At 40.6% G+C, this 121,876-nt stretch overlaps 2 protein-coding genes across 2 annotated transcripts; one reads left to right on the top strand and one right to left on the bottom strand.

The window, feature by feature from the left end:
* Positions 1 to 8,925: 8,925 nt before the first annotated feature.
* CHMP3 (charged multivesicular body protein 3) lies at positions 8,926 to 54,025 on the top strand. Its single transcript, XM_068966172.1, has 6 exons — positions 8,926 to 9,063; positions 23,457 to 23,517; positions 32,552 to 32,731; positions 45,668 to 45,789; positions 49,233 to 49,347; positions 50,767 to 54,025. Exons 1-6 carry the CDS (start codon positions 9,019 to 9,021, stop codon positions 50,910 to 50,912), a joined length of 669 nt encoding a protein of 222 aa, XP_068822273.1. The 5' UTR covers positions 8,926 to 9,018; the 3' UTR covers positions 50,913 to 54,025.
* An 11,078-nt stretch (positions 54,026 to 65,103) lies between these two features.
* On the bottom strand, positions 65,104 to 120,926 carry KDM3A (lysine demethylase 3A). Its single transcript, XM_068989619.1, has 26 exons — positions 120,808 to 120,926; positions 120,038 to 120,252; positions 111,621 to 111,776; positions 110,356 to 110,466; positions 106,662 to 106,764; positions 105,789 to 105,913; positions 105,028 to 105,100; positions 104,837 to 104,925; positions 97,201 to 97,364; positions 94,758 to 95,272; positions 90,854 to 91,058; positions 87,707 to 87,921; positions 84,337 to 84,489; positions 84,103 to 84,198; positions 83,654 to 83,781; positions 82,138 to 82,333; positions 80,858 to 81,030; positions 80,181 to 80,417; positions 77,964 to 78,135; positions 73,123 to 73,210; positions 71,901 to 72,031; positions 68,468 to 68,587; positions 68,246 to 68,385; positions 66,813 to 66,989; positions 66,597 to 66,731; positions 65,104 to 65,729 (listed from the first exon to the last, which is right to left on the bottom strand). The coding sequence occupies exons 2-26, from the start codon at positions 120,221 to 120,223 to the stop codon at positions 65,649 to 65,651; spliced, it is 3,969 nt and encodes a 1,322-aa protein (XP_068845720.1). The 5' UTR covers positions 120,224 to 120,252; positions 120,808 to 120,926; the 3' UTR covers positions 65,104 to 65,648.
* Between the last annotated feature and the right edge of the window lie 950 nt (positions 120,927 to 121,876).

Raw genomic sequence — 121,876 nt, 5'->3', positions numbered from 1 at the left:
AGTTTAGTATTTTTATTTTACATTTGAGAATTCTAATATGTGATGTGCTTTGGACTATAATTATGATTTCTTTTAAATTTACTCTTGGCCTCACATATTTGCATTTGGAAAATTTTGTTTATCTTATTATGTATGAGACACAGGTTTGATCCCTGGGTCAGGAAGATCCCTTGGAGTAGGAAATGGCAACCCACTCCAGTATTCTTGCCTGGAAAATTACAGGGACAGAGGAGCATAGTGGGGGACAGAGGAGCATGGTGGGCAACAGTCCATGTGGATCACAAAGAGTTGGCCATAAGACTGAGTGACTAAGCACACAAGCTGTAGGAATACTGCAGTGCCTGAATCTGGGGTATATTCCTTCAAAATGAACTCAGAATGTTCTGACAGGTACTGATGATGCCGTCCACTAAAGAACAGTTTAATATCTAGGCTTGGGATTTCCAACACTGTGAGAATATAGTATGGCTTTAAATCCATATAAGGGCATATTTATAATGATGCTTTCTTAAGGAAGCCTTCTATTTTTATTTTTCCTTCAGAGCTGTGGCCTAAAACATTTCCTTCTTGGCTGCCTTTGCAAGCAGATAGACTTTTTTCCTAGCCTATTCTTTCACTGAGGATGAGGTCATCATCGCTACTAGCTTCGGGGTGGGGGGTGTCTCAATTTTGCTTCACCATTTTATCCTGCCAAAGGCCTTGCCTTCTGTTCCTCTATCCAATCATTAAAATCAAGCATACTATTTGATTCCATTTACATACAGTTCAAGAAGAGCTGGAACTAAATCTATAGAGATATAAATTAGACTAATGGTTCTCTTTTGGGGATGTTGACTAGAAACAGGGATGATGGAGCCTTCTAAGATTTGGAAATATTTTAAATATTGATCTATGTTGTGATTCTGTAGGTTTACACATATGTACAAATGCACCAGGACATACACTTATTTGAACACTTTACTGTCTGTCATATTCTTTTTACAGCACACAAACAGGGTTCTTGGTTTCTGTTATTGGCAGATATTACTGATTTCCCTTACTTTTCTGAGAGACCAACCATGCACATAAAATAGTGTGGCTATATGTTATTAAAACTATGTGGTTTGCAGTGAGTTTTTCAGAATTTCCAGTCCCCAAAACATTGAATGTGTGAGCTGCACGCTCACACTTTCCGATTCTGATACTGTTTCTTGGAGACTTTAGTAAAGTATTGCTTAAAAATTGTTTGACTTTTCTTATGGTTTAAAATAGAACTTGTCCAGTTATATTTTTGATCTGCTTTTTTATTTTTTTAGTTTTTTATTGGAGTATAGTTGATTTACAACGCTATTTTCTGCTATAAATAAAAGTGAATCAGTTATATATATATACATATCAGTTCAGTCGCTCAGTCATGTCCAACTCTTTGCGACCCCATGGACTGCAGTACGCCAGGCTTCCCTGTCCATCACCAACTCCTGGAACTTGCTCAAACTCATGTCCGTAGAGTCGGTGATGCTATCCAACCATCTCATCCTCTGTTGTCCCCTTCTCCTGTCTTTAATCTTTCCCAGCATCAGGGTCTTTTCCAATGAGTCAGTTCTTTGCATCAGGTGGCCAAAGTATACATATATCCACTCTTTTTAAGATTCTTTTCTCATACAGGTTATTGCAGAGTATAAGTACAGTATCCTGTCGTTCGATTTTTTTTTTTAAGTTCAGGCTTTGTCCCCACTATGCTGTGGAGAAATGAGAAAAGGCATGTAGTCTCCCATGAGAGGAGCTTTGGTGGTAGAAATGGAGCTCTAGAGGGCAATACAGGGTGGCTGCAGTGATTACTGTGATTTCCCAGGGACAGTACTCTTCAAGCGAGAGCCAGTCATCAGATATGTACTGAGCCCTCCCAAATGGGAACTACCCCTACTTTGGGGCATGATGGAGGACAGAAGTTTGTTGTTGTTGTTTAAAGAATTCAGCTAACTGGTTTGCCTCCACCCTCTATCACCTTCTTTCAAGTGTAGGACCCATGTGTATACATGAAGATTGTTGGAGATTGAATTGTGCCCCTTCAAAAGATGACGTTCTAAAACCCCCAGTACCTCAGAATGTGACCTTATTTGGAAATAGGGTCATTGCAGATATAGTTAAAATGAGGTCATGCTGAATTAGGGTGAACCCTTCATACAGTAGGACTGCTGTGCTTACAGAGAGGAGAAAATCCCCGTGGACTGGCTTGTGTCCCCCCCAGATCCATTATTCATTGGAGCCCTAACCCCCTGTGTGATGGTATTTGGAGAAGGGTCCTTTGGGAAATGATTAGGTTTAGATGAGGCCTTGAGGTGGGGACCTCATGACAGATTAGTACTCTTATAAGAGAAGGCAATAGTTATTAGTACTCTTATAAGAGAAGGTTATGTCTCTACCATGTGAGGTCCTAGCGAGAAGACCAAACCAGGAAGAGAGCTCTCCCCAGGCTGGCACTTATCTTGGACTTTCAGCCTCTAGAACTACTAGAAAATAAATTTCTATTGTTTGATCCACCCAGTCTTTGGTATTTTGTTTTGGCACCTCAAGCTTACTAATAGAAACACTACATAGTAACGGAGGCAGAGATTGGAGTGATGCAGTGGCAAGCCAAGGAAAGCCAGTGATTGATGGCCATCACTAGAACCTGGAAAAGGGCAAGGAATGATCCTCCCCAGAGTCTCAGATGGAGCATGGCCCTATTGAATGGCCCTACTGACACCTTGCTTTTGGATTTCTGGCTCCAGAACTGTGAAAGAATAAATTTATGTTGTTTTGAACCACCTGATTTGTCATACTTCGTTAAAGTAGCCTTGTAGAATCTAATGAAAGGTGCTCAGTCGCGTCCAGCTGTATGTGACCTTATGGACTGCAGCCTGCCAGGCTTCTCTGTCCATGGGATTCTCCAGGCAATACTAGAATGGGTTGCCATTTCCTACTTCAGGGGATCTTCTGAACCCAGGGATCAAACCCAGGTCCCCTGCATTGCAGGCAGATTCTTTACTGTCTGAGCTTGAGGGAAGCCCTAAAATAGGAGTCTTAATACCAGAGTCATTGTAAGGTTGGTGGAGGAAGGTTGGAAACGGGCAGGAGATGATTCCAAGTTTCTCTCTGCCTTATCTCAAGTCATAAACTGTGGTCAGGAGTCCCTCACACTGGAGGTTAGTCAGAAATTAAGAAATCTACTCCAAAATTATTACATAAGGTATGGCAAGGAATTCAGTTTCCCAAAGGTCAGTTTATAGCTAAAATTTTCAGAGTCCATTTGTTGTATAAAACAAGGTATATCTTGTTTTTATTAGGTCAACATTCCTCCTAGGAATTGGATTGTGACTTTCTTGCCCAAAGCATTTCATTAAACAGTCTACCTGGTGTATGAGGAACAGTTGTAAGCCAGGAAGCTCTCTAAGGTAGGAAATCTTACTGAAATAAGCAAGGACAAACTGGGGGAAGGAGGGAAAACAGTACTTTCTATTTGTCATTTCAAATTTAGGGAAATTTTTAAGCACTGGGAATTGAGACACTTTTCAGAACAAGGATGTGCATCTATTTATAGTATTTTTCAGGGATCAGGAGAGTGCATATAAAACCTTAAAAACATGTGTGAATAAATTTCTGTGTGAACATATGGAAGGGAGTGCAATCCTGTTAAACACTTGCGGTGCTTGGCAGGAGCAAAGAGCCAGAATGCCTGCTCACTTAGTTCTTCCCACCCCCTCAGACGTGAGTCTCAGCAGGTGGGAGGATCCGGTGCAAGCTTCCTGAGGCCCATGTAGGAAGGATAAATTACAGCCACAGCATTGTTCAAAGTGTTAGTCAATCATGTCCGACTCTTTGCAACTCCACAGTCTGTCCATAGAATTCTCCAGGCAAGAATACTGGAGGGGGTAGCCATTCCCTTCTCCAGGAAATCTTCCCGACCTAGGGATTAAACCCTAGGGATTAAATCTGCATTGCAGGCAGATTCTTTACTATCTGAGTTAACAGGGTTGTCCAATGCCAAGGCAGTATCAGGAGACAAATAGAAAGTAAATGTTGCTGTAAGAGTGGAGCCTGGAAAATGTGTGGAGGGTGCACAGTGCCCTTCCAGTCACTGAGTAGCAACCCCATGGATGTATTTTTAAGGCTCTGTCAGTAGCTATGGGTGGCGTATTTCCATAGGATGCCACACGCCAAATCAAACGTCCTGCACACTCTGACCTCTCTGTCCTTGATGACCACCTTTATTTTTATTTACTTTTATTTCTTTGGCTCTGTTGGGTCTTGGTTGTGGCACGTGGAGTCTTTAGTTGCAGCACATGAACTCCTAGATGCAGCAGATAGGATCTAGTTTCCCGAGCAGGGATCAAAACCAGGCCCCTTGCATTGGGAGTGGAGAGTCGATGACCAGCTTTAGACATGTGCATTTAGTAAATGAAATGCTTGTATCACAAACCCCCATCCAGTAACTGGGAAGGCTCTAGGCACATGCTGTTTCTTTTGCACTGGAAACTCTTCATCTCTCCGCTTGCTCATCCTTCAGGGCTCAGCTTATACAGGCACACCTTGGAGTTTCTGTGAGTTGATTCCAGACCACCTCAATAAAGCGAATAACGCAAGAAAGCTTGTCACGTGAATTTTGTGGTTTCCCAGTGTATATAAAACTTATGTTTACATTACACTGTAGTCCATTAAGTGTGCAATGGCATTATGTCTAAAAAATGTACATATAAAAAAGTTTATTGCTAAAAAAGGCTAACCATCATCTGAGGCTTCAATAAGTTGTATGACTTTTACAATAGTAACATCAAAGGTCACTGATCACAGATCACCATAGCAAATATAGTAATAGTGAAGAAGTTTGATGTGTTGCTAGAATTACCAAAATGTGACACAGAAACAACGTGAGCAAATGTCATTGAAAAAATGTGCCAAGAGACTTGGTGATGCAAGGTTGCCACAAACTAACTGTTCAAAAAAAAAAGCAGTATCTGTGAGGCACAATAAAGCAAAATAGGCTCAGAGAAGAGTCACTATTCACCCTGTGCTTCCTATAGTCAGAATTTTACACATTTGTGGAATTCACTTGATTTTATTTATCACCATTGTTTAGTACTTGTCCTTCTCATCAGATTGTATGAGGTTCTTTTTGTTCATTGTTGTTTTCTTAGAGCCTACAGAGTGCTTAATATATAATAAGTATTTGATAAATATCATTGACTAACTGGAAGTCCAGTGTCCCCCCGCCTGAAAAATTGCTGATTTATAGTTTATGCTCAAAAAAAAAAAAAGAAGAAGAGGGGTATGGTGAAGGAGACTTCAAAACATTTCCACAGATCTCTTATCTTCAGAGAGCTCCATCAGACTAAAAAAAATAACAAGAAAAAAAAAAAAACAACAAAGGAAGGGAGACAAGTCAATGGAAAATGGGCAAAGGATACAAAAAGGCAATTCACAAAAAAGATTCAAATAGCCAAGAAGTATACAAAAAGATGCTCATCTAGACTTGTAATCAGAGAAATGAAAATTTAAAACAATATACCCTTAAATTGGCAAACATGTAAGTGATTAATAATATTCACTGTCAGCAAGCATTTAGGGAAAAGAGAACTCTAGTACACTGTTGGTAGTTCAAACTGTGCAACCTATACACAATGGAGTATTACTCGGCTGTTAAAAGGAATACATTTGAATTAGTTCTGATGAGATGGATGAAACTGGAGCCGATTATACAGAGTGAAGTAAGCCAGAAAGAAAAACACCAATACAGTATACTAACACATATATATGGAATTTAGAAAGATGGTAATGATGACCCTGTATGCAAGACAGCAAAAAAGACACAGATGTGTATAACAGACTTTTGGACTCAGAGGGAGAGGGAGAGGGTGGGATGATTTGGGAGAATGGCATTGTAACATGTATACTATCATGTAAGAATCGAATCGCCAGTCTATGTCCGACACAGGATACAGCATGCTTGGGGCTGGTGCATGGTGATGACCCAGAGAGATGTTATGGGGAGGGAGGCGGGAGGGGGGTTCATGTTTGGGAACGCATGTACACCCGTGGTGGATTCATGTCAATGTATGACAAAACCAATACAGTATTGTAAAGTAAAATTAAGTAAAAAAAAAAAACAAAAAAAAAAACCTGTGCAACCTATACAGAGTATATAGTTAGTACTTTAAAACTTGTGCTTTAAACTGTGTCTATTGTTAAAGGGGAAAATTGGAAACCACATTGTTATACAAAAGGGAAATGGTTAAATAAATAATAGTACATTTCTGCTTTGGAATCCCTTAGCTCTAGATATTAACATCAATGAAAATCTATGCAAAATTTTTTAAAAAGAAGATTGCAAAACAATATGTAGAATATGATCCCAAATAAGTAAAACTATATTAAAAATATATTCTCCAAAGTAAAAGCCACAAAGAATTCATACCAATTATTTAAATAACTACAAATAATTTGAGAACTTTTCCCCTGAGAAAGTGAGTGTGTTAAGTATTACTTTTTACAGTGAACATGTACTGCTATTTTTTAGAACACTATTGAAGTACGTTGATGTAAAGTATACAAATTAAAGCATCTATTTTTATTGAAGTATAGTTGATTCACAGTGTGTGAGTTTCAGGTGTACAGAAAGTGATTCAGTTATATATCTTTTTCAGATTCTTTTCCACTTTTGGTTATTACAATATATTGAATATAGTCCCGTGTGCTATACAGTAGGTCCTGTTGTTTTATATATAGCAGTGTGTATCTCTTGCCCCTCCTCCTTTCCATTTTGGGAACCATGAGTTTGTTTTCTATGTCCGAGTCTGTTTATTTTACAAACAAGTTCATTTGATTGTTTTTTAGATTCAGCACGTAAGTGATATTGTATGATATTTGGCCTCCTCTGTCTGACTTACTTCATTTAGTATAATAATCTCTAGATCCATCCATGTTGCTACAAATGGCATTATTTCATTCTTTTTTATGGCTCAGTAATACTCCATTGTATTATCCATATCTACATCTTCTTTATCCATTCATCTGTTAATGGACATTTAGGCTGCTTCCATGTTGAAGTGTCCAATTTTTGACAACAGCATATATCTGTGATACCGATGCCACAAGCAAGATGTCCATCTCCTCCCCAAATATTCTTTATGTCCCTTTGCAATTTCTCCTTCTTGCCTCTTTGAAAAACAACTCCCGTCCCCTAGCAACCACTGATCTACTATCACTAGAGTTTGCATTTTCTAGAATGTTACAGAAATGAAATCATACAGATGTACTTTATTTCCTGGCTTCTTTCACTCAGCATAACTATTTTGAGATTCATCCATGTTGACACAGGTATCAAGTTTGTTCTGTTTTTATTATCTACCACAACTGGTTTATCCATTTACTTGTTGATGGACCTTTGGATTATTTCCATTTCTCAGCAAATACAAAAAAGGATGCCAGTACAAGTCTTTGTAATCACATGTGCTTTTCCTCCTCTTGGATAAATAACTAGCAGTGGAAATGGCATGAGGCAGATATATGTTTATCATTTAAAGAACCTGCCAAAATATTTTCAGAATGGTTGTACCATTTTACAGTCCCACCAGAGATGGGAGTATGGGGTTGAGGTCATAAATAAGTGGATTCTTCACTATCATGAGACAAGGTAATGAGAACAACCAGCAGCTCACCAGTGTCGATTCAGAGGCCGCCCAGCTAAAATGCAACTACTTCTTTCTAGTCACAGAGTCCTTTGAGAATTTTATTAAGGTTATGGTCTATTTGGGCTTCCCAGGTAGTGCTAGTGTTAAAGAATCTGCCTGCCAACGCGGGAGACCTAAGAGACCCAAATTTGATCCCTTAGTCAGGAAGATCCCCTGGAGGAGGGCATGGCAACCAACTCCAGTATTCTTGCCTGGAGAATCCCACTAACCTGGCAGGCTATGGTCCATAGGGTCGCAAAGGGTCAGACATTACTGAAGTGACTTAGCACCCCCATGGTCTATGCAGACTGCAGGACCACACAAACACAAGCACACACACAGGCACAAGGCAGGTAGGAATTATCCCCATTGGAAATTGCCATGGCCTGAACAGAAGTTGTGACATTGGAGATCAAAAGGGAGGCATGGAGTTCCTTAAAAAATTGAAAAGTTACAACTGTAGGGACTTGGAAGGAGAGGGGAGAAAGAATGATGCCCGGGTTTTAGTGACTAGGCCATGGTGGAGACAACAGAGGGGAGGAGCAGCTCTGGAGGGAGGAAGCGGTCATTTTTGGCTCGCTGCATGTGAGGTGCTTATGATCTTAGGAAAGCGGTTATAAAAGTATCTTGTTTGGGCGGAGATACAGACTTCCGGACAGTAAGGAGATCAAACCAGTCAATCCTAAAGGAAATCAACCCTGAATATTCACCGGAAGGACTGAAGGTGAAGCGTCAATCCTTTCGCCACCTGATGTAAAGATCCGACTCTTTGGAAAAGACCCTGATGCTGGGAAAGACTGCGGGCAGGAGAAACGGATGACAGTGGATGAGATGGTTGGATGGCATCACCCGACTCAACAGACAAGAGTTTGAGCAAAGTCCGGGAGATGGTGAAGGACAGGGAAGCCTGGCGTGCTGGAGTCCCTGGGGTCGCAAAGAGTCAGACACGACTGAGCGACCGAAAAACAGACTTCCGGGACAACAATATACAGATTTAGGTGAGCAGGCGCAGCTGTAATCACCGGGTTCAGTCAGTAAGTTCGCATCCTTCGGAGGAATCACCTCCACGCCTCAGAAAAACACACCTAGCTACTTACCTGGCTCCACAAGTTCCCTCCCCGTAAGTGCGCGATTGCGTCAACCTTTCTGACAAAACCTCCGCCCCGAGTCTGCGCACGAGTTCGGCGCAGGCGCACCAGGCTCCCCGCGGCCGCTCCCTGCTCCTGGCGCCCAGACTCCCTGCCTCTCAGCGGCCCCGCCCAGGCGGCTGCCCGTGACCTGCCAAGGCGCGGGGAACGGAAAGCCGGGAGGGGCGAGACGAGTTCAGTTCGCCATGGGGCTGTTTGGAAAAACCCAGGAGAAGCCCCCCAAAGAGCTGGTAAGGGCAGCGGCGGCGGCTCCGGAGTGGGTGCGTTTGCGTGGGGGTGCGGTGGAGTTGGTAAACGACTGGACACTCTCCCCGGCGGCTGGCCAGGTGCCGCTCGGCCCCCATTTCCGGGGCCTCCCACTCGACCGAGGGGCCGGAGGAAGTCTTTAAGGAAGCGGCTGTGGGGAAAGAGAACCCCGGAGTCCCATTTCCACAAGGGAGCCGAGGGCCGGGTGAAGGGCTTCCGCGGCTTCGGCTACGGGCGCGGAGGCAGCAGCGCCGGCCCGGCCTCTGGTACCCCTTCCCCGGCGCGCGTTGGTACGCCCCGCGCGGAACCTTTAGCTGGCGCAGGCCCCGCCCCCTCCCGGCCGCCTGCGGACGGCCGGCGGGCCTGCAGGGTCCCTAGCATCTTCCCTAGGAGCCCGTCCCAAAGTCGGGAAGGTTCAGGCGTCTGTCGTCCCTTCCCCACAGCCGCGCCTTATTGAGAGGGAGACTCGGGGTCTCTTTCCTCTGCTCTTCAGCATTGACAACCAGACGCACAATGATAGCAGGGACCCTACTTTTGGAAGAGTGGTACCTTAGTAACTACATGGTGTAGAATTCTGAATCTCCCTGTCAACTTCCATCATTTCCCGATACTGTGGAGCGCTTACGAGTGCCCTGCCGAGTCCGGAGCCTAAGTTCGTATCCTGGTTCCGCACATAATCAGCTTTGTGATCTAGGGAAAGTTCATTTCTGTGTGTCTTAGTCTTGTGTGTTGAGTAGGAATGACAGTTGTATCACTTCAGCGTCATAGAAAACGGAAGGACGGTAAGTCTTATTAGCTAGTAATGGTGCTGCTACTAAGTCGCTTCAGTCGTGTCCGACTCTGTGCGACCCCATAGACAGCAGCCCACCAGGCTCCTCTGTCCCTGGGATTTTCCAGGCAAGAATACTGGATTGGGTTGCCATTTCCTTCTCCAATGCATGCGTGCATGCTAAGTCGCTTCAGTCGTGTATGACTCTCTGCGACCCCATTGACAGCGGCCCACCAGTCTCCTCTGTCCACGGAATTCTCTAGGCAAGAACAGTGGAGTGGGTTGCCATTTCCTTCTCCTAGCTAGTAGTGCTAGTTTCAGTAAATATGTTTTTGGCCGCCCCATACAGGATCTCAGTTCCCTGACCAGGGATCAAACCAAGTCCGTGGCAGTGAAATCCGGAACCCTAATCACTGGACCACGAGGGAACTCCCAGAGTAAATTCTTTGTATATTCTATATCAAGGGTCCCCAACCTCTGGAATCTAATGCTTGATCTGAGGTGGAGCTGATGCACAATACTTGTATTGCACTTCAGTTGTTCTGAAACCATCCCCATCCTCTTTCAGTGGAAAATTTGTCTCTCACAAAAACAGTCCCTGGTGCCAGAAAGATTGGGGACCGTTTTTCTACCTTACTTTGAAAGTTCAGACCACCAGCATCAACTGGCACCTTGTTAGAAATCTCAAGCCCCATCTGTTGAACCATAATTTGAATTCTGACAAAATCCCCAGTGATAAGTGTGCATATTAAAGTTTGAGAAGCATTACAGCAACCAGTACATAGTTACACATAATATGAAAAAAAACCCAAAATCTTTCATTTAATAGGTGATCTCACCTGTTCAGCCGCGTGTGTGTGTGTGTGTGTGTGTGTGTGTGTGTGTGTAAGTCGTTCAGTCGTGTCTGACTGTTTGTAACCCCATAGACTGTAGCCAACCAGACTCCTCTGTCCATGGGATTTTCCAGGCAACAATACTGGAGTGGGTTGTTTTTCCCTTCTCCAGTAGGTCTTCCCTACCCAGGGATCGAATGTCTCCTGCGTTGCAGGCAAATTCTTTACAGTTTGTGCCACCAGGGAAGCCTGTTCAGCCCTAGCAGGCATATTTTAAACCACTGTCATGTAACAGGAGGTTGCTGGCACATACTGTGTGTGTTGATTGTATTCAATAATCATAGGTACTAAAACAGTGTTGTTAAGTTGCTGAGTCATGTCCCACTCTTTGCAACCCCAAGGACTACACACGCCAGGCCTCCCTGTCCCTCACCATCTCCCGAAGTTTGCCCAAGTTCATGTCCATTACATTGGTGATGCCATCCAGCCATCTCATCCTCTGATGCCCTCTTCTGCCCTCAACCTTTCCCAGCATCAGGGACTTTTCCACTGACTTGGCTGTTTATATCAGGTGAAAGACCCTGATGCTGGGAAAGATTGAAGGACTGATGCTGAAGCTGAAACTCCAATACTTTGGCCCCTTCATGCGAAGAGTTGACTCATTGGAAAAGACCCTGATGCTAGGAGGGATTGGGGGCAGGAGGAGAAGGGGACGACAGAGGATGAGATGGCTGGACGGCATCACTGACTCGATGGACATGAGTTTGAGTGAACTCTGGAAGTTGGTGATGGACAGGGAGGCCTGGTGTGAACTCTGGAAGTTGGTGATGGACAGGGAGGCCTGGCGTGCTGCAATTCATGGGGTTGAAAAGAGATGGACATGACTGAGCGACTGAACTGAACATCAAAAATTCAGTTCTATAACAACAAGCATCTTAGAATACATACAAGCCACAAAATGTTCATTATATTATGCTATTCAGTTTGCAAAGTAATGTCATACTCTTACCTCATTTAAGCACCCCAATTTTTATTTTACCAGGGAGTAAAGCTGAGTAAGTTACCCTAGGGAACTAATATTTACTGTTCTAGTATCTTCTCCAGTCTAGTATCTGCTCCAGTATTTTGGTCAGTTCAGTTCAGTCGCTCAGTCGTGTCCGACTCTTTGCGACCCCATGAATCGTAGCACGCCAGGCCTCCCTGTCCAGCACCAACTCCCGGAGTTCACCCAAACTCAAGTCCATTGAGTCGGTGATGCCATCCAACCATCTCATCCTCTGTCATCCTCTTTTCCTCCTGCCCCCAATCCCTCCCAGCATCAGGGTCTTTTCAAATGAGTCAGCTCTTCGCATCAGGTGGCCAAAGTACTGGAGTTTCAGCTTCAGCATCAGTCCTTCCAATGAACACCCGGGACTGATCTCCTTCAGGATGGACTAGTTGGGTCTCCTTGCAGTCCAAGGGACTCTCAAGAGTCTTCTCCAACACCACAGTTCAAAAGCATCAATTCTTTGGTGCTCAGCTTTCTTCACAGTCCAACTCTCACATCCATACATGACCACTGGAAAAACCATAGCCTTGACTAGACCAACCTTTGTTGACAAAGTAATCTCTCTGAAAAAAATATCTTTTTCAATAGGCTGTCTAGGTTGGTCATAACTTTCCTTCCAAGGAGTAAGTGTCTTTTAATTTCATGGCTGCAATCACCATCTGCAGTGATTTTGTTATCTTCAATGTTTGGCCTTAGTTTTGCCATTCATAAAATGAGAAGAGTCTGGGGAAATAGTCTCATTACTATTTAAACTAGTGCAAGCTGTGCAGTGAGATTGATAACTACTGATCTGAGTTGTGGCTGGATGATCTTGATTATTCCCATTTCTCTTACATACGTTTTTCTTTCACAAAATCCCTTTCCATTTTGTAAGTTAATGAAAAAATTCTGATGGCTTTAATGAACCTTTTTCTCTGACATTTAAAGACACATGTATAAAGTTTCTGTAGTTTTTTGGTAAGTGTTTCTGATGACTGAGATTTTTATGGCCCTTCTTCACAACACATGCTTTATGCAGTTAAATTCAACAGATATTTATTGAGCATTCCTTGTGTCAGACATTGCACAAGGAGTTAGTGAATAAGAGAAGGTCTTTGACCTTCTGAAGTGTACAGTCTATAATGTGTATGCACATTAATATCACTGTATTAGTTATATATAATTATATTAGTTTAATATAATTAACATAATGATTACGAAAGAGACTCAATGGACATGAGTTTGAGTAAACTCCAGGAGTTGGTGATGGACAGGGAGGCCTGGCGTGCTGCAGTCCGTGGGGTTCCAGGAGTCGCACACGACTGAGCGACTTAACTGAACTGAACTGATAGGGTTCTGTCTAGTTACACTACAGATGGGTTTAATTTACCCTAGGGGTCACAGAGGGCCTCCCAAGGTAACAATTAAGCTGAGACTCGAAGACCGAATTCAGAAAATATATTCTTTAACTACTTTTCTGACTATTGTTAACATTTGGGGAAAGCAATATTTTCTGGTACTTGTGTGAAATTGTTCAGTTAGTTGCCACCTTTTACATAGTTATTGAATTGTTCCAATTCATACTTCAGTGCTTCTAATTATAGATATACTTTCAGTATAAACAAAGTAGGATTTATCATTTTTGGGTGTTAATAAAATGGAGATTATGTTTAATCAGCATTATTGGGAAGACTTGAATTTAGGGTTCCAAAACTAGTTACTGTCCATTGTGATAAAAAAAATTCTATTTGTTACATGATCAGTTGAGTATATTTGTGTGGGTCTAATTCTAGGTTCTCTATTCTGTTCCACTGATCTGTGTGTCTATTCTTTTGACAACTACTCATCCCAAATACTGTGCCAAGTTGCTCAGTCGTGTCCGACTCTTTGCAAGCCATTGTACTGTAGCCCACCAGGTTCCTCAGTCCATGGGATTTTTCAGGCAAGAATACTGGAGTGGATTGCCATTTCCTTCTCCAGGGCATCTTCCTAACCCAGGGGGTGAACCTCCATCTCCTGTGTCTCCTGCATTGCAGGTAGATTCTTTATCTATTGAGCCACCAGGGAAGCTCGAATACTGTAGCTTTATATTAAGTCTTGAAATTGGATAATAGGGCATCTTCCAGCTTTGTTTCTCTTCACTTTTATCTTGGCTATTCCAGGGCATTTGCCTTTCCATATAAACTTTTACATCAGTTTGTTGATATCTACAAAATAGACTTTGGTGATTTGATTGAGATTGCATTGAATTTACAAATGAAGTTGGAAAGAACTGATATCTTAATGTTTAGTTTTCTAACGCATGAACATGGAATACCTCTCCATTTATTTATTTATTTTTCTTTCATTAGTGTTTTGTAGGTTTCTACTGGTAGATCCTATACATATTGTTAGATCTATACCCAAGTGTTTTATTGTTTTCTTTGGGGCTCTGCTAAATGTTTTTAAATTTCTGATCACTTATTACTGGTGTATTTGAAAGCAGTTAACTTTTGTGTATTAACCTTATGTCCTATGACCCGTCTGTATTTGCTTGTTAGTTCTTGGAGTTCTTAGTGATTTTTTTGGGATATATATATCCATCCCAAAGAATCAACAGAAAATATCACTTTAATTGTTTTGCCCCCAATTTGTATACCTTTTATTTCCTTTTCTTATTGTGCTAGCTAGGACTTCATTACACATTGAATAGGAGTAGACAGAAATGATATCCTTGCCTTGTTCCTGATATTAGCAGGGAAGACTTCTAATTTCTTGCCCTTGGTTATATTGTTACCTATAGTTTGAGGTGGAGGAAGCTGCAGTTTTTTTAAAATTAAATTGAGGGATTTTCGTTTTATTCAGGTTTATAATTCAGTTTAGTCACTCAGTTGTGTCCTACTCTGCAATCCCATGGACTACAGTCCGCCAGGCTCTCCTGTCCAGCAACAACTCCTGGAGTTTACTCAAACTCCTGTCCATCGAGTTGGTGATGCCATCCAACCATCTCATCCTCTGTTGTCCCCTTCTCCTCTGGCCTTCAATCTTTCCCAGCATCAGGGTCTTTTCAAATGAGTCAGCTCTTCGCATCAGGTGGTCAAAGTATTGGAGTTTCAGCTTCAGCATCAGTCCTTCCAATGAATATTCATGACTGATTTCCTTTAGGATGGACTGGTTGAATCTCCTTGCTGTCCAAGGGACTCTTCAAGTTTTCTCCAACACCACAGTTCAAAAGCATCAATTCTTTGGTGCTCAGCTTTCTTTATAGTCCAACTCTCACATCTATACATGACTACTGGAAAAACCAAAACTTTGACTAGACAGACCATTGTCCGCAAAGTAATGTCTCTGCTGCCGGGAGCCAGTGTGAGGAATCCCGCCCGTGACAAGGTCATGAGGAAGAAAGCTGACATACGCAAGGCGTGCTCAGACTTCAGGGACCCCTCTGGAAATTCCTAAGCATGTACCCCAACAAAAATCTGCCGGCTTTTGTGCTCTGCTTTTCCATTTTTCTGATATTCTCTGGGAAAAAGTCAATTCAGGGTTTTAGTCTTCTGCATTTGAAAGGGATGTTTCAGTTAAACCCCTCTGATAGCTCTCTAGCCTGCCTAACAGGTTCCCCAGACCTCTTACAGCTTGTGAATTGCTTACAGCCCCTCAACCGCGAGAGGCACAAAGCTTACAGCTTGTGAATTGCTTACAGCCCCCCAACCGCGAGAGACATCTTAAAGATACAGAGCCTTTTCTAAAGAGTTAAAAATTATATTGGTAGAGGGTTTTCACTGTTGACTCAAGGATTGCTGCCAGACCTCCTTATTCTTTATCTTTTAGGCACCTGGAAAGATGTTAATGTAAGCAGGATGTAGAAAAAGATACATAGTAGTTTTGATGTTAGCAACACTAGACTTTTGAGTTAATTGCTTCTCTTTTGCTGTAAATCACTGTACTCCCTCTACTTGTTATAAGTTGCTGTATCCTTGCTGTGTAAGAATGTAACTTTATTTAGTGCTTTCTGAGAGTGACACCAGACCTTGGGAAGATCAACACAAATAAGTCTTGTGGTTGACAAACCCTTATCAGAAAAAAGGCTGTAAAATGTTAATTGGCCCTTTTGGCTGGAAGATGATGTAAATTACCTAAGACTTGTGTATACAATTAGGTATGCAGAGAGAAAAGCCTGGTTTTGATAAGAGTCTGGACTGCTAACGCTGCATAACTTTGTGTTACCCATTGATCTCCATGTTTTATCAAAAGTATAAAAGGCCTTCTGAACAATAAAGGATGGGACCAGATTCTCGGACCAGTTTCTCGGACTAGTCTCGGCCTGGTTTCTTGGGAATCTGGCTCCCCCCGTGTCTCTCTCTCTCTCTCTTTTTCTCTCCCTTTTCTTCCCTCTGCTCTTTACTTTAATTTCAGGCTGAATTTCCATCTGGGGCGCGGAGGCTCGCCAGGTCTACTTATTTGCCCCGGTTATTAAGATCCGCGCGAAAGGGAGCTTAAGGCGAAGCACCCTTAGATATTCAAGCGGGCGCCGGTGGCCCAACGTAGATGGTGCAAATTCCTTGTCTGGAATTTTATTGGTCTTCTGCGTAAACCAAGCTATTCAGCCCTCTTTCTCCACTTTATCTTCCTATTGCACTATAGTTTCTTAATCTAATCTTATATTAATAAATAAACAAGTCTTTCCACGCCAATGCCGTCCACCCTTCGAATTCCCTGGATCCACCGGGGCTGGACCCCGGCACTCTGCTTTTTAAGGTGCTGTCTAGGTTGGTCATAACTTTTCTTTTAAGGAGCAAGCATCTTTTAATTTCATGGCTGCAGTCACCATCTGCAGTGATTTTGGAGCCCTCAAAATAGTTTGTCACTGTTTCCCTTGTTTCCCCATCTATTTCCCATGAAGTGATGGGGCCAGATGCCATGATCTTAGTTCTCTGAATGTTTAGTTTTAAGCCAACTTTTCACTCTCCTCTTTCACTTTCATCAAGACGCTCTTTAGTTCTTCTTTACTTCGTGCCATAAGAGTGGTGTCATCTGCATATCTGAGGTTATTGATATTTCTCCCGGCAGTCTTGATTCCAGCTTGTGCTTCATCCAGTCCAGCGTTTCTCATCATGTACTCTGCATATATGTTAAATAAGCAGGGTGACAGTATACAACCTTGATGTACTCCTTTCCCGATTTGGAAGCAGTCTGTTGTTCCCTGTCCAGTTCTAACTGTTGGTTCTTGACCTGTATACAGATTTCTCAGGAGGCAGGTAAGGTGGTCTGGTATTCCCATCTCGAAGAATTTTCCAGTTTGTTGTGATCCACACAATCAAAGGCTTTGGCATAGTCAATAAAGCAGAAATAGATGTTCTTCTGGCACTCTCTCGCTTTTTCCATGATCCAGTGGATGTTGGCAATTTGATCTCTGGTTCCTCTGCCTTTTCTAAATCCAGCTTGAACATCTGGAAGTTCATGGTTCACGTACTGTTGAAGCCTGGGTTGAAGAATTTTGAGCATTACTTTACTAGCATGTGAGATGAGTGCAATTGTGTGGTAGTTTGAGCATTCTTTAGCATTGCCTTTCTTTGGAATTGGAATGAAAACTGACCTTTTCCAGTCCTGTGGCCACTGCTGAATTTGATTTAGGTCATACCTGAATGGTCTAGTGGATTTCCCTACTTTCTTCAATTTAAGTCTGAATTTGGCAGTAAGGAATTCATGATCTGAGCTACAGTCAGTTCCTGGTCTCTTTATAGTTTTAGCTGACTGTATAGAACTTCTCCATTTTTGGCTGCAAAGAATGTAATCAGTCTGATTTTGGTATTGACCATCTGGTGATGTCCATGTGTAGAGTCTTCTCTTGTGTTATTGGAAGAGTCTGTTTGCTATGAGTGGTGCGTTCTCTTGGCAAAACTCTATTAGCCTTTGCCCTGCTTCATTCTGTACTCCAAGGCCAAATTTGTCTATTATTCCGGGTAGCTCTTGACTTCTTACTTTTGCATTCCGGTCCCCTGTAATGAAAAGGACATCTTTTTTGGGTGTTAGTTCTAGAAGGTCTTGTAGGTCCTCATAGAACCGTTGAACTTCAGCTTCTTCAGCATTACTTGTAGGGGCATAGACTTGGGTTGCTGTGGTATTGAATGGTTTGCCTTGGAAACAAACATATCATTCACGGAGAATTTTTATTGTGTATATAGGATGTTGTCAAATAGTTTTTTCATGTCAATGCATATGATTTTTCTTATCTACTGATGTGTAGTAGATTATGGTGGCCAATTTTTGAATGTTGAACCAGCCTTGCATACCTAGAATAAATCACACTTGGTTATTGTTTATAATTCTTTTTATATAATTTTACATTCAATTTGCTAACATTTTGTTGAGTATTTTTGCATTCATGATATATACTGGTCTGTAGTTTTCCCTTCTTGTAATGTCTTTATCTCGTTCTGATACTAGGATTATGCTATCCTCGTAGAATGAGTTAAGAAGTATTCCCTCATATTTTCTTGAAGATTTTGTAGAGAATTGGTATCATTTCTTCCATAAGTCTGGTAGAATTCAGCAGTGAAACTGTCTGGGCCTGTTACTTTCTTTGTTGGCAAGTTATTAACTACTGATTCAGTTGTTTTAATAATGATAGGCCTATTCAGATAATCTACTTCTCATATGGATTTTAGTAGGCTTTCAAGTAGTTGGTCCCTTTCATCTAATTTACTAAGCTTGTGAACATAGAATTGTTCATAATATTCTTTCATTGTCTTTTTATTCTCCATGGACGCAATAGTTGATGACCCCTTTTGTACTTCTGATATTGGTAAACTTGTCTTCTCTTTTTTTTCTTTGTTAGTTTGGCTAAAGGCTTATTTATTTTATTGATCTGTTTAAAGAGCCCAAATTTTTCGCTTCATTGATTTTGTGTTACTTTCCTCTCTTCAATTTCATTGCTTCTCTTAATTTTTAAATTTCTTTTCTTCTGCTTGCTTGATGCTTAAATTTCTATTCTTTCTTTAGTTTCCTAAGGTGGACTCATGGTTATTGATGGTTAGACTCTTGTTTTCTAATATATGCATTTAATGCCATAAATTAATTTCCTAATGCTTTTGCTGCATCCTGTGCATTTTCATAAGATGTATTTATTTTCACTTAAATAAAATTTTAGATTTCTAGTGAGACTTTTTCTTTGACCCCCCTGTTATTTAGATGTGTGTTGTTTAGTCTCCAGATATTTGGGGATTTTTCTGGTACTGATTTCTAGCTTCATTCCATCATGGTCTCAGAACACAGTTTGTATGATTTCTGTTTTTTTACATTGTTAGAGTATGTGTATTATGGCCCAGAAAGAGGTCTGTCTTGAGAAGTGTTTCCCTGAAAGCTTGAGAAGTGTATGCATTCTGTTGTTAGAATATTCTGTAAATGTTAACTAGATCAAGTTGATTGATAGTTCTGATTAGGTCAGCTATATCCTTACTTATTTGCTCTCTGTTCCATCTGTCATTATCTCAAGAGAGGTTTTGGTATATTGTAAATGTTGTGTTTAAATGGAAGTGTTGAATTACTCTTTTAAAAATGTATCACAGTGATTTGATACCTGTCAATGTTCATTTATAATCAGACATTTTTATTTTCTTTCTCCTTGAAAGGGGAATTTCTTTTTTTTTTTTTACATTGTACTCTCTCTCCTAGATTTCTCCTAAAGTAATACTTTTATGCATAAAATAATTTATTATACTTAGAACAAAAGTATGTACATACTTTTTATGATAAAAATACTCAGAAAACTAGGAATAGAAGGAAACTTTCCTAAGATGATAAAGGCCATTTATAAAAATCTGCAGCTAACATGATACTTAGTTATACATTATAAATTGTGAAAGATTGAAAACTTTCCCCATAAGATCAGGAGCAAGACAGAGACCCCCAGCTTTGCTACTACTAATCAACATTGGATTAGAAGTCCTAGCCAGTGCAATTGGGCAAGAGAAAGAAATAAAAGGCATCCACACTGATAAGAAGTAAACCTATTAATTTGTTGATAACATGATTCCACAAATAGAGCACTCTAAAGATTCCTAATGCACCAGAAAATTAGTTGTAAGTGAATTCAAGAGTTGCAGGTTTCAAGGTATTTTTAAAAATCAGTTGTGTTTTTTTACACTCATAATGAAAAATCTAAATAAGGAAAATTTGAAATTTCATTTACAGTAGTATCCAAAAGGATAAAATACGAGGATTAAATTTAGCCAAGGAAGCAAAACATTTATACACTGAAAATTGCAAAAAAGTTGCAAGAAGAAATCCCAAGTTCATGGATTGCAAGACTTAATGTTGTTAAAGTGGCAGTACTTCCAGAAGTGATCTGCAGATTCAGTGCAGTGCCTATCAAAATTCCAAATGTCTTTCTTGCAGAAATGGAGAAATTGAGCTTCAAATTCATATGGAATACAACAGATTCCAAATAGCCAAAGCCATACTGAAAAAGAAAAACAAATTTGAAGGACTCATAGTTCATAACTCCAAAACGTACTATAAAGCTACTGTAAGTAAAATAGTGTACAATTAGCATAAGGTTAGATATATAGATCAATCAGTGGAATAGGATTGAGATTCCAGAAGTAAACCCATATGCCTGTGGCCAGTTGATTTTCTGTAAGAGTGCCAGGATCATTCAGTGAAAGATAGTCTCTTCAATAAATGGTCTGTGACAAGTGGGTATCCACATGTAAAGAAATGAAGCTGGGGTCTTACCTCGCTCCATACACAGAGATTAACTCGAAATGGATCAAAGACCTAAATTAAAGTCTTTGACCTAAAACTTACTCTTAGCAAAAAATGTAAGGGTGAGTCTTCATGACCTCATATCTGGCAATGGATTCTTTTGCTATAACACCAGAAGCACAAGCAACAGAAGAAAGACAAATTGAAATTTCTCTGAATTAGTGTTTTTGTGCACCAAAGGACGTTGTCAAGAAAGTGAAAAGATGACCTATGGGATGGGAGAAAATATTTGCAAATTATATGTCCAATGAGGATCTGCTATCAGAATATATAAAAAATTCATACACTCAACAATAAAAAGGCAACTGAACTTAAAAATGGATAGAAGAAGTTAACAGACATTTCTTCATGGGAGATGTATTGATAAAAATGGCCAACAAGCACGTGAAAAGGTACTCCGCTTCATTGGTTATTAAGGAAATGCAAATCAAATTCACAATGAGATACTCTTTCAATAGTTTCAATAGATTTGCTGTAATTAAACAGTTGAAAGTGTTGACAAGGACGTGGAGAAGTAGGAACCTTTGTACATTGCTTGTGGGAATGTAAAATGATGAAGCCCCTTTGACAAAGAGTTCTGGAGTTTCTCAAAAATATAAAATAGAATTAACATTTTTTGTTCAGTCACCCAGTCATGTCCGACTCTTTTGCGACCCCATGGACTGCAGCATGCCAGGCCTCCGTGTCCCTCACCATCACCAGAAGATTGTCCAAGTTCATGTCCATTGCATGGGTGATGCCATCCAACCATCTCATCCTCTGATGCCCTCTTCTCCTTCTGTCCTCCGTCTTTCCCAGCATCAGGGACTTTTTCCAGTGAGTCGGCTGTTTGCCTTAGGTGACCAAAATTATCATATGACCCAGCAATTCCACTCCTATGTATATACCCAAAAGAATTGAAAATAAGTACTCAAACATACCTGTGTTTGTTCATAGCAGCACTATTCACAGTAACCAGAAAATGAAACCAACCCAAATGTTCATCAGTAGATGAATGGCTAAATAAGTGGTGTTGTATGTACATACCATGCAATATTATTCAGCCATAAAAAGGACTGAAGTAGTGATACATGCTACAGCATGGAGGAACCTCAAAACCACTATACTAAATGAAAGAAGCCATACATGAAAGACCACATATTCTATGATTTATTTTATATTAACTATCCCAAATAAGCATATCAAAAGATACAGAATAGCAAATTAGTAGTCACCAGAGAATGGGGAGGAGGGTGGTCATAGGGGAAGATTATTTATAGGGTATAGTGTGTTCTTCTGACATACTGAAAAAGTTCTGAGACTAGAGGGAGTTGGTTTTCAAACATAGTGAAGGCACTAAATGCCACTGAATTAAAATGGCTAAGTGTGTGTTATATGAATTTCACTTAAAAAAATATATAAACCTAACATTAACTTTTTAATTTGTATAACCGTGCAGTTTTAAGTTCTTTGATATTTCATCTGGGAATTAGAGTTGTATAATAAATATTTTATAGATTTTGTTAAATAGTGGTTTTAAAGTCATTATAAACAAAATTTATTGACAACTCATCCTAAGGGTATGAATTTTTTAACACCATTTAGTTCATGTATCCATGGATAAGTGCTAAAGGGTTCAGCATCAATTCCATTCCTGTTTTATTATTATTTTTGACCTTAAATCCCACAACCATTGTTTATTATAAAGGTTAACCCTGATCGTCATGATTGGTAGAATTTCTGGTAGTAATCATGGGCACTAGGGTCTCCAGACATTTGAATTTGCAGCTACTAGCAGTGTTCAGTGTCCTCATCTTGGTTGAGGATATCTTTGATCTTTTTTTTTTTTTTGAGACCTATCTACATATTTCTGATAGTAAGATCACAAGGGCTTTGAAGGTGGACTGGTAGATTGAAAAAATCTGAGCTATGTGACCACCACCCTTCACATGGACACTGAGGTCCATGCCAGCTAATTGCTCCTTCCCAAGAAGTAGAACCATTGCTGGGAGCTTGTATTATAGCTGTGCATGGGTGGATCAACTCTGGGGGTAACCCATTCACCTACAGAGACTGTTGCCCTCTTTGCAGTGTGCCGTGACTGTGGCCATCTTCTTGTGTCTGAAGATCTGTGCCAACTGCCAAGGGCCCTTGGATGGCATGACACTGGTGTAGACAAGAGATGTTCATCATGAGGTGCCTCAACTAGAAGAAAGTCCTATTTTATGTTTTATTAGATTGAAACGTTGGGAAACATCATTAATATTAATAAGTAGATGGTAGTAGAAAGGATTTTGTACGTCAGCATCACTTAGTTCTTTGAACTTCAGGATCATATGCCAAAAAGCACATATTGATTTAATGTAAAGTTTAGTTTTAATGATTTATCAACTGATAAATTATTTTCCTTCATTTTTGAAACTGAAGGACTAGGGGAAATTGTGTAAGAATTTGGCAATCATTAGAGTCATTCACTACTTTCTCAACACCTACACCAGTATTTCTAGTTGGCTCTATGCTTAGTGCTTCAGAGGTTTTTGCCTCTCAGGGAAATCTATCATAGTAAAAGACATGTAGGCTGGAGAAATATTTCTTCTGTAAAATGAAGTGGTGTAATTGTTAAAGGGGAGAAAGAAAAGGTGAACTTTTATGACACAGGTACAGCAGTTTTTTAAATAATTATGTATAGAAATAAAAAAATCTGTTGCCCATAAAACCTTTCTGTCCCCATGCACCTCTTGAAAAATTGTATATACCTGCAGGGTGTTGAACTCTCAGAGATCTTGTATAAAGTGCTTCATACTGCCTTCAGAATAGGAATCTTTGAATAGTTTGAGAATTCTATGTACTATGAATAAAAAGACTAAAAAGAATTTGGCCCTAAGGCAGTTTCTTTCAAAATAAGCTTATTTTATTTCTAGATTGTGTGAAGATTAAATGTAAAATTAATAGAAAAATTTTCAAAATTTGGTGAATTGGAGGTGTTGGCTTCTCTTATAATTCCTTTTCTAAAATTTTTCCCAGGTCAATGAATGGTCATTGAAGATAAGAAAGGAAATGAGAGTTGTTGACAGGCAAATAAGAGGTAAATTACTATTTTATGTCTCTTATCCTGTTGCTGTATTTTGCATTAGTTCATAAAAATAAGCTGAATCTACATACAGAAAACATAGTTTATATTATTTATAGCTCTAATTATTTGCTTTCTAATTATTATAAGGAAAATAAGATATAATCAACTCAAAGAAATGTTACATTTTAAAAGAAGTAAATCTTTCCTGGAGCCTGAAATTCAGCTGTTCAAGGGGAAGGGACCATGTTCATTCAGCTCTGATTTCCTAGAGTCTAGGTTCGTGTTGGAAACAAAGCAGGTGCTCACGTTCTATGATAGAATAATGGCCTCCCAAAGATGTCCATGTCCTAATACCCAGAACCTGTGAATATGTTACCTTACGTGGCAAAAAGGAACTTGCACATTTGATTAGAGATCTTGAGATGGGGAGATTATCCTGGGTTCTTTGGGTGGGCCCATTGTAGTCATCAGAGTTCTTATAAAAGGGAGGCAGTATGTTGAGAAAAGGAGTTGTGACCACAGAACCAGATGGTGGAATGGATTGCTTTGAAGATGAAGGAAGAAGACATAAGCTAAGGAATGCATTTGACCTCTAGAAACTAGAAAAGGCAAGGAAATGGATTCTTTCTTGAAGCTCCCAGAAGAAATGAAGCTCTTCCAACACCTTGATTTTATTATATATTTATTTTTGGTTGCTCTGGGTGTTTGTTGCTGGGCGTGGGCTTTCCCTAGTTGTGGTGAGCAGGCTTCTCTGCAGTGGTTTCTCTTGTGCAGCACAGGCTCTGGGCACGTGGACTTCAGTAATTGCAGCAGGCGGGCTCAGTAGTTGCAGAGTGGGCTGTAGATCATGCAGACTTTATTAGTTGTGGCACATTGACTCAGTAGTTAAGGCTCATGGGCCCTAGGGCATGAGCTCAGTAGATGTTGTGAACAGGCTTTAGTTGCTCTGTGGCATGTGAAATCTTCTTGGACCAGGGATCAAACCCATGTCCTCTGCACTGGCAGGTGGATTCTTATTCACTATACCATCAGGGAAGTCCAACAACACTTTGATTTTAGACTTCTGTGTACCAGAATTAAAGAATAAATTTTTGTTGTTTTAAGCAATTAAAAAAAAAAACCTAAATAAAGTTCTTCCTACTTATAAAGACATGGTTTTATGCAAGTCAGATTAAATAAATTGTACACTCATGTTCATAACAGCATAATTCTCAATAGCAGAAGGTATAAATAACCCAAATTTCTGTTGATAGATGAATACATAAACAAAATGAAGTATATACATACAATGGGATATTTATTCAATCTTTAAAAAGAAGGAAATTCTGATACATGCTATCACATAAATGAGTCATGAAAACATTATGAAGTAAAATAAGCCAGACACAATGGGATAAATACTCTGATTACACTGAGTCTGATTTATAGAGACAGAAAGAATAGTGATTACCAGGGAATGTGAAGAAGGAAAAATGGAGAGTCACTGTTAATATGAACAGAGTTTCAACAAGAAATGAAGGGAAAATTCAGGAGATAGTGATGATGGCTGTACAACAGTGTAAGTGTACTTAATATCAATGACCTGTATATTTTTAAATGGTTTACATTCATCAGTTTATGTACATATGATATCCGTTATATGTGGAATGTAAACTATGATACAAATGAGCATATCTATGAAACAGAAACAGACTCAGAGATAGAGAACAGACTTGTGGTTGCTGGGTGGTGAGGAGGGTTTAGGAGAGGGAAGGATTGGTCAAATGGTAATTAATTCTGTAGTTAATTTTAGAGGAGCCACGATAGCATTTTCCGCAGCACTGTACCATTTTACATCCCTGACATCAAGGACTAAGACAATCAAAAACAACCACAGGGACTTCTCCAGTGGCTTAGACACCGTACTTCCACTGCAGGGGGCCTGGGTTTGATCTCTGGTCAGGGAAGTAGATCTCACATGCCACCACTAAGACTTGGTATGGCCAAATAAATAAATAAAATACTAAATAACAAAGAGAAGCAACCACATGTACTGGGGAATATAGGTGGTCACTGTGCATGCCCAGGGAAATACACAGGTTCTAAAAAGACCTGAAAAGGCTAAGTTTACATCTCAGGATGATCTCAGTACAGAGATACCCTACAGCAATAAAACCAAACAAAAAAGCCTGTCAAACCCTAGGAAAATCTAACTTCCAGAATTATCATCTTAAGAAGCTTAAATGTCCAGTTTTCAAAATAACAACAAGATCACAAGGTATCAAAAAAACAGGAAAGTATGGACCATTGAAAGGAAATGAACAGAAAAGTTCCCTGAAAAAGACCAGATGGCAGATTTACTAACCAAGACTTTAAAACAACCATCTTAAAGACATGCAGAGAACTAAAGTAAGGTGTGAACAAAGTCAAGAAAATGATACATAAGCAAAATGGAAGTATCAGTAAAGAGACAGAAAACATGAACAAGAAGCAAAAAGAAATTATGCACCTGGAAAATATAACATTCAATGAAAAAATTGCTAGAGTTATTCAGAAGCAGATTTGAGCAGGTAGAAGAAGTAATGAACTTGAAAATAGTACAGTTGAAATGGTCAAGTCTGAGGAACAGAAGGGAAAAAGAAAATGAAGCAAATAGAGCCTAAGGGACCTGTTGGAAACCATCAGTTGGGGCAGCATACATATTGTGGATGTCCCAGAAGGAAAGGCAAGAGAGAAGGGGCAAAGAGATTATTTGGGGAAATAAAGATAAAAACTTAACATATTTCATGAAAAATGTGAATATAACCACCCAAGAAGCTCCACACACACTAAGGTAGAATAAACTCAAGAGGCCCATGCCAAGGCATATTATAATCAAACTATTGAAAGACAAGGAGTGAATGTTTAAAGCAGCAAGAAATGGCTTCTCACATACAAGGGATCCTGAATAAGACTTTCAACAGATTTCTTATCAGAAATATTGAGCGCCAGAAGGAAGTGAGTTTATATATTTTAAGTGCTGGAAGAAGATACCTGTATATCAAGAATCCTATATCCAGCAAAACAAAGGCATGACAGTCCTACTTAAATGAAAGCTGATTGGGTTTGTTATCCCTAGACTTGCCTTGGCAAGAAATGCTAAAGCATGTCCTTCAGGTTGATAGATAGTAACAGCTTGTTACTATAGATAGTTGCAATAGTTAGTAACTTAAAACTATAAAAAAAAAATCTCCATTAAAGATAAATGCATGGGCAATTATAAAAGCTAATATTTTTGTAACTTTGGTTTGTAACTTCATTTTTTGTTTTCACATGATTTAGGGGACTTGTGCATTTAAAAATATATTAGGCTTTATTTTTTAACATATAGTGCAGACAGATATACTTTTGTGACATTAGTAACTGAATGGGCAAAACTGTAAAGAAGTAAAGTTTTTGTATAATATTAAAGTTAAGCTCATATAAATTCAAATTAGTGTTATCACATTAGTATATTAAGTGCATTCACCGTGATAATCACAAAGAAAGTAGCTATAAATTATACCCAGAAGCAAATGAAAAGGGACTTGCAAAGTTTCACCATAAGAAAAGACATAAAAGCACAGAAGAAGATACTGTAGGAAATGAAGGATAAAAAACTATAAGACCTACAGACAAGGCAAAATGGAAGAATTAAGCCCCTGCTCATCAGTAATTACTTTTTAAAAATTAATTTTTGTTGGCATATAGTTGCTTTACAATGTTGTGTTAGTTTCTGCTGTACAGCAAAGTTCTATGTATACATATATCTCCTCTTTTTTAAAGATTTCCTTCGCATAGTAGTTACTTAAAATATAAATAAACTAAATTCTCCAATCAAAAATAGACCTTGGCAGAATGGGGGAAAATGACCCTAGTGTATACTATATATAAGAGACTCACTTTAGATCCAAAGATACAAATAGGTTTTGAAAGTGAAAGAAAGGAAAAAGATATGCCATAGAAATAGTAACTTAAAGGATGGAGGCTGCTGTACTAATATAAGGTAAACTTTAAATCAAAAAAGATTACAAGAGTCAAAGAAGGACATTATATTTTAATACAATAAGATGTAACAGTTATATACATCTATGCACCTAATGGCACATGGTTAAAATATATGAAGGAAAGTAGATTCTACAACAGTAGTTGAAGACTTTAATATAACTCATTCCCAAAAGTGGATATATAACAACCAGACAAATTAGTAAGGATCAACGATGACTTGAACAGCACAGCAATCAACTAGATCCAACAGACATGTATAGAATACTCAATGCAACAACAGAATACACATTCTTAAGTGTACAAGGTACATCTCAGGATAGATTTTCAAATTGTGGATGAAGAAGTTAAATTATATGTTGGCCGGTAATGTGATCTTACATGTATAAAACCCTAAAGATTTCACAACCCAACTATTAGAACTAGTAAATGAATTTAGCAAAGTAGCAAGATACAAAACAAAAGTCACTTGTATTATTTTATATGCTAGTAGCTGGAAAAGGAAATTAAGAAAACAGTGCCATTTATAATAGTACCAAAAATAAAATACTTAGAAATTTCGTTAACCTAGGAGGTGAAAGGCTTATGATGAAAGCTATAAGATATTGCTGAAAGAAATTAAAGGCATAAACACATGGGAAGACATCCTATATTCATGGATTAGAATAATTAATACTGTTAAGATGTCATAGCACCCAGTGTGATCTATAGAGTCATTGCAATCCTTATGGAAATCCCAGTAATGTTTTTTGAAGAAATGGAAAAAGATCTATCCTAAACTTCATATGGGGTCTCAAGTGATTCCAGAGAGCAAAAAAAAAAAAAAAAAAAAAAACATTGAAAAAGAACAAAATTAGAAATTCACACCTCTTTATTTCAAACCCTATTGGATGTTTACAGAACATTCCATCCAAAAGCAGCAGAATACATATTCTTTTCAGGTACACATAGAACATTCTCCAGGATAAATCACATGGTAGACCACAAAACAAGATCAAAAGAGTATCAACCATCTTTTCTAACTACAATGCTATGAGACTGCAATACTATGAGAAATCAACTATAAAGGGGAAAAAATTGCAAACACAAACTCATAGAGATTAAACAGTATGCTACTCAAAAGCCAGTGGGTTACTGAAGAACTCAAAGAGGAAACCAAAAAATACTTAGAGTCAGGGAATTCCCTGGCAGTCCAGTGGTTTGGACTCTACTCTTCTCGCCTACTACTACTACTGCTACTAAGTCGCTTCAGTCGTGTCCGACTCTGTGCGACCCCATAGACGGCAGCCCACCAGGCTCCCCCGTCCGTGGGATTCTCCAGGCAAGAACACTGGAGTGGGTTGCCGTTTCCTTCTCCAGTTTTCCTTTAAAATTGGAGGAAGTTACAGTTCAATACACACAGGCAAAGTCGTATCTGACTCTTTGTGACCCCGTGGACTATAGCCCACCAGGCTCCTCTGTCCATGAAATTCTCTAGGCAAGAATACTGGAGTAGGTTACCACTGCCTTCTCCAAGGAATCCTGCTTAGGGCCCAGGTTTGATCCCTGGTTGAGGAAGTAAGATCCCACAAGCCATGCAGTGCAGCAAAAAATAGAAAAAAATAATTATGTGGAGTCAAGTGAAAATGGAAACAAAGCAATCCAAAATCTATGGCACACAGCAAAAGCATTTCTGAGGGAAGTTTATAGCAATATAAGCCTACCACCGGAAACAAGAAAAAAATTTCAAACAACCTAACCTTATACATAAAGGAACTAGGATAAACAACTTGCAAACCCAGAGTTAGTAGGAGGAATGAATAAAGAAGATCAGAGCAAAAATAAATGAAATAGAAAATTTTAAAGAAAAGTAGAAAAGATCAGTGAAAGTAAAAGGTGGTTCTTTGAGAAGATAAACAAAATTTAAAAATCCGTAGCTAGGCTCATCAAGAAAAAGAGAGGGCCTAGTAGATAAAATCAGAAAGGAAAAAGTAGAACTTAAAATTGACACTAGAGAAATACAAAGAATTATAGGAAATTACTATGGACAGATTACTACAAGAAATGGGTGAATTTTTAGAAATAGAGTCTTCCAAGATTGAATCAAGAAGAAATAAAAAATGTGAATAGACCTATTACCAGTAATGAAATTAAATCAGCAAGAAAACAACTCCCAAGAAACAAAAGTTGAGGACCAAAGAGTTTAATGGGTGAATTCTACCAAATATTTAAAGAAGAGTTTACATCTGTCCTTCTCAAACTATTCCAAACATTCGAATAGGAAAGAAAACTCCCAAACTCATTCTTTGAGGCCAGATCACCCTGATGTCAAAACCAGACAAAGATACCACACACAAAATAGAAAAATACAGGCCATATCACTGATGAACATAGATGCAAAAATTCCCAACAAAATATTAGCAACCAAATTCACCAGTACATTGAAAAGGATTATACTCCATGATCAAGTGGCATTTTATCCCAAGGATGCAAGGATGGTTCAGTTTATGCAAACTATACATTGTGATATACCACATTAATAAACTGAAGAATGAAAATCATAGTCATCTCAAAAATACAGCAAAAACTTTTGACATAATCAAACATCCATTTATGATATAAAACTCAACAAAGGGACTAGAGAAGGTACATCACTCAACATAATAAAGGCTATCTATGACCAGCCTACAGCCAACGTCATATTCAAGAGTGAAAAGCCGAAAGAAAGCATTTCCTCTAAGATCAGGAAAAAGACAAGGGTGGCCCACTTTCACACTCTTTATATAATGTAGCCTTGGAAGTCCTAGCCACACAATCAGACAAGAAAAAGATATAAAATGATCCAAACTGGTAAGAAAGAACTGTTACTCTTTGAAGATGACATGATACTATGTATAGAAAACCCTAAAGATACCACCAAATAACTATTAGAAATAATAAATGAATTCAGTAAGGTTGTAGCATACAAAATTAATATAGAGAAATCTTATGTTTTTTTTTAACAACAAACCATCAAAAAGAGAAGTTAAGAAAGCAATTCCATTTACAGTTGCATCAAAGAGAATAAAGTGCCTAGGAGTAAATCAAATGAAGGAGGTAAAAATCTTGTATTTAGAAAACTGTAAGATGTTGATGAAATAAACTGAAAATGACACAAACAACTATCCCATGTGAATGAGTTTGAAGAATTAATATTGTTAAAATAACTGTACTACTCAGAGTCATCTATAGATTGATTTCAATACCTATTAGAATTCCAGTGGCATTTTTCACTGAACAAATAATCTCAAATTTATATAGACACATAAAAAACCTCAAATAGGCAATAAAACTGATTTTTAAAATGGGCAGAGAACCTGAATAGGCATTTTTCCAAAGAAGACAAACAGATGGCCAACAAAGAAATGAAAAGATGCTCAACATCACTAATCATCAGGAAAATGCAAATCAAAACCAGAGTGAGACACTATCTCACACCTGTGGAAAATGGCTATTATTAAAAAGACAGCAAATAAAAATTGTTGGATTGGGATGGGGAGAATGGGGGACCCTTGTGCAATATTGATGGAAACGTAAATTGGTGTAGCAACTATGGAAAACAGCACAGAGGTTCTTCAAAAAACTAGAACTACCATATAATCCAGCAGTTATATGTCTGGGTATTTCCCCAAAGGAAACAAAGACACTAATTTGGAATGATATATTCATCCCTATGTTTACTGCAGCATTACTCACAGTAGCCAAGATATGAAAGCAACCTCAGTACCCATGATAGATGAATAGCTAAAGATGTTGTGTGTATACATATGTATGCTAGAATATTACTCAGCCATGAAAAGGAACAAAATCTTGTTGTTTGTGACAGCATGATGGACCTCAAGGGAATTATGCTAAGTGAAATAAGACAGAGAAAGAAAATACCATATGATTTCACATATATGTGGAATCTCAAAAACAAAACAAATGAACGAACATAGCAAAACAGAAACAGTTACTGAGGCAGAGAACAAATGGTGGTCAGAAGGGAGGGGTGCAGGGGAATGAGTGAAATAGATAAGGGAGATCAAGAGGTGCAAACTTCCAGTTACAAAATAAACGAATCACAGGGATAAAATGTACAGAGTGGGAAATATAATCAATAATAATAATATATGTTTTATGATGATGGATGGTAACTAGACTTGTGGTGATCATTTTGTAATGCACAGAAATACCAAATCACTGTGCTGTGCACCAGGACCTATCATAGTGCCATAGGTAACTTATAGTTCAAAAAACCACAAACAAGCAAATTCATAGAAAAAGAGATAAGGTTTGTGGTTGCCAGAGGTCTAGTTTGCAGGGAGTGAGAATTGGATGAAGGTGGTCAAAAGGTACTGATTTCAGTATAAGATGAATAAGCACTAGGGATGTCATGTATGACAGGATAAATATAATTAATGCTGCTGTATGTTATATATGAAAGCTGTTAAGAGAGAGTAAATCCCGAGTTCTCATCACAAGGAAGAAGTGTTTTTCTGTGTTTTATATTTGTATGAGATGATGGATGTTAACTAAACTTATCATGATCATTTCGTGATGTGTGTCAGTGAGTCATCACCCTGTGTTGTGACACTTTTAGCATGTTCAGGCTTTCCTTAAGTTGCAGGTTTCTTAATACCAGTACCAACAGATGTTAGAATGGGCTTGCAAAGCAGTTTTGAAATTTTGTCTGGTGTAATAGGATTTGTTTTTCTGTTTAACTTATATTACTTTAATGTGATATTGGAAATAATATTAGAAATGATTTATTATTTTTATTTGGTTTGTATCCTCCTGTTTCCTACTTAATAGACACATTTAGATCACAGTGAGAACAGATTTCAGTGCTAGAAAATCTCCTCCTTGTTCTTCAGTCGCTAAGTCATGTCCAACTCCTTGCGACCCCATGGAATGCTACACACCAGGCTTCCCTGTCCTTCAGTATCTCCCCAAGTTTGCTCAAAGTCATGTCCATTGAGTCAGTGATGCCATCTCCTGGTTTACCCTTAATCTTTTGGTGTTTTGTGTTCTGTCCTAAATTTAGATATCCAAAGAGAAGAAGAAAAAGTGAAACGATCTGTGAAAGATGCTGCCAAGAAGGGTCAGAAGGATGTCTGTGTGGTTCTGGCTAAGGAGATGATCAGGTCAAGGAAGGCCGTGAGCAAGCTCTACGCATCCAAGGCGCACATGAACTCCGTGCTCATGGGGATGAAGAACCAGCTAGGTAAGACAGCGGTTCTTGCGACCACCTCATTAACTGAGGCTCTTCCTATTATCCTAACACTAGTTTCCTTGAATAGGAAGAACAGTTCTGGCATTTATTCTGTATACTGTCTTAGTTGGGGAGTTACACAAAAGCAAAATAGTACTTACTACTTTCATTTTTATTTTACTGTTATTGATTTACTTTTGCCGGTGTTGTTGAAGTAATGGGAACGTCTATAGCTCAACCTACTTCTTTAGAATTTAGGCTATTTCCTCATGTGAACAGTGTTGAAAAATGACCTGAAGGTTGAGTCCTAGGAATAAGAAGTGGGCCCAGGCCGTAGAGGGAGGACAAAGAAAGAGCTTCCTCTGTCCTGGACCCAGAGCTGCCTCAAGTAGGATTTTACATAGTCTAAGCTTGGCTTCGGCTTTTACTCTCTTCCTTCTTGGCCTCATCTCTGGCTCTCAGCCTGAGGCTTTCTTACATCTTAGGAACCTGCCAGCCATGTATTAGGCATTCAGCATACATATGGACTTAATGTTTTTTTTTTAAGCTCATAATATTTAAGAAGAAACCTACTAATCTACTTAGCTTTCAGAATCCAGTATAATATGGTTTGCCATCTTTCACAGGCATCTGTCTCCAGGTCACTGACAGCTTGAGGCATAGGTTACATTTTACATCCAGTTGGTTTCTTTTCTTACTTAACTTTGGCTAAATGAAGAAATCCTAACCCAGAACTAGAGTTCTTTGAGAATGGCAGCAAATGACTGTCAGGTAATTCGACAGAGTACAGACTCTGAAATTACAGGGAAATTTTTCCACTAAAGAATATCTTCAGGGAATTCCCTGGTGGTCCACTGGTTAGGACCTCATGCTTTCACTGTCAGGGCCCAAGTTTAAGCCTTGGTCTCAGGAACTAAGATCCCACAAGCTGTATGGCGTGGCCAGAAAAAAAAACAAACAGCATCTTCAACTCTGTCAGTTACTGTTCTGATGAGTACGTCACATTCAAGAATTAGAAGACTTGAATGTTTCAGTTTAGAGGCTGGTGCCACATGAGTGCCTGATTCATTATTTGGTTGTATTTGGCTCTGAAAGTATTTCTTTATGTTCAATTTCAATATTTGGATGTGGGTTTTTATTTTTACTATGCCTAATAGTGAATGTATCAGTTTCTTTCTCCAGATACTGAAGAAAATAATCCATGAATTGAGAAAGAGTTAAAAAAAAAAAAAGACAAACTATTTGTACTGTATCTTCTTAACTTTGAAAAACTGTTATTTTAGCCCAAGGTGATGTATTTAGGCTGTTTAAATATTGAATAAATAACCTACATATATGCCTTTTGGACAAGCCGAGTATTCAGTACCAGAGAGAAACTGTAATCTTACTGTTATTCTGAAAACTAAATACCCTTTACAGCCATCAGTGAAAGCTTCATATTTACTTCTGTTTTTTCTGCAGCCAGCTGAAAAGGTACTTGTTCAATTGACTATGATAAGATTATTTAAAATTTTTTCAGCATTTCCTTTACTGGATCAACATCAGAGAACGTTCAGCTTATTTTGCGTTTTCTCTTCCTATGAATAAGACACTATATACATAAACTATTCTCCCCAGTTGCAAAGATAATATATTGGATGCTTATGTACCTAACAAGGGCTTCCCTTGTAGCTCAGCTGGTAAAGAATCCACTTGCAGTGCAGGAGACCCTGCTTTGATTCTTGGGTCAGGCAGATCCGCTGGAGAAGGGATAGGCTACCCACTCCAGTATTCTTGGGCTTCCCTGGTGGCTCAGCTGGTAAAGAATCCACTTGCAATGTGGGAGACCTGGGTTCGATCCCTGGATTGGGAAGATCCCCTGGAGAAGGGAACAGCTATCCACTCCAGTATTCTGGCCTGGAGAATTCCATGGACTGTATATCCATGGGGCCACAAAGGTCAGATAGACTGAGTGACTTTCACATGTACCTAACACTCAGAACCAATGAAATTTGACATTTTATTATATTTGCTTCAGTTTTTATATTAGAAAGCAGTATTACTAAACTTGAAGCTTCTCTGATATATCTTTCCAACCCCATTCCCTTCTCTTTCAACCTCCCCAGAGGTAACAATTATCATATTAAAATGTATATAAACAGTGTTATATTTTGTGTCTCATTCTGCATTGTTTCCCATTTATCATTGTAAGGTTGAAATATACCCATATAATATATTTTGGTATGATATTTACCATACCAACTTAATGATGAATACGTTTTGAGATGATGAATATATATTTTTAACTCCTAGGTGGTATTGCCTCCTTTGAATGTATCACATTTTATTTTTCTTTTCCCTGTTGATGGACATTTAAGCTTTTTTCAGTTTTTACTATTACTTACAGTGCTGCGATGAATGTCTTTTCACTTTTGCACATGTTTTTCTTTAGGACAGTTATATCCTCAGAAGTGGAATTGCTGCATTAAAAATAGCTGGGTTTAAATTCTACTAGAACTGCAAAATTACTCTCCAAAGAGGCTAATTTGTATTCCTACCAGCAGCAGATGAGGGTTCTTTTTTCTGAACCTTTTCATCAGCCCTTGTCAGACTTTTTAATTTTTGAGAAATGTTATAACATCTCTTTGGGAGCTAGTGGGCTTGATCACGCTCTTCTGTTCACCTTTTCTTCCTACGAACTGAATCCAAAATATCTTATCAAGAAATTACTGCTCACAAATATTCACTAATCTACATGAAAAAAATCTCTTCTCCTGTAGCATGTACTTCCAATAGAGAACATAACACAGCAAAGTCAAGAGCCTGTTATTCTTTAAATATATACCCATAACAACATATATTGTTGTTTCAAATATATAGTCTTTGTGGCTTTATCACACCTGCAAAGTAAAATGTCTGCTATTTGATACTTACGGTAAAATACTCTTTCTAGCTCCTCTTCTCTTTTCCATCTTTCCTTTCTCCCTGTAGGTGAGCTCATCTAACCTCGTGCCTTTAAACGCCATTGATTTCCAGATTTTTATCTTCAGGCCTGACTTGCAGGGTATTGCTGGCATCTCCACTCATTCTCAATGGGTATGTCAAAACTAATGTGCCCATCCAAGCATCTTGGCTAGCCTTACTTCATCTATATCCCCAACTTCTCCCTGTGTTTCCCCCTGAGAATCCAAGACTTCTTGTGGTTTCTTCTGCAGATGTTTCCACATGGGTTTCTAAAAGACAAAGAGTTCCATCGTTTATGTTCCTTGGTCTTTCAAGTCTTGAGTATGTTAATGTGATCATTTCATTTCCACTGTATTTTCTGTTTCTTTCTGATAGGAAAAGATTTTAGTCAAATGCTAGATTTCCTGGGCTGATCCTTTATAATTTTTTTTTTTAATCTTTCCTGTTTTCACTTTGGAAGTAATAATAGTACCTTCCTCATAGGGTAGTTGTGAGGCTTAATTCAGTGCCTGGCCCTTGGTAATTGCTATATGTGTGGGTTCTAAATATAATTTTTGTTACCATCATCAATTTTGTCTTTGTGTTCTGCCTTCTAAACTCACTTTCTAAATTTTCTCTATTTTTTGTTTCTTTTCTTGAATTTATTTTATCTGTCTTAATTTTTGGAAAAAAGTTCTCTGATCTTTATTTTTAAAATATCATTTTATTCTTATTTCATGAATATAATATTTATTATTGATAGTTATTTAAAATATACATTCTTTTTTATTATGATTTACCCAGGACATTGAATATTGCTCCCTGTGCCATATGGTAGTAGGACCTTGTTTTCCATCCATAGTAGGGCCTTGTTTTCCATCCATTCTGTATGTAATAGTTGGCATCTACTAACCTTAACTCCTAGTCCATTCCTTCCCTACCTCCTTAATAGCTTAAAAAAAATTTTTTTTATGTTCCTTGCATTGTTTCTCAGAGCGCCTTCTCCCCACCACCCTTTTCTTCCTTATTTCTTTCCTCTTTTTATGAGAGAGGGAGGGAAAAGAGTGGATTAAGTATGAGTTTCATAAGAAGCTTCTGCAGTCTTCTCAGGCAGGTAGCTTAAGCTACAAAGAGAAAAATTATAATTCATGTAATAAATCCATTTCTTTTAGCCACTATTATATGCCAGATATATTTCAGGGCACCAGACATAAAATAGTGAACTGTACAGACACAGTCACTGGCCTCTAGTTTTGGCGTAAAAAGCAAAAATAAATAAATTTAATAAAAAGAAACATACCTAATAAAATAATAAACTTAATAAGTAAATGGGTATTTATAAATGCACATTGTAATGAGCACTGCTGCTATTGCTAAGTCATTTCAGTCGTGTCCGACTCTGTGTGATCCCATAGACAGCAGCCCACCAGGCTCCCCCATCCCTAGGATTCTCCAGGCAAGAACACTGGAGTGGGTTGCCATTTCCTTCTGCAATGCATGAAAGTGAGAAGTGAAAGTGAGCACTGCTGCTACTGCTGCTAAGTCGCTTCAGTTGTGTCCGACTCTGTGCGACCCCATAGATGGCTCCTCTGTCTCTGGGATTCTCCAGGCAAGAATACTGGAGTGGGGTGCCATTGCCTTCTCCAATGCATGAAAGTAAAAAGCGAAAGTGAAGTCGCTCAGTCGTGCCAACTCTTAGCGACCCCATGGACTGCAGCCTACCAGGCTCCTCCATCCATGGGACTTTCCAGGCAAGAGTACTGGAGTGGGGTGCCATTGCCTTAGATTATAAAAGGGAAATGCACTCAAGGGTGGCTCCTTTCAGTCTCTGATGATATCTGAAGGATGAGTAATTAAAGGGAGGGCTTTTTCCAGCCAGAGTGTCAGCGACCTGTGTGAAGGCCCTAGGCCAAAAAGAACTATGTATTTGAACCCTAAAGGAAGTAGTTCTGGGAGGTTGGGGTACCTGGGTGCAAAGGGGAAGGATGGCTGAAAAGGATGAGCAGGGAGGTGAAGAAAACAGCTGGGACAGCTGTAAGGAGAGCAGGGCTTTTCAGATTCCAATGTGGAGGCCCTGCAGATCAGCTGCAGAGGGGGTGCAGAAGCAGAGCTCCGAGGGAGAACTAGAGAGGCGTCTGGGTAGAGGAATTGGGGCCCGGAGGCCCAGGTGAAGTAGTTCAGACTGTGCTTAGCAAACAGCCCTTGATTCAGTGTGACACGAGTGCTTGACAGGGTAGTGGGAGGTGAAGCTGGAAAGGTAATCTGCAGTCAGAGTTTGGAACACTCAGCTGAGGGTGGTGACTTCCTCTCCTAGACAGGAGAGAGCCTCATCGAGTACTGTGAGCACAGCTGCAGGTGCAGCCAGGCAGGAGGCAGGGGGACCTGAGAGGGGATGGTCAGGGCCTAGCTGGGTTAGTCTGGTAGGATGAGTGGGAGAGAGGACATTGGAGAACTGCTCTGGATGCCAAGTAAGTGAACGTGGTGAAGGTAGAAATAAGCCTAAGGTGCTCCAAACTCTGAACCCAGAAAGAGCACAGGGCATTTAAAGACTCTGGAAACCCAGAAGGAGGGAGAAACAGGCCTAAGAGAGACAGAAGACTCTACTTGGGGCTGTCCAGACTGGCTCCATGCGGGTCGCCCTGCTTCCCCAGCACCTCAGCACAGTGCCTGGCCAGAGGAATCCCCAGGGAGAGTTGTTGAGGGGGTTTATAGTTAGATGTTGTCTGTTGGCAAATTAAATACAACAGAAAGGTAACTGATAATAGAACCCAGAACAGAGAGGGAGGGGGACGTCTACATCTTCTGACTGAGAAAAGAGAAAACTAGAAATACTGTGACATGAGTTCCCATGTCCCCATCCCACCCTGAGCCTGTTACAGTTTGAAAAGCCACCATTTGATGAAGTCATTTCTTCTCTTTAAGGTGTTTCTCTTTTCAAATGCAGATGTCCCTGGGAGGGGTGGTGTATTAAGCCCTGTCAGCTACTAATACATTGTCATGATTAGATGTTTTCCAAGTGTTACTTTCTGACAGCAGCTTCTTGCAGAACAAGACAGATGATGAGTATGTTTCGGTTGGGAGAGAAAGTTAAGAGAAGCTAAGAAGGTGGGGCGGGAAACAAAACTATCATATGGTCCAGAAATTCCACTTCTGAATAAGTAAGGATTGAAAGCAGGGACTCCAAACAGATATTTTTACATCCATGTTTATAGCAGCATTTTGCATAACAAGCAAAAGGTAAGGACAATTCAGTTGTCCACTGAAGGATGAAGGGATAAACAAAACATGGTATATATAGTTCAGTGGACTACTGTTCAGCCTTAAAAAGGAAGGAGGTTTTGGGGACTTCCCTGGGTTCGATCTCTGGGTTGGGAAGACCCCCTGGAGAACGAAAAGGCTATCTACTCCAGTATTCTGGCCTGGAGAATTCCATGGACTATATATATATATATAGCCCATGGCATCACAGAGTCAGACACAACAGAGCGACTTTCACTTCCACTGGTGGTCCAGTAGTTAATACTCTGCCTTCCAATGCAGGGGGCGATGGTTCAGTTCCTGTTCAGGAAACTAATATCTCACATGCTGCAGGGTGCAGCCAAATATTTAAAATATAAAAAAGAAGGAAGAAGTTCTGACACATTACAACTTCAGGTACTTTGAAGGCATTATGCTAAGTGCAGTATGCTTGTCACCAAAGGCCAGATGCTATGTGATTCCACTTCTGTGAGGTATAGAGAATAGTCAGAATCATAGAGAAAGTGGAATGGTGGTTGCCAAGAGGTGGAGGGAGAGGGGAATGGGGAGTTAAGAGTTTAATGGGGACGAAACTTTATAAATTCAAATTCTGTAGAGCTTCACCATTTTCATATGAAATATTTTTCCTTGCACAAACAAAATGCAATATAAACAAAAATTTTAAAGGGTAAAAAACATCTCACTAGTGAATTGATTGTCTCCATTGTTTTATATTTGATTTTAGTCATTATTCATACGAATACTTATTTTACTCAGCTGTAAGTGTAGTGTGAGTGCCCATGGTTGGCATTAGGTGAGAGTGGCTGGAGGTAATCAGCCTTTTGGAATCTTAAGCCTTATCTATCCCTGTAGTGGGCTTCCTGGTGACTCAGCTGGTAAAGAATCCTGCAGTGTGGGAGACCTGGGTTCTATCCCTGGGTTGCAAAGATCCCCTGGAGAAGGGAAAGGCTACCCACTCTAGTATTCTGGCCTGGAGAATTCCATGGACTGTATGGTCCATGGGGTCAGAAAGAGTTGGACACCTTGTGACTTAACTTTGTGAAACGTCATTGTAAGACTCCATATTTTCTTATAACTGTTCATTCTGCTTATAATGGCCATGTTTAAGATGGCTTTTGTGAGTGTGTTGCTCTGTGGGGCCCTTGCTCTCAGGGAATTGCATTTCGCTGTTGATGCCATTTTTAATATTTTTTTCTGATTTATTTAAATTTAGTTATAATTGGCACCAGAACCTGTGATAAGTGGAAACAACTTTGTAATTTTGTTGCTTTAATTATTGAAATCAGACTCAGAATTCTATTTCCATTGGTCTTTGCATCTATGATTATGAAGCTAAATCTATATTTAGCTGCTTTGTTTCCATATTTGGTTATTGTTATAATTTATAGCAGAACTTGTATTTGTGTGTGTGTGTTTCATTTGTATCTCTAGCAGGCATAGTAACATAATGTTGGTTTGTTTTTATATACTCTTTTCTGAGGGTTTTTTAAAATTAAGCTTTTTGAGAGAATTGTAGATTCACGTACATGGAGTTGTAAGAAATAATACGGAGAGATTCTGTGTATACCCTGTACCCATTTTCCCCCAATGGTAACATTTTGCAGAGTTAAAGTAAGTATTACAACCAGAGGTCGGCATTGATACAGTCAAGCTTTAGAATTCTTCCAGTTTCCATCTTTACAGGGATATCTCATGCTGCACATCTGTAACCACACTCACTTCCCTCCCACCCCCAGCCCCTCTTTATATCTGGCAATCAGTAATCTGTTTTTTTTTTTCCCTAACTTATTATTTTGTATTGGAGTATAGCAGGTTAACAAAAAATAGTTTCAGGTGAACAGCTACGGGGCTTAGCCATACGTATACATGTATCCATTCTCCCCCAAACTCCCCTCCCATCCTGGCTGCCACATTAATTTTATAATTTTATTATTTCAAAAATGTTATACAAATGGAATCAGCTCATATGTAAGTAACCTGTTAGGATTGGCTTTTTTTCTTTTTTATTGACATGTAATCGACATACACTATTATACTAGTTTCAGATGTACAGAATAGTGATTTGACATTTATATACTTTACAACTTGATCACCTCAGTAAATCTAATGACTGTTACCCTACAAAGTTATTGCATTATTACTGACTGTAATTCCCTGTGCGGTACATTACATTCCCATGACTTATTTTATATTAAATTACTAGAAGCTTCATGGGCACCTTGTCTTTGACAAAGGAGGCAAGAATATACAGCGGAGAAAAGACAGCCTCTTTAGTATGTTGGTGCTGGGAAAACTGGACAGCTGCATGTAAAGATATGAAACTAGAACACCTCCTAATACCATACACAAAGATAAACTCAAAATGGATTAAAGACTTAAATGTAAGGCCAGAAACTATGAAGCTCTTAGAGAAAATCATAGGCAATACACTTCTTGACATAAACCACAGCAAGATCCTCTATGATCCACCTCTTAGAGTAATAGAAATAAAAACAAAAATAAACAGGTAGGACCTAATTAAACTTAAAAACTTTTGCACAGCAAAGGAAACAGTAAACAAGGTGAAAAGATAGCCCTCAGAATAGGAGAAAGTAATAGCAAATGAAAAGTGTTAATCTCTAAAATATACAAGCAGCTCATGCAGCTCAATACCAGAAAAACAAACAACCCAATCAAAAAGTGGGCAGAAGATCTAAACAGACATTTCTCCAAAGATGACATACAGATGGCTGATAAACACAGGGAAAGATGCTCAGCATTGCTCATTATTAGAGAAATACAAATCAAAACTACAGTGAGGTATCACCTCGCGCCAGTCAGAATAGCCATCATCGAAAGCACAAAGCGCTCTAAGCGTGAAATGCTCATGTGTTTCACAAGCCCCTCTGCGTCACTGTGACCCTTCTCAGTTTAAATGTCAGCTAGCCTTTATAACGCCAACTTTATGTTTTCTGTAGAATATTAACCTTTTTATTTTTGGAGATTCTTATTTTACTGTGAAATGTATACAGCTGAAAATTTTCTGTGCTCCGCCTATTCATCCCTCCCACCCTTAACTCCTGGCAATCACTGATCTTTTTACTGTCTCCATAATTTTCCCTTTTTTGAGACTGTCATATATACTTGGAATCATACTGTATGTAGCCTTTTAGATTTTCTTTTAAAAAAATATTTATTTATTATCTATTTAATTTTTGGCTGTGCTAGGTCGCCATTGCTGCACATGGGCTTTCTCTCGTTGCTGCTAGTTGGGGGTACTCTCTCACTGTAGTGCACAGACTTCTCGCTGCAGTGGCTTGTCTGGTTGTGGAGTATAGGCTCTAGGGCACATGGGCTCAGTAGTTGTAGTGCATGGGCTTATTAGTTGCTCCATGGCATACGGAATCTTCCCAGACTAGAGATTGAACCCATGTCCCCTGCATTGGCAGGTGAATTTTTAACCACTGGACCACCAGGGAATTTCTAGATTGACTTCTTTCACTTAGTAATATACATAAAAGGTTCCTCCATGTTTTTTCAAGAAAGCTTATTTCTTTTTAGTGCTGATTAATATTCACTGTGTTGATGTCCCACACTCTGTTATCCATTATTGTTCACTTGCAAGCCACATCTTGGTTGATTCTGAGTTTTGGCAATTATGAATAAAGTTCTTGTAAAAATTCATGTGCAAGTTTTTGTGTATACATAAGTTTTTAACTCCTTTGAGTAAATACCAAGGAGGTCTATTGTCGGATCATATGTTAAGAGTATATATCTAGTTTTGTAAGGAGCTGACAGACTGTCTTCTAAAGTGGCTGTACCATTTTGCATTCCCACCAGCAATGACTGAGAGTTCCTATTGCTCCACATCCTCACCAGCATTTAATATCAGTGTTTTGGGTTTTGTCCAGTCTAATAGGTGTGTACTGGTACCTCATTGTTGTTTTAAATTGCATTTCCCTAATGACATAGGATGTTGAACATCTTTTTATGTGCACTTTTTTTTGCCATCTGTATGTCTTCTCTGAGTTGCTTGTTTAGGTATCCTGCCTATTTTTAATTGGGCTGTTCATTTCCTTATTGATGATAAATATAGATACTTATATTAGATAATTGGAGAAGGCAATGGCACCCCACTACAGTACTCTTGCCTGGAAAATCCCATGGACAGAGGAGCCTGGTAGGCTGCAGTCCTTGGGGTTGCAAAGACTCGGACACGACTGAGCGACTTCACTTTCACTTTTCACTTTCATGCATTGGAGAAGGAAATGGCAACCCACTCCAGTGTTCTTGCCTGGAGAATCCCAGGGACGGGGGAGCCTGGTGGGCTGCCGTCCATGGGGTCGCACAGAGTCGGACACGACTGACGCGACTTAGCAGTAGCAGCAGCATATTAGATAATAAATATGACATAGATGATATTTATCATTGATGGTAAATATGACACTTGAAGAGCTTTAAGAGTTCTTTGTATATGTTAGACCGCAATCTTTTTCATCATAAATGTCTGATGAAAGTCTTTTCTTCCTGCTTTTGGCTTGTTTTCTCATTCTCTTGTGGGGATAACTGTGTTTACTTATAAAATAATTTTTTTCTGACATGTGCTTCTTTTCCTTGTGTAACATAAAAAATATTTTGGTCCTGTCTTTTATTTTTCTCATATCTTTTGGTTTTGAGATTCCAGGGTTCATATACATTTATTTTGTCCTTTTAAAAATCCACTTCACCAGTGCTTGACTGGTTATCAAATTAAATATTGCTGGAATTAATTTTGTTTCTAAATTCAGCTTTGCTTCATCTTTTCCCCACTATATTGAGTCTTCCTTTTCTTATTTCTTTTAGCAATCAGTAATTCATACCTTTTTCAAAATGCAGATGTTTCAGTATTTAACTTAACACTTGTCACACCATGTTTTTCTGTTTCCATTTATTTTTGCTATTTCAAAAAAGTTTATTGAACACATGTCATGTTCAATCCCAGAGCCACTCCCTCTGGGATACAGACTCAGGATGCAAATTAGGATAAAACATCGGCCTGTGTAGACATCCACCTTTTATCATTCAAACAGAACTATGTGGAATTTGTTTTATTTTTACCTTTCTTCTCTTCCTCCCATCATTTACCTTTTTACAACAATCAGTAGTAACTTCAACACTTTGGAATTTGTCTTTTTTATAATGCCATAATTCATTCCTATTTTAGCCATGCAGATGCTTGATACTGCCTTTTCCCTATTCACAGGAAATTAAGAGTGCAAGGGAAGTGAAGTATTCTCTGCAACTAGTGAACTTCTTACTCCTGTAGAAAAATCACAAAATACTGAGTGTGTTGGATGGGCACTTCTCTGGTCGTCCATTCCTTGCCTCTTGTTTCCCTTAGCTGCTACAGCTTCCTGGAGTCTGGATTCGGACAGTAGATGGGTGGTGGTTCCCAGTGTAGCTGGGGGGCCCTGTTTTGGCTAACAGATGAACACGAGGCATTTCTCAGAACATTTGTCTCATGAAATTTCAAAACAGATTTGAAAGGTGGCCAACAAAGGTCTGTCTAGTCAAGGCTATGGTTTTTCCAGTAGTCGTGTATGGATGTGAGAGTTGGACTATAAAGAAAGCTGAGCACTGAAGAATTGAAGCTTTTGAACTGTGGTGTTGGAGAAAACTTTTGAGAGTCTCTTGGACTGCAAGGAGATCCAACCAGTTCATCCTAAAGGAGATCAGTCCTGGGTGTTCACTGGAACGACTGATGTTGAAGCTGAAACTCCAAATACTTTGGCCACCTGATGCTAAGAGCTGACTCATTTAAAAAGATCCTGATGCTGGGAAAGATTGAGGGCAGGAGAAGGGGACGACAGAGGATGAGATGGTTGGATGGCATCACTGACTCAATGGACATGAGTTTGGGTGGACTCTGGGAGTTGGTGATGGACAGGAGGCCTGGCGTGCTGCAGTTCATGGGGTCGCAAAGAGTCAGACATGACTGAGCAACTGAACTGAACTGAACAACTCTATTTTGACCTGTTAAAAACTTATGGGGGGAGAAATCATAATTTGTTACTACCATGATTTATTTTAAAGAATATGGGGATTTCCCTGACGGTCCAGGGGTTAAGAATCCACCTTCCAGTGCAAGGGATGTAGTTTTGATCCCTGGTTGGGGAACTGAGATCCCACACGCCTCAGAGCAACGAAGCCTGCATGCTGCACAAAAGATCTTGTGTGCCTCAACTAAGACTCCACACAGTCAAATAAATAAATATTGAAAAGAAGAATATATAGTATGTGTGTGATCTTGGACTATAGAGAATTTTTTCTAACTGTAGCCACCTTACACTAACACACATTTTCTCTTATTTTCCTGTTGACCAGTAGCAGGTCCCTCCCAGAGCAGCCGCAATCCGTCAGCTGGTGTGTGGGAAGCGTTGCTTGGGTTGCCTAAAGCCTCTTTTCCAGTCTGGCCCTGGCAAGGCCTAGAGACATTCTTCTGTGTGTGACTTGTCCTGATGTCACAGTTGTTCCTAGCTAGCTTCATTCCCTCAGGGTCAGACTCAGGCCTTCAGGTGTGAGTCTTGGTGTGCCTAAAGAATTTGTACCTATTGTAGCCAAAGTAGCACCCAGTTTAGCAAAGTCAGTCTCGGTCAGCCAGCACAGTCATGCAGTCTACAGGTACATAAATAGCTCTGGGAGCCCGCCCACTCCCGCTGACTTTTATCAGAGTAGCTTGTGATTTGCCTGTCTGTCTATTCCATCCTGTGCCACATTGTGTTGAGCGATGCTGTCATCTTTGCCTTTCAGCGGTTTTGCGAGTGGCTGGTTCCCTGCAGAAGAGCACAGAAGTGATGAAGGCCATGCAGAGTCTTGTAAAGATCCCGGAAATCCAGGCCACCATGCGGGAGCTGTCCAAAGAGATGATGAAGGTGACCTGGGGCTGACCCTGTGTCCTCTTCCAGAGCACTAGGAGTCAGTCAGTGGCAGAGCCTGGGCCAGTGTGGACAGGAGCAGACACGTCATTGTGGCCCGGCAGACATGATTTTGAGGATAGAAGTGATGGATTTTTTTTGTTTTTTGTATTTTATTTTTTTTATTATTATTTTTAACACCAGGACAAAATACAAAACAAAACAAAAATTGGTGTATAGCCAATTAACAATGTTGTGACAGTTTCAGGTGAAGTGAAGGGACTCAGCCATTCATATACATGTATCCGTTCTGTGCCAAACCCCCTTCCCATCCATGCTAGCACATAACGTTGAGCAGAGTTCCGCGTGCTATACAATAGGTTTTTGTTTGTTATCCATTTTAAATATAGCAGTGGGTACATGACCTTCCCCCCAACTACCATGAATTCTTTTCTCAGTCTGTTAGTCTCTTTCTGTTTTGTAAGTAAGTTCATTTGGGTCATTTCCTTTTAGAGTCCACATATAAGGGATGTCATATGATATTTCTCCTTCTCTGTCTGACTTCACTCAATATGACACTCTCTAGGTCCATCCATGTTGCTGCAAATAGCCTTGTTTCATTCTTTTAATGGCTGAGTAATATTCCATGGTATTTATATACCACATCGTCTTTATCCATTCTTCTAGAGGACAGAGGCTGTTAACACTGAAGTCGTCTGGGCTGAGCATGGCAGAGGCTGGGTCAGATTGCCATTTTTCCTTAGGAGAAGCAATGGTGTATCTAGATCTCCAGGGGAGGTGGGTTCCCAGAGTTTGGGGAGCTCAGGATTATGGACTCTGAGGTGAACAAGGAAACAGCAGAAAACCCAGGTTCCTCCATTTGTACCAGAGGAGTGTTAGTGAAGCAGGCAAGGCAGGTGGTTCAGGACCAGGGGTTGGCAAAGTTTTTTTGTAAAGGGCTGGATAGTAAATGTATTTTTTATTTCCTGGGCCATAGGTCTCTGTTGTAACTACTCAGCTCTACTTTGTAGTTTAAAAATAGCTGTAGATAATATGTAAACAAATGAGCATGACTGTGTTCTCATAAAACATTATTTGTAAAAGTCAGCAGTGGATTGGGTTTGGCCTGTAGCTGGCTGACCCCTGTCTTAGACCAGAAAGTGAAGTTTCTCAGTTGTGCTAGACTCTTTGTGACCCCATGGACTTAGCCCGTCAGGCTCCTCTGTCCATGGGATTCTCCAGACAAGAATATGGAGTGGGTTGCCATTGCCTTCTCCAGGGGATCTTCCCAACCCAGGGATCAAACCTAGATCTCCTGCATTGCAGGTGGATTCTTTACCATCTGAGCCACCAGGGAAGCCCAGATAAAGGAACTGAGAACCAATTAGAAAGCAGTAAACACTTGCTGCCCTAGGATCAGGGCCTGGCAGGGACCTGCACCAGTGGCTTTGGATGGGGGACAGGGCTCAGGAGGGTGCTGTTACTGAGCCCCCAGCTGCCTGTGGTGTAGCACACACGCTCTGCTGGAGAGTTCTCCCAGCCACCTTGAGATGTTGGTATTTTCTTCCCTGTTTTTACACAGGAGTAGGAAACTGAGTCTTCAAGTTGCCAGGTGACTTGCCTGAGTGGCCTTGGTAGGAGAGGACAGGCCTGGGGTTGGAGCACAAAGGCCTGAGCTGTACCAGAGGACTTGGTGCTAGGCAGACCCCACCAGTGCTGCTCACAGCTGTGAGCCTGTGGCCTGAGAATCCTCGTGTGTGGCTATGCAGAGAACCTGCCTCCCTTCCTCCCAGGGGATTTGATGTATGAACTTGAGTTGTAAACAGGGCTCCTGAGCCCAGGAGAGGGGAAGAGGAGAAGAAAGTTGATAGAAAAGAAAGGCAGCATCAAAAGCCCAGAACCCAGGTCTTTGGAAGGAGAAATCCCTGAGCAGTGATCAGGATGGAACCAGGTTAGTGGGATATATCCTCTGAGAGTGATACATGGGTGTCTCACCCCACGTTGTGATGTCTGTCTATCTAGAGCTGGTTAACATGGTCCTTCTTGGAGTGATTTCATGCCTGCTCACTGACCCATAAGCCACTGCGATCTGAGGGTGGGGTATTGATTTTAGAATCTGGAATCTCTTCCACAAAAGTTTCTGAGCACTGAAAATAATATAGCTTTGGAGGAAGGCATGTATGTAGTAGATAATATTTCCTAAATTCATACAAGGATGCCTTTCTAGCTGCAAACAGAAGCCTCTGCTGGGGTCCCAGCACATCAAGGGCAAAGAAACAGTCTTACCCATTCCATGAGTCTCCAGACCCAGGGCTATCTGTGGCACAAAGCAGACATTTGGTGAATGAATGGTTGCTAGCTGGATGAATGAATAAATGAATGGCCACTTACTCCTCCAGGATGTGGAAGGCTGTTCGAGTCAGGTTCCCCTGGGCTCTTTTAACCGAGTTAGTATGTATTGATCCAGCAGTAAGATCCATTCTCCCAGGCCAGAGGGCTCCACTTGCAACCTTGAATGTGAATTTGTTGGTTCATTTTGTTTGGAGGAAAAGGGTCTGAGCTTGGGCAGAATACAGAACTAGCTAGATTGATACATTAAGAATCACCTGAGTGGTCTGACAGCAGGACAGAGGGCTTGCTTTAAGTCTGATGCTGTCAGCACGGTCGGTGAGGGTCCTGCCCTGCCTGAGTGTGGCGGAGCAAGGGCTGGAGCTGCCACACGTGACCTCATGCTCGCAGGACGCTGCTCAGCGAGGGGCACTGTTGGCCAGTGTTAGAAGGCAGTTTTCTTGTGTCTGTAGTGGGGCTGTGCTCTTGAGAATGAAGTAGGCTGATTGGCTGGCATCGGGCTGCTGGGCATGGGACTCACTGTAGGGAGTGTGGACACTGCCTTATTGGGTCCAGAAACGTTGACTTATCAGTTCTCTTAGGTTTTGGTGAATTGACTGATCCTTACCAGACCCGTCAGACTGACTCTGGGCCAGCAGCTATCACGTGGACCTGCTGGAGTACAGGCCTTTTCTGGGTTCCATGGAGCCCCACCCTGCTCTTGGTATTTGTTATCATAGTGTCTTCTGTGACTCCAGCCTATTTTGATACTGTGTCTGAACTCCTGGACTCATAGATTTGCGACGTCAGGGCAAATGCTTCCTGAGACAGCACCCTCTGGTCTCAGCAGGTTGTTCCCCACGTGCTGCATTATCGTCTGAGTTACTCTGTGAAACTGCTGATAGAGGCCCCCCTCCAACCTTAGTACTAAATTTGGAGAGCAGTTTCCCTTTGGCTTTTTGCTTCCTCCAGAGAGGGCAGACAGCATGTGGTGTTTCCTGTGGCTTAGACCTGGGAAGGGTGGACTGAACTCATAGACACCAGAGCTCAGTTGGTGAGCTGGGCCCCCAGGGACATCTGCGAGGAATGGATTTAACAGTTGTGGGAAGTGACATGGTTTATTCTATATTTAGGCTGGGATCATAGAAGAGATATTAGAGGACACTTTTGAAAGCATGGACGATCAAGAAGAAATGGAAGAAGCAGCAGAGATGGAAATTGACAGAATTCTGTTTGAAATCACCGCAGGTATGACCCAAGACCCTTCCTCTTTCCCCTCTCCTTTTATGGCCATCCTTCCTGCATTCATAAGGTTGACTAGTAGCTTTTTCTTCAGGTTCTAACTCCCTTCCACATTTCTTACTTTATTTTTAAATTTTCATTTAATTCATGTCTGTCTGTGCTTGGTTTTTGTTGACGCCCGCAGGCTTTTCTCTAGCTGTGGCAAGCACGGGGACTCTGGTTGTGGTGTGCGGGCTTCTCATTGTGGTGGCTCCTCTTGTTGTGGAGCATGGGCTCTGGGGCACACAGGCTTTACTAGTTGTGCCGTAAGAGCTCAGTAGCTGTGGCTTCGGGGCTCTAGAGCACAGGCTCAGTAGTTGTGGCTCACAAGCTTAGTTGCTCTTCAGCATGTGGGATCCTTCTAGACCTGCGTCTCCTTGATTGGCAGCCAGATTCTTAACCAGGTTTCTTTACTGAGCCACCTGGGAAGCCTCCACATTTCTTACTTTGGATTACGCAAGTTATTACTTGAAAAACAAGCATAATATCTATAACCATATTTTATAAAATTCAAAGATAAAGAATTTTTTGGTCCTGTATTCTGCTGTCAGGAGCTTAAACTAGTATAGACTTTCTTGAAAGCAGTGTGGCAGTAGCAGAGCTCCTGAACTCACAGATTGGCTTCTGGGAACTTACTCTAGTAATTTAAGATTTAGCTCAAGGATGTCTGTAGTATTATTGATAAAACTGAAAAGTTTGAAACAAGCTAAGTGCCTAATAATAGAATATTGGTTAAGTCCATTGTGTTACATCTATAGTAATAGAATATGTTATAGTTGTTGTTACACAGAGACGTATTTATTGACATGGAAAGATGTTCATAACATGTGAAGAGAGCACTGTTACTGAAATACATATTGTTTAAAAAAACACATCTATTGAAAAAGTCTAGCAGGGGGATAAATAAAAATAATAGTTATCTGTGAGGGATGGTTCATGAGCTTTTAAACTGTATTTTCACTTCTAGACTTTCTGAGTTTTATGTTTTAACAAAACTCACTAGATTTAATTTTTATTTGTTTTCAACTATTGGGGGGAAAGAACGCTCCAAGAAAATGTTTTGTAATGATTTAGAAACAATTTAGTGTTACTGAGAGAGAATATTTAACATCTTCATGAATCTTGAAAATTAAGTACTCACTAGTGTTTAGGGATTTAAATCAAGAGCTTCAGAATCAAAATTGTTAAAATCAGAATCTTTAGTTACTGTGACTTTGATATTAGAAGTTGGTGTCTGTGCACATCTGTCATAGTAGCCCCACCAAAACAGCTGTTTTGTTGCCCCTTTTCTGTTCTTGTCAAGTTGAACCAGGTATGAAGACAAAGGAAATGAGGGGCCACTGCTTAAGCTGATGTTTTGTTGACCTGTGTACTGTTTCTTTACAGGGGCCTTAGGCAAAGCACCTAGTAAGGTGACAGACGCCCTCCCAGAGCCTGAACCTTCAGGAGCGATGGCTGCATCAGAAGATGAGGAGGAGGAGGAAGAGGCCCTGGAGGCCATGCAGTCCCGTCTGGCCACACTCCGCAGCTAGGGCGCCCTAGCCGGCCGCAGGCTTTCCTCCTGGGCCCGTCACAGGGCGCACACTCCTTGAAGCCTCTGCCATTTCTGTGTCTTTTGCACTACACCTCTGGGTGAGACACTGCATTCTGGAGAAGGTTCTTTGCTATTCTCTCTTCTCTCTCTGCAGAGGCTTGGGATTCAGTGAGATTGTTCTTGAGAGGTGGTGTAATAAATGCATCATTTTCAGGAGTGTAAATAGAAGTTATCTTTTTAGGGGATGAGGGCAAAGAAGTCTTGTCTTCTCACAGTGTACTTCAGAGAGTAGAGTTGACTGCCTGAATGTGGAGGACTCTGTACTTTCTTTTTCTGGCCTGTAAAACACTATATAAATGGATTTTAATAAATTTCTGCTTTAACACTTGGTCTTATCATAGATTGTCAGGTGCAGTGAGCTTGCAAGGTGTCTCTTGTCCCAAATTATGTCCTGTGTCGGCCATGGAAAGAGGAGGTGTTACAGCAGGGCATGTGGGACTCGGAAGCTCAATGGAAGGCACTTGTGCTCAGTGGACGCTGCTCCTCAGCCTCCACAAGGTGCTTTGCCAGCTACTCTTCCTGTGTTTGTCAGCTTTGTATAAGCAAAAGGATGCCTGGGAATTGTGACCCCTTGTCTTGTGGGCTGGGTGGCTATATTATATTGGCCTGAGGCAGGTGTGTGTGTCTGCAGCTTTTTCCTTCCCACTGCAGATTGTGGACAGCAGTGGGGTTAGGCCTCTATCACCCTCTGATTGCCTTCTCCTGTGTTAAGCTGGTTGTCTTGGATGTGTGGGATATGTGCATACATATCAGTGCTTTCTCAAAGCCAGGAGCTGACCAGTGAGAAGGCATGGTGCAGTCATGCAGTGTAAATGATTCACACATTTCTAAGTGACATTTTTAAATCATTCAGCAATAGCGACCTATATTTTTGTGGGCCTGACAGTTTACAAAACTGTTGAACATATGTGATCATTCAGTCTTCACAAATTAGGAAAACACCTCAGCTTGCTGAAGTGACATACTCTAAATCATAAAATGGCAGAACTGGGGTTCAACCCTAATCCCTCTGGTCCATGTCTTATGTGCCCTACACAGGTAGGGAAAAAACCCCGGCCACTGTCCCCCAGGTTGGTTTCTGTAGGTTGTATGGAGAAATGCGAATGTATTGGATGTGCTGCACTGAGGACCTTTTCCTCTCATCCTGCAAAATGGGACTCTCCAATCCAGGGCACTGTCCTCTTACTCTTGATCTCATCTTCAGGATACAGTTCAGTTTTTAAGTAAACTTCTTTTGAAAGAAGTTTTAGGTGCAGAGCAAAATTGAGCAGAAAATAGAGTTCCCATAAATACCTCTTGCCCTGACACATGCAGTCTCCCACTTAGATGTATTGACATATCACATCCCAGAAGTGTGTTTATTCCTGGAATCCTACAGTATGTAGCCCTGTAAGATTGCCTTCTCACATTCAGTAATATGCATGTAAGTTTCCTCCATGTCTTTTTCATGGCTTGATAGGTCCTTCTTAGTGCTGAATTATATTTCATTGCTCACAGGCACTACACTAGACATCCACCTGTGGAAGGACATTTTGGTTGCTCCAAAGTTTCACCAGCTGTGAATAAAGCCATACATGTCTGTGTGCAGGTCCTTGTGTAGACATACATTTCGCCTCATTTAGGTGAATAACAAGGAGCACAACTGCTGGATCCTATGGTAAGAGTATGTCTGGTTCTGTAAAAAGCTGACAGTTCCAAAGTGGCGGTATTGTTTTGCATTCCCACCAATAATGATGTGAGTTCCTACTGCTCCACGTCCTCACCAGCTTTTGATGTTGTGTTTTGCATTTTGACTGTCCTAGTGTGAAACAGTATCTTGTTTTAATTTGCATTTCCCTGAAGATACATGATGTTGAACATCTTTTTATATACTTTTTTGCCATATGTATATAGTCTTTGGTGAGATATTTGTTTAGAACTTTAGTCCATTTTTAATTGGGTTGTTCATTTTCTTATTGCTGAGGTTTAAGAGTTCTTTGTGTACTATGGGTAATAGTCCTTTATCAGAAATATCCTTTGCAAATGTTTTCTCCTAATCTGTGGCTTGTCTTCTAATTCTCTTCATGCTTTTCTCACAGAGCAGTTTTTAATATTAATGAAGTCCATCTTACCAGTTATTTCATGATAGTGCCTTTGATGTTGGATCTTTAAAGTCACTGCCATACCCAAGGTCACTTAGATTTTCTGTGTTATTTTATTTAGTAGTCTTATAGTTTTGTATTTTACATTTGGGGTTCCCAGGTGGCTCATTGGTGAAGAATCTGCCTGCCAGTGCAGGAGACACAGGTTGGATCCCTGAGTTGGGCAGATCTCCTGAAGGAGAAAATGGCAACCCACTGCAGTATGCTTGCTGGGATAATCCCACGGACAGAGGAGCCTGGCGGGCTATAGTACCTGGGGTCACAAAGAGCCGGACGTGACTGAATGACTGAGCATGCATGCACTGTGGTCTGTGATTAATTCTTGTAAAGCATGTAAGGTCTGTGTCTAGATTTATTTCTTTGCATGTGGATGTCCAGTTATTCCAGCACCATTTATGGAAAAGATGGTCTTTGCTGCAGTGTACTACCGTCACTGCTTCATCAGAGATCTGTTGACTGCATTTATGGGGGCCTATTTCAGGGCTCTCTGTTCTGCTCCATTGATGTATTTGCCTATTCTTTTACCAGTACCACACTGTCTTGATTACTGTAGCTTTATAAATGTCTTGAGGTCAAGTAGCATCAGTCCTCCAACTTTGTTCTTCAGCGTTGTATTGTCTGTTCTGGGTCTCTTGCATCTCTAAACAAACTTTAGAATTCATGTGTCAATATGCACAAAATAACTTGCTTAGGATTTTGATTAGAATTGCTTTGAATCTACAGGTCCAGTCGAGAGGAACTAACATTGCCAGGATAGAGTTTTATGACTGCATTTATCTGGCTGATTTATTCATGGAATGATTTTGGAATTTAGGAATGCTCATAATCTCTGAGCACTTTTGTTCTTATGTGGATAATCAGAGTTTATCCAGGTGCATGGATGGACAGAGTAATGACAACCACTCTTTCAGCGATTCAAATAAAATGATCTAAATAGAGGGTTGGTTTGTTTTAATTGTTTGAGGGTTTCATTCCATCCCTATTTTCAGGCTAAGGGGAGAGCACTGTTGGCTCATTATTAGGCCACACGTCCCATTTTCCCCCAGTACTCTGTTGGGTATCATTGGAAACAAGGTAAGTCAGATATTATTCTGGCCCTTCCAAGTCAACACCTGCAATAAAAGTTTTCCTCTAAACCTCAAGCCCTTGACTTAGTTCCAGCACCAGCTCCTACTCGCCCCACCCTAACTACAGATGATTCTACTTGGTGCCCCCACCCCCCAAAAATTTCAAGGGTACTCAGAATAGCATTCCACACCACCAACTCATTTTTTTTTTCTTCTCAAACACAGCTTGCTCTTTAAAAATCACTGTCCAGCTTGTGGTGATCACCCAGCAGTTCACTCGAGGCAGATTATAACTTGACTTTCTCTGTCCCTGCCCATTCTCCCCATATTGTCTGTTGGAGATGACTTCTTGAGCCAGTTGTACAGCTCACATGGCCTTAGGCCCTCTTTCTTGTCTGATATATTTACAGGTATGTCTTAGAACTCCTGCAGAGAAGGGGTCATGACTTCTGTTTGTTCCAAAAGAGCACTAGTCTTGTCTGCCTGTGCACCTCTCCCCCAAATCCAGCTCCATAACTATATTTATGGAAGCAACTGTGAAAAATCAAAGCTTTAAAAAATCGGACCGTTTTTCTTGTCCTACCCTGGTGGCAAATGCCCTTGAAAAGCGATTCTGTATCACCAGTAAGAAAGATCCTTAAGTGAAAATAAGCTTGGGGAATGCTTGGCTGAAATAAACATAAAGCAGGCTTCTTTAACTTTTCTCAGCCTTTCATATGCTTTTACCAAGTTTATTTAACCAAGCACTTTTCTTTTGAGATGCCAGAATGAACACTGCTTGGCCACTGAGCCATTTCAGAAATTCAAGTCTAAACCACAGTAGGGAAATACCTTTTCTTAAGCTAGGGGAGTTCTCATTTACAAATAATTACATTTATGTAATATATGTACAAAATTATGTCAGCAAAATGGAGTGGACAGTTTCAAACCCCTATCCTTCCAAAGAAACATTGAAAAAGTCCCAGAAACAGAACTCGAAAACAAAGGTTTACAACAACCAAGAAAAATATTGTATTAAGAAAAAAGAAAGAACAGCTTTGTGGCATTTTTATTTGCCCTTGCCAAACCTCTGTCACAGCTTGGCAGCATCTTGAAGACAGTAGGCCACGTTTTCAAATGTGAGACCCTAGTTCCAGGGAAAGAGAAGAGGACCTTGTTCACAAATTACCATGTTTGGCCCAGTCTAAGGGCCATCCTGAAGGAATAACACAAGGTGCTGATCTCTGGTTTGCCTGTCTTGGAATTTATCCAGGGTGGAAGAGCATCAAGTATTGCTTGAAAACATGTTATGGGTTTTGTTTTTTTTTTAATGTGCAGCCACCTGGGACAAAATTTTTCAGCTGAAAGATACAAGAGACTGCTCAAAACCTGGAGGAAAAGCCAGGGAGACGTTTGTTGTTGTTGTTGTTGTTGTTTTTTAGTGCATTCAACAACTGGGTATACTGGAAAATTTAGAAAGCCAGCATAGGAATTATGCTCAAAAAAGACCTGAAAAGACCCCTAGGTCTAGGCTTGGTGCATTCAGAAAGTGAAGGTTGAGTTAGAATCATAAATGGTCTGGCTAAGTGATAAAGAGTATCCAAGCACACTGCCAATCCATAGAAGACCAGAACAGGTATTTTTTGTTTGTTTTTTAAATTTCTAGCATTCAAGATCTCTGTTAAGATACTGGCTGAACCACAGCTAAGCCTTCAGAAACTCAGAAATGAAAATCCTGGGGAAGCAAAAGATTCTGATTTTCAGGATTATTCAGGAATATTTAAATGTCCAGTTTTGAACAATAAAATCACAATGCATACAAAGAAATCTGGAAGTATGGCTCATTCAAAGGAAAAAAAAATTTACAGAAACCATCCCCAAGGAAGCCCAGACATCACACTTATTAGACAAAGACTTTAAACCAACTGTCTCAGGTATGCTCAAGCAGTAAAGAAAACCAGGAAAATAATATATGAACAAAATGAGAATATCAATAGAGAAATTATAAAAAGGAACCACATAGAAATTCTGGAGCTGAAAAGCACAATAACATGAAAAAAACACTAAAGGGGTTCACCATATTTGAGGAAGCAGAAGAAAAAATAAGTAAACTTGAATATAAAAAAACTGAAATAATCCAGTCTGAGAAGCAGAACGAAAAATGAAGTGCACACAGCCCAAGGGATTTGTGGGAGACCACAAACTCACCAACATGTGCATTATAGGAGAACCAGAAGGATAAGAGAGAGGGACAAAAAGAATATTTGAAGAAATGACTTAAAACCTCCCATATCTGAATTAATCTGCACATGTAAATAGCTCAACAAATTCCAAGAAAGATAAAAATCAAAGGGATCCACACTAAAACACATTATAGTCCAGTTGTTGAACAATAAAGACAGAATCTTAAAAGCAGCAGAAGAGAAGCAACTCCTCACATACTAGGGATCTTCAATACGATTAACAGCTACTTCCTTATTGGATACCAGGGAAGCCAGAAACAGGGGAGTGACATATTTAATGTGTGGAAGGCAAAAATTGTTAATGAAGAATATCATAACCAGCAAACTTAAAAGAATGAAGGAGAAAATATGCCCTGCTTTAAAACAAAAGCCAAAGGGGTTCATTACTAGTAGAACTGTCCTACATGAAATGCTAAAGAAAGTCTTTCCAGCTGTAATAAAAAGACAGTAGATAGTAACTTAAAGCCATATGCAAAAAAATAAAGACCACCAGTGAAGGTAACTACATTGGTAAAATAAAAGCCAGTACTGTACTTTTGGGTTTGTAACTCCTCTTTTTTCTTATAAAGGTTAAAAGCAGATGCATACAAATATAATTATAAATCCATGTTAATGGACACACAATGTATAGAGATAATCTGTGTCAAAACAATATAAAGAGGGAGTGACTGAGATGTCTAAGAGTAGAGATTTTGTATACTATTGAAACAAAATTGATATTATCCAAACTTGGTCATTGTAAAACTTTAAGATGTTAATTATAATCACTAAGGTAACTACTGAGATTAAAAGAAAAGGAAAGAAAATGGAAATCAAAATGGTATAGTACAAAATTTCAACTAAATGTGAAAAAAGGCAATAATGGAAAAACTAAAAAAATATACACAAAAACAGGTAAACAGCTAAGTCCTTCCTTATTAGTAAATGGATTAAACACCAATTAAAAGGCAGAGATTGGAAGAACAAATAACATAATCCATCTATATGCTGATTCATTTTAGGTACTGTACAAAGATACAAGATATTGAAAGTAAAAAGATGGGAAAAGATATTGCATAGGAATAGCAATTGAAAAAGAACTAGGATGTCTATGTTTATGAGATGGGCTTCCCTTGTGGCTCAGCTGGTAGAGAATCTGCTTGCAGTGTGGGAGACGTGGGTTGGGAAGATCCTCGGGAGAAAGGAAAGGCTACCTACTCCAGTATTCTGGCCTGGAGAATTCCATGGACTGTATAGTCCATGGAGTTGCAAAGAGTCGGTCATGACTGAGAGACTTTCGTGTTTATCAGATAAAATAGATTTTAAGTTTAAAAAGATTACAAGATACAAAGGAGAACCTTAAATATTGACAAAAGGGTCAATCTGTCAAGAGGATATAACAATTACATATGCACCTAATAACAGAGCCCCAAGATATATGAAGCAAAGATTGCCAGAAATGACAGCAATAGACAATTCTGCAATAGTAGAACTTTCAATAATGAACAGAACAGCCAGGTGTAAAATCAATAAGGAAATAGAAGAACTGAAAACACTATGTACCAATTTGATATATACAGAATACTATACCCCAAAAGAGCAGAATACACATTGTTCTCAAATGGAATATTCTCCAGGAAAAACCATATGTAAGGCCACCAAACAAGTCTCAAGAAATTTTAAAAGACTAAAATTATACTAAATATCCTTTCTGACAAAAAAAGATGAAACTAGAAATCAGTAACAGAGGGAAACTAGAAAACACCAATAAGTGAAAATAAAAATAAAGAGTAGAACTACTACTTGATCCAGTGCTTATATTTCTGGGTATTTATCTGAAGAAAAGGGAAACACTCATGCAACAATATATGCACGTCCAAGTTCACTGCAGCATTATTTACAATAATCAAGATACAGAAACAACCAAAAAAGAGCGGTCACAGAAAAGACAAGGATGCTTCCTTTTGCTATTTTTATTCAACGTGGAACTGGAAGTTCTAGCCAGAGCAATTAGGCAAGAAAAAGAATTTAAAGGCACCCAGATTGAAAAGGAAGATGTAAAATTGTCCCTATTCATAGATGACACGATCTTATATGTAGGAAACTCTGAAGATTACACACACACACACACAAACACTGTTAGATACAAATCTGGCAAATCATAGTTTAGCCTTACCTACCTTGAATGTGCTCAGAACACATTAAACCAGAGTTGAGCAAAATCATCTAACTTCACATTGACTTTTCACTTTCATGCATTGGAGAAGGAAATGGCAACTCACTCCAGTATTCTTGCCTGGAGAATCCCAGGGACGGGGGAGCCTGGTGGGCTGCCATCTATGGGGTCGCACGGAGTTGGACACGACCGAAGCGACTTAGCAGCAGCAGCAGCAAGCTTATTTTATAATAAAGTATTGAAGGCTGAGCACTGAAGAATTGATGCTTTTGAACTGTGGTGCTGGAGAAGACTCTTGAGAGAGTCCACTGGACAGCAAGGACATCAAACCAGGCAATCCTAAAGGCAATCAGTCCTGAATAGTCATTGGAAGGAGTGATGTTGAAGCTGAAGCGCCAATAGTTCATTTACTTAATGTGACAGCCAACTCACTGGAAAAGACCGTGATGCTAGGAAAAATTGAGGGCAGTAGGAGAAGGGACGACAGAGGATGAGATAGTTGGATGGCATCACAGACTCAATGGACATGAGTTTGAGCAAACTCTGTGAGAAAGTGAAGGACAGGGAAGCCTGGCATGCTGCAGTCCATGGGGTTGCAAGGAGTAGGACACAACTGAGCAACTGAACAACAATTGAATATCTTATGTAACTTATTGAATACTGTACTGAAAGTGAAAAACAGAGTGGCACACTGGGTCTGAAGAATGTTCGAAGCACTAAACTAAAATTAATTGCTGGGTGATGATGCTATAGCTACAGGGTCATCAATCTTTCTCTTCTGATGAGGCTTGAGAAGAGCTGGAAGAAGGAACTGGGGTATAGACCCTTGGTTTAGCAGATACCGTGTTCTTCAGGAAGATAACTAGCTTTGCAGTTTTTCTTCTCTATGGCAAGCAAGAGCTTCATGTACCTACCTGCCAGGTCTTGCCAATCTCTTATAATTAACAAACAACCATTTCTAACATCTGTACACCACTGGTGATAGTAGCAAACACCTCTAAGTTTCTTTGCTGTGAACTTTTTTGGCGTCTCAGAACTGCTTCTTCCTCACCTCAACTCCTTTCTTTCTCCAGTTCAATCAGCTCTTCATTGGAAGGCTCTTCAGCCTCAGTGCCAATGGTACTGCAAGTTTTCTTATGGTGATAATGGGAAGTGTATTCTTATTCAGACTTCTGAGTGCCCTAGGGTTTCTTAAGTGGTACATTAGGAAAGACTTTAATTTGAACCCTGCAACATTTCCACCCAAAAACAGTGTTGAATGGTCTCTGAATGTCTTGAATACTGGCATTGTATTGAACTTTTGAATGTATGTATGTCCTGACATACAGTTCTAGAATAAGCATGTTTCATCAATATTAACTTTTTCTTCTGGCAATTTTTTAAAAAAACATTTACTTATTTGGCTGCACTGGGTCTCAGTTGCAGCACACGGGATGTTCACTGCATCATACAGAATCTTTTGTTGCAGTACAAGGACTCTCTAGTTGTGGCCTGTGGACTTAGTTGCTCCGTAGAATGTGGGATTAAGTTCCCCAACCAGAGATTGAACCTGCGTCCCTGGCATTGCAATGTGGATTCTGAACAACTGGACCACCAGGGAAGTCTCTCTGGTGAATATTTCTCACCCACAATTGTCCTATATAGCTCTTCCTTCAAATCATCAGCACCTTTTAGCATCAGGACTTGCTGCCTCATTGGTGAATTTCACACTATGAAAATCATGATGCCCTTTGAAGCTCTGAAACCTACAAGTTGCTATAAACACTTAGGTATAAAGAGTCAATTGAAAAGCCTTCTTACCTTAGCCTAGGGCATCAGTTGGCTAAGTGGTATAGCACATGACAATTTTTCAGCATCATTAGACCAGCTCTTTTGTGATGACAGTGTTTAATTGATGCATCACTGATTCACTTCTTAACCTTTAAAATGGTTGAGATCATCAATGGAAATTCCTAACTCATGTGCAGTGACCATTACTGACTTGCTTGCTGCCTTTGTGCTGGGCAATTATCCTCAGTTTTATCGCAAGAGCCTTCCTCTTCTTTTTCCCACTAGAAGCAGCAGATGCAGATGGGCATTTTGTAGACATCACAGGATGCAAAAACACAAACCACAGTACATTTTTAAAAATGCCAGCAACACAGTACACTGAAGAGTATTGGTTGTTTACCCTTGAGATCGTATGGCTGACAGGAAGCTGTCAACATCCATTTCTAATTAAAGCACTCAAAATGAATGTAGAGGGAATGTACCTGAATATATATTGTCATATATTTATTACAAGGCCAGAGCTAACATAAAACATACAAAAAATATAAATCATGATCTGAAGTTTCAGATCTGTTCTTTGAACTGCATGTTTTCACTGATGAAATGCTTCTACACGTTTTAGAAATGACTATAAATACATTTAAATCTGTAAATTCCCATCTAAGCACTGTTGTAAACTGAATTCATCTTTGAAGGTTGTGTTTTTATTATTGTTTCAACTATCTAATTTCCTTCTGATTTCTTCTTGGTCATTGATTTACTTGGAAGTATGTTGCTTAATTTTTCAACATTTGAGGATTTTGTAGTTATTCCATAGTCATCATAGAACATATTATTATTTTGTAATATTTAGTTGGCTGTGCCAGGTCTTAGTTGCAACATGCAGGATCTTCAGTTGCGGCCTGCAAACTCTTATTGTGGCCTGGGGGATCCAGGTACCTGACCAGGGATCAGACCCAGGTCCCCTGCCTTGGGAGTGCAGAGTCTTAACCACTGGACCACCAGGAAGTCTCTATCCCCCACTTTTTGAAAGTTTGCTTTACACTACTTCATATTTATGAAATACCTACGTTATTAGTACCTGTTTTTGCTAATGGAAAGAAATCTGAAGAGGATTTTTTGCTTAAAAAAAAATTAAAAAGGCAAGATGTGAAAATAGCATTCAGCGTTTGTTTTGTAACAAGCTGTAACAGAGGCAGCATACACGCCGAGCCGTGAAAATGGCACTGCCATGCTCCTTTACAGAAAACTACACTCAGCATCAGGGCGCCACAGCTATGAGCTGTGCCTGTGAGCACCTGTGCTTGATGTCGACTTATTTTGTGTGTCCGTTAGCAAGATGTGTCCTAAGGTACCTGCTTCTACGCTTGTGAAATGTTTCACAGGAAACCTCCCTTTTCAAATAGTGGGGGAAACCTATACTTAGAAAAGGCCTACTTGTTCCTTCTACCTTTTTCATCAACTGAAAATAAGAATGTCATTTTCTCATTCAACTCCAAAGGTTTTTCCTACTTGGAGTTAATTTTTATTTTGGTGTAAAGATACATAACACAAAATTGATGATTTTAATCACTTTTAAGTGTACAATTCAGTGGTAGTAAGGACATTCACAATGTTGTACAACCATCACCACCATTCATCCCCAGAATTTTTTCATCATCCCAAACAGAAACTCTGTGTCCATTAAACAGTAACTTCACTTCCCCTTCCTCTTGGCCCCAGTACCCATCTCTCTACTTCCTGCTCTATTCTAGGAATATGACTGTTCCTCATATAAGTGGAATCATATAGTATCTCGTTCTGTGTCTGCCATATTTCACTTAGCATATTTTCAAGACTCGTCCATGTTGTAGCAGGTGTCAGAATTTCTTTCAAGACTGAAAAATATTCCACTGTATATAAATGGCCACTTTCTTATCTGTTCATCCGTTGGGTTGTTTCCACTTTTGCCTCTTGTGAATAATGCTGCTGTGAATGTGAGTGTACAAGTATCTGCTTGAATCCTTGCTTTTGATTCTTTTGAGTTTAAACATAGGAGTGGAGTTGCTGGATCATACGTTAAGAGGAACTATCCAGATTTATGAAAATACTGTTAAAATTGCTTAAGGTTATCCAGGAATTTACAATTTCCCTTGTGCACCATTTTTTCTTGCATCATGATGTGGGTTTTCTTTCCTGAGAAATTCTGGCTTTTATCTGAAAATGTCAGTAATGAACAAGGAAAATAACTTTTAGGTGTCTAGACTTAACCCATCCCTCACCAATTGCCGGGGTCCAGCCCCGGTGGATCCAGGGAATTCGAAGGGTGGACGGCGTTGGCGTGAGAAAAACTTATTTATTGATTGATATAAGATTAGATCTTAAACAGTAGTGTAGTAGGAAAATTAAGTGGAGGAAGAGAGCTGAATAACTTGGATTACGCGGAAGACCAGTGGAATTCCAGACAAGGAATTTGCACCACCTACCTTGGGCCACTGGCGCTCGCTTGAATATCTAAGGGTGCCTCGCCTTAGGCTCCCTTTCGCGCGGGTCTTAACAGCCAGGGCAAGTAAGTAGACCTGGCAAGCCTCCGCACCCCAGATGGAAATTCAGCCTGAAATTAAAGTAAAGAGCAGAGGGAGGGAAAAGGAGAGAGAGAGAGACACACGGGGGAAACCAGTCCAGCGACTGGGTCTCCTTCTATTGTCCTTCAAGGCCTTTTATACTTTTGATTATACATAGAGATCAATGGGTAATACAAAATTGTGTAGCGTTCGCAGCCCAGACTCTTTCTGTATATCTTTTTGTATACAAAAGGTCTCAGGTGATTTACATTATCTTCTGGCCAAGAGGCTTGTTAACACTTTTTGGCTCTCTTCCTTAATGAATGTTAATTTCGTTTCCCCTGAAGTGTTTTTCTTTAATCTACATCTCCTTAAAGCATTAAAGTTACATCTCTATAGAACAAAGGTGCAGTGGGTTATAACAAAGAAGGTACTTAACTTAAAGATCTAATGTTGCTAATACCAGGTCTACTACTTGTTTTTCTATATACCAACTGTATCTAAAAATAAAGGATATGAAAATTTGGCAGCAAGCATTGACTCAACAAATGAAACTTTTAATCAGTCCTATTCTAAAGATTTTGACTCCTCAGAAGCCCCTACATTCCTAGGATGTTTTAAGCTTCCTGTGCCTCCTGCAGTCAGGAGGCCTCAAACAATCACATGTGCAGCTGTATGAGTCCTGCAGGCAGGCTAGAAAGCCATCAGAGGGGTTTTTGGATTGAAACACTCTTTCAAATGCAGAAGACTAAAGCCCTGAATTGACTTTTTCCAGAGAATGTCAGAAGAGTGGAAAAGCAGAGCACAAAACCCGGCAGATTTTTGTTGGGGTACATGCTTAGGAATTTCCAGAGGGGCCCCTGAAGTCTGAGCATGCCTTGCGTATGTCAGCTTCCTTCCTCATGACCTTGTCACGGGCGGGATTCCTCACACTGGCTCCCGGCAACCAATCTCTTGATTCTCTTATTGTCAAACTTGTACTTTTCTGTGTCCGGCTTGTAAGTAAACATTTCTCTATAGTTCCCTGTTACTCAATGCTGAATTGTATCTTTTTACCAATCTTTTGGTTTGTAAAAGATCTTTTTTCTGCCCCTTAACTCATGTGCTGAATTTCTAATTTTAATGTCTCATTTCTGTAAATTCTATTCAGCTTCTTTCCCAATCTGGTCACTTATGGCAATCTCATTCTTTTATCATATCCCCATAAAACCATTTCTTCACACATACTAAATGTTTCAGAATATAAAGTACTGGATCATTCCAGAATCTACAAACATTGCAGGTTTAATATAGCAGTTTGCGGGTTTGCATTGACTCTTGCTCATGGGAGCTTTCAATTTTTTTATTTGTGGGCACACACATCTGATTTCTTCAATAGAGAATTCAACTTTTCATCTTCTTTTTGCTTTTGGAGATTTCTAATCAACAAAACTGTATGAAGGAACTTCTGGTAAGACGTTCCCAAGAAAGATGTTTCCCACTAATAGATATTTCCATTTATTCTTTTCAGAAAACTTTTATGTTTTTGAAAGTTCATCCATTAAAGATTTTGGCTTGAGGTGGGTTGGCATTAGGTATGCATCTTTGATTTACCACTCTGAGCTCATAGGTAAAAGCCCAGGCTCCAGGCCTTGTCTATGTTACTTGATTTCAATTTAATTCATTTTAGTACAGCTAGAGCTGTCTACGAGAATCAACAAGGTATAGAAAACTAGCTTCTCTATGAATTTCCTTTCTTCATAGAGATGATTATTTTCAATACTACAGTTTTAAAACTTCTAATCTAATAATTTCATTTTCTTTTGTAAACTCCTGAATTATAAAGGGTCAGAAGAGAGACAAAGTTTTTTGACCTCAACTTTTTAGAATCATTTAGCTAGTCACCATTTGGTTTTTCGGTTAATTCTCATTTCTAAAGGTAGTTAATCAGCGGTGTTTCTTTACAAAAATGTGACAGGAGTTTCCACTTGGCTGGGGAGGAACTTGTTTCCATGTGAGCACTGTAATACCCATTCAGAAATCACTACAGCATCAAATTTCTGTGCTTTTAAGACAACTTCCTGGCGTAAACTCTTACACCTGTTAACACTGATGAAATGTGTGTTGACTCTGCAACCAGAGAATAATGCCAATAAACTGAGTCAAAACATTATATGAATACTTTAATGCAAAATGCTTAACACTTAAAATTAGCAAAGCTTCAATTTAAATTAAAACTCCATTTAACTAAAGATGGTTAACCCCAAGAATTGTACAGTAGTTGACTTCTGCTATATAATGCCAGTCCTAATGCAATACAGTATGAGAACTGCACTGTTGGTCATCGCTTCCTCCACTGTTCTTCTGAACCTTAAGGGCTGGGGGCGAGGGTACTCAGACACAACAAAACAACCCAAATCAACTGCGTGGTGGTTCCTAAGAGTTACAATCCATTTGATTAAACTGTCCAACCACGCAGCTGGGGAGTAACTGCAGATGTTGTTCCAAAACTGAGAAGGGGTTCTGTTTTTACAGTTGGGTAGAAGCTCTGCACTAGGTGAGAAGTCACAGTTTTAAAGGATGCATGTTCTGTAAATAGTTACTACATATACACATTTAGTGTCTGTAAACACTAGAAATATACATTAGACAGAGTACCCCCTTACCAGGTGGGTACAGTTTAAAAAAGAAGATGAGGTAACATGAGTCTCAAAGTCCACAGGAATCCTGCCTGAAGAGTTTGAACAGCTGCCAGTAATTCACTTCCAATGTGCAGGGGTAAGGCGCCTCTGGACCCTCAGGGTTTGCCAAAACTGGATTCACTGGCTTTCAGCATAGCAACCGCATCTTTTACTGCATGGTAGATAACATTCTTCACCTGATCGAAATGAGAGAAAATATGGTCAGTTTAGCATTAAATCTAAAATCTGTCCACTGAGGATAAACTTTCCCCCTACCAATTTCATTACCATGCTCTTGGAACTTAAGACTCAAAATTCAATATGAAATGTTAGTAATACTTGAAAGGCCCCTGGGATCCTTGAGGCTTTTATACACATTTTAAACCCATGCCTCCTTTGAAGAAATGAAAAGCTCATTCTCCCCCTTCCATAGGTTTTGATCCTGTGTGGCCCTGCCCTCATTGAGTGCAGAGAGAAGCAAGTCCCAGGGTACAGCTCTCTTTTTCAGGGTTTATATATGTCCCTAGTTTTCTAAACGAAATCACATGTTTTAGATAATTCACTACTGCAAGCCTCTAAACCAAAGTGAGATTCCCTTCTGGTTTTTTCCTCCTTTGCCTAAGTAGATAGCAGAACCAGCCAGTTCATCAACTCACTGTCACCTAGTGTGATATGGCCAAGTTCATGGACGATTTTTTTTGTTGACAGGAAATAAGGATTTATTGGTGGGCATGAATAAGCAGGGGACAGCACCAAGGCTCTCCTGAGTGCAGGGCCTGCCATTTGTCCAAGGGCCCAAGATTAAGGATGTATTCGACTCCACAGTCATCTGGGATGAGCTGCTTTTCTGCAACCATGTTTTCAAATTCATCCGCATTAAACTTAGTAAATCCCCATCTTGGAGATGTGGATGGATCTTCTGGTGGCCAGGGAATTTGAACTTGGCCCTGAGGAGGGCTTCAATCATATGCTCCTTGTTCTACAGCTTGGTATGGATGGACATTCACTGATAAAGGGCCATGAAGCCAGAGTCAGAGAATGCCCGGGATCACAGCTATTTTTACCTGTAATTTATCTTCGTGGTTTGTATGAGTCTGTGACAAATAGCGGAATTCCTGAGTAAGCCAGAAGCAGTGCTTAACATGTTCTGGGGAAACAAAATCTTCAGCCACCTTGATACAGCTATATAAGTTATGAACCTGGAAAACAAGAAGCCACATCAGTAACACAAGCCACATCAGTAGTGTATGGAGAATAAAAAATACAATAATGGTTCTTGCCTGATGTGGTGCTCCTGCTGGGATAAATACCACATCTCCAAGAAACTGCACAATAGCCCAGCCTTGAACCCCATACTCTTGATGCAAACGCTTCCTCAGTGATCGGTCTAAATACCAGCTCTGATCATGAATGGGATCGTGGTCGGCGGGGTTTTCTTGACCTTGCTCTTCTGACACCTAGAATACATTCCAAAGGTTATGAAACTGAGTTACGTGCTAGGGCTCCAGGAGGGCATTTGGCCCCCTGAACAATGTGGACAGTCAGTAAACATCAGGCCTTCTTCAACATAAGCCCTCGATGGCAGAAAGAGAAAATAGTACTCAAAGACAATAACTGAATGAATCAAGAGGAGGCTGAAAGAAAATGTCGGTTCCTTTGTCATTTCCTATAAACCACGACTGGCAGTCTGCATTATTTTTGTAAATACTGTGTTTGGACAATGCTTTGGCCTAGACTTTTGAATGTAAATAGACTTAAGCTCCTCAAAAATAGATTTATTGCTCTGCAGTTGTTAAAAACCTCTAATTCACTAACAATTTGAGTTATGAAACAGTCCCAAAGATGGCTACAGATGAAACTTGTTTATTCTGGACCAGTATTGGGCAGCACAAACTCAGGGTGACACTATCAAAGGAACAATACAGTGACCAGCAGGTCCTCTGGAAGACCCAAGTTATCCTTAGCAAAAGACATCTTGATTGAGGCAAACACTGGTTAAGGATCTAACTTGGCACAAGGCTAGGACCATGCATATCCACTCCTCATAAACAAATGAAGAGTACCAGCCATAAATATCTGTGCTAAAACTAGCAGCCTCAGTGGCAAACAGGTTAAAAATTGAACATGCCCATCTGTGTCTAGAACTAAGGATTCCACACAGAACCCTTGTCGAATAACCCAACTACCGGAATCCTGGGATCTTCAAAGTCCCTGTATACCTCTCCCGTGACCCTTCATACGTTGATGGCCACGAGTAGGGTGTGAGGTCTCCCTGACCTCCTACCACACGAGGGTGGACCACACAACAGAGACCTGAGTAACTCACTTGGAACACAGCTATCAAGGGCGAAGAAATGATACATGGATTTCTAAAGTGCTTAGGTTTTTAGGGCTATAAAAACAGATACTATGTGATGATCAGAGGAACTACCATGAAGGTGAAGGCAGAGCACAAAACCCTCCAAATTCACTGGAACATAAAACACAGACATGAGAAACAAGTTCCCCCCCTTTCAAAGATGTGAGCCTAATCATCTAGGAACCGATGATCCTTAGAAACCAGCTTTAGCCTACCCAATCTGAGATGCACAGGTTTAACATTTGAGGTTGTGATTATTCGTCAGAGACCCAGTCAGGTCTCGACATGTAATCATTAATAATACTGCCATTCTGCACGTTTCTCTCTTCACATGCCACAGGGGAAGGAGCACACCTTTTTAAGAAATTCTCGTATCTTCTCTGTGTCCTTAGCAGCATATATGTGCCAGAGAGCTCCTGGCTTCTCTTTTCCTTCAATAAATCGCTTTATTGTGAGTTCATCAGAATCTCCATCTTGGATAGTTTTAAGGACTTCTGGAGCAAGAGAAGGCAGATATCAGATCACACATGTTCCAGCTCAGAGAGTAAGCCCCACTTTTTATGCTTAGGATCCTACCTTCTTCTTGGTCACACTGTCCTTTGGGAATTCCCACATAGACCATGACATTAGCTGCATCAGATACATCTAGGTGAAGATTTGTTGTTCCATATTTCCGATCTTCTGGAGTAATTAATCCTGCAGGCAGAAAAGCCTGAAATTTACTGAAATAGCACAGGCTGCCACAGTCTTTCCCACTCCCTGGAATACTTGGCCACAAAATTTAAAATCTACCTTTCTAAGCATGGAAGAGTAACAGAACAATATTCAATATTATTTTATCCTTTCAACTTTGAATAAATATTAAACATTTACTTTTGTAAGAATAAAAAAAACAAGTCCTAATACTAGTTTCTGGTGCTAAGCTAAATATCTGAAAATCTGGATGAAATTTAAATAAAATATGGATGAAAAAAAAAAAAGACAAAAGGGCTTTTTAAAAATGAGCCAATATGCTGGCAAGAAAAGAAAGTCAACACTAGAAATTAGGACTCGGGAAGGTAAAGTGGACCACTGAGGCTGGGATTTGCCAAAAGGATGTGTGCTCAACCAGGCGAGCTCAAGCTTTCAAGCTTTGGTTGTCACAGCTGAGGACCCTGGGGTAAGACATACTATGGAAGAGGTTGAGCCAGGCAGGGGCTTCTTAGGTGGCACTACTGGTAAAGAACCCGCCTGCTGATGCTGCAGACATAGTCACTGGTTCAATCCCTGGGTCAGGTAGATCCCCTAGAGGAGAACATGGCAACCCACTCCAGTATTCTTGCCTGGAGAGTGCCATGGACAGAGAAGCCTGGCGGACTATAGACCATGGCATCACACAGAGTCGGACATGACTGAAGCGACTTAGCACACACATACAAGCCAGAGCATGAAGTCCATGCTGGTGCTCATAACCTGAGACTCTAGTCTCCTCCCCCAGGAGAAAGCCTATTTGCTCAGCATTCACCTTGAGGCTCATCAAGCCTTGCGGTTACCTTGGATCCCCATCCTGACATGAGGACACTGCTTCTTGACTGGGCACAGAGCCAAGCATGGCTCGGGATGGGCAAGCCAAGGCTGTTTTCTAACCCGCCAGGCCCTGCAACTTAAGCCCTGTCTTGTTTGGAGGCCAAGGAATTTCTCTCTGGCTCGCAGGAGCCTGTGGTTTAGGAGCAGCCATACACACAGGAGCCAACACCTTATCATTTCAACCTGGGATCATGGCTCTAGGGCTCAGCTGCAGTTTCCCTTCTTTCCAGTGTGCTGAAACGCCAGCCCTAGGAGTGAGTAAAGCATTAGATATTGGACAAAATCATAGGATATATGAGATTTTCTTTAAAAGAGTAAAGGAAAAAGTATGAAGAGGGGAAATAGGAAACAACTATGGAAAAAAAGTCTGAGAGCTGTTGTAACTGGGAGATGAGGACATGGGAAGTCACTGTCCTAGATTCAGGTTTTCAGTGCATTTAATTTTTTATAGTAAAAAGCAAACAAGTATAATTTGAGAAGAAAAAAAGCAGTGTGATAGACGGCAACTGAATTAAATGAAGTTATTAATGACAACATGGAGGAATATCCCTAAGTCTGATTCCATTCATATAAAGTTCAAAAGTACGTTAAATACTGAAAGAACATTCTGCAGTAATACAAATATATGATAAAATTATAAATGTAAGGAAATGATAAGCATAAATGTCAGCATGTGGGCTAACACTGGGAGCAGAAGGAAGCAGATGGAGCTGGGAGGAGTGAGGAAAGGTGAACATGTCTCAGAAAGACATCAAAAGCTGCTTGCTAGTTTGGCCAGTGGATCCAAAAACAATGGTCCCAGGGAAAGGATTCCCATAAAACAGAAAATCCTGAAACAAAACACGCCATGGACTTTCACGCAAAGAACATAAGCAGACCCAGTAGGGGCTGCTAGGTGACAGACCACTGGGGCTGGAGACTGGTTCAAGCCTGGAAATCAGGAGACTTAAGACCTAGTCCCAGACCTGTAACTAGACGCCCTTTGGGTCTCCTAGTCAGGTCAATATCCCCTCTATCATCCTCAAGTCCTGGTCCCTATTTGTAAAACTGCTGGTGGTGGTGAAGCTGGAAAGAGGCTGACTTGTGATCTTTCCAAAGAGCCTTTCACTCTACTTTGTCTCATGGAAGAGTCACCCAACTTTTGAAAAATGACTGCTCATTAGTGAGGTTGATCATGAAGTGGAAGATGTTTGAAAATGAACACGTTTTCATTATTTCCACCCCTCACTGGTTACTCTGAATGGGAAGAATTTTGATACAGAAAGCTATTATAGAGTGACACTGCCATCTATCAACTGGATCTAGAAGGGAAAGACCTCTATCAAGCTATTTAAACCAAATAAATAGACTATTTATATTAAAAACATCTCAGGTAACCACTTCTACCTTATACAGCTTTCTAATTTCTATTAGACCTGGATAATCATGATATAACGTTACACCATTTGCTTTAGTAGAAAAATGCTTCCATTCATGTAAATTTGTTGTAAATCCTCACTGTGAACAGAACACACCCTGCAATCCCAGCCATCCAGCTGCTCTGAAGGGCTCAGGGGAAGGTAGCACAGCTGCAGAACAGGCTGCTGCCCCACAACACAGGCAGAGCTCTCTAAACTGAGACCTGAAGAGCAAGGGGAAATGGGCATGGGCAAGGGGACTACTGCCAGCTGTGTCCTCTCCCCCAGACCACCTCTCAGCCCATCCTGGCAGAACTATCTTGGGCACCTGGACTGTGGAACTCCCCAAAATAAAGGCCTCTCTGGAAATGTTCCCTGACCTCACTCCAGGTGGTTCCCGGGCTGACTCCACTGTAAGAAAAGAATTGGGGGCTGAGGTCCAAACCCTCACTCCCGCTACCCCAATGGTGTCTGGAGAACATGTCAAAGAGGTCAAAGAGGGTCTGCCACCCTCGAGTCTGAGACACTGCAGTTGGGATTACGTGAAGAAGGAAAAACAATGAAGTACAAATTCAAAGAGTATGTTTAATACTAACTTAAATAACTGAATACTACCCACCAGCATGGAACACTGCATTTAAGTGCAGCTGATGTTAAAACAGCTGAGATTCTAACAGACTGACCTAAACGTCCAGCAACATTAAAACAATGAATAAACTGACCATTAAATGAGGTACCATGCAACCATCAAAAATGATCATACTAAAAACCACTGAGCAACATGTAAAACTCTTCTTGTATAATATTAAGTGTAAGAGAAAATTTTTATTAAAAAATGGCATATGTCCTACAACTGCAATTAAGAAAGGGAAATATACATACACATGGCCAAGAATGAAAGGAAATATGCAATAATGAAGACCGCTGCTATGCGAAGGGGTAGGGTTACAGGCATCTTCTCTCCCTCCCCCAAAACCAATGTTACAAATATTTTAATGTGTTTTACTTCTGTAATAATCTTTTCAAGTTAGCCATTTCTTTCTTACCATAAGCATTATACATCTTGGGTCCCAGATCTGGCCTAACAAAGTAGTTTGGCAGCCGTGAGGCCAAGTTTAGTTTGCCGTCTCTCCTTGTGTACTCAGGCAGTGGAATGTTGGCCATCAGATCATCAAACCTAGAACAAGAAGACAGTGGATTTGCAAAATAAGCTTGCATTTCTAATCACCTATATGTAGACTCTATATATGACACAAATGAACCTATCTGTGAAGCAGAATCAGAGACACAGAGAAACTGGTGGTTGCCAAGGCAGAGGTGGGCAGGAGAGAGTTGAATTGGGAGTTTGGGGTTAGCAGACACAAACTGGTAAATATAGAACAGATAAATAAAAAGGTCCTTCTGTATAGCACAGAGAACTACATTTAATATCCTATGATAAACCACAATGAAAAAGAATATGAAAAAGAATGGGTGTATATATATACATACATATAACTGAATAACTTTTCTGTACAATAGAATAACACATTGTAATTCAACTGTACTTCAATATAAATGAAAAAAACATTTAAGGTTAGAATTGCAGTGCTTATGAACAAAGTATTCTTTCTCTCCTACAGCACACATATATATCAAAATAATCTAGAAAAAAAAAAATCTAGAACACTGCAGACTAAAGATCTGAGCAGAAACTTCCTGATATGAAGTAACACTAAGGGATATATAATTCCTTAGTTCTGAAACTCCAGTACTTTGGCCACCTCATGCGAAGAGTTGACTCATTGGAAAAGACTGATGCTGGGAGGGATTGGGGTCAGGAGGAAAAGGGGACAGAGGACGGGATGGCTGGATGGCATCACCGACTCAATGGATGTGAGTTTGAGTGAACTCTGGGAGATGGTGATGGACAGGGAGGCCTGGCATGCTAAGATTCATGGGGTCGCAAGGAGTCGGACACGACTGAGCGACTGAACTGCACTGAGGACTCAAGGTTCAAGAGCAAATCAGGAAAACGGATCGATCGATTCCACTGTCTTGTCTAAAGCAATGTCACTCTCTTCTACCCAACCCTAACATGCCTGATCTCACTCCTGCCTACAAATGAGTGCATGCATGCCTGAGTCAGGCTTTTTTCTGGCGGAGCACCACAGTGTGGAAACACAGGGTTTTCATTAGTGAGCCACATTTAAAAGTCAGTAACTTCATCTCACCAGCATCATCATCTCTCAAGAAAAGGACCATCTCTCCCTTTCCCCATAATCGTACCTGGAGGGCATCATATCTCTAAAATCTTCTCCTGGTGGCCAGTCCTTAAGTTTCAACACCATTGGCTCTTTTTCATTTTTCAAGCGGTCTGAAAGATAACCAGAAATTACTGAATTGTTACTATTTATAACTCGGAAATAGATAAAAATCAATGGCAAATTAGCACTTTATGCCTTAACAATGCAAATAAAATGTATCTGTCTCTGAAAAATCTTTATAACTTGACACATTTGGTTCAGTTCAGTTGCTCAGTCATGTCCAACTCTTTGCAACCCCATGGACTGCAGCACGCCAGCTTCCCTGTCCATCACCAACTCCCACAGCTTGCTCAAACTCATATCTATCGAGTTGGTGATGCCATCCACCATCTCATCCTCTGTCGTCCCCTTCTCCTCCTGCCTTTGATCTTTCCCAGCATCAGAGTCTTTTCTAAAGAGTCGGCTTTTCACATCAGGTGGCTGAAGTATTGGAGATTCAGCATCAGCCTTCCAATGAATATTCAGGACTGATTTCTTTTAAGATTGACTAGTTTGATCTCTTTGTAGTCCAAGGGACTCTCAAAAGTCTTCTCCATCTGAACAGTTCAAAACCATCAATTCTGCAGCTCTTAGCCTTCTTTATGGTCCAATTCTCACATCCATACATGACTACTGGAAAAACCATAGCTTTGATTCTATGGACCTTTGTCAGCAAGGTATTATCTCTGCTTTTTAAGATGATGTCTAGGTTGGACATAGCTTTTCTTCCAAGGCAAGTGTCATAATTTCAAGGCTGCAGTCACCATCTACAGTGGTTTTGGAGCCCAAGAAAATAAAGTGTGTCACTCTTTCCATTGTTTCATCTATTTGCCATGAAGTGATGGGACCAGATGCCATGATCTTAGTTTTTTGAATGTTGAGATTAAGCCAGCTTTTTCACTCTCCTCTTTCGCCAAGAGGTCTTTTTCTTTTTCTCCTTTTTTTCCCCTCCCATTTCATCAAGAGGTTCTTTAGTTCCTCTTTGCTTTCTACCATAAGGGTGGTGTCATCTGCATATCTGAGGTTATTGATTTTTCTCCCAGCAACCTTGATTCCAGCTTGTGCTTCATCCAGTCCAGTGTTTCTCATGATGTACTCTGCATGTAAGTTAACTAAGCAGGGATGACAATATATAGCTTTGACGTACTCCTTTGCCAATTTGGAACCAGTCTGTTGTTCCATGTCCAGTTCTAACTGTTGCTTCCTGACCTGCATATAGGTTTCTCAAGAGGCAGTTCAGGTGGTCTGATATTCCCATCTCTTTCAGAATTTTCCACAGTTTGTTGTGATCCACACAGTCAAAGGCTTTAGCATAGTCAATGAAGTAGATGTTTTTCTATAATTCTCTTGCTTTTTCTATGATCCAACGGATGTTGGCAATTTGATCTCTGGTTCCTCTGCCTTTTATAAATCCAGCTTGAACATCTGGAAGTTCTCAGTTCACATACTGTTGAAGCCTGGCTTGGAGAATTTTGAGCATTACTTTGTTTGCGTGTGAGAGAAGTGCAATTGCGCGGTAGTTTGAGCATTCTTTGGCATTGCCTTTGGGTTTGGAATGAAAACTGACCTATTTTCCAGCCCTATGGCCACTGCTGAGTTTTCCAAATTTGCTGGCATACTGAGTGCAGTGCTTTCACAGAATCATCTTTTAGGATTTGAAACAGCTCAGCTGGAATTCCATCACCTCCACTAGCTTTGTTCATAGTGATACTTCCTAAGGCCCACTTGACTTTGCACTCCAGGATGTCTGGCTCTTGTGAGTGATCGCTCCATTGTGGTTATCCAGGTCATTAAGATCTTTTTTGTAGAGTACTTCTGTGTATTCTTGCCACCTCTTCTTAATATTTTCTGCTTCTGTTCCATTCTATCCTTTATTGTGCCCATCTTTGCATGAAATGGTTCCTTGGTATCTCTAATTTTCTTGAAGAGATCTCCAGTCTGTCCCATTCTATTATTTTCCTCTATTTCTTTGCACTGATCACTTAGGAAGGCTTTCTTATCTTTCTTTCCTTGCTAGTCTTTGGAACTGTGCATTCAGATGGATATATCTTTCCTTTTCTCCTTTGCCTTTCGCCTCTCTTCTGATATACAAATATTAACTTTAACATTCACATCCTGCAAATGACCAACCATTTTATTTATTCAGTGTCAAGAAATCCATTATACCCACCGAGGGATAGTAAAATAAAGATCACTGAGTAATTTGTCTTAGAGCCCTGTCTTCTCTAGATTCTCTTTGAGAGCCCTGTCTCAAACTGCTTCTTTGAGATTTTAGCTGCTCCCTTTTGTCCATGTTACATAGGTAGTGTTTTGATAGATCCAGTCTCCTCCTATACAGTATTCCAGAAGAAGCAAGCAGCTTCCCAAATAACTAACAGCATAGCACTTTAACAATCAAAGGTCACAGATGTCTAGAAACCCCAGTTTTCTGGGGCCAGCATGAAACAGAAATGACTTATTTTGCTCAGAGAGACTGAAACAACCTGATGTTCTGTCCAGAGACAGTGGGCCCACTCTCCTCACCCTCCAGCCACCCCCTGCCCCCCATCTTCTGGATGATATATAGAGGGTTTAGTCAGACTATTTTCCTATAATAGACAATTAACCATTGCAGGTCATGTCAAGGAACCAAGAACCTCTAATTGAAAAAGATATGCTGAAATTACGATTTATAGCCATGACTCATTATGATTAACAGCAATGATAACTATTATTTCACACCTCTTACTATGTTCTAGTCTCTGCTGAGTGTTTTAAATCCATTTAGTTCTTACAACTGAATCCAATATCCCAGTGACTTCTGGCAGTACATAATATTCCTACTTTTGGATGAGGAAACTGACTGAGGTCAGTTGACTGAAAGATGACTGAAGTCATCCAGCTATTAAGCAGTAAGAACTGAAACTGGAACTCAGGTTTGACTTCAAAGCCTATCTTCCTGAGGACTAATGTTTGTATACAAGTGTTTGATGGCCAACCAAGTACTGTCCCATAATCTAGCTTAAACAGGTGCACAACAGACACAGGAAAATACAGGATACAGTGTTTGCTCAGAACATCAGTGACATTTCAGTGTGGGTGGTGTGCTGCGGTCTGGCCAGAAGAATGACCAATATGGAAAGGCAGGCTGCCATGGACTTCAGGCTGCCCTAACCATCTGCAGGCAAGAGGAAGCGTGTGAGCCCCAGAAAAATGGAATAAGCAAGTTCACATACACAGGAAGTACATATCAAGAGTCAGGATCTGAACCCAGGCCTAACTGGAACGCACTGTGGTATGTGGGCCTCTATATCCCCTTTTTCCGACAAAGATCCCTCCAGTCAAAGCTATGGTTTCTCAAGTAGTCATATAGGAATGTGAGAGTTGGACCATAAAGAAAGTTGAGCACCAAAGAATTGATGCTTTTGAACTGTGGTGTTGGGAGAAGACTCTTGAGAGTCCCTTGGACAGCAAGATCAAACCAGTCAATCCTGAAGGAAACCAACCTTGAATATTCACTGGAAAGACTGATACTGAAGTTCCAATACTTTGGCCACCTGTTGTGAAGAGTCAACTCACTAGAAAAGACCCTGATACAGGAAAGACTGAGGGCAGGAGGAGAAGGGGTCAACAGAGGATGAGACAGTTGGACAGCATTACTGACTCAATGGACTTGAGTTTGAGAAAACTCAGGGAAGACAGCAGAAGACAGAAGGGCCTGGCATGCTGCAGTCCATGGGGTCACAAAAGTCGGACATGACTGAGCAACTGAATGACAAGATTCCCTTTCAAAGGACCTGCTGCCCTCACAGCTTTGTGGTCAGCCTCAGCTGCAGAGAGCTGCCCTGCCAGGTCTTGCCCTTCCCATGGCCCAAGGGAGGTGAAGGGATACAGGCCCTGACTCTTCCTCACTTCAGCCCAGTCTGAGACCACAAGGGGCAACGCTTGCTCCAGAGCTCCCTGTCAGGTGTGCCAAGGCTTCACTAACTCTACACTGCACCTGCCTCCTCTTTCATTTCATAGACTTTGATTCCCAGGTAAACATCTGACATCTGAAACTCCACCTTAACCTTCATGTGTGGAAACCTCCATTACACTCTACTTAAAGTCAGCTATACCTGGTAATAAAGTTTGTTCAAAGTGTGGGCCATAACCTGTACATGTGAGTAACAGACAAAAAGGAAGCAAGAGATTACAAGGTGAAGGTATGCCTTAAAAGAATGAGAAATGAGCAAAGTTGAATTGAGAGTCTACAGAACTAACTGGCCAAGCCCTCTCAGGGGGCGGGAGCCTGACAACAGGTGCTGGGGCTCACAGAGCGCTTGTAAACACGTTACTGACTGGCCAGTCACATAAAGCACCCAGCCTCAGCACCAGACACACGGCCCCCTGACCAAGTGAGGAGGCAGTAACCAGGCTCAGCTGTGTGAAAAGGCTTCATTCTCTGGCACTTTCAGCTCAGCTTGTCTTGTTAAACATAATGACAATCTTCTAGTGAAAGGGCAAAGCCACATAAAGCCACCGCCCTGGAGGCACAAGCCCCAGCTCTGTGTTCCCCGCCCCTGCCACTGGGCACATGTCTGTCACAGGACAGACACGGAGTGACCTGAAGAAACATGACTGAAATCTCACTCTCAAAGGAACCACCAAGAGAATCTGCCTCTGTTCAAATGCACAGAATTTGTAAAAAGAAAGGGAGGAAGAGGTTAAGAGAGGAATTTTAAACTCCAGACTCACAGAAAATGCGCTGCTCCCACTGAAGGACGGCCAGCTCCTGCTGCTCCTGTGCCCCCCCCCAACCCCCCTTCACACCCTCAGCCCCTTAAAAGGGTCTGTAATACGTACTCGGAACATCTTCAAAGCCATCCCAGAAGTCTCCTACTGTGGCTCCTGTGATGATTTCATTGGTTCTGCAGTTAACAAGATCGACTTCCTGGTTTCCAAACTCCCTCCTGAAGGACTCCGGTTTCCAGAGTTCAGTGTTCAGCTTGTGGTGCACTCCTGACACCATCACTGGCTAGGAGAGGAGAATGAAGACTTCGGTTTGAACTCCCCCAGCCCTGTCCCCTCTTCTGAGGCCGCCCCTCCTCAAACAGCTGCTGATTTTTTTCTCTGAGGCTGGTCCTTAGGCTCAGCTCCCAAAATGACATCATAGTCCTCTGTGTTCCCACAGCATTTCGTGTCTTCGCTTACCTGCTACACACACCCCTTGCTCTCAAATTAACTAGCAAGCTTTGAAAAGGAAGGTTCACACCTTCTGACTCAGATCCCACGACTCACAGAACAGCAATGCCATGGCTTAGGGCCAGGGACACGCAGGAGAGACAAAGGCAGCGAGAGTGCCCTGTCTGAGGCAGGTGTTGCCACTGGCCTGCAGCCTCTTGTTAATCAGCTAGGAACATGACCCTGAGATCGCCCAGTCTTTTGGTTACCGAAGATAGGCTAGAAGTCCTCATTTTCATGTGAAATAGCCGGACTCAAATATTAGCAACAAGTTCAACTTTTAAAAACCATTATGTAATCCTCAAAAAATGAAACAAGACCTACTGTACAGCTCCAGGGAACCCTTTTCAGTGCTCTGTGGTGACCTAAATGGGAAGGAAATCTAAAAAAGTGGGGATATATTTATATGGCTATCCCGATGGCTCAGTGGCAAAGGATCTGTCTGCAATGCAGGAGATCTGGGTTTGATCCCTGGGTAGGCAAGATCCCCTGGAAAAGGAAACAGCAACCCACTCCAGTATCCTTGCCTAACAAATGCTATGGACAGAGGAGCCTGGCGGGCTACAGTCCATGGGGTCACAAAGAGTTGAACATGACTAAGAGACTAAAACAGGAGCATTATAGCTGATTCACTCTGTTAGTACAGTAGAAACTAACACAACAATGGAAAGCAACTAAACTCCAATAAAAGTTACCTAAAATAAACAAAAAATCAAGCAAGTCATTATATAATCCAAACAAAACATGTCAGCGGACTGTATTCAGTCTGTCATTGTCATCATGACAGAATCGTGTTAGTAAACAGGACTGAAAAAAATTTTGTTGTTAAATACATACATTTTTCTATTTGGCAATTCCCAAATCCTGGCCTTGTCCAACAGCAAACTATTCCTTTAGCGAGGATTCTGTTTGGTCCGGAAGAGAAGACAGAGATCCAGAAAACATAAACCAAAACAAGAAAGCAAAGAAGCAGGTCCACAAAGCCAAGTATCATCGTCTAAACTATCAACCAAAACTTAAGATGGAACATCACTGCTCTTTAAAGCAAGCTCCCGCCTGAGAGACTACACACCAGTTCCAGGCTGACACTACATGGCTCAGGGCCACCTAAAACTGTCTTCAGCATAAGGTTATAATTCATGGAAGAAGGACGCCTGATTTTTATGCCATTTTGTCTAATCCCCCAAACTTCATTAGCCTCAGTCATACACCCAATTCTCCAATTGACATTTATCGCACAAGAATCACTGAGCCCAGAGAGCACTCATCAAAATTCCAAAGATGGGGCTTTGGTGGTCCAGTGGTTAAGAATCTGCTGTGCAATGCAGAGGACAGGGGTTCGATCCCTGGTCTGGGAAGATCCCACATGCTGTGGAGCCGCAAAGCCTGTGTGCCACGACTACCGAGTCCGAGCACTACAATACTGAAGCCTGTACTCTGCAACAAAAGAAGCCACTGCAATGAGAAGCCTGCACACAACATCAAAGAGTAGCCTCCACCTCTGCACTGAGAGAAAACCTGTGTGCAGCAATGAAGACCCATCACAGTCAAAAGCAATAAAATAAAAAAAAAGATCCAAAGATGACTGGTTGGAAGCAATCAAAACCAAAACCTCATCAGAGAATACAGCTCAGGAATGTTTGTGGTAAGAAATAAGACTCAGAGCCACACTCTTATTGTATTCACCCTACATAATAAAGTACAGAAAAAAAGAGATAAAGTATATCGCACTTAAAATCCAGGAAGGGGGGAGGGGAGGGGCTGTGGGGTGAGGTTGTCCGAAGTCTACCAAAGGCACTGGGAAGGAGATGTGGTGGGGCTGGGCAAAAGGCCCCTTACCTGCCCTTGTTTCCAGCACTCCCTGAACACATTCCAGTTGCTCTTGTTGTTAGGATCTTGCAGGCAAAGCAGACGGTTATCACACAGCCAGTAGTGGGGAGTGTCAAAGCCCAGAATGCTGGGCTTGATGGTCAGTCCTTGGGGCCTCTTCGGTAAATCAGAGCAGGTCTTATTTTGTACCAAAGAGGCAAAGATGTCATCAAGGATTTTTGGTGTATTCTTGAGTCCATTTTCTGTCTGAATTTGAAAAAGAATGTAAGTCTTAAATACGTCATTCCCTACCATCAATAAACCCTATATTCCTCTAACAGTAGGATGAGTACATGTTACATACCCAGGGAAGAACCCAGGCCAGAACTCTCACAGAGGCAAGTCTTCTTGCTCTACCTGGTATCACAACTCTCAGATGTGGTACATGAAAAAGTGTACCCATCAGCCAAGAATTAGAATCAGCCCATCAGTGTACCCCAAAGCCCATCAGCCACAAATCAGAAGCCGTGAAGCCCATCTGCCAATGATACAGCCTTTGTATCCATGAAGGAAGAAAGCAATGGACTCACATCCTTCCTTCTACTTTCTATTTTAGTTTCTCTACTCTCTTCTACTCTGACTCTGTTCATCTTTATTGAGGGAGGCGGGGGGCGGAGGAGAGTATAAACAATAAGACAAATACATACCTTTCCTGTAGAGGAATTCAAGAGATTTCGGAGAAAACCTGAATTGTTGTTGCTCACAGGTGTCAAAATTGTGCTGTTAAAGGTGTGGAGGACTGTGCTGGATTTGCTTAAGGGGGGGAGGGGCGGAAGGCATTTGATTTCATTCTTTAAAATTGGCATCGCTGGTTGCTTTTCTAAAAAGGAAACCAAAAACATCCAGATGGAAAAGCATTCTGAAAGGCACAGCCCTTACTAGTCTTCTATTAACAGAATTACTATGGAACCAGGAAACTTAAGAGGATAAATACTAACAATATTACTGATTTTGATAAGGATTTCCAACTGCTATTACATATATATATATATAATATACATATATAAACATTCAATACCCAAAGTGATACTATGGTAAACTGTACTTTTATTTGTTCCTGGTAAAATACAACTGATTTTTGTAAATAACATTGTAACTATCAACCTTGATAGTATTTATAAATACAGATTCTCTTAGAATTTCACATGCGTAATTAGATTGTTCACAAATATCAACAGTTTTATATCTTTCTTTCCAATCCTAACATCTTTTTGTTCACTTCACTGCAATAGCCAGGACTTCCAGTACAATGTTTAATGAAAGATTGAAGACAGGAATCCTCGTTTCATGCCTGAACACAGAGGCAATAGCTTAAAAATTATTCAACTGATTAAAAATTTCAGTAATAATTTGACATGTTTGCTGTCAACTTTACTGTAGAAACTCATTACATTAAGGATATTCCCTTCTGTTCCTAAGTTTTTTTGTCTTAATTATAAGCAGGTTTTGGATTTTACTTTTTCTTTATCTCCTCACATGACTTTTTCCCACTTTTTTAATGTTAAAACTGCAGCTGCACTTCTCAAGCCCTGCTGGGTCACCCCGTGTTAAGTCCTTTATTTATTGTGCTGAATTCTATTCACTGAGATGTTTAATATCTCTGCGTGAAAGAAACTGATCTGCAATTTTTCTTTCTTGTAAAACAGCCAGAAAGCAGAATCACCCAAATTCTAAATACCTGATTTCCAAACCCATGCTCTTTATACTATAATCAAGCATCCTGAGATAATAGCATGGATAAGAAAAATAAAGTTGAAGACAGAGTGTTCCCATTTAGACAGAATAGGAAATATATACAGGGTAGAGAAAGAAAGGCAAAAATTACTATTGAAACTAACAAGTCTTAGCCCACCTTGTTCCTCAGTAACTGAGGTTGCCAAGTCCCTCTGGGAACAGACCAAAGTTCTGGAAGGCAGGAAACACTCACCCTTGTTCTCCTTGTTGACATTGCCACTGGTTAGGTCTGCCAGCCAGTTCAAAGGAGACGTGCTGGCCGGACAGGCAGGTTTCACACTGCTGGCTGGTTTGGAGGCGGCCTCCCCACCCACAGTCACTGGCTCCAACCCTGAGGGATTCTGCGGGAGCATGGTACCAAGAGTCGCTTTTTCTCCAGTTAAGGAAGTCTGTGTTGAGTATAAAGGGAGAACTTGACACAGGCTGGAAAAACTGCATTTTCCTCTTATCTTCTCCCCTAACTGCTCACCAGTAGGAGAGAAATATCTGCAACAAAACCACCCAATAGCCCCCTGAAAATCATCACAGTTGCAGTAATCTTGCAATAATAGAACAGAACTGCGTAGAAGAGATTTTAATTTTCTAACTTTTAAGTATTACTAGAGAAAGTGTAAGACGTGAAGGATGTAAGATACACCCCCACTATTGTAGCAGCATCTCATAATCATTCATATTCCTATCACTCCATCCACCATGTTTCTTTAAAATGCCCAGTTTGTTCCCATCACCCCAGTGTCATGAGTAAGCATTCAAAATCCAGTGACTGAACAAGTAAATGAGGCAGTGTAGGAAATACAGCTGTGAATTCAGGAGGAGGTGGGAAAATGCAGAAAAAGGAAATGCTCTTTTAATTTAGTGTAGCGTAGGAAGCTTTAAAAAGTGATGAAGAGCCCTAACAAGAACTCAAAACACGAACCGAACATGAACAACAACAAAAACGACTGTACAGACAGAGCCTACCACTTATCTTACTGGCATTATTATTCCTCTGTTACTGATGAGGAAGCTAAAGCACACACACATCAGTTCATCTGAGCCAGAGTTATGCAACTAGAAAGCGGCAGAAAACAAATTCAAATTCAGTTCTGACTTCAAAGATCAAAACTCTTCTCCCAATGCTGCCTTCCACACCACAGCTTCATAAAAATGTAAAATAATTTCTGATTACTAAAAACAAAGCGTGAGCAAGAGTAAGGGGGTAGATGTGATGACAGACGTGAAGGACATAAAGAGGCCTGTGAGCACCAAGGAAATGTACACATTTTTACATTGAGTGAGAGATACAGAAAGGATCGTTTCAGTATTATTTTCTTCAATTCTTTATATATTTATTATAGGTAAAATATATTTAGTAATTTAAAAATGTTAGGCTTATCTGAAAAACTTTAACTGTGTAAAACTATAGTAAGTTTAAAAACCTATACAAATTTGATAGCAATTTATTAAGTAGACTGTAATAGAAAAGGTTTTGCTTTTTCAAGGAATGAAAATTAAAATCCTACTAAAAAGAGACTACAAATAAAGTCCGCAAAAGTAATGTAAAACTTGGGAATGGGTCTATAAAGTGCCACATGAAACAGATGAACCATTTCTTTCCACTGACAGCTCTCCCCATGTTCCTTTCTAATATACTATAGAAATCCTCAGGTTATTGAAAACAGACAGACAACAATTAACAAGGATGGTGAATCCAGCATAAACAGTAATACCTGTTTTATGTCTTCCTTTGAGGCTGGTTTTGAAAAGAGTTTGAACTGCCTGTTTGAACAGGGACAATTTGCTTTTATTCCCCATTTTGCTCTTACAGAATGAACAATGTCTCCAACATCATAGAGGGCTAAAAAAAGGGCACAGGCAAACATCTGAACAAGAATATTAGGTACTTTCAACCTCAACATTACAAAGCAGAAGCTGGTATTTCTAACAAGATAACTTGCTTTCCCCTAAATGTGCCATTTTCTTTCCTTTTAAAGAACTATTTACAAAGCCATAATCAAAAACTTTGGGGGCATTATTTAACACACTTCTGGACAATTTATGGTACATACTAAAATAAAGATAGCAAGTAATTATGTTACACAAAGTAAAACCAAACTACCAGCCCCTATGAGCTAATCAAAACACAGGCAAAACAAAATCACTGCACCCCATGAAATACCTTTTCCAGGAATGATCTGTGTAGGCATGAGGTTCTCTGGTTCATGTATCTGACTCTTTACACATCTCAGCCAATTGAAAGTCTTATAGGCAGCACCTGCAAAGAACTGATTTGTAGTCACTGCTCTTTATGGACTCCGGCCCCACAAGTTTCAGAAATCCATCACTCACACATCAGTGAGAGGCTTAATTTAAGAGTAGAAGGGGCTGGGAGAAGAATGCAGTCAGCTCTCACCTTGTTGGCAGTTTTTCCTCTTCATCCGATAGCAGTCCACACACACCCCGAACCCACACCTGGGACACACCCAGTGCAGGTTGAAGATAGTGGTGTCACACACATCACACATTTCCCGCACACCTTTGACGGCTCGCTTCCAAGCAACCTGTCCTACGAAAATCAATAAGCCACTTAGTCTTGGGGAGGAGAGGGCCCCCGAAATAAAACATGAAGGGGGAGGGAGTCTGTGCCATGACCCCCTCTCACTGGAGCTCCCGGTAACTGTTTAGCCTCCAGAGCCCATCCCAAGCCCCCGCCCCAGGCATGAAGCTCTCCTGGACTCCTCCAGCATTCCCATCAGCTTGTATCTGCACTCCAGACTCGGGCCTCTCTGTACATGGCACACAGTCAAGGGCAATTCTGCCTCCCTTGAGGAGCAACAAAATTAAAAGACACTGTTCCTTAGAAGAAAAGCTATGACAAACCTAGATAGTGTATTAAAAAAAGAGACATCATTTTGCCAAAAAAGGCCCATCTAGTCAAAGCTATGTTTTTTTCCAGCAGTCATGCATGGATGTGATAGTTGGACATAAAGGAGGCTGAGGACCGAAGAACTGATACTTTTGAACTGTGGTGTTGAAGAAGACTCTTGCGATCCCTTGGACAGCAAGGAAATCAAACTAATCAATCCTAAAGGAAATTAACTCTGAATATTCATTGGAAGTACTGATGCTGAAGCTCTACTACTTTGGCCACCTAATACAAAGAGCCGACTCATTGGAAAAGACTCTGAGGCTGGGAAAGAGTGAAGGGAAAATGAGAAGAGGATGGCAGAAGATGAGATGGTTAGATAGCATCACTGACTCAACGGACATTAATCTGAGCAAACTCCAGGAGACACTGAAGGACAGGGAAGGCTGGTGTGCTGCAGTCCACGGGGTTACGAAGAGTCAGACATGACTCAGCAACAGAACAGCAACAAGGAGACTAAACTTCATGCAAGCAGAATTCCTGCTCAGATCTCCACCTCCACTCCACTCTCCAAGGAGTTCTGCACACTGCTGGTGCGTAGGAAGTCCTGCTGAGTAAGTCAATGAAGAAAGCAGCGTTGGTTATGCAAGTTGGGGTTTAGACACAGGTATCAGAGAGCAGTGGTTCTTCACCTTTTGGGTCATGAGACCTTCTGAGACTATAAAGACAGCATGGACCACACTTTCTCCAAAGAAAAAACATTTCACTCAAATCCACAAACCCAACCTTCAGTGCAGAGTGTCTGGTTATTCACAGATGCCCCAAAACCTCTCAGACAGCTCATTAAAAACCCTCCAGGTGCTTAGAGAACCTGGAAGGAGCAGCCCATTAGCTAGCAAAGGCACAACAGTCCAAAGTTGGTTCCTTCACAGACCAGAGACAGAAACTCAATTTTGCTAGAGCCAGGAGTGACGCGGGCCCCCCAGGACCAACTCACACTAACCGAATAGTCAACAGACGGAGGCATAACCTAGACTTCTATAAAGCAGCATCTTCTGTTCCAGTGGCCAAGCTCTGAGAACTGGAGGGAGGGGCCTTCCCCGTGACGGAGGAGTGCCAAATACAGCATCAGAAAGCTTCAAGAAGTAGGAGCAAAAGGAGGACATTTTCCTGGGTCACAGAAAAGCCCAAGGTCTCGATCAGAAGATCACTGTCTCTCTCTCTCCTGAACAACACAGGATCAATACTGTCACGTTTGTGTTCTAAGGAGAACATACATCTTTTTCTAATCTAGTCAGAGGTGACTTTTCTCTTCAGACTGACCATAAAACACATGACTAACTTCAGTTTGCTTCAAATTAATCCAACTGCTGAATGAACCTCTGTCATTTCATTACAATGTGAAAGTTCAGTGCATAATACATAGACCTTGAAATGGCAACCCACTCCAGTACTCTTGCCTGGAAAATCCCATGGACGGAGGAACCTGGTAGGCTATAGCCATGGGGTCACAAAGAGTCGGACACGACTGAGCAACTTCACTTCACTTCAGGCATTTTACAGACGAGATTTTATGAACTTCACGTTGATCACTGGATTAGACTGTTTTATTAGAGAGTAGTCTTAGACCTCTTAGTCATCTATTCAATGACTGTCATTGAAAAGACAGAATAAATGTATGAAGGCTGGGACCTGCTTCCTAACCTCAGGAGCAGAGGGTACCGTCTCACCCTCCTCTTTAGGAACACCTTGTGGTAGCATCCTTCAGGATCACTCACAGAGAGTTCCTCTCTCCAACTGACCAGCTTGTCACAGAGGAAATGAAGAGGAACAGGACAACCAAGGAGGAAAGGCTAATCACATATACATCTTTAAGGACCAAGTTTCTTAATTATGCTCTTAAAAAGACAACTGTGTTTTTTTTTGGAATGAAAAAATTAAAACCCACATTTTTCAGACAACTTAACAATAGCCCTGCTGATTCAGGAAGCTACTAACATATTTCAAAGAAGTGTTTTTACATTCCAATCACTCATATACCACCTGTAGATCAGTTACTTAAGAATTCTTTAAATGTTCTTTTACTTAAAAGTATGTAAGAAGAAAACTTTCGTATCTTTACTGAAAATGAAACACCAGAGTCACCTGTCCTAAATGTAAGATCACAGGAAAAAAACTTTAATATGATTCTTGACTTATCAGGGTCTCTACTGCCCAACAGAACAGAGTGATTCTAAAGCTCCTTTTCAATTCAGTAGGACTTCAGCCACCCATGGAGTTCACAATGCCACTCCCCACCTAGTGCTAAACTTCCACTCCTGGGAATGCCCCAGTTTCCATTCCCTGAACTCTGAGATGTAAGAATAATCAAACTTATCTAATACATTATTTTGGTGCTTAGACTAGCTTCAGTTAGTTCCTGGAACCAATTTTGGTTCCTACAATAAAAATTCTTAACATTGGTTATGTACAGATGCTTATATTGAAACATATATCGTTATACAAAGTCTGAAAAGGTACCTACTAGAGGAATGAAAAGGCTTCACTTTTTACTTTCAACCATTTGTGAAAGATACAATGGTGGAAGAAAGTGTGAGACTGCCTCCCCCCTTTAAGGTGAGCCCATACTGTTTATAATGCTGTGCAAATTCCATCATCATCTCCCTTTAGCTTTCTTAACAAAAAAGGAGTTCCACTCCTTTAGTAAACAACCTAAACAACCCCCAAAGAGAGGTAACTGACTCTGATTAAATCAACAAGCAGGATCTGTCACAAGGAAAAAAATGCAACCTCAGTATACCAAAGTCATCTAAACTTCTAGGTGAAAATGAAACCCACACAATTTGGACTTAGGTGTCATTTAGGAATGAAAGTCAAGTTGGACTCAAAAATCCTACCCCCTAAGAGATGCTCTTACTGTGTGGCTCAATAGTTGACATAGCTTCCTTTTCGGAAATCACCATTTGACAGAAGTGGTCTCCAATGTTGGCCAGGATATACTTTGCTGTGTCCAAATCAGTCCCCACAACATTTCTGGTCAAAGGCAACCACAAGCCAATTGCTTCACTGTCATACTTGTTTGGTGTTAAGAAGCCTTCTACTCGCAATACACCATGTTTGTTGAACTGTAACCTAGAAGAAGTGAAAGGAAGAAAGGAGAAAAAAAAGCATGTTACATATATAAAATATTGATTTACACCTTGATGATTAAATAAGGTGATTTATACCTTATTTAAATATGTAAATCAACCCCATTTCCTTCCAGCTTTCTATAATCTCCATGGCTAGTTACAGCCAATTTGCTATGTGGTAGCATCAGTATAAAGATTTTCCCCCCAAAGACATGAAGGACTGGAGGGGAGAGGTGTGCTTTACACTCCAACCAGTTATCTAATCCTGTCACCTCCAGGCACAGCTACTGAACCTGCCTGATGTGGAAGTTAATAGCAAGAACAATCACAAGATGTCACAGAAGTAAACTGACAACAAACAGAAGGGGATAAATAACCTGGTCAAATCTGAATATAACTAGTGCTAAAAGATTAATGCTCAGCAGAGGAAGGCTAACCCTAGATATCACTGAAGCCATAACCACATGAATTCATGAGGTATTCAGAATCCTTAGGAATTCTAGCTATAGATTACCATGCAAGTTTCTGGAATAAGAGGCAGTGCTAAGATGGGCCTTGGTACCTAGGAAGGTGGAGCCAAAAGCTGAGTATTTTCTCAACTTTCTCTTTCTAATACATCTTTGACATCTATCATGTTTTTTCTAGGTTGTGTAGTAGTCTGGGATTTATTTAAACACAACAATATATGTCAATCTAGCTGGAGACATAAAAGCAGGATATGACAGGTTATTATAGCAATCATGGAGTCTTACAGCAGTCAGAGGAAGACGTGCTGACTGTAAGTTTGGTGGGGCTAATATTAAGACGACTTCATTTTAAGAGACACTAATTAAGCTTGGCCTTGCAAGAACAGGTAGATATTATGTAACAGACGGCATGTCAAGGAAACGCTATTTCACATAAAGGCAAGAAAAATACAGGGACCACAATTTCTTTGCTAGTCATTGGGCAGTTGCTAAAATGTTTTGAGCCCATGAGATGCATGAAATTGTGCCTTAGGAAAGTCATTTGTCCAGAACTGGAAGCACATGGGGAATTGCATTAACAGATGCAAACGTATTTCTAGGAGCCCACAGTTTTTAACTGACATTCCAAATGAAGGCTAGTCATAATTCTAAAAAATAAATTTGGAAGACATTTCAAATGGGGAGGAGACAATAAACAGGATATAGCAACTGAACTTCACCAAGACCCTCCCCTCCCCTATTTCATCTGCAGAACACAATGGGAAACAAACCTGACGGTACTTATGACAGTATCAATCATCACTGTAAACATCAGGGGGAAAAAGGCTCTATTTTTAAAATTATAACATTCTTTTTACCAAAGAAGTGAGTTTGTTCCACCCTGGCTTCTCTTAACACTTACCAGAGTTCTAATGCTACACACACTTTACTGTGGTGCTTTTGAAATTTACTCAGGAATGAACAGGACAAACAACCTACCATCTAAAATAACTCTTGTTCATTAAATAACCTTGAAACTGAAAGTTACCAGCACAGACAAAATGATCTAAAATGCTTGTGCATTTAATTCATCAGCAATCTTGAATCTTGATAAAACTAAATGGAGAGAGATAGGAAGAAATTAAAGGCAATACTTTTGTTTATGATTAGAGTTAGTTGAGCCTGAAATTCTAGCTAGATTTCTGAGAAAATATATCATATCTAAAAGCTCATCTATACACAGAACAACACAGCTCATTTATATATCAAAAAGACCAGAAGGCTACCTTTCTCTTCACTCAGGATGGAAGAATTTGAAGAAAATTAAATTTGACTTTTAAATTAAAAAAGCAATGCAAAAATGAAAGCTTTTGCCTATAAAAGTAGAAAGAATTTTTTTTAAAGATACACGTCCTTCCTGCTGGCATAGAGACAGGAATACTCAAAAGCTGCCAAGGGGCATGGATGCAGGTGCAATATTCCTCCAGGGCAATGTGGCAGAATTCATGTATCAAAGCCTTAAAATACACACCTTCTGACCCAGTAAGGACACTTCCAGTCTCATCCAAAGTAAATAATCAGAGAGATGGACAACATATGATCATCTCTGTATTTAGTGGCAAAAAATACACAATAATCTGAATACCAACAAGGGAATAGGTTAAGTCCATTTTCAAACATCAATATTATGGGTTCTTTCATAGTTATTCTAAAATATTTCCTGAGAAAAATTAGTGTGACCGGATTTCCCTGGTGGCACAGCAGATAAGCACCTGCCTGCCAATGCCAGGGATGCAGGTGTGATCTCTCGTCTGGGAAGATTCCAGGCGCCTGGGAACAACTGAAGCCCATGAGTCACAACTGCTGAGCCCACATGCTGCAACTACTGAGTCTCAAGCCTCAGAGCCTGTGCTCTGCAACAAGAGAGGCCACCACAGTGAGAAGCCCGTGCACCACAACAAAGAGTAGCTTCCGCTCGCTGTGACTAGAGAAAGCCCGCGTGCAGCAATGAAGACCTAGTAGAATCAAAAATAAAAATAAATAATTTTTTTAAAAAGTCAACATGATCAAGTGGTTCCTATTATGTACTGGGAAAGTACATATTAGAGAAAGTTAAGATTCAAAGTATTTATATAATACAACAAGTAGGTATGCTTGAATATATTCTATAACCACATAAACACTAAGATGTGCTGAAAAGTTAACAGTAGTCATTTGTGTGGTGGTTTTTTAGAACCTTCAGAATTTTTCTGTATTTGTTATTTCTAAAATCAGAAGTTTGTATTTTCAAGCTTCTTGCTTAAAAAAAAAAACTGAAAAGGAGTATGAGTAGGAAATACCATGTAATAAGATCTAGACTCCTAAACCCACAGATCAGACGTATCATCTCTAACTTTTCCCAGTTTTAGACTTACTGTTGACAGAAGAGGAGGGAGAAAAGTACATTAAAGGGCTCAGAGTACCTCCGTTTTTCCCCACAGGCCTCACCTTCTGAAGTGAAAGAAGCGGCAGAACACAGGCGAGTCTTTCTGCTGCTCCTTGTCCTTGCGCAGGCTGTCCAGGCGGCACTCACGGCACTTGGGCAGCTGTGCCACGATGTTCACGCACGAGTCATCCTGGACAAAGGCCTCGCCACTCTGCTGCAGCTTCTTGAGTTTGGCTGGGTCTGTCAAGACTGACTTCCGAGATGGGGCTAAAAAAAAATGAAGGAAATGGCATGTCAGATTTTTTAAAAAATCACATCAATCTTTGACTGAATACTCAAAAGGTCAGATTTCCCAAAGGGAGAACTCTTCTCAATTACTGGTTCAACTGTAATTTCTGAAAATGGCTGAAGACAACTATCAGAACAATTAGAAGTTTTATTCTCTTTAAAATGCTTCTCATTTGGTGAATCCATTTGGCAACGTAAAACCCTAGACTCACAATTCCAAGGTAATGCATACTTGTATTCACAACCCTCGATAAGATAAACATTTTGGGGCTTTCTCTGGTAGTTCAGTGGTTAGGAATCCACCTTCCAATGCAAGGGATGCAGGTTTGCTCCCTGCTTGGGGAACTAAAATCCCACATGGGGAACTAAAATCCCACATGCCCCAGGGCAACTATGCGGTGCGCTGCAAACTACAGAGTCCACATGCTCTGGAGCCCATGTGTGACAACTAAGACCCGAGGAAGCCGAAAATAAGTAAAAATACGTAAATAATTTAAAAAAAAACAAGAAACAAAACAGATAAACACTGCAGGCAGACTTCTCCAAAGCAGACACTTAACTCAAACTCACTGCAAACTTAACAATACACAGGGATAGGTTTATCTCAATAGAGGACCATGTGGAAATCAATTCTGTCAGTTTTTACACTCAAAAAAGACTGGCTTAAGATGTGCTTTCTAAAGCATTCTGCCAAGCTAACCATTCCAAACATAACAAAACCCAAATAACATAGGCCCCTCCATCTATAAGTTATTTTCTAAGTGCTTCCAAGAGCACTGACCCCTGGCCCTCGAACAATCTTAAATTTCCTTCACACATACTTTCCATTCAAGATTAAGAGCCTTGGCTAAAGACAGAATTTCGATTCTAAGTAAATGCATGTTTAAGTTTTAACTTAGGAGCTGGGGAACTTGAACAGAAATGGTAACATAGTTTCTAAAGGGAGAAAAAAGTAGAGACCTAATTTTAAAGAGCAGCCACTCTGTTAGTGGAAGTAACACAGAAGAGAATCTATTTTTAAGTCAAGAGCCTTGGGGCAAGCAGTGAGCCCTCTGTTATCTGTGGGTTCAGCCAACAACGGATTGAAAATATTACACAGGGACTTCCCTGGTGGTCCAGTGGTTAAAAACTCCGCATTTTCAATGCAGGGAGCATAGGTCCGATCTACAACAAATTTTTTTTTTTTTTTAATGAAAAGAAAACACTACACAATCTGTGGCTGGTTGCATCTACCAATGCAGAGCCCCAGTGTCAGATGGGGAAGGCTGACAGTAGGGGACTTGTGTATTTGCAGATTTTTGATATCTGCAGGAGTCCTGGAACCGATCCCTCTTGGATACTGAAGGACAACTGTATTTCATATAAAACCGATAGAAAAGACCTTACCGTGGGGTCCAAGGGAGCTGAGAAAAGAAAGTAGATTCTTAAGCAAACAAAAAACAAAAACACAACTTTGGGGGAACCAGTCGAGAGATGGGTGGCAGACGCTGGTAAGCAGTCTTAAAGGAAACTAGAAGAAAGACCTCAAACCAAAGAAGGCTTTAAATAAAATAAGCATTTTTAATAAATCACCTTTGATGTGTCCTGATGTCTCTCTTTTAAAGCAGGACTAGAGCACACCTTAAAATGCTAAATGGATGCCGTAAGGCCTCAACTCCTTAAACATTCTTCTTCAGTGAAAGAGAAGGTAAATTAAGAAAGGAGAGAAAACAAACTAATCAGTAGTTTAAAATTCCATCCTGATACTGAAAACACATCACCCTTTGAATGGGACCAGGTTTTCCCAAGCTGAGTCCAGAGATTATCTTAACAACTGTTTTGCCTGGGCTTAAAAGAGGAAATATCTAGAAATAAGCAAGTTGAATTATCTAAAGCTAGCTCTGTATTGAGTAGTGCAATGGCTGATCCCTCATCAATGATACTCTTAACTCAGAACCAAACCAAGGGAAAAAAAGCAATACTGACTTCTGAGAACCCATGCATCTACCAAATAGAAAAGAGGGTGGCTGTTCAACTCCAGCTTGTTTTTGTTTCCTAATTGCTAAGTAAGGTCACAGTGGAGAAGCAGTGTCCAGTGGAGTCTTTCCAAATCCAAAAGCAATACTGATGGAAACAGTAGAGATCTCAGTAGGCTTCTAATCACACTGCCTTACTCCTCAGCCAGAAGTCCCAGTAGACAGCACACAACAGGATGTGACAAGGCCTCTCATTTCCCTCAAAATCATTTTAGTTGGAACAGAGTTGCACAGCATACTAAGCAAGACAAAGGTGGACTCTGAAACTCACTTCTGTATGTATAATGTGTTTACTGGTCTAGAACTTTTACTGCTTCTTCACATAATATTAAAATCATTTGCCTTAAAAACTGGCTGAATGTGAACGTTGGTGACTCAAAAAGAATAAAGAAATAGAACAGGGACATGGTCATGAATATTCACTTTCTTGGGGAGTTACATAACTTGAGTTACAGTATAATCTTATGCAATTAATTTTATGCAAATTACCAGCTATATCAACTTAAACCTCAAGAATGAAGAAGCTGGGTTAGAAGAATTACTCAGCAAACAAAGTTCTTTTCCAACTCCTCCAACTCTACTTCAGGAAGACCCCCAGTCAAATCCACCCATCCTGCCCTCTAGTTTCAGAGCCCTCCAGGAAGAGCTAGAGTGTGGATTATCCATTTGTTACTTATCCAAATGAACAGCATTTTTATTAAGTGTTTTTCAAGTTTTTTTATACCCAGTTGACATCTATCAAATCTATTTTTAAACTGAATCTTTTGACATACTGTAGCCATTTAGCTGTTAATTCTAGTAAGAGAGCTTCTAATAACTCCCATCACTGAAATGCATCCTCAGACTTATAAGTATCGTGAAATACAATGCACCATTTTCTCTATAAGAAGAGCACGGAGTTCTAAATTGTGCATGCAAAAGGACTTCCCTGGCAGTCCAGTGGTTGGGACTCTGTTTCCACTGCAAGGGGCATGGGTTCAATCCCTTGTTGGGGAACTAAGATCCCACATGCTGTGTGGTGTGGCCAAAAAATTTAAAAACAAACAAAAATAAATCACGGGTGCAGCAGGACCTTCCCTTAAGCAAAGAGTGGAGTTCTAAGTTAGCACTGTCCGCTAAATTCTTTAACTAAAAATCTCTTTGCTAGAGGCAGTGATGCAATCCCCTTTTTAAAAAAACTTCAAATCTGAACTATACCTGTGTGAGCATAAAACTTTAATCACTTCCTTCTCTCCAACATAGATGTTACAGAAAAATCAGTTATAGGATGATGATAAAGCAATCATTATCACTTTAGATTTTTTTTCAAAATTTTCTTACAACCAAAACCTGGGACCCACCTAAGTCATACGGTAAATGCATATAAGGGTATCCTTGCAGCCTTTAAAATGCTGATAGACATCTACAACTAATACACTGGGTAAAACTGTTGGTACGAACCCATGTGTCTCACAGCTCATCTGTGTTTCCATATACATAGAACCAATTCCACCAAAATATGAACAGTAATCATTTCTCAAAAGGTTTAGGGGTTTTACTTTCTTCTTTGAACTTTTCCTACTGTCACTTTCCTGTTATTTTCTCATAAGATAAGAAGAAGATAATGTATGTACTGAAAACCATCTCTTACCTTATACCAATAAACATATGCAGAAACACTCACCATTCTGGAATTTATTGTTGCTTCTTGTACAGCAGCTTTCAGGATCTACTTTTGCTGAAGATGCCTTTATATTCTGTGACTGGCAGCCTAAAGTTGAAGGTTCTCCCCTTTTTTCTACGCAACTATTAGGAATGTTACTATTGACAGCTGCTTTCTCTTCTGGCTTCTTTGAAAGGACATCAGATATGGAAGGTGCATGTTCGAAATGCTTCTGCAGTTCAGGAGCCTTGGTGATTTCCAATTCTGCCACAGAAGCCACCTTTATTGGTGCGCACTCCTTAGGAGGGTCAGTCGATGATGGAGGAAGAGATTCCACACTGCTTTCCTCATCAGTGCTCTTCAGCTGGGAACAGCTTCCCTTTGGCTCACTCAGGGTTTGTAAGTCTCCAGTTCCAATCTGAGAGGACTTTGAAGAGAGCAACTCTACTTTGCAGGCAACATCTGGTTTTGTTCTCAGTATTTCAGGCTTTGTATTTAGACAGGAAGAAAGTTCTGGTAAAATCTGTTTATGACATCTGAAAAAGATTAATATGGAAAACTAGCATCTAAGCCTCTTTCCTCTCTTCCCTACCTTCCAAAAATAATTGCTTGCTTCCCTAAAGTAGGCAGTATCAAAGAGAAAAGAAAACTGCTTATATCAGAGAATTCAGGATAGATTTCTGTGGGCTGGAGTTAAAAGTAATCAGTCAATGGCTATGCAAAAATATCTTAAGACATTAAGAAAAACACAACCCTGAATTCTATCTGTGTGTTCTCATAGTTAACTACTTCATGTTAGTTCTATTTCTCATAGCAAAATGAACTTTAGCTTTCCCTCAAAACAGAATATCACATGAAACCAAAATCACCAGGAGCATAAAACTCCATCTATGAACATGTTACCAGCCTAGCACTGGACAATCTCATGCTTGTCTGGTCAGTGATCAGGACAAAAGCAAAGAGAAGAGCCAGCTGATGATGTGCTTGTTCACAGAACAATCTGGTACCCTCTCCACCCCTAACAGGGGTTTATCCTTAAAGAATTTTTGTTTCTCTGAAATTTGTCCTAAAGTTCTTTCCTCAGCAGAATGCAAAGTCCTTTTTCCCTCTTATACTAGTTTTCCTGCCTCTACCAAAGGATCTCATCCTGGAGAAGTTCTCACTGACGCACTCATGTTACTGAGTTGCTCAGTAGTGTCTGATTCTTTGTGACCCTATGGACTGTAGCCCACCAGGCTCCTCTGTCCATGGGATTCTCCAGGCAGGAATACCGGAGTGGGTTGCCATTCCCTTCTCCAGGGATTCTTCCCAACGCAGAGATCGAACCCAAGTCTCCTGTATTGGCAGGCAGATTCTTTACCACTGAGCCACGTGGGAAGCACTCATACTAGACATCTTTGCTTGGGTACCACCACACTTCTTACTGTTCCCTCTTTCTACTCTGAATAAACAACCTCCTCCCACCCTGCCCTCTTTCTGACTGTTCCGTGGTTATCCTCTAAGCTCCCTCCCTGGCAGCCTGCTGTCCTCCCCGTGAACTGGTGTGCTCATGCACTCTCCCATTTACTACAGTGGTCTTCCAAGCCCACCTTTCTACCCAGTTTTGGAGCCCTATCTTAGGTCTTTACTACTGTTGACACAGGCCACCATCCCTCCTAAAAAAGATGCTTCTCTTACAACTCATCTCTCCATTAACCTTGTGGCCACTTTAAATTTCTGATTAGATTTCACATTTCTTATTCCACTATCTTCTGTAAGTAACTGTAAATCATAACTGCTGCTCCCTTGATTTTGTCTTATTATTTTCTCTACTGCTACATCTCTCAGCTATAGCTGAGGTCCAGGCTGATGAAGCTCATTCACTGGAACCCTGTCTCCCTCTACCCCACACTCCCATGGATCTCAGTCTTCTACACACAACCAATTGGCTCCCCTTTCCTTGGAAGTGGACATCTATTCTCCAGCTGTCTGTAGTATTTCAGTAGACCATTCTTTCTATACAAAGTCAAGAAAGCTCCTCTTTCCTCACACTCCTTTCTTTTCTGTGACCTGCTGTATGTAGGTCTGTATGCCAACTACACGTATCACCTCTGAAGGCACATGACCAACTGGAAACTAACCTCCCCTGACAACCTGACATACATACACTGAATGGCAGGTTGTTACATCAAATTTTCACTTCACTAACACTCTCTCTCTAAACACTAAATGTAGGGTCAATCTTGCCACCCGAGCAATGTCAGCTCAGACAGACAGAACCATGGCTAAAATAACCCTTCTCTATTATGATTAAACATCAGTATGGGCTTCCCTGGTGGTACTAGTGGTAACAGAATCCGCCCGCCAATGCAGGAGATGTAAGAGATGCAGGTTCAATCCCTGGGTTGAGAAGATTCCCTGGAAGAGGAAATGGCAACCTGTTCCAGTGGGCTGCAAGATTAAACATCTGTAACTTCTGACTTACCCTTGAGGGATTTTTGCTCCGAGGTTCGGTGGAGAGTTGGCGGCTTGGGGAGTGCTCTGCTGTCTTGGGTCCTTACTTGGCGGAGTAGCTGCAGTACAGCCAAGCAGTATCTCCTTAAAAGCTGTCGTGGGAACAGACTGTATAGGACACACACTGGGAGAGGCCTAAAAGATATCAAAGCAAGCAGATGTTAACAAGGAAGCCCCTAGTGGCAGAATTACAAAATGCTTGCAAGATTCAAATTTATCTGTTTGGTTTAGTAGTCAACAAGCACAATACCACCACCAAATAAAAAGAACAGAACAGAAGAACAATGAATAAATCACAAATTAAGGACTTATACCTGAGGGCTATCAAATAAGTCACTCCAGCTTTTCAAAAAACTTGAGTCTTCCTAGGAAAGACCACAAGTGGATCTTTTACAGACCTTTGAATACCAGGAAAACACAGCCATGTGGCAACTACTTGACTAGTGCGATGCACAGAAGTGAGCTTTTTATCGACTGTCTTCAAATGGTGGCACCTTCACATGCATTCAGTTCAGCGTTACTGAGTGCCCACCACGCACTTACTGCGAGGACTGGCAGGAGACCAGACCACATAGGGCTCTTGCAGGCAGTGGAGCCTACTTGGTACCAACATAAGCCTTTACAATGCAATAAAGGTTGAGGACATGGTTCTTGCTTGTAAGTGGCTCATCAAGTCACAAAGGTCATCCCAAGCTGCAAAAAATATCAAGTCATGACAGGCCTGTGGGACAAAGTTAAGACACTTGTCCCCTTCCCTTTTTGTGTACTTTTACCTTTACAAAAATATGAGTGACAGACCAACTTCTTTCCAGTTTATCAAAAAAAATAAAACTTCCCATCATGGAAAGAGAAGGAAAAGATTAAACTCAATTTCAGACAACTGAACATTCTATGGCTAAACCAGGTGAAATCCACAGACCATTTTCACCAGCCTCTTCGCATGTGTGTAAATTTAAAGTCACTTATCCTTTTCATTCATTATCTCTTTCAATGACCTTTACATTCACCTTACCACCAGATCTAAACTTGTAGAAACTTTTAAGTGTCTTCATCTTCTAGTTACTAACTCCTAAAATATGATGTAGAACTTCTCTTAGTAAGAGTTTTTAAAACTTCACGATTCAGAATGTAAACCAGGTAGCCTACGTGAGAATCTTCTTTGCAGACATTTACTTTGATGGCCTTGAAAATATTGTCTAGTATATGTTAAATAAAAACATCTGAAAAATAAGAGTTTACTTAATCAAAATTAAATCTCTGGCACAGCTTTCTGCTATTTCAAGGTGCTAAATTATCTGATCATGTATTACACCATGTGAGCCCACTTTTGGTTAAATATTAGCTTAGTGTTTCCCAGAAGGATCTTTGGGGGGAGGCTTTGGCTAGTCTAAGGACATCCCTGGGATAGCCAAACTTTCCCTCTTTGGGCCTCAGTTTCCTCATTTTTAAAATGAATTAAGGAAACAAGATATTTTTATTTTGTTACGCTATCCACTGAACTGCTCGAGCCAGAAAACCCTCCATCTCATTTTCCGTTATCAATCAAACAGAAAATGCTGCCTCTATTTCCAAAATGTTTATGGAATCTATCAACTTCTTTCCAGGCACCCCTACCACCATCTTTCCCCTGGACTATCACATGTATACTAACTGGCCTGACCTCCTTCCATTTTTGCCTGAACCTTTTGCCTCTTCTCTGAAGTTAAAATTCTACCACAGAGCAATCCTTATAAAACATAAATCAGTCACTCCACTGCCGACTAGAATTCTACACAGTCTGGTCTCCGCCAACCCCCTCGCCTCATATCACTCCATTTGTTAAAGGTGCTCCAACTAAACTGTTTTTTTTTTCCTGGTCTCCAAATGTTCTAAGCTCATTCTTGCCTGCACCTTTGTACTTGCTATTCTCCTCTGGGTCTGGACATTTTCATGTGGCTGGTCCCCTCCTTTAGCCTCAAATCGGCTCAACTGTCACCTCAGAATCTCTGATCACTCTTGCCAAAGCAGTGTCCCAAAGCATAACTGCCTTACACTTTATATTACCATGTTTCTATCTTCCATTGTACTAACACACTGTGCAAACACCTTAAGTTACTTTTTTTCTCTTTTACTGTCAGTCTCTTCACAATGAAACATAAGCTTCTATGGATAGAGACCCTGCTCTTACATCATTGTTACATCTTTTAAAGCCAGGCACAGAACAGATGCTCAATAAATAAGACTGGTGGAGTGCATGAATGGATAAATGCTCTTAAAGGCACTTATTTGAAAATAGTTAACAGCTACAACTGTATTCTGAATTAACTCAAGAGCCAAGCAGTAATGCTCACAAATGTCAGCACATATTAAATGCTCAGTTAAGTATTAACTGGAAATAGGGTTGGAGAACCAGATGGAAGGAAGGAGGACTCTCTTGTTTTAACAATGGTGCCTCACCATACGAGGCAAAAGTTCTGGAGAGGAATGGCAACAACAGCACAGTGGCCAAGAGTGCTGGGTTTTGGTGTTAGACCCTGGTTGGAATCCAGTCTCTGACACTTGCTAGCACTTTATTTAAGCTCTCTGAGCTTCGGTTTCCTCAGTCGTAATGAGGAGTAATAAAGGAGAGCAATGAGAAAAAAGGCGAGTAATGAAGCATACTGTAAACGGCAGTGCTTGACCACAGTGCCTGGCACATGGATTAGCTATCTCAAAGCAGAAACACATGCAAAACTCCTCAGTTCAGCCACCACCTGTTAGAATGATCATGACCTGGATCATTTCCTTTAAGAGACTGAAATAAGTAGATCACTCTGTAACTTTCCTAAGGTTTAGCTTAGCAGGCACAGCACTCTGATTCCAAACCCGTCTCCATGTGCACACCGCTGCACTGGCCTCTGACTTGACAAGGGTCAAAGTTTCTTCTTACCTGAAGAGTTTTCCCTGAAGGTCTTCTATACCAGTCATGGCAATAGTTCCTCCCTGCCAGCAGACGGAGATAATATAATTGAGTGTATAATGATATTCCAAAAAGGATACTGCTGGCTCATACTATTCAGCAGACTGTCTCAATTAACCAGGCAACATCCTAACTCTGAGGAATAGTCTGCTAGGCAGAGAAGACCTTCAAGGAGCCAGATGCTACTGGCAAACAGGTTCACCTTATCCAGAAGTATTCATCAAGGCAATAAAGAGTCTCATCTACCTAATCCTAAACTCCTGTCACTCAAAGACTACCAATTCTGCACACATCCAACATATCTGCAAAGTGGAAACACAGGGAGATATGCACCAAGTGTGTTACTGTACTCACCTTTCACTCACACATTTAAATGAACTCTTTCTCTCCCCACGTCTTTCTTTACCTCTCCATCTCCCTGAGATTTAGGCTAGGCCAGTGTTTCCAAAAGCTTGTCTGATTACAAGGATGACCCATGACAAAGAAGAGTATTTACTGATATGCAAAAACATTCATAATATACTGTGGAATCATGGAAGCTACACAAGAGTATGGCTTTTAGTTGTTTTTTTTTAAGCCTCTATGAGTATATAGGGAAAAGAAAAACAAACAAAAACAGGAGGAGGATAGGTATTCCAAATGTGAATAGTGAGTCTCTCAAAAGTGTGATTATGAGTTATCTTTTCTTTACTATGCTTTTCCAGATTACCAAAATATTTTTAAACGAGAGTAACTTTTTTAAAAACTGTAAGAATCTTTATTTTGAAAATAAGTGCAATAGAAAGGAGAATAACTTTTTATAATTCAAAATACAGTAATAATTTCTAAAACATCAATACCCAGGTAAAAATTTACTATCTCCAACTTCCTTTAGAATGAGAAGATAACTAGGATAGGTCTTTTATTTGTTTGTTGAGGCAAGGAATATGGCTTTATTTGGGAAGCCAGCTGACTAAGATGGCAGACTAACGTCTCAAAATAACCAGAGTACATCATGAGAAACGCTGGACTGGAAGAAACACAAGCTGGAATCAAGATTGCTGGGAGAAATATCAATAACCTCAGATATGCAGATGACACCACCCTTATGGCAGGAAGTGAAGACGAACTAAAACGCCTCTTGATGAAAGTGGAGAGTGAAAAAGTTGGCTTAAAGCTCAATATTCAGAAAACGAAGATCATGGCATCTGGTCCCATCACTTCATGGGAAATAGATGGGGTAACAGTGCAAACAGTGTCAGACTTTATTTTTGGGGGCTCCAAAATTACTGCAGATGGTGACTGCAGCCATGAAATTAAAAGACGCTTACTCCTTGGAAGAAAAGTTATGAGCAACCTAGATAGCATATTCAAAAGCAGAGACATTCCTTTGCCAACTAAGGTCCGTCTAGTCAAGGCTATGGTTTTTCCTGTGGTCATGTATGGATGTGAGAGTTGGACTGTGAAGAAGGCTGAGCACCGAAGAACTGATGCTTTTGAACTGTGATGTTGGAGAAGACTCTTGAGAGTCCCTTGGACTGCAAGGAGATCCAACCAGTCCATTCTGAAGGAGATCAGCCCTGGGATCTCTTTGGAAGGACTGATGCTAAAGCTGAAACTCCAGTACTTTGGCCACCTCATGCAAAGAGTTGACTCATTGGAAAAGACTCTGATGCTGAGAGGGATTGGGGGCAGGAAGAGGAGGGGACAACAAAGGCTGAGATGGCTGGATGGCATCACTGACTCGATAGACGTGAGTTTGAGTGAATTCCGGGAGTTGGTGATGGACAGGGAGGCCTGGCGTGCTGCAATTCATGGGGTTGCAAAGAGTCGGACACGACTGAGTGACTGAACTGAACTGAGGATAGGTCTTATGAGCTGAAACAGACATGCTTTTCTACATCAAATTTATTTTCACATTTTAGATGTAAAAGTTAAGGCTCAAATAGGTTGAGGAACTTATCTCCCAGCCAAAGTTCAGGCCTTTTTGAAAATAGATTCTACTGTTCCCAGTAATCAGTTCACACAAACCTAGTGAGCTGGATAGGATGCTGACAGACAGCAGAGAGACATGCTCCCTGCCCTTCAAGAGTGGGAGTCAGTAAAGATTGTCCTACTGAGTGAAATAAGTCAAAGAAGGAAATATACTGTATGACACCCCTTATTTGTGAAATCTAAAAAGAAATGATACCAATGAACTTACAAAACAGAGACTCACAGACAGAGAATGAATTTATAGTTGCCTGTACACACTGCTATATTTAAAAGGGATAACCAACAAAGACCTACTCTACAGCACATGGAACTCTGCTCAGTGTAATATGGCAGTCTGGATGGGAGGAGAGTTTGGGGGAGAATGGAGACATGTATATGTATGGCTGAGTCACTCTGCTGTTCACCTAAAACTATTACATTGTTAATTGGGTATACCCCAATATAAAATAAAAAGTTTTTTTTAAGATGAATTTTTAATACATAAAGCATAAAAGTCTAATATTTTATTGATCTATATATCAGCTTCTAATCTATGGATATGATATGTATTTCATTAATTTGTGGCTTCGTTCAATAGTTTCATGATTGTCTCCATTAAAAAAAAAAGTGAGTCAGGAAGAGAGGATTACTTACATATGTATGTTACTGTATTTTACAGGCACTACCTTTGCCTTCAAGGTCATTAATTTACTTGCTCAGTTGCCTATCACTTCACTGATAAACTTGACACTTTGAAGAACTGGCACCTTTCCCAACAGGACATCCCCAATGACCCCAGTCCCAATTGTACCCCAGGTTGATTTCTCCATGATCCATTAGAATGCCATTTCCTGAGTCATGGTCCCCACCTCAATAGAACATAATGTTGCTCTCCTTTTCATCTCACTGACTGTTTACACCGATGCCTTCTCTATGACAGACAACACTCAAATAACTTCTCCAAATCACCCTTTATTATCTTTATCCAAGATTGCTAACAATTTATCCAATGCCAAAACCTGACAGGTTACTATTCTACTGTTTCTCTTTCAGTTTCTAATACCCTGGATCACTTGACAATATCCCATGAGCTTACCTCTAAGAGGCAGTAATCACTTGCCTGACATCCTCAATTTGCAATCCTTACTACACTACTTGAATCTGGTAAACATTAAGGCAAAATGAAAAAGGAGTAATATTAATTTCCGAAATGACCTCTCCATTCTTTCCTGAATTACCTGAGGTCAAACCTTCACATATGGAAGAAAGACAGAGGTACTAGATACCTTGGTTTACAAAGTTTCTGCTCAAGTATCAAAGCTCCTGTGGCCTGTACATAAGCTTAAGATTCAGGAAAGTCAATCATCCTAGCCACCCAGATTTCCTTAGTCTTTGTATGGTATGTGTTTGCTTTGGTTCTAGTCGATGTTGTAGTCCAGTCTGCCCTGATTCAGAATCTCAGATTCACTTAATGACTCTGACCACTCTCATGCCATCTCTCCTTGCTCTCTTCCTCCAGACGCCTAAATTTCCCTCCAAAATGCTGCCAACAATCTCAACTTGGTCAATTTTAAAATTCGAAACTCCAGCCTGGAGCAAAGCATTATAAAGGCATTTTTGACAATTATAACACAGTAACATATCCATGTAACTTAAGTACATTTGGATACCTAAGTTGTGAGAAAGTTATCTGTACTGTAATAAGACCTAAGGATTCAACTCACTTAAAGAGCCTATAGTTTTTTTACCCAGATTTTAAATTTTGACCCTGGTATTTATACTCCCTTAAGAAGTTTATTCCAGTCCTCCATCCCCTTATTAGGCTAGTCTGTCTAGCCCAATCTTTTGGGAATTCTGACTAAAACTTTCCCCAGTGTGTACACTGTGATGTTCTAAAAACATGTAGTAGTAATTACAAAGCATAATAAAACAGAGAATTTTACCTACTCCAGGATATAGATTAAAACAAAGGTAGAGATGTTAGGTGAGGCTTCCCCAAGGAAGCAGTATCACATTAGAAAAATACATGGGAGTTAATTAGAATGAAGACAGCATTAGAAGAGAAAGGGGAACAGCAAGTCCTGAGGTTGGAGAGAACATGAGGTACCTGAAGAGCTAAAGACGACCAGCTTCTCCATAGCATGGAAGAGAGGGAAAAGCTGACAGCCTTAAGTTTCTTGACCCAAATCCTAACTACTTCAGGAGGATAGAAGTAAATCCAGTACTTGAACTCAACAGTGTCACTCACAGAAGCCTGTACTTTTCTCGGCAGAAATTAGTAATGGCAAACCAACTGCTTCCTTCAAAAAGCGAGTATGTTGGTTCATCCAATCATGAATGACCAATTATCCAGGTGGGAGTCCTATTTCAACACCAATCTACTCAGAATTCTAAGGTTCCTCCCCTCTTCTCATGGATGGCATTCTTTTGATTTGATACATACAACTCAATTTATCTTTAAAAATATCTCCATGTGGTGGAATTGTCAAACCTACTGAGGATTTTCAGCAAACATCAAAAATAGTGAACCAGAAACTTATATTATCTCCATCTGCTTGAGCATAGAAATTATGGCCAAGATCTGGGACCCGCAGAGAGCAGACACAACAGCACGGACAAGCAGAGAAGACAGCCTTATTACGACTAAACATACTGGCCATGCACTGCAAGAATTAAAGAGAGCTTCACACAAGTGACAGAAAAAAAGCAAGGCTACCTCAGAGCATGATTTTGCCTGTTTGGAAACCAGGTTTCCGTTATTCTCTGAAGACTTGCGTTTCACAGCTCCCATTCTTGTAGAATTACCTAAAATGATTAAAAACAAGTAAGCCAGCTTCCCTGTTTCTCTTAAGGTGAAAAGGATGAAGGGGAAAGGAGAACAAAAGTTTTAATCAAACAGTATCTTACCACATGTCACGAAGTTATCATGTACAACTTCAACATGAATCAGTGATGGATCCACAATTTTCAGTGCTGGAATCTTAAGAACAAACAAAACAAAGATACCAGAAAATTTTTAAAATACTCAGGAATATACCAGAAATTACCTCTACCACTCAGTCGTGTCCTGACTCTTTGCGACCCCACGGACCACAGCCCACCAGGCTCCTCTGTCCATGGGATTCTCCAAGCAAGAATACTGGAGTAGGTTGCGAACCCTTTCTCCAGAGGATTTTCCTGACCCAGGTATCATCGAACTTTGGTGTCCTACATTGCAGGCAGGTTCTTAACCGTCTGAGCCACTAGAGAAACTACTTAACAATAGGAGTTTCTTACATATAATTTCCTTTTAAAAAATAACTGATTTTTTTTCCACTCTGGTATTTTAATATAAAATAACAAGGGTATTTAGCTTCCATGTGAAAGTAAAAGTGTTAGTTACTCAGTCATGTCTGACTCTTTACAACCCCATGGATCGTAGCCCATCAGGCTCTTCTGTCCATGGAATTTCTCCAGGCAAGAATACTGGAGAGGGTTGCCAATCCCTTCTCCAAGGGATCTTCCTGATCCAGGGATCGAACCCAGATCTCCTACATTGCAGGCAGGAGATTCTTTACTGTCTGAGCCACCAGAGAAGCCCCATTTAGCTCTTATAAGATACTATAATTCCTTTTTATAATTATCTTCCCCTGTCAACTTATCTTACATGCGATTATCATCATTTTTACCTCCTCACAGTTGACTTGAAGAGTTTTTGACATTGGGTTTCCATTTACAATGGTTGCAGAAAACCACTGAGTTGATGGGTCCAAGCTGTAAATTTTTACTTCCGAACCAACTAAATTTTTGTCACCTTAAAAAATAATTTAAAAAAAAAGTCCTTAGAGCAATTTGCATTATCTCTGAATAGCACGTTATCCAGCATAATTTTTCCCCAAGTCTTTAAAAAAACATGCAATAGACAAAAAGGAAAAATTAAAAGATATTGCTATAAACTTAAGACAGACATTTCAGCAGAGGTAGGAGAAAACGTAAACTTTCCATTTTAAAGCTCCAATTTCCTATTGCTTTATCTTAGACTTGGCAGTATATTTATCCTAGCATCTGTATCAGACCAGGTAGTATCAGATAACTCATTGAGACCTAACTCACTCTCCTATGCAGTTTTAGAGGATCCAAATTCAGGAACCTTGTCAGAACTTCTAAGTCTCCTAAAACATTCACAATTATGAAACTGACCAAGAAAATCAATAACAGTAATTGGCAAGATCAAGATCACCAAATTAATGTTTTACTCATTTTGTAAGACTGAAATTCCAAACATATCGAATTTCACGTCAAAATATAGCTGAGCTTGTTCAGTATCTAGTTCACTTTTATGTTGTTCACATGATCCTTGGGCTTTCCAAATTTCAGAGACTTTAGAATACATTATAGAATATAGTCCTCCACTCATCAAGCTGCTTGGGAAATGCATCTAAAGAATTACTAAAAAATGAGACATTTTAATGAGTAAATGAGTGAGAAGGGCTAAAACACAGCTTCTTACAAACTAATCACTGGTCAACTCCTGAGCTATCACCAACAGACAAACCACATACCTTGTAAAAGATGGCTTTCATCTAAATGTTTCACAATCAAAGCTTGAAATTCTTTACTGACACTCTGATTATCCATCAGTGAAAGACGGAGATTGTTTACATCCTGAAAAATTGAAAATCATTACACTTCAAGGTAACAAACAGGAACAGCTGTTTACATTCCAGTGGATATTTCAATTCATTTAATCACAGGGATTAATAGAGTGTCAATTAGCCATTTGATGGCAGCAAACCATTGCAACTCCAATGAACTAGACATATCAAACAGTAGGAAACCATCAAATGATCACAAATATAAGGCAGACAGAAGTGAAGCAACTTGAAGCTAAGAGTGAGACAGATACTAAGAGTGGCTCAAAGAATAATTTTAAATATGACAAAATTTAGGCTAGGGGACATATAATAAGCAAAGTAGCTAGTCATGCCAAAAATATTCTGCATCCCAAACTCTAGGGATTAGGGAAGTCACAGATCCAAATGCAAGGGGCAGAAGACACATACATAAGAAAATACTTAGATCTGTAGTGTCATTTCATTGAAATTGCTGTTTTTAACAAACATCACTTCACATAGATTCATTTACCCTAACCAGAAGTCCAAATGCATTCTTCTTTACAAATGGTAAAGGTAGGGGTGCTGCGGTGAGGAGGGACAAAAGCTGAATGAACAGCCTAGGTCTTCAGCTAGCCAGTTGTGAAACATTCAATTCTTGGCAGCTCTATTTCTGGCACTATTTCACAGTGTTCTGGCTTTGTGTGTATACTCAGTTATGATAAATGTATACAGATTGTCAATAGGAATAACCTGTCAGACTTCGAGAAACCATACAGCACAGAAGCCCTTCCAATACTAGGCTTTCATGCTTTTCTGCATGTGAAATGGGTACACAGTGGCTAAAAATAGTTCATCCATTTCTCCCACTGGGAAGAAGAGCCTTTTAGAGAGGCCATCCTGAAAAAATTTCTTAAGTAACGTTAAACTAGGGGCTTCATAAGAGTGCAACATTAATTACCAGAATGAACCATGTTTTTGCCTTTTTCCCCCTCGTGTTACTGAAATTTCAAAAAATTTAAATGTGTTCACGAATTCCTACTATAAGGTAAAAGAGCATTAATGGGGAGAGTCATTAACATTAAACAGCTCTTAAATAAGGTAGAATAATTGGATTCTGCCTAGAAGAGTTTTGAGGGCTCATCAAAGGTGCCAGGTAACTGAGCTGGACACTTAGTCGTTTTTCTTATCCACCTATAACTGAGATGAATTCAGTCCAAAAGACAGACATTAGGTTTCAATTCCAACTTCTGCATACCCCAAATAATTTTCAGATTCTCTATTCATTATTTAGGACAAGCCTCCTACTGTGGTAACCACATCAGCCAACACAGAGTCTCATACAGTAGAAGCCTCACATTATCACCTGCCTCTATAAGAGAATGCCCTGAAGCACTTAACTTTGGAAATCATCATCAGTAGAAGTCAAGAACACATGCAGAGTCTCCCTCAATCAGTATTACATTAATAACACTCACACTGACAGCACAGAGTGCACCTCCTTGAGAATAAAAACTTACTGATCTTTTCAATCTCAAGAAACAAAACTGAGTTCTACTTTTACTGAAAAGATGAGACACATTAAAGATGAAAAATAGAACTGTCCTGAAAACAAAGTTAAGAAGTAAAAACTAGTCTCTGCTCAGTAGCAGTCTTCCACAGCCCCTCCTGTATGTTCCTTGGTCCTTAAAAGCAAGTATTCTGCATTTCAATGCACGAAAAATATCAAGATAACCTTCCTAGCATGCATGCATGTGTACCCAGTCTCTTCAGTCATCATCTGACTCTTTGTGATCCCATGAACTGTAGCCTGCCAGGCTCCTCCATCCATGGAATTTCCCTGCAAGAATACTGGAATGGGTTGCCATGCCCTCCTCCAGGGGATCTTCCCGACCCAGGGATGAAACACGTGTCTCCTGTGGCTCCTGCACTGCAGGCAGATTCCTTACCTCTGAGGCACCGGGGAAGCCCCATCTACCTGATATATGAAGATAACTTGTGCCCACAACTAAGTAAAAGCATCTTCCTCTATTCCATTCACCTAAACATTATAAAATAATGTTCAGAGTATGAATCTTGTTTTCACTCACTTCCAGGATATGGAAATAAAAGTGAGACTTGAGCACAAAAAAGCCAAGGCTTTGGGTTTTCCAATACAGACCTAGCAATGGCAATGACCCTTGGTCCTAAACTGTCTTGTAGCTCATAAACTGGTTTAATGGTTCTACAGGCCACAGAAACAAGTCAGGTCACAAAACCAAAGAGGGTGAAGAGGATAACTGAACTTCACAAATGACATTTAAAACAACAAATGTTAATTTTAAGACCAACATTACTCCCAAGGTAGTGATCTGTGGAAGTAATGTGCATGTTCTTCCCCTCCCTCCCAACATTTTTATAATAAAGGAAAAAAATAAACAAATGAACAAGACCCAAGAGCCTAAATGTTGTGAAGAAAAAGGTAGTTCTGCAAGCTAACTGGAAAGAATAGAAACACACACAGATACTTGATTCATACTGTTTGCTATAGTTAGGTCACCACAAACACTGATTTAATGAACACTGAACCATTCCTAGGGGAAAGATGGGGTTAGGTTTCTTAAAGCCTCTGGTCACAAGAGACATCAACCAATCAATACAAAACCTTGTTTTTATGTGTTTCTGTTGGAAAAAACCCTACTTCACAGTTTTTTATATAACTACATTTATTTGCATGCAAAGTCGCTTTAGTTATGTCCAACTTTGTGCGACCCAATAGACTGCAGCCCATCAGGCTCCTCTGCCCCCCATTCTCCAGGCAAGAATACTGGAGTGGGTTGTCATGCCCTCCTCCAGGGGATCTTCCTGACCCAGGGATTGAACCCAAGATTCCTGAGGCTCTTGCATTGCAGATGGTATCTTTACCCCTGAGCCAGCAGGGAAGCTGTATTACTGCATTACTAACCTTGAACTCACAGCTACCATACCTCATGGCTGAATGAAGCTTAGCTAACACATGTTCTCTCTAAGACTCACTTAGGAACAATACACACCACTTCAGCACTATCCCGGAGGGCCATTTTAAACACTGAATTAACCAACAACGCAGTACTAAACAGACTTTGAAAAGGACACTTGTTTACAGTAGAAGAGATGAAACAAGAAGGCAGAATGGCACCTTATTCAAACCTCAGCTGGGAACAGGTATCAGACAACTCAAAATTTTCACCACTCTGCACGTGTCTGTGAATGACCATAAAAGCACCAAAATACTGACTGGGGGGTTACAAATATATTTCAGCAAGTAAGTTCCCAAATATAGAATCCTTAAATAATGAGGACTGATATATATGCATACAGATATATGTATATACGAGTAACAGTTAATCTTTTAAAAATTATTTTCATATTTACCTACTTAAAAAGTTATTTCATGTTACACACAAAAGCCATCAACAGTAATACCTTTGTCCTTCCAACCCCAATAAACAGTACCAACCCAATGGCTAACATTGAGCATTAATGTCTAACATCTGCTCATAAGATGGGTCCTTTTTTCTGCTAGATATCTGATCTGGAACAATCAATATCAATACATTAGTTCTCACATTAAAGGAGTTTATACTTCTATTTTTAGGGCTTAATATTGGTTCTAATGTTTTACCTGTATAGGCTTTAAAAGGTCTTTAGAAAGAAATACTCTTTGTTGATCTCCTAAAAAGCGAATAGATGTTATGGATCCCAAACCAGCTTTGTCCAGCAAAGATTTGTACATCTGAAACAAAAGAAATGTTTTGGCATCATAATTGCTATTAGTATCACTGTGAAAATGGGGACTGGCAATGTTCCACACAGAGATTAAACCATTCATTTGTTTATTTACTACCAATCTCAATAATAATTATTTATGCAACCAACACAAGAGCACACAATTTTTATCCAGAATCAATCATATAAACCAGATATACATTTGAGAGTCATGTTAATATATAGCTCTGGGTTTACAGATGTATGGCTTGCCCCAAATTTATGCAGAATACTGTTTTAAGTTAATTTTTCTGGGAAAATGGGCCATGTTTTTAGCAAATTCTTAATAGATGGGGGAAAAAAATACAAAAAGCAAAATACAACTTTAAACAAAACCCTACATCACTCAAAACCCTTCAGGGGCTTGTCTCATCTATGGGCAAAATCTCAATTTGCTTCACACAGCATGCAGGCCCTTCACAAGCTGGCCAGCCTTTTAATCATCCTCTTGGCCTTTCAACTACCCAAATCTGTCCCAGCTCACCTCTCAAACAGCATTAACTGTCCTCTCCAGATACAGGGCTCACTCTTTGCCTTTAACTGCACCAGACTTCCGCTGCAGAAATGGCACAATCATATACTGACTGCTGGCGTCATGAGACCAAAAGTGGAAACCCTGACAGGGGCCAAGCGACACCTACTATTCAGCAGTCGACTGTTGCTAAAGGAATTGCTACAGGCTTTAGTGTGGCCATATCTTACTGTTCTTTCGCTAAGAACTGGGAATCTAGATTTTTAAGAATATTCTCTGCATTTTTTTAAGGTAGACAGCTAATTGAGATTTTTTAAAACACTGTAAGGGGCAAACCAAAAAGATCTGTATGTTGGTATTTATCTGTTGGTTTCCAATCCTTGACCTAGAAGTTCCCCATATTACCCTCACTCCCTACTCTTCAAGTGAGGAAACTGAGACCCACGAAAGACAAGGGTCCAGAATTGCAGGCCTCCTAGCAGGGCTGACAGGAGATCCTGAGGCTTTTTCTGAATCTTCTGCAACATCATACCTCTGTACTATTATTTTCCAGAAGGCCAACTATAGATATTACATATAGATTTTCCCTATTTCGTTCATAACGGATGAAAGGACTTCTCAGAGGTTCAATAAGCCCGAGTTTTACTTACTATTGCAGGCCACTGAACAATTCGCTCAGAAATTTCAGGAGACTTTCTTTCAGCCAAAACCAAGTTATGTTCCACTAAGAAGGCTCTCCTTAGGAGGCTGTAGACGTCTATCCATCTTCTCTTCTTCCAAGATTCTCCATCAAACTCCACACACACCTAGACAAACAGAATTGAAGGAAAGCAGACTTGATTAGCAAGAACATGAAAAATGCCTAAGATGAAATTAGACCCTGATCAGTCTATTCAGATCTGTATCTGTGAATATCTCCCACTCCTGCTCTCTTACTTCCCTTCTCAACCCACAATAAAATAACCAGATATGAGGCTTCCCTGGTAGTCCAGAGGTTAAGAATCCACCTGGTGATGCATGTGACAGGAGTTCGACCCCAGCCTGGGAAGATTCCACATGCCGCAGAGCAACTAAGCCCATGTGCCACAACTACCAAACCTGTGCTCTGGAGCCTGCAAGCCACAACTAAGAGCCCACGTGCTGCAACTACCAAGGCCACATGCCCAGAGCATGTGCTCCACAACAAGAGAAGTCAGCACAATGAGAAACCTGTGCACCACTACTAGAGAGCAGCCTCCGCTCTCCACAACTAGAGAAAGCTGTGCATAGCCGTGAAGACCCAGCACAGTCAAAAATAAATATTAAAAAAAAAAAACAAAAACAGATACATTAGTCTAGTCTAAATATCAAGCTTTGGCTCCCAGGCCACTTTGGGAAGCAGAAGTCAAAGGATATGGGGGCCAATCTGTCCTCAAGTAATCTCTGGGAAGACCTAACAGAAAAGAAATCACATGTAGAAGGTTTTTACATGTTAATTAGACATCAGAGCTTGGAGAACTGAAAGACAGAAATCTGAAACCCTAAGATGTACTTGTCATAGGGCATTGTAATTCTGTGTTGACATGGTAAGTTGATGATGACCCCCAACAACACAATCCACCACTGGCTTTTACATTCTCTGGTAGCAGCAGGATTCAGCAAAAGGCACTTTCAAAGCTTTGAGTTGAATAAACTGGGAAATTTACCTCAAGAGTTTGAACTCCAAGAAAACTGTGCTAAATACAGAAGGAAGTAATTGATAAATGACACCAGAATTTTCCTAAACTACCTGTCTTAACTTCTTATATGAAAATTAAACTACTTTTAAAATACTATTTTCCAAGTAACTATGAGACTTCCCCGGTGGCTCAGACAGTAAAGCGTTTGTCTACGACACAGGAGACCTGGGTTCAATCCCTGGGTTGGAAAGATCCCTTGGAGAAGGAAATGGCAATCCACCCCAGTACTATTGCCTGGAAAATCCCATGGACAGAGGAACCTGGTAGGCTACAGTCCATGGGGTCACGAAGAGTCGGACACGACTGAGAGAGTTCACGTTCACGTTCATGAGATTTCCTGCTTCTGATTTATAAAATACCTTTTAGCCTTAAAGTTATAATCCCTGATCCCCTGATCTAGAAGTTCCCCACATTACCCCCTAAAACCTGTACAGATATTTTAAGATATAAAGGTAGAATTCAGTCCAAAAGTGGGTCTCTGACAGTAATGCAGTAGTAATCAGTCACAAAACCTTAAAATTCATGTAAATGTACCAGAACACCTTAGCTCCCTTAACCCATTAAGAATATGCTACCCTTTTTCATTGTTGTTCAGTCGCTGACTCATGTCTGACTCTTTGTAACCCCAAAGCACGTCAGGCTCCTCTGTCTTTCCCCATCTCCCAGAGTTTGCTCAAATCCATGTCCATTGAGCCAGTGATGCTAACTAACCATCTCATCCTCTGTCACCCCCTTCTCCTTTTGTCTTCAATCTTTCCCAGCATCAGAGTCTTTTCCAATGAGTCAGCTCTTGGCATAAGGTAACCGAAGCACTGGAGCTTCAGCATCAGTCCTTCTGAGAAATACTCATTGGGTGATTTCCTTTAGGATTTCCTTTAATTTATTCTAAGTCTTTTAAAATGTTTTTTATGTTTTAACTAAGATACGATATATTCCCGATATTCAGTGTAAAAATCACTATTTTTGATTTAAAAGCCCTCATTTTTGCCTTCAAAGGATTAGTAAATCCATTAACACTTCATAATTTCATAGACAACTCTATCTCCCTTTTCAGCCTTTAGAAAAAAAGTTTACTTATTTTCCATTCACGCATCAGAATCCAATTCAAAAATCCTTTCCTCAAAGACGTTGTCCCCTACCAAAGAGCCCCTCTCTACTCCAAGAGAAGTCCCTTGCTAACTGTGCTCAAAACTCTGTCCTTTTCCTTCCTAGCACTTACCCACATTTTGAATTATTTGTGGTTAATTGACTGACATATTAAAAACAAATAGGTCAAAATCTGTGTTGGCTTTTACTTACCATTGTATTTCATGGGTCTCCATACTTGTTGAGTGAATAAATTTCTCTCTGAACTGGGCTCTTACCTTCTGTTTCTCTCATCCACTTGGAAAGCAGGAAGTTTCCAAGGGATATACCACTAGCCTCAATCCCAAACTTTTTCAGGTTTATGGCTATATAATATTAATCTTTAAAATCAATTAAATTTAAGACCAATCCTATCCTCCTCTCCCAATCACAAAATGTACACCCCTAATTTCTCAGCAACTTCCCCTGAGAAGCGCGTATCTTCTTGATATGGCAGGCTTTTATTCTTGCAGTTATGCAAATGCGTAAGCACCTATTATGTGACAAGGCCCCATGTTCTATGATTCCACTGGTTCTATGTATTCCATTAATCACCATAAACAACCAATGGTCCTTCAAGACAGAGGTGTTCAGAGATAGTATATTCCTTTCTGTTTCTAGCCACAGAATCCGTGTCTTCTGATATCTTCCCCAGTCCTTCTGCCCCACATCACATCAACTTCAAAACCAACCTAGCTTCGGACGACACAGCTTTCCCATCAATGTAGTGTACCAGGAGTGTACATCTACAAACTTCAGAGCCACAGAGATCTGGGTTTGAATGACAGCTTTGCTGAAGCTTTCTCAGAATGGTTTTACAGGCATAAAACAAAATGTGTAGAATTACAAAGGCAACCAATTAACTGTACCCAAGTCAAGAATGCTTGCCAAAATCTAAGCTCTCTGAATTTAGTGTTCTAGTGGCTTCAGAATGCAAGTACTAATACTTACCCTTCACGGAATTGTTAGGTAGATTTTAAAGGCAATGTGCATTAAGTATCTGGCAAGCAGACTAGGCAGCTTTAAGATCTTCATGAAAATTCAAATCTTAATTTATGAGAGTATCACTTCAGTTAGGAATGGGGGAGAGAAAGACTTAAATATGACCACCTAACATCAATTTAGAAAAAAAAGAAGTAATCTAAGATCTTAAGCGGTTTCTCAAAACTTAAGCAGTATCACAATTCTTCATCATATCACTATCTACAAAGCTTATAATCAACCCTAAACCAAAATTTAGACAAGGTTCCTCTTTATATCTCAGCGTTTCAGTGATTTGAAAACTAAGTTTAGCTCTTTAAAAATAAGTTTATGAAAAAAAAAGAAAGTTTATGACTTTGAGTATTAGATCACATTAATCAAAAATTCATATTTAAAAAGATGGCTTTTAAAATACATATAATGAAACCAACAAGTTGTGAGCTTTCTTAAACATGCTTTCAAAACTTTCTTATCTATCATAACCACACATCTTTCTTTTGTGTGCTGAGGTTTGATGTGCTATATATAAGGACATCCCCCCTGCCACCGTCCCCAAAAAAGTCTCTTCTGCAGAAATTTCTATAAAAATGTACCAGTAAGAATTAAAATTCAGGGGGAACTAACATGATTTGACCAAGTTCCTGCAAGCTGACAGATGCAGCTAGTTCTTGTCGTAAAGAGTGTTCTTCGCTCCACAACCCCTTGGTCCAGAAAGGCGATGTTATGTATGCTGTATGACTCCCAAGGCCAGAAAGAAGCCTATTTAATTATGATTCACTACCTGTAATTCCCAAAGTTCCAGATTTTTAACAGGGCATCTTGTAAATGTGTGCCTATTAGCCTATCAAATTCATTGACCAGATGTTGGATATTTCAAGTTAATTATTTCAAGCTAGTTTTCCCCAAAAGAAAATCTCTTTAAGACACATGAGTTAATATATCTAATCAAGCTAATTTCAAAACCTCCCACTTAGTATACACTAATCTTACCTGAGTATATGATTATGAAAACTATCAGAATGGCCAAGTAAAATGTTTCCAGGTTTAAAAATAAGCACTTACACAATGGCACCCCAAAGTTTTTGATGACATTATCTACTCTATGTCCAGCACGATGATGCAGAAGGCCACTTATTTCACTACTTCACAAATCAGAAATCTCATTATGCTTCTATTTATGTCTTCTTCCACCCAGACTTTTATCTCAAATCCTAGAGTCAAGCATTCAATTGTAGGGGTAAACAGCTATTACACTGTGCTAAAAGTTTCTCATTTTACATGGCTTGACAGGCAACAGAATCCACCTACATTCATTCAAGTTTCAACTGTATTCAAGGATGAAAAGACCAGGCAGACAGTAGCCAAGGCATTCAGCTGCTAATGAGTGGGAAAAGCTATGACAAATCTAGACAGTGTATTAAAAAACAGAGACACTACTTTGCTGACAAAGGTCCATATAGTCAAAGTTATGGTTTTTCCAATAGTTGTGTATGGATGTGAGCGTTTGACCACAAAGAAGGCTGAGCACTGAAGAGCTGATGCTTTTGAACTGTGGTGTTGGAGAAAATCCTTGAGAATCCCTTGGACTGCAAGATCAAACTAGTCAATCCTAAAGGAAATCAATCCTGAATATTCATTAGAAGGACTGATGCTGAAGCTCCAATACTTGGACCACCTGATGTGAAGAGACAACTCATTGGAAAAGACCCTGATGCTAGGAAAGATTGAGAGCAAGAGGAGAAAAGAGGGACAGAGGATGAGATGGCTGGATGGCATAACCAACTCAATGCACTTGAGTTTGAGCAAACTCAGGGAGATAGTGAAGCACAGGGAAGCCCAGCATTCTGCAGTCCATGCGGTCACAAAGAGTCAGACACGTCTTAGTGACTGAACTACAAAAGCAAGGAAGGGAAAGACCTAGATAAACAAGGTAGAGAAGGAGGACACTCTCAGCATGCATAATGAACAAAGCCAGTGAGAAAGCAACCTGCCTCACACTCAAATAAGAATGGGATAAAAATAAGGTTAAAGAAGTTGTTCTAATCACACCTAATTAAGATCTGTTGTTATTCCAGATAAAGAGAATACCACTGTTCCATTGCAAGATTATTTCCAAACTGCTTTTCTATATATAATAACTATTTGCTTCCTTCATGTATCTGTTCAAATACTTTAGCAAAAACTACATGTCAAGCAATGTTCTTAGTTCTGGGGATACTGAAGCCAGCAAAGTAACAGTCGTGCTAATTTCATTCTATCTGAATATTAAAGCTTAGTGTTTAAGGTTTGGAGACAAAAATGGGCAAATTATAAGCCTCAGTTTCTAACACTAAAAAGTGTAGTTTACTCTCTAGGATTTTTGTGAGAATTAAATAAAAGCATTTACTGCTTCAGTTGTTCAGTCATGTCTCTTTGTGACCCCATGGACTGTAGCCCACAAGTTCCTCTGTCCATGGGGTTCTCCAGGCAAGATTCCTCGGATGGGTTGCCATTTCATATTCCAGGGGATCTTCCTGACCCAAGGATCAAACCCCTGTCTCTGGAGTCTCCTGCATTGCAAGTGGATTCTTTACTGCTTGAGCGACCTGGGAAAAGCTATTTGTTAATTCTGTCTTCACCACTAAACATAATGTAACTGAGTAAGTGGCTTTGTTACAAAGTGTTTCTCTAAATGAACCAAAGTTAACAAGCCCTGGCCTTATTAACTCAACCAAGGAAGCAAATCAGTCTAGACAGACTTGGACCTCTACCAGTGCTAAAACAGGTGCACACTACTTGAATTTTATTCCTTCTTATTCATTATTGCCCCCAGTCCCAACCCACTCCCCAAAATCACCTAAATCTTACAGCAGGGTCCTACTCAGTTTCTGCCTGTATCTTGCCAAACACAATTGGTTTCAAAGTTTCCAAAACTGCTTTTGGTAATACATGTCCCTACACTTAGGCCAATTACTTCATCTGCCACTCCATTAAGGAATGCAGCAATAAATCAGATTAGAAAAGAGAAGCTAAGTGAATTCCTTACATGAGGGCTGAGCTGTGAAGAATGTAGGTAAAGCAAAAAATCCACTATAACTGAAACTGTTCTTGAATTAAACCCCCCTTGCCTCCAGGTTAGGCACCTTAGCCCACTGGAAGACAAATAGCCAAACCTAGATTCAAGTGCTCTCTCTGTCCCTCAGTAGCTAACTATGCAAGTCTGGACAAGACTTCCTCTTTAAAATCTATTTCTTCTTTCTGAAAATGAAGCTATCACCGCCACTTCAAAAGCTGGGGGTGAGGAAGATGCAGAGAAGACAACACATCAAGGACCTCCCAGACTGCCTTTCTAACCCAACAGGTCCTTGATCTCTGATGGGGAAGGGAATATCTAGTGTCTCATTAGTTGCTAAAGAACTAAAAACTGTGAAGCTTAATCTTTTTTCCATTCAAATCAAATAAAAACAAAGGCAATAGAGAAAATTTTACTTGTTGTGAAATAAACCGTAACAACTATGATCAACATCTACTCCTCAAAGCCCATTTTTATGGAGAAAGTTTATTAGCCTAAAGCAAACAGGTTGGCCATCCCTGCACCACACTAATTCTTTCTGTAAACCTCAAAACCCAGTTTTCAATGAGTGAAACCAACTTCACACTGTATGACAGGAATCCTTCGGTGGCACAGCCTTTGATTAGGGAGCACGATGATTAAGAAAGTGGGCTCAAGGGTCAAAACTTTCTGGTGAGAACAATTCCAACTGTGACCTTAGACAAGACAATCTCCCCCAGGCCCAGTATTTTTGTCTGTAAAGTGGGGAATATTAGTACCTACCCTCAAAGAACTGCTGTAAGGATTAAATATGAACACAGCCATCAACTCTTCAGCATGATGCCTAACACATGATTAAGTACACAATGGTCACTCCTTTTTCCACATGAAGATAAAGTAGACTACGGAAGCTTTGAGAATACATTACCACATATCCTTTCCTATAACCTTCTGCAGACTAATTACTAGTTGGGGCATGCACTGTCACCTTGAAAGTGTCCTCCTTGAACAGTGTTTCAGAAATCAACATGTATTCAACTGCCAGTGCGAAAGCTTGCTTCCCTTATCTAAGCAGTTTGCAAAAAAAAGCCAAGAGAATGACCAAGTGAATCCATTACCCAGGAGGGAAAGTTCTTCTGTTCTGACAAGCTTCCTTCAAGTTATCACCACTTCAGAGTTTTTGTTGGGGACCTCTCTTCAGTTATTTTTTTGCACAAAGGAGAGTTTATTGGTACAATGGCTTCCTCACTGGTTGTTTCCAGCACCCTTTAACACCCATACTTCTATTAGGGAGTAAAAGCAGAATTCATCTCTTTTTGAAAAGATCTAACTGAAAAAGATTCTGAGTGTCATTCCGATTCAAAATCACCTGCTGCAATTGTTCCCATTTCTGTCCTTCCCTTCCAACACTTCAATAGAGTGTTTGAAGTCATTCCTCCGGCACACCGTAAAAGGGGCAGCTCCACCCCAACCCTCCATATATGGTCATAACCCACACCCACTTACAGACTCCTCAAAGACTACCAGGAACTCACTCCTGCCCTGACCCACCATATACGGGCAAACACCCACCCTAACACGCTGAAAAGAGGACTACGCTCCTCCCTCTACACACGCTTTTTTTCTCACAAGTCTGAAAGTTTAAGAAGTTGGGGGGAAAAAACTCGGAGGAACGAACCAAAAAACCCAACTAAAAGCACTTGCATCCGCTATTCTCAATGCTGAATTCTCAAACATTCCAAATGTCACCCACCTGTCCAAGATAGTATTAACAACACTTCAACCCCTTTCCTAGAAGGAACCGTACTGTCCTGAGGAAGCACTGGAGAAGGAAATGGCAACCCACTCCAATATTCCTGCCTGGAGAATCCCCACGAACAGAGGAGCCTGGCAGGCTACAGTCCATAGGGTTGAAAGAGTCCGATAAGACAGAGCAACTGAGCAAGGAGGCACAGCGCGGGCAACAACTAAGCATGTCTGAGCAACCTCTAAGCCCATTATTAAAAACAGGCAACTCCAGGCCAAACACACTTCGCTCTACACACCATTTCAAAGACTTTGAAGGTCTAGTTTTCTGCACCTTCAGATCAGATGCCAACTTTCTGGTCGCCTTTTCAGAAAAGGGGAGAGGGGGAATGGGGGTGTGCTGGCTGTCTCGTTACCAAGGTAACTAGGAAACGTCCGACTGCCGAGGCTCGGGAGCCGGTTATACCTTCAGATCCTTCTTGGTAACGTCGGTGTGGGAGACGGCTCGAATGGTCCCGGAGAGCCAGGGCCACTCGGCGACGCGCTCCACGTCCCAGCTGTCTTGGCCGCCGTCGCCGCCGTCGGCTGCAGACAGACTGAGGAATCGCTTCCCCACCAGTACTGGCCAACTTTCTCCGAGCGTGAGCACCATGGTTTCCACGCTGCAGGAAGGGCTCCTCCCTGCAAAAACACAAAAACAAAATGCAACGGAGGCGGCCGGCAGGAGAGGGCCGGGAAGAGAGGGCGGTGGGGGCGAGGGCGGGGGGAGAGGAGGCCAGCGAGGAGGGAGGGTCCTAACCCCGCTCTGAGGACCGGACCCCGGGCGGCGGAGGCGAGGACGTAAGACTCAGCACCCGATCTCTCCACCCGCGCCTTCCCCGCCCCCCCATCTCTCCCCCACCCCAAACACGGGCCCCAAGCGCCGCGTGACCCTCGCTCTCCCAAGTTTCGCTTTTCCAAAACCTTAAACCTCACCGCACACTGAGTGAGGAGAAAATTATTTGCTTAAGTGGATCTGAAAGTGTTGGCCCCTCACCCCGGAAAAGAAAAGGCCCCGAAGCAGAGGGCCCGTCCCAGGCGGCCGGGTCCCCGCCCCGGGCGGCCCCGCGGGAGGGGCGAGCCCGCGGTTCCGCACTTGCCCCGCCGCCCCGCCCCGACACCCTTCTTCCCGGCCGCGGAACCCCGGGCCGGCGCCCCGGCGCGGGGATGGCGGGGCCGCGGGCTTGGCGCCTTCACCTTTCTTCCTCCGCTCCCCTCAGCCGAGGCCGCGGCGCTTTTACCCCGCCTCCCGCCTCCCTGAGTCACCGGCGGCAGCCGCCGTTTCCAGCCGCCCAGCCGACTCTAGCTCTGACTTGGTTCAAGAGCTCTCACAAGACACGCACAGCCTCCCGGGTCCGCCCCCTCGGAGCCGCTTCCACCAGTCATTGGCTGAGTCCGAGGAGCTGGGCGAGACTAGTAGGGAAAGAGGCCATCACCATTGGCCGTCCGAGCGAGGGCGGGGCGAGAGAAAAAAACAATTCCTTGGCTGCCTCCTCCCTCTCCCCTCCCCCTTCCGACTCCCGGACGACCCCCATTAGGTTAAAGTACACCGAGCGTAAGCGAGGGATTCCTCCGCCAGGGCCATTCTTTCTATTTGTTGCCTCACGGATGCAAAAAAGTCCCGCGAAATCGGTTATCAACTTTAGGACCCAGAGGAAAATTACTGTGGTGCACAGATAAGACTAGATGGCGAACCCTAGGGCTGTAAGTGCCTATTGGATTGCTTGTCAACTGCGTAGGCTGTCGACCGAAGATAGGCTTTCCACTTGGCGGAAGAATCTCACAGGAAAGGGATGAGGGCGGTGCAGAGTCAGCGGGGGAGGGAAGGGACTGGAACGTGCGGTTTGAAGCGTACTCAGCTAGAGGGAGGAGCGACAGTGCTCGAGAGGCTCGTGCGCAGGCGCTTCGCGGAGCAGAGTCTGGAGCTTGGGTTGCTGGGCGAAATGGCCGCGGGAGGCGCAGGCGCACGTGGTGATGATCATGGAACGTCTGAAGTCCGCCATTTTGAAGGAAAAATGAAGAAAGGCATGGAGTCACTGGGAAATGATTTTAATTATATCTAAAGCAAAAGAGGCCATTCGTACAATACAAGAATGGGCTGTTTTCTTTGTGTTTTTTTTTTTAATGTAAAGGCAGAATGAGAAGGTATTCTGAGTCTTACAAAGAAAATGGAAGACTAGATCAAGGTCATAATGTAAGATATGAAGAGGAAGTGACTTTGAAGGACAAAGGAGTTGAAAGGTGATTGTGTCTGTTCCACCTGAAG

Source organism: Capricornis sumatraensis, chromosome 1, assembly GCF_032405125.1.
Source record: "Capricornis sumatraensis isolate serow.1 chromosome 1, serow.2, whole genome shotgun sequence".
In the NCBI taxonomy this organism is placed as follows: Eukaryota; Metazoa; Chordata; class Mammalia; order Artiodactyla; family Bovidae; genus Capricornis; species Capricornis sumatraensis.
The sequence above is the reverse complement of the archived record's forward strand: the minus strand, read 5'-3'. Positions and strand labels throughout refer to the sequence as shown.

Coding starts and splice junctions, on each gene's coding strand:
- CHMP3 (XM_068966172.1), top strand. CDS start 9,019: ATGGGGCTGTTTGGAAAAACCCAGGAGAAGCCCCCCAAAGAGCTG. Junction 23,518..32,551: donor TGTTGACAGGCAAATAAGAG/GTAAATTACTAT, acceptor TCCTAAATTTAG/ATATCCAAAGAGAAGAAGAA. Junction 49,348..50,766: donor TCTGTTTGAAATCACCGCAG/GTATGACCCAAG, acceptor GTTTCTTTACAG/GGGCCTTAGGCAAAGCACCT.
- KDM3A (XM_068989619.1), bottom strand. CDS start 120,223: ATGGTGCTCACGCTCGGAGAAAGTTGGCCAGTACTGGTGGGGAAGCGA. Junction 97,365..104,836: donor AGGCAAAATCATGCTCTGAG/GTAGCCTTGCTT, acceptor GATATCTTTTAG/GCCTCTCCCAGTGTGTGTCC. Junction 84,490..87,706: donor GTCAACTATTGAGCCACACA/GTAAGAGCATCT, acceptor TGATTTTCGTAG/GACAGGTTGCTTGGAAGCGA.